Genomic DNA, 144179 nt, shown 5'->3' on the forward strand with positions numbered 1-144179 from the left:
AGCCATGCTACAAGGAGAACTTGCTATCTCTTATTCCCGAGGTGGACAGGTCTACTAAAATGGGACAGTGCCAGAGGGCCCTTGTTGCGGAATTATTAAATAAATTAACATCTGAAAATGCTAGTGGCAGAGGTCACAGTTCATTGGGCAACCAAGGAGTACAGGTGAGAGACAAATCCAATCCAGCAGAAACAGGGGAACACTGTCAAAGTTCTGGGACAGTTTTCTCAGACCCACCCATCGCACAGGCCCTGAGGCACAGGAGTACTCGCATAAGGAGTGCAAAGTTTGGGAAGATGCCGAGAGAGTATTTTGCTGACCGTACCAATGTCCTCCGTGATTCCTCTGTGACTTATAATTATTGGCTATCAAAGCTGGACACGTGGCATGAACTGGCTCTCTACGCCTTGGAGGTCCTGGCCTGCCACTTGCGTTTTGTCAGAGCGGGTTTTTAGTGCTGGTGGTGGAATTATAACTGATAAATGCATCCGCCTGTCAACTGAAAAGGCTGACTCTTATAAAAATGAGCAAGGGCTGGATTGGGCCAGACTTCTCTACACCACCAAATGATAGCAGCATAACAAACTCAAATCCAGTGTCTTTTTTTGGGAGGTCTAATCCCATGCACCTCTACACACACATGGGTGTACCCTTCCTGATTTTGGCTATTTGCGGTTGTCCTCCTCATCCTCCACCACTATATCATCAGGGTGACCTTGGTCCATGATGCAAAACCCACATAATTTTTATAACGGGTGCCAAGTCGCAAGTTTTGTGATGCAACAGCGATCTCACCAGCGAGATCGCTGTGACACCTATCAGCAACTGGCCCCCCTGCCGGGTATCGCTGATCATGCTTGAATGGCCTGGACATTTTTGTGATCGTTGGTCTCCCGCTGGCCAGCATGCATCACTGCGTGTGGCAGGCGGGAGACCAGCGATCAGCGAGTTGGAAGCCAAGGTAAACATCGGGTTTCTAAGAGCCGCGCAGCGCTTAGAAACCCAATGTTTACCTTGGTTACCAGCGCGCTGGTATCTTAACGTACACTGCAGTTAACTAAGCGACGTGCCAGTTACCTGCGTGTTGCTGTCCTGATCGCTGCTGTGATCTGACTGTTTAGCAGCTCACCAGCGATCATGTAGCGACACATCAGCGATCCTGACAAGTTCATATCGTTGTCGAGATCGCTGGTGAGTCGCTATGTGTGACGGGGCCCTTAGCCCTTTCCTAGCTCCTGGAAAGAAGATAAAGAATTCTCTTTCTTCCACGGATCAGTTATTTAAAGGGAACCTGTCACCCCCCAGGCGTTTTTAAGTAAAAGAGCCACCTTGTGCAGCACTAATGCTGCATTCTGTCAAGGTGACTTTTATTTAGCGTCCCTTCCACCGCAGAAATAATCGTTTTCAAAATTGGTCAGACATACCTGGTTTGACCGGGGGGGCAGGTCTTTCCCCCTCTGACACAGACGCCTCACATCCATCAGTCATTTCTTCTTTCAGTCTTTGCTCCGCCTCCTCAGCGTTCATTTGAAATCCTGGCACCTGCGCTGTACTATATTTTCTTGGGCATGCGCAGTTAGCGCTGCCCGTGCTCTCACATCACATCATGGCCTTCCTATCGCGCCTGCGTGGACACACGGCCAGAGATCCTGCCCCGCAGTCGCTTATGATTTATTCACACTGCGGAGCTGGGAACCTTGGGCATGCGCAGTAGTTCTCTGCGGCTCTTCAACTCCCTGAAATCATCATTGCGGGATCTCTGGCCGTGCGTCCACACAGGCGCGATAGGAAGGCCATGATGTGATGTGAGAGCACGGGCAGCGCTAACTGCGCATGCCCAAGAAAATATAGTAGAGCGCAGTGAGCAGCCATTTTGTTGGTGACTGCAAAGTTATACTGACAAGCAGATGGTCACCGAGCATGGCAGGCAGCAAGGATTCTGGGAGATATACTGTATTGGAAGGAGCAGTGTGACAGCAGCACAGAGTATTTCAGGAGAGCAGTGTGCTGGTCTATGGGGGAGGTACCCTGTTCGGTGCACGGAGCAGCCAGGGACTCTACATAGAGCGCTGTCTTTTATACACACGGATGGACTGTCTGCTTGTCTGCTCCACAGAAATCCAGGAAACATTTCTGCTGATTGATGGCCTGTTCTGAATCAGACTTTACACGCAAAGACCCCATTCCCCTCCTAAGAACCCTGTCTTCTCCATCCTGTCCTGGCGATGTGTGAGAGAGGCGACAGGCGCAGTCCAGGGTGACGCTGGGAAGCAGGCTGGGGGGGAATATAGCCATATAGTAACAATAAAAATGAGATCCCTCTCTTCAGCTGCCTCACCAGCCCTCCCCTGACTTTACCTAACTGGAGGTGATGCTGCTCCCTCTATTACCCCAGAACCGTGTGCAGGTGCTCAACCAGAACCACCTTAGAATGGGTCCCCTTTCTGCAGATAATACTGCCATAGTGTTCTCACATAATGCCACCATATAGATCACACATAATACCGCCATATAGATCGCACATAGTACCACCATATAGATCGCACATCTCTCAGCCGAAGGATCCTCCTTAGGGGCTGGAGACTCATCCAATCTGCTGGAATGCCTCTGACTGGAACTTTTTTCACCCAAATGACCACCTCCTGTGCTGCTACGCGGTCGTCACTGGGTCACTTAAGTAGAGCTTCTAAGTCAGCTGCTGTTGCACAAGTGAATACTGCACCTGCTCCGGCGACTCCATAATTCCTAACCAGATTATGGGTCTGGAAGCACCTAGTCCCATCCTGGCCTTCCTTAATACTTCAGGCCACTCCCCCGATCCGGTACCCCCAGGACCACCGGGGTCAGCAGGTCCTCCACGTGGCCTGCCAGGTGCCATTTCCCCCAGACTGACGGCCGTGCCCCAGGCATTCCCATGCCCGGCGACACCCTCAACCAACTGATGCCACTGCCCACATCTCCAGCCTGCCTTAGCTCGCTACCCCGAATGCATCCGCCAACAGCCACAAGAACCAAGCCCTGCTCCGGTCTCACAGCCGCATCTCGCACAGAAGGGCACACCCCAGCTGCATCGCAGGAGGCGCGTCGCAGGAGGCGCATCCCTGCGACGTTATGGAGTGTGCCCAGGTCGCGTCACCAAAGACGCCCCAAGACCGCATCACAAGGGGTGTACCCCAGCAGCGTCACCGAACTGCACCCCGGCTACATCAAGAGTGCGCCGGTCGCCACCACCTGGGCCTACCCCGCCGAAGGCATCACCGCCGTGCACCCAGAACACGGCGCTAGAGCCCCTACACCGCCGGCAGCCCAGCCTACTCACCTGCACCATGCAGCGTTGGACCACTAACATGCCAGCCATCCTTCCTTCCCAGAGACTGCTTGCCTCCTGCCGCTCACAACATGCAGCCCCCTGGACCCACTGCTGCGCTTCCAGGGTACGAGTCTGGCCAAGAAAAGGGACCCCCAGGCTGCCTGAGTTGACAGGCTGGGCCTGGTACATCTATCTTCTTCACAGGTATGTCTGAAGAGGTTCCCCTGTCAGGCACAGGAAACCAACTGATGTGGGAGAGAAGTGCCGACCTTTTTAGGTCTGTAGGTTTCCTGTCCCTGAAGGGTGGATCCCCTCTCATGGTGCTGTCATGGGAGACTGAATAAAAGAGGAATTTTTATCTGATGAGGCACTTATAGCCTAGTTACAAAATGGAGAGGCAGCTAAGTTTCCCCATTTATTGCTCCAAAATGTGTTTGGTCCGTGCATAGTTTTTAACCTCAGTAATTTTCTTGCATGAAAAAAATAAAGTTATAGTGGATGAGTTTTACTATGTTAAAAATTTACAGCACACTGATGAGTCTGTGCTGTCAGTAATTCTTCACAAACCGTATGGGTAATTTTGATCAGTGACTCACATAAAAAAACATATTTCTTTGCTTTATTTTTTTGCTGACCACATGAACATGTGTACAGCCCTATATATGATAATAGGTACGTGTTCAATCCATGAGATCCACTACTAGAACATGTATGTGATGGATAGACGTCTGAATGAAGCTTTTACACCTTCCAGACATGGCCAATTTCAGTTTTTTCCCAAGAGCCAAAACTTTTTTTTTTTAATCTTTTGCTCCACAAACGCTTGAGGGCTTGTTTTTCATTGGACACCATTCATTTTATCACAGGGTGTGCTGGAAAACAAAAAAAAAAAAAATTTAAAGTGCAGTGAAATTGTGAACAAAAAATACAATTCTGACATTGATTTTTTGCCATACAGTACATTGTATGATGAAAATAACCTGGCAATATGATTCTCCCCATCAGTGCAAATACGGGGATTGGAAAAAAAAAAAACTCGACAAGTTTGGTATTATTTTAGTGGTCGGGGAAAAAAAAAACAATTTTTGATTGCGCCGCTATTTTACATGACTTGTAATGTTTTCGGTTGATAGAGCTGTGTAGAGGCACATTGCCATATTAGGCATTGTGGCAACAAAAAAACCTATAATTTGGGAGTTTTTACATTTTTTAGGCTTACAGTGTTTACCGAATGGATTATTTTTATTTTTTTCCTTTTCACTGTATTTATTAGTCCCCTTAGGGGACCTGCACCTTCATCTGATCACTTGAGCTATATAGAGATACCACAGTATTACTGCATATAAGAAAAATCACAGTCTCCTTTGAAGCCCAACCACAGGCTCAGTGGTCTTCAACAGACTCATGACTATCGCAATGACCCATCGGCATCCCACGATCGCATCATGGGGGGGGCGCATACGACGCGTGCCCATGCTGGTGTGCTGTTATGTCTGTTGAACTCTGAAAGCAGCATTAACAGGATAACAGTTTGCAGCCAGAGCTCTGCTTTAGCCACGACTGTTAAATTCCAGTCCTGGCTGTGTGTCCCAGCTATTACCTGCTCCAAATGCTCACTGCCAACTTCCTCCTTATGTGACACCCCAGAGTCCGGTTGTCACCGTGACATTACCTCCCTCTAAGAGGTGAAGTCATGCTTGGAGGCAGAAAGGGACCCCCATGCCAGGCAGCATAGATTTAATCACAATTTCCTGCTGCAGGTCAGAAAAGGGAGATGCCTTATAAATTCTGGCCAGCAGAGGGGGTTGGTGAGTCAGCTAGAAATCAGCTGAGGGGGTTGTCATGGAAACGAAACAGCTGTGAGGAAAAAGGACCGTTACAATGTGAGGAGGTGAGGTAAAGAGATATTTCTGGAAGATCCTGTCAGATGAAGACAGAGCGCTGATCTGTGAAGAGGGAAAGGACAAGAGCAGAGACTAAGACTCTAGGGAAGCTAAAATATCGCATATAGCAGACCCCTGAGTGAAGCGCCAATAAAGAGAAAAGGGACATCAGAGTCCTAGGCTAACAGGAGCTGTACGCCCTGACAGCCAAATCTGAAAGTACAGGGGATTGTAAATTCCTGTATACATTGATCACCTGAGGGCACGGCAGTGGATAAAGAGCCCGGGGCCGACGGTGAAAAGAACGGTACCCGTGGAATAGGCTCACGCTGACAGCCGTACAGGTTAGTGAAGCCATCACGAATAGAGGGTCGCAGCATAGTTATATACAGCGGAGACCCACACACAGAGACCTTTCTAATGATCTTTTTACTCTTCGACCTGTGACGGGGACAAGGGGGCATCCTCTACGTCTGGAGGAAAGGTTTAAGCATACTCACAGATGCGGATTCTTTACTGTAAGAGCAGTGAGACTATGGAACTCTCTGCCATATGATGTTGTAATGAGTGATTCCCTACTAAAATTTAAGAAGGGACTGGATGCCTTTCTTGAAAAGTATAATATTAGAGGGTATATACACACTAGTTTCCTTAATATTGCGTTGATCCAGGGAGCTAGTCTGATTGTCGTATGTGGAGTCGGGAAGGAATTTTTTTCCCCAATGTGAAGCTTACTGTTTGCCACATGGGTTTTTTTTGCCTTCCTCTGGATCAACATGTTAGGGCAGGTTAGGACAGGATATGGGTTGAACTAGATGGACTTAAAGTCTCCCTTCAACCTTAATAATTATGTTACTATGTTACAAAGCGCAGAAAGGAAGGTCCTAAATCCCCACCTGGCAAGGTGGATCCCCTGAATGCCTCCAGGCGAGCCGGACTCATTCCATCACCTGTATGTGGTACTCCGGACTACAACCTATTACCAGTAAAAGGTAAAGAAACTGCATCTCTGTGTCTTTCTCTCATTTATCTGCACCCCAACTTTCACAGCCATTTTTACTATTTAACATCTTTGCCCTGGGACTACAGCCCTACCTGTGGAGGGCTACAACATCATAGCTGCGCCCAACATCCATCCCAGAGAAGCAACACCGCTGCGCTGGTCACCTCTGACTAGAATACCACAGGTGGCGTCACGTATTTCACCATCTATGAACATTATCTTTATTTTTACCACATAAATACCACACAACTTTCCCGTATTTTATTACTGGACGCCTCTGGGCCATGGACCGGGTCACCGCCGTGACACCGTCCCCCATTGAAGTCGACGGGCCTGGTACCGAGTACCCCCAGGCCCCGCAGGGTGCTCCACTTACATGTACGGCGATTGTCTGCAAGGAGTTAAATGCAATAAATTAAGAGGCATACACCTACCTTGTGCCAGCACCAAAAGATGTACAGTAGTCCAGTCACATACTGGAACGCCTTTCCTAATTTTCACTACACTTGTGGCATCAGTTCTGAATTTGAGTTTGCTGGGCTGTCCTCTGCCAAGCACCCTACTGCCAAGAGAGCCGAGATAAACCCACCAAAATACAAATTTGTGCAATGATTGTTGAATCAAACCTAAAATACATTTGATTATACAATAATTAAGTTTAGTTTGCAAAATACCAATTTAAAATGTAGGTTCAGTTTAAAAAGGACATGTAAAAGATTTTGCAAACCAACAGCTAAGCCATTTAGACAACTTATCGTCCCCTTCTTGTTAAGAGTAGAAAAAACACCCAAACCTGCTGGACTCCATACTTATCTTGTAGTCTGGACCCCTTATCAGCAGTTCAATTTGCCATTACAGGGAGGAGATCCACATCACAGAATTAGACTGCAGTTATAGTAAGGCGGGGTGGGGGTGTAGACTACGCATCAATAATGCCATCATAGAGAAGGTGGACCCAATTCCCCTTCTAGATGGTCTAGGTCAGGGATTTTCAAGCTTTCTACTGGGACCTCATCAGACCAGAGACTAAAGATATTGCCCAGCACTTACAATCTGTAGTGGGAGTCTATACGAAAAATTAAAAAGATCTCATTTGTTTTTGTTAATATTTCTCAACCCCAATATAAACTTTATTATAAACACAATATGGGTCAAATATGTTGTAAAGCTAGAGATTTCTGTAGCCATAGAAAGGACAGCTCAGCATTTGGTTGCTTCTATGAAATCTACCTCCTCTTGGCTAGAGACAAATTCTGTACTGCCCTGACCAAGAGAGGACACATGAAACGTTATGAAAACTAAAAGATCATTTTTTATTTAGTAAAATCAAAATTTTGATAAGTGAACTTAAAGTTTAAAGAAACATAGAAAACACTAAAGAATTAGGATCCCAGCAGTTCCACCTATGATCTCCTCATTTTCCAAGATTCTATTTAGTCTCATTTTACAATCAAATTCGAGAAATATAATATATTCTATTCATATAAAACTTATTTCAGTGTTTCAAGCAGCTCAGCCGCATGTTCCCCCTTTTATTCCTTATTGTCCTGTGTCTCAAGAGATCAGCCTTCTCCTGACTGACTGTATGTAGCTGTTAGGCCACATTCACACGTTCAGTATTTCACATCAGCATTTGTAAGCCAAAACCAAAAGGGGGGTGATAAATACAGAAGTGGTGACATGTTTCTATTATACTTTTCCTGATTGTTCCACTCCTGATTTTGGCTTACAAATGTTGATGTAAAATACTGATAGTGTGAGTGAGGTCTTAAGGGCCTGTCACACTAAGCGATATCGCTAGCAATATCGCTATAAAGTCACTGGTTTTTGTGACGTTATAGCAATATTGCTAGCGATATCGCTAAGTCTGATACTTACCTCCGACCGGCTCCCCCGCTGGTTATCGCTGATCGCGCGAGAACGTCCTGGGCAGCTTCTCGTCGTCAGCTTCCTGCGGTGCTTCCTGTGGAGAGACGAGCGACGAGCGTGGAGCCGGGCGGGAGGACGCAGGATCGCCTAGTGTGACAGGTAAGTAGCGACCCCCGTCCCCAGCGATGTCGCTGGTGAGATCTGCCTGTGTGGCAGCTCACTAGCGACGTACCAGCGATCCTGTCCGCGTCATATCGCTGGTCGGGATCGCTGGTACATCGCCAAGTGTGACAGTACCTTTAGACAACTGGCTGAAGCAGAAGACTCCCTGGTGTGTTCTGTCTATGGTAGGACAAGACTTCGCTATGCCCTGTCCCCTTTCCAAAAAAATGGAACCCATAGCCCTTTGTTCAGTGCAGGTTTTCTACAACACTGAGGTCGGGATCACACATGCGAGGAATACGACATTCTCACATGTTAATACCCAACACTGCCGCCGGCACTGGGATCGGAGCGTGCGGCCGCATAGCAATACATGGACCCGCACGCTCCACTCCTGAGCACCGGGTATTAATATGCGAGACTCGGCCGTATTCCTCGCATGTGTAATCCCAGGATCACGTAGGAAGCGCTGCAAACTAAAACAGTGAGGACAACTATATTTCTTAACTAAAACTAATGTTTCTTCAATCTTGTAACAAAAAACCAACACAACAATGTAAGAAAGTAACGCCAGGTTCTTTCCAAATGTTATACATGTCATCTGGAAATATTACTGATACAGCAACAGATCACATCCGCCTATGATGTATAGTTCTGTCACAGCAGGCGATTGATATGTGACAAGCTTAGCAGTTCGTTATTTTAAGTATTAATATGCAAAAAGACATGTTTTTTTCACGTCATAATGATACATAATCACAGGAGTACAGGAGCAGACCAAGTAATGGTTACCATTGGTGTTACTATCTTGTCTTAATCTTCTATTCGTGCTGGCTTATACTAAAGTTGTAATTACAAAGAACAAGTCTTAACTTCCTCTGCCACCCTCCTTCCCCCCAAAAAAAACCCCACCACATTTAGGTGATAAAAAGTGACAGCGAATTTGATTCACCAGTGACTAAGATAGGAATTGCAGGACAGCTATATACTTATGGACTTGCTCCATTTCTTCATTTTGAGGACATTTTGGAGGATTTTTAGATATTGACTGACTTCGAGATGGTGTGAACCAACTCGCGGGACCCTATCCAACGGCCATGGAAGTGATCAGCATCTCCGATTCTGCTTTTGATTAGCCAGCGTGGCGTGAGGTTATAGAGTCAGCAAGATGCACGTGACATCATACCAAGCTGGGTAATAAAAGCAAGAGCCGCGGAGGCTGGCAGGTAAGAGGTGGTTGTCTGGGCTCTGGCCAGTGGCCATAGATTATTACTCTTTTTTGGAACTCACCATACTATACCTTTATTAAAATACATCTTTTAGCTATATTTCTGACACATACAATACAACTCCATCTGATTGAGGTTAGTTTCCCATTTCAGTTCTCCTTTGAGAACCATTGCATTGGTTCCGATTAAGTCCTATTATGATTGCATCCAGAAGAAAATGGAAAATCATGAAATGCACACAGAAATCCATGTTTAAGGAGCTCATTAAAAATTACTATCTGTCCACTAATTGCATAAATTACCTATGTATGCAAGAAAGACTTCAGAGGATCATTAGATTGCACACTAGTATAGCAGGATCATTGTCTTAACTCTCAAAGGTAAATTTTGGATTATAATACAGTCCCGGCTTGATTGATAGAGAGTCATTCTTTGTCTCCCAGAACAACTTTTCACTGGGCTTTGGGGGGCTTGGTATAACCCAGGAATTTTCTTCAGAACATGACTTTTGGTAAGAATCAGTCTCCTCACAGTCTTGGCCATCTACTGGATCAGGTCTCTCAATTGTACATTGTGTAGCCTCAGGCTTTTCAGATAACGTACTGAACGTGCCATCGTGTAGTTGTGGTGCAGAGACGGCAGTGTGAAGTTTCTGCACTTTAGTTGGTGCCACCTTTTGGTAAGTGGCTCCACCAGCTGTTATCTGCAGTCTATTGAAGGTCCTTTCGAGGTCCTCTTCGCACTGCACTGGGCCATGAGAAGCTGCAAAAAGGACAAATTATTTCAGGATTACAAGGTGAGCAAAAGCACTGCAAGACAAATACGAGGAAGAACAGAAGAGTGTAAGGCTCACAGCTTACGATGAATCTAAATGACGACTTCCAATGGGGTTCTCCACGGTTCTGCCATTTCTGAAGTCTAAAGTAACAGACCCACCAATAGAGACTTGACAGTGTGAGATGTGAACAGAGATTTAATAGGGTTGTCGGACATCTCTCATTATAGAAACGAGTGGCAAGTGGTGCTGATTGCATCGTCTCCACACATACCTGCCAGGATGCATACGTAATTGTCAGATATCATGCACACTGGTCCTACTCAGAGCAGGACATATGTATGCATCCTCTTAAGGGTGGGCAGGCAAAACATAACCAGTGCCACCTAGCTCCTGATGTATTAGTGAGCGGCACCAGACAATCCAAGTAAGTCCGATTCACCCAGCAAAGCCAAGTGCACTAAACCATAAGCACCGAGAGCTGCTCTATGGACTCAATATGGCACAGTATTCTCTTCCAAATCATGCAACAATATTTTCTGAGTTTCATTTTAAAATAAATAATTTAAAAAAAATGTCTCTGTACAAAAATGGCAGCTCTGATTTTTCTGGGACCTGTATTTTGACTCAATGTTTCTTCAGCAAACATGCTTTGTTAGAATGGAGACACCCCCATATACCTTAGATAATGTCAGAATGACCTATGCAAGTAAAGACGGACTTCAAGATGGAGTGCTTATTCATGTAATAGAACTAGTTAATAGGAAAGAAAGCATTCCTTGTTATATTTAAAAAAAAAAAAAGCTACATATAAAAAAAAAAATTATCTAAAAATAAATAGCAAAAATGCCTTCATATAAATGGTTATTTACCTACAAGTTTTTTTTTTTTTCCAGGCAAGACAAATGACAATAGATGAGAACTATTTGCATTGTTTTTATGCAGGGCAGATACCGTAAAAGGTCAGATACAAATAAACTGTTAACACCTCTGCCTGTACACTTAGACTGGCTGAGAAAAAAAAAGCCACAAGGGGGAACAAAATACAGCACAGCAGAAAAACACATCAGCAACACCTTTATGTGTGAAGTTGACCAGGATGCAACTAAACCAGAAAACCGGGTAGGCTGCAGCTCTAATACACTCAGCCGCATCCGCCTCAGACAGGGAGATTCTGATGAGATACGATAGCCGGCTGCTCTATAAATGGCATTGGAGGGATAGGAGGGATGGGAGAGTCCTGTTACGGCAAGTAATGTGACTTGCCTTTCTTGGTCGCAGCCACTGTTCCTTTCAGCTTTCTTAGCACCTTGGCTTGTACTTCAGTCACTAGATGTAAATTAGACATTTCCTTCTTCAGCTCCCAGTACGCCTGCCGCATGCTGCTCTGCCTGCTGGAACACAAAATACCAAGGATTCATTTGCCGCCCAGTAGCATCTTTCAGCTTCCACTTCACCTGCCGGGGACAGCTGGTTCTGGGACTTCACATTTCATAGATCACAGGCTAGTGACAATGAGCATTATTCCTCTACACATATAATAGAAATATACGAGTAAAAACACAGATTCTAAAAAAAAATATACATATATGGCATATAAGTACACACACGGCACCAAACGCTGACCACCTCACTAACAACTTGAAGTGTAAGCACACTGGAAAAGAGATATAGAATACTATATTATAATATATATATATATATATATATATATATATATATATATATATATATACACACACATACACACGTATATACATATATCTCATACACACAAAGCTTTAATCATGTATATAGTGAATAGCTAATTAGATCAATTAGCACACAAACACAAGGACGGCCACATGTGTGCCATATCTGATAATCTGATAACTGCCATCTCCTTATATTATTCCATTTAAACTGAAGTTGTGCTCCTATCTTACCCTAGCGGGAGTACCACATCTTAAGGCCCCGTCACACTAAGCGATCTCGGTACCGAGATCGCTGCTGAGTCACAACTTTTGTGACGTAACAGCGATCGCACCAGCGAGATCGCTGTGTGTGACAGCGATCAGCGAGCGGCCCCCCTGCCGGTATCGCTGATCGCTGGAAGAAACCTCTGGACATGTCGCTGGTCTCCTGCTGGCCAGCACGCATCGCTGTGTGCGACAGGCAGGAGACCAGGATCAGGTGTAAAAAATAATAAAAAAAAATAAAAAATATAGTTATTCTCACCTTCCGACGTCGCGTTCAGCCATCCCGCCTCTCTCCACGCTCCGGTCCCAGTGATCCTTTGCACGAATGACCGCGAGACTTTGTTATCCCTCGAGACTGTGACATCTCGTGGTCATTCTCGCAAAGGATCACTGGGACCGGAGCGTGGAGAGAGGCAGGATGGCTGAACGGGATGTCAGAAGGTGAGAATAACTATATTTTTTATTCTGATTCTATTTTCTACAGCGATGGCAAGCGATGCCGGGCGCTCGGCATCGCTGTGCTGATCGCTGGTGAAGCTGTCTGTGTGACAGCTCACCAGCGATCACATAGCGACTTACTAGCGATCCTGACACCTTGATATCGGTGTCGGCCCGGGATCGCTGGTAAGTCGCTTAGTGTGACGGGGCCTTTACCCTAGTGGGAGTACCAGATTAACAGGTGAGAGTTGTGGGATGTACAACAGGAAGGACAAGGGGCTCCTTTAAACAAGACAGTTCAAAAAGGGTCAACGCTTCACGCAGCGGAGCCACTTTAGTAAGGTCTCATTCTGTAGATACACATTACATTTTGGTATAAGAACAAAACCATTTTCAGCTTTTGTAGCTTTATTAATCATCAGAGGTGGACTCTATTACCCGAACCATCTACCAATCTTCTCCCCTGGCAAGGATCATCCAAGACAGTCCAAAGGTTCAAACCTTAAAAAGGGTTGGAAAAGATTAGAAGATCATGGCTGCCGTCTTCCAGACCACGTGGCCGAAAATCACGGAGACCCATCTGTTTTCTGGGTCACAGAGCAGAATGTCCCTTATGCTGCATTCATACATCCACGTGTTGTGGTCCGAGCACAGGCCGTGGTGCACGGACAGGCTGCAGCTCTCCTGACCCAAAATGGACAGCCCAATAATATATACACGAGGCCTATAGTTCTCACCAGCTTGTTTATATATTAAGGAAAACGAGGATTCATATAGGCGGATCCTACTGACAGATTCACTTTGAAGAAAAAAAAAAAAAAAATTATATAATATATATATATATATATATATATATATATATATATATATATATATATATATATATATATATATATATATATATATATATATAAATAAAAGTATGCATGCTTATTGGCTCTTAAGATTCGACTTGAGTTCATCCTGGGCCTCTTGTGTTGGCGGCCCCCTCCTGATGAGAACTACAAGTCATAGGCTTCTCTTTAGAGTAGATTAATTAAGGGGGTCTCCCCTGTTATTGGTGGCAGCCAGACTAAAGTCAGACACATCTATACTGAAATCAATAGGAAAAATGAATTGCACTACTAACTACAGTATGTTGTCTTCATAAACATGTTCCGATGATGGCATTTTTTGACTTTTTTTGCCGATGACTTTTCTATAGAAATAAATTACAAACGTGCAAATAAGATACTTTAAAAAGACAACAAGAGGGACATTTTGGTGGGAAAAAACAAACAAAACAACACTCTAATTAAAAAAAAAAAAAAAAAAAATAAATATATATATATATATATATATATATATATATATATATATATATATATATATATATATATATATATATATATATATATATATATATATATTATTTTTTTTTTTTTTTTTTTTAATTAGAGTGTTGTTTTGTTTGTTTTTTCCCACCAAAATGTCCCTCTTGTTGTCTTTTTAAAGTATCTTATTTGCACGTTTGTAATTTATTTCTATAGAAAAGTCATCGGCAAAAAAAGTCAAAAAATGCCATCGGAACATGTTTATGAAGACAACATACTGTAGTTAGTAGTGCAATTCATTTTTCCTATTGATTTCAGTATAGATGTGTCTGACTTTAGTCTGGCTGCCACCAATAACAGGGGAGACCCCCTTAATTAATCTACTCTAAAGAGAAGCCTATGACTTGTAGTTCTCATCAGGAGGGGGCCGCCAACACAAGAGGCCCAGGATGAACTCAAGTCGAATCTTAAGAGCCAATAAGCATGCATACTTTTACTTAAGAAGTAAATCAGAATATGAGAACAGACATTGAAACATTCCCAGCGTTGCTTAGACCTCGAGTTGTTAATTAAGTGGTTTACACCTATGCGCCCAACACTCTGGGGTTTAAGGAGGCGAGCAGATGTTTCTGTAAGGCAAGTAAAACTGCACAATCTGCAGCTCAGAACATTCATTCGAAGGTATTTTTAGAGCGTTTGCAGCAATTTATTTCGATTCTTTGAAGAAATGGAAGAAACATTAAAGAACAAATGAGATGATCCCAAGCCAAGCTCTAGCTCTCCCCCTTGTGGCTGAAATCTGTACATGCATGAAACCTTCAGCCAAGTACTTGAACCGTTCAGCGGATGGGAAGCGTGAAGTGGTCTTTCGGTTCTGCTTACAGGGTTATTTTGACAGGCTACTGAAATAAAGAGCAATCTGGCTGCCAGAATGCACAATACTGAACTATTCCTATTTTTGCTTAAAGAAGCACTCCCATCAAAATGTTCATCCTCTTAATACACTGCAATCATCATGTTATATATAGCCCTGTGTACTTACAATTGCACATTTTGCCTTTCTACCCAAATAATTCTTCTCTTTTCCATTACATCTATGATATCATACGATTAAAAACTGACTAGCTGAATCCTTCTAAGCTCCATGTAGAAACATGAAGTCTATTTTCCCTGCATAAGTCCCTGGCGGGGAGAGGCAAAGGATAAAGTGGTTCAGGAGGTAGAGAGGGGAATGATAAACACAGGGACAGGAGACTTCCTGTTCCTACATAGAGCAGAGAAAAGAGAAGAAGATTAGCTGGGTACAAAGGCAAGATGAGCAATGCAAGTACACAGCGCTATATGTGATGTGATATATGATGACTGCACTATATTGAGAGGACACAAACTTTAATGGGAGGAGGAGTGCTTCTTTATGACTAGTGGTCCTTTCAATTGGGCATGGAACTGCAGTGGAGGCCGTATGCACACATTCACGTGTCAACGTCAGGGTCCCCATTCACAGACTCACTGCGGTTCTCCCGACCCAAATTAAACATCCTCATGGGCAGATATGAGGCAGTTTGGGTCCAAAGACCTGTGACCACTCTGAGCATCAGGGTCTGTACTCAGACTACAACGCACCGATGTGTGTATCCAGCCTAAGTCCCATTTCTAAATAAAGGCTACTACTTAGAAGAGGTCCTGAATCTTTTCTTTGTACGCCTCTTAGTCCTGATTTTGTGTCCTATCTGTACTTCAGTAAGGCTATGTGCACACGCTGCGGTTTTTTCGCTGCGGTTTTGGCCGCTGCGGATCTGCAGCAGTTCTGCAGACAGTGCACAGTAGCATGTAAGTCTATGGGATTTACAATCTGCTCTGCACATGCTGCGGATTTTTAACTGCGGAAAAGCTGCGGTTTTGAATCCGCAGAAAGAAATGACATGTCACTTCTTTTCTGCAGATTCCGCTGCGGTTTACCATCTCCTCCATTGTAGAGGCGATAAACCGCAGGTCATTTTACCTGCGGTTCTGCAGATACAAATCCGCAGCGTGTGCACATAGCCTAAGAGTTCGCATGTAACTACAAACTTGAACTGAAGATTAAGTACAGCTAACACAGATCCCTACAGTGACTGCAGCATATTATATGACATGGAGATGATCAATAGATAAAATACATAACATTTCTTAAATTATATTTGCTTCACACCGGTCACAATGGCCGACACTTCTCATCTTCTGTAGCTCAATTATCAGCTTTGATGTACAGACTAGAACAGACCAAAAGCCGGACGGGAGCGATGAGACACCATTATTATACTACTGGGAGACCCAAATTCTAACACTACAAACAGAGGACGCCCGTATGCATCTCCCATTCTTACAGAAGATCTAAAGGAGGCTTCCTTCACACATTTCAGATATGACTCATTTTTTCCTTCCTGGTTTTAGGATGGATCCACATCCCGCGCATGTACAGCAAGTTTACTTTTTGCAACAACATTTACATTCAACAGAAAACCTACACGTGGAACTTAATATGGTAATCAGAAGTTTGAAAGTTCTCATATCCAAAGAACAAGGGATAAGTTCCCGATCACTGGGGGTCCTACTGCCAGGACCCTTACTGATCCTGAGAACTAGGCATGATTATAGTTCTGGGGGATCATGCAAACAGCTGCTCTATTCATTCTTAATGGGACAGATAGAAGTAACCAACTGCAGTGATCGGCTGGATTTTGGCATTCTGGTAAGATTGAATGAATGAATGACCACTACTCCATTCATTCTGGCTACAAGCCACTTTAAAGGGTATTTTTTATCAGCAAATTACCCATTGTTTACAAAATATTTGTTGGCAATGGTTCCCCTCTCTCATATGATCTGTATTAAACATTAGATAAATTTTAGCCTCTAACTTCCTGTCCTTTCAAGAAATTGTCATGTACATTAGCAGCAATCGACTTATTTCTGATCACACCTTTTGTATTGAAACATCTAATGAGCATGTGCAAAAGTCATTGTGATAGGAGAGGAGCAGGGTCAGCGGTGACATCACCTATTGGGATCTGCTGTGTATGGAGGTGTTGTCTGCCATTATCATCAGGCCTGTGATAAGGACACTGCTGTAATCTCTTCCTATGGCCAGGGTCACACTTGCAATAAACTCGCACGAGTCTGGCATCTCAACACACGGCACTGCCGTCAGAACTCGGAAGTGGAGTGTGTGAGTGCATGTATTTCTATACAGCTGAGCTCTCCGGTCCAAGTGCCGGCGGCAGTGCCGGGTATTGAGACGCCAGACTCGTGCAAGTTTCTCGCAAGTGTGAACCCGGCCTAAAAGGATGAGAAGTATTAAGCTATCAATCCAAAACACCCTTTGTGGTAAGTGCGAAGACAGCAAGATTTGTACCCATTTTTAATATGGAATTTTAAACAGCGTTGCCAAAAGGTTTTTGAAAAATATTTTTAACAAAAAAAACTTGATTTAAAAATAGGTCATTTTCTGATTATACCTTTAAATATAAGCTACAAAACTGATGCATCATCTTGTACCTAGTGCAGGGCTGGGGGGGGCAATGCATGACAAAAGCATTCAAAAGGAGGTCCCACTCTGCCCCTTAAGGTCCTGCACTAGGCATTACACGGTGTATCATGTTGGCATGCAGTATACCTTTAACTCCTTCACGACCAGTGACACAGCGTATGCGTCATGAAAGTCGGTGCCATTCCGACCAATGACGCATACCCTGTGTCATGACTTCAAAGCCCCCCTGCGGGTCGGGTGACCTAGGTCACGGAAAGGTCACCCGACCCGCAGATACAGGGGGCTTTGTACTTTCACCACGGGAGCGTGGCTTCGCCCCCACGTGGCTACGATCGCTGATTGGCTGTTAAAAGTGAAACAGCCAATCAGAGCGATAGTAATATTTCATCAATGAAAATTGATGAAATATTACAATCCAGCCATGGCCGACGCTGCTGTAGCATCGGACATGGCTGGTGACACCGATCCGACCCCCCCCCACCGGTTAACAGGGGCGATCTGCCCCCCGCCACTGAATGACAGCGGCGATGTGCCGCCGCTGTCATCAGCTGCCCCCTCCCGCCTTCCCTCCGCCTTCCGATCGCTCCCCTCCCACCCCCCGGTACTCACCGAGTGCCGCTATGGCTCCTGGTGTCCCGCGGTCCCGGACCATGGGCGCCGACATATTGGAAAATGGCGGGCCTGCTGCAATTTCCTTTCATTCATTTTGATCACTGTGATAAACTCTCACAGTGATCAAAATAGAATGAAAAGTAAATAAACCCCCCCGATTATCACCCCCATAGGCAGGAACAACTAATAAAATGAAGAAATTATTTTTATTTTTCCATTAGGGTTATGGTTGGGATTGGGGTTAGGGATGTGTTGGGGTTAGGGATGTGTTGGGGTTATGGTTGGGATTGGGGTTATGGTTGGGATTGGGGTTATGGTTGGGATTGGGGTTAGGGATGTGTTGGGGTTAGGGATGTGTTGGGGTTAGGGATGTGTTGGGGTTAGGGATGTGTTGGGGTTAGCGTTGAAGTTAGAATTGAGGGGTTTCCACTGTTTAGGCACATCACGGGGGTCTCCAAACGCGACATGGTGCAACCATTGATTCCAGCCAATTTTGCGTTCAAAAAGTCAAACGGTGCTCCCTCCCTTACAAGCCCCGACGTGTCCCAAACAGTGGTTCACCCCAACATATGGGGTATCAGCGTACTCAGGAAAAATTGCACAACAACTTTGGGGGTCTAATTTCTCCTGGTACCCTTGGGAAAATAAAAAATTGGGGGCTAAAATATTTTTGTGGAAATTTTTTTATTTTTTTTATTTTCACATCTCTGCATTATAAACTTCTGTGAAGCGCCTGGGGGTTCAAAGTGCTCACCAGGCATCTAGATAAGTTCCTTGGGGGGTCTAGTTTCCAAAATGGGGTCACTTGTGGGGGGTTTCTATTGTTTAGGCACATCAGGGGCTCTGCAAACGTAACGATGACCGCAGACTATTCCATCAAAGTCTGCATTTCAAAATGTCACTACTTCCATTCCGAGCCCTTACGTGTGCCCAATCAATGGTTCCCCCCCATATATGGGGCACCAGCGTACTCAGGACAAACTGTACAACAAGTTTTGGGGTCCAATTTATCCTGGTACCCTTGTGAAAAAAAATTGCTGGCTAAAAATCATTTTTTTTTTAGGAAAAAAAATTATTTTTTATTTTCACGGCTCTGCGTTATAAACTTCTGTAAAGCACTTGGGGGTTCAAGGTGCTCACCACACATCTAGATAAGTTCCTTGGGGGGGGTCTAGTTTCCAAAATGGGGTCACTTGTGGGGGGTTCCACAGTTTAGGTACATCAGGGGCTCTGCAAATGTAACATGACACCCGCAGACCATTCCATCAAAGTCAGCATTTCATAATATCACTACTTCCTTTCAGAGACCCGACGTGTACCCAAACAGTGGTCCCCCCCACATATGGGGTACCAGCGTACTCAGGACAAACTGGACAACAACTTTTGTGGTCCAATTTCTCCTGTTAGCCTTGTGAAAATTAAAAATAGCGTGCTAAAAAAATCATTTTTGAGGAAAAAAATTATGTTTTATTTTCACTGCTCTGTTATAAACTTTTGTGAAGCACTTGGGGGTTCAAAATGCTCACCAGGCATCTAGACAAGTTCCATAAGGGGTCTAGTTTCCAAAATGGGGTCATTTGTGGGGGAGCTCCAATGTTTAGGTGAACAGGGGCTCTCCAAACGAGACATGGTGTCCGATAACGATTGGAGCTAATTTTCCATTCAAAAAGTCAAATGGTGCTCCTTCCCTTCCGGACCCTGCCGTACGCCCAAACAGTGGTTTATGACCACATATAAGGTATCGGTGTACTCAGGAGAAATTGCCCAACAAAGTTTAGGATCCATTTTATCCTGTTGCCCATGTGAAAATGAAAAAACTGAGGCTAAAAGAAAATTTGCGTGAAAAAAAAGTACTTTTTTTTTTACAGATCAATTTGTGAAGCACCTGGGGGTTCAAAGTGATCATTATGCATCTAGATAAATTCCTTGGGGGGTCTATTTTCCAAAATGGGGTCACTTGTGGGGGAGCGCCAATGTTTAGGCACACAGGGGCTCTCCAAAAGCGACATGGCAAACGCTAAATATTCCAGCATATTTTCCATTCAAAAAGTCAAATGGCGCTCCTTCCCTTCTGAGCCCTGCCGTGCGCCCAAACAGTGGTTTATGACCACATATGAGGTATCGGTGTACTCAGGAGAAATTGCCCAACAAATTTTAGGATCCATTTAATCCTGTTGCCCATGTGAAAATGAAAAAAAAATGATGCTAAAAGAAAATTTTTGTTGGAAAAATTAAAATGTCCGTTGCTTTAGTTCCTGTGAAACACCTGAAGGGTTAATAATCTTCTTGAATGTAGTTTTGAGTAGCTTGAGGGGGTGCGCAGTTTTTAGAATAGTGTCACTTTTAGGTATTTTCTGCCATATAGACCCCTCAAAGTGACTTCACATGTGAGGTGGTCCCTAAAAAAAAATGGTTTTGTAAATTTTGTTGTAAAAATGAGAAATCGCTGGTCAACTTTTAACACTTATAACTTCCTAACAAAAAAATATTTTGTTTCCAAAATTGTGCTGATGTAAAGTAGACATGTGGGAAATGTTGTTTAGTAACTATTTTGTGTCACAGTTTAACAGAATAAAAATTCAAAATTTGAAAATTGCGAAATTTTCAAAATTTTTGCCAAATTTCTGATTTTTTCACAAATAAACGCAAAACTTATCGACCTAAATTTACCACTAACATGAAGCCCAATATGTCACGAAAAAATCTCAGAATCGCTAGGATCCGTTGAAGCGTTCCTGAGTTATTACCTCATAAAGGGACACTGGTCAGAATTGCAAAAAATGGCCTGGTCGTTAAGGTCAAAATCGGCTTGGTCATGAAGGGGTTAACTTCAGCCTTTATTAGCTCTACAAAGCTACAACATACAATAATCAGAAGTCATCCATGCACAGATCACTTAAAAGAAAGTTATGCGGATATTATGGAGAACAGGACAAAAGCCAGTATAGGTAAATGTACTGTTATTTCACCAATGCTATTGTAGCTGTGTGCTGTGAAATAGATGGCAACTAATATAACAGGAAAGGACCGCTGACACCTTTACACTGTGCAGCTACTGTACGTATGTGTAATACGACCACAAAACCGAACGTGGCACATCTTGAGCATTCAGGGCTGATTATTAGCAGAGTCAATGTCAGCTAAATGTTTTCCACAAACAAATGTTTTTTTTTAAATGGCCCCGGCCTACACCGAGCAATGGAGGAAAATGTAAAATAACAGACAGCAGCAATAATTTCTCCTCCACTGAGAAGGAATCGCAAAAGTAAAACTTGCAAGTTTATGAAAGGTACCATGTGAATAGTCGATATTTGGACAAATGGCCCCAAACTAATTTTTAAAGAAGCGGACACAACCTCGCTTCTACAAGGTAAGAGGTGGTGCAGCACATTTGTGCACAACAGTAACTTAATAAATACTTTAAGGGGGTTGTTCACTACTCAGACAGAACCTTCTTAAGTACTACATTACTCCTTAGAAAATAAAATGCCCTATACGAGTGACATGGTTATGCGACGGGTGCTACTGGGCAGCGGCAGGCTCACATTCTCCGGATGATCCTCGGATGGAGGGAGGTGCAGCACATTGGTGGCTGATTGGCGGCAGTGCTCAAGTGGTATTACAATGCCGTGTGCAAAGGTAAGAAAGGAGCTTTAGTGGACAAAAACTTTACAACAGATTTATGATCAGAACGTGCAATGCTTATTAGAGGACAATGACTTAAACATTAAGTATGATCTAAGGGATCATACTCACATGCGAGAAACTTGGATGAGTCTCGCACGTCAATACCCGGCACTGCTGCCGGCACTCGGATCGGAGCGTTCAGCTGCATGTATTCCTATGCAGCCGCACGCTCCGATCCGAGTGCCGGATATTAACATGCAAGACTCGTCCGAGTTTCTCGCATGCGAATAGGAGCTCTAAGGCATAAGGAAAGCTTCCATTCTGCTTCCTCACAAACGAAACGATTGCTGCCCCTGATGAAAAGGAAGAGAGACGGAGAAGCAAGCCCCATGGACACAGCACGTCATCACTAAACGGCAAACTAGCCCGAGCTTATACAAACCTCACAATGATGTTGTGCCTTCTGGAATAATGCCCAGTTGCAATTTTTTTTAAAACATTTAGAAGTACAGAGAATGAAAATGAAATTCTGAGCGAATCAGAAGACATATATATATAAAAAAAACAAAAACAAACACTTACCTGTCATCGCTGCTATTTTGAGAATTTTCCTTGCACGACGCCCTTCTATCCTCAGCAGAATTCTGCAATACAATTGGAAGGTACATTATACATAAAGCAGATATGGTGCTGTAACCCAGGAACTTCAACGGAGAAAAAGGAATTACACAAAAAGATAAAATAAGAGGGAGTGTAGGAACTGTAAAGTTGGCCATTACACATAGTGTACCCCATGTTGCCTAGGCTGCCGGCCACCTCTACAGTGGCTGCTTGCTATAGAGCTTGCTAATGCTGCTCTGAAGCTGGTCAATCTCTGCAATTATAAAATGTTGCTGGCAGAGACACGTTTGCCTCTGCAATATCGGATAGCCTGCAATATGCTGCCCGAATCTGTCAATCTTCAAGAACACAAAAGGCTGTTTAGTGACGTTCACCGGTACTGCAGAGCAGCTCCTAACTTAGTGACTCGGCACCAATGTGTAGTACCCGGCAGCTGCGCTGCTCCATGCACGGTGTTCAACTAGCTGCTGTTGGAGCGGGTAAAGGCTGATGGGCGTGGGTGCCGAATTTTGGGCTCCTGTCTTCCTGAAATTAAAGATGAGTCATTATGCATGAAATAAATGTAGGGGGTCAAGTGGCTGTCTTGGCAACCATTTTGCTTTCTAACATGCAGCAGTGTGTCTCAACACCCAATGTAGGCCCTTTAAGGCCCCGTCACACACAGCGATATCGCCAACGAGACTGCTGATTGTGACGCCACAGCGATCTCGCCAGCTATCGCTGTGTGTGACACACATCAGCGACCGCCCCCCCCCCCCCCCTTCTGCCGGGCATCTCTGATCGCGCTTCAACGTCCTGGGCCGTTTTTTGATCGTTGGTCTCCCGCTGGCCAGCATGCATCGCTGCGTGTGGCAGCGAGAGACCAGCGATCAGTGACGATGGACGCTGGTTTCCAATGTAAACAGCGGGTATCTAAGAGCTGCGCGGGGCTCTTGGTTACCCGCTGTTTACCTTGGAAACCAGCTTGCTCGCTGGTCCTGATCGCTGGAGGGGCTGTCTATGAAAGCTCACCAGCTAGCAACCTAACTATGTCCTAGCGATCCCATCCATGTCGGATCGTTGGTGAGATCGCTGGAACATCGTTATGTGTAACGGGGCCTTTAAAAGACCTGCTAAATAATCTTGCCTAGAGAAAGTGGCGATCAGATTACGCACACAATGGGATCAGACAGCCGACTGAAGACACCGGCACCCACAGTCATACAGAACATGTGCCATTTCCAACTTCACTCCATGGTATTCAAACTTTTAAAATGATAAAGAAACTGCATTTTTACCGAAGATCATCAGAAGGCAATAAGAAATCGAGATTGATGCCTTCTACAGTCTGGCTGAGGACAGTTGGCACGGTGTGGTTTTCGATCATTTGCCCCTACTAGGATTCCAGCAGGATGCTGCATATACAACATATATAGGGGCTAGAGTTGGTGCAAATCGATTTGCAGGATCCAGTCCATTGGCCGTGTCTAATCTGTGGCCACTGGATGAGAGCCTCGAGAGCCGTCTCTTACCTGATGGCATCTGCAGCTCGTTTGATCAGCAGGTCGGGCACAACATCCTTGTTACAGCATGATGCACGTGATGCAATGCCAGGCGAGGCAATGGGATGTTGGGAGGAGGCCCTCAGGGCTCCCATACAGCGGTCATGGATTACTGACAGTGATTTTACACCAACTACGGTAAATCGATTCAGACCAGCCCTAGTGAGGGCCTCACCTCTTTCCTGATAGCACGCTGCAATGTCCATTAATGAAGCAATTTCTGAGTGAAATACCAGCATTGAGACTTGGTGCCATGTAACAAGGTAAGCAATGTCGAGATGTTGAGCTCATCCGGACTCGATCCAGACAAGGCAAGTATTACAACATAATGCAGTACACATTATGGGTTTTCAGTCCATACTGAACGCTGTGTATTACCCACAACCACCAGCGAGCAGACTGTACTAAGAGCTACAAGAGTGGTTAGATGCCTTTAACAACTAGATTGTTTTACATTTATATACTCAAACAAGGAAAACATCGCTCTTAAAGCACAAGCAGTAAGTTAAAAAGTACGGAGGTGGCTAAATCCCTGTCCATTATGTGCAATTTTACAGAAACGTGGCAGAGCCATAAGCATGTTTTATATCAATGAATCTGCTGCCATCTAGTGGGCACAGCACATTAAAGCATTTATCAGACGACTGACAATGTACAAAGGAAAGCTGTGGAAAATGTCAACTTTGTTTTAGAGCTTACTGTTGATAGCCTAAAAAAAAAATAAATAAATAAAACAAACAAGCTCCATCTCGTGGGATTACCAGACCCGGTATCAGAGGAGAGAGTTTCCAGATTCTGATCCTAATAACCTTCTAGGACAGTTTTCTGTCAGTGTAACAAGGCGACTGCCATTTTCAGGGTGGCACATGTTAAGGAGCTGAAACTCCTAAATCCTTCATCCAATTTTAATGTGGATACCCTCAAATGAAAGCTGAAAGTCTGAACTTCAACTGCATATGAATTGTTTTGTTTAAAATTCATTGTGGTAATGTCTAGAACCAAAATTAGAAAAAAATTGTTGTCTGTCCAAATATATATGGACCTAACTATATTAGGCTACTTTCACCCTTGCTTTTTTTGCGGAGCGTTTTTTGCGCACACAAACACATGAAAAAAACCGCATCATGCGTTTGTGTGCGTTTTTTTGCGTGTTTTGGTTCTTTTTTTACGCATACGTGCGCATTACAATGCAAGCGTATGCGCACCCATAGACTATAATGGGTGTTTTGCTTTAAAAAAAACGCATTGCGTGCGCATGCGTTTTTTTGGGGCAAGTCAGACGCACAAAAAATGCAACAGGATGCATTTTGTGTGCCCGAGCGCACACTACAAAAAACGTATCCTTGTGGAAGGTGAGACACGGTGCTCGGCAGGACAAGGCCGCCAACTCAAAGACTCAACTTCCATTAGGCATGGCTACCAAAAAGACTACCTTCCGGGAAAGGTACGACAAAGGAACCTCCTGAAGTGGTTCGAAAGGAGCTTCCTGCACAACACTCAGGACCAGATTAAGGTCCCAGGTGTCCAGGGGCGCCCTATAGGGAGATACCAAGTGGGAGACTCCCTGCATGAAAGTCCTCACCTGCATATTGGTAGCAATTCTTCGCTGGAACAGGATGGACAACGCCGATATCTGTCTCCTAAGGGAGCTCGGGGCCAAACCTGAGTCTAGGCCTGACTGAAGAAAGGCTAGGATATTGGGAATTGAAAATGTCAGTGGAGAAAAACCACGGTCTCGACACCAAGTGAAGAAGACCTTCCAGGTATGGTGGTAAATTCTCGCCGAGGGAGCCCTCCAGGCGCTAATCATTGTAGCTACCACATTGCGGCTGAATCCAGACTGGGTCAGAATCCAAGATTCAACGGCCATGCCGTCAAACACAGGGCCCCAGAGTTCGGGTGGAAGATCGGGCCCTGGGACAGTAGATCTGGGCGCTCTGGCAGTCGCCAAGGGATGTCGGCGAGCAGCTGCACTAGATATGCGTACCATGCTCGGCGGGGCCAGTCTGGAGCCAGCAGAATCGCTGGAACCCCTTCTGTTTTGATCTTCTTGATGACCCTCGGGAGCAATGGCAGCGGGAAAAACAAGTATGGAAGGCGAAACTGGTTCCATGGCAGAACCAACGCATCCACTGCGATCGCTCGCGGGTCCCGAGCGACGAACATGGGCACCTTGGCGTTCACCCTGGAGGCCATCAGATCCACATACGGTGTTCCCCACCGTTGGCAAATCAGTTGGAAGACCTCAGGGTGCAGAGAACATTCCCCCGACGCGACACCTTGACGGCTGAGGAAGTCCGCCGCCCAATTTTCGACGCCTGGGATATGGACCGCCGATATTACCGAATGGTTCCTCTCGGCCCAGCGAAGCACGTGTCCTACCTCGCGCATGGTTGCTCTGCTGCGTTTGCCCCTTGATGATTTACGAAAGCCACCGCCGTGGCGCTGTCCGACTGAATTCGGACAGAACGTCCTGCTAGAAGTTGCTGAAAATGTTGCAGTGCCAGCCGGACTGCTCGTACGTATTTCAAACAAGTTGATTGGGAGGCGTGCCTCCTGGGGCGACCATCGTCCCTGGGTGGTGTGGTGGTGAAAAACTACTCCCCAGCCGAGGAGGCTGGCGTCGGTTGTGACCACTAGCCAGTGATCTGGGGGAAAGGGTTTCCCCTGCAGGACGGAGGACCTGCTCGTCCACCACTCCAGTGACTGTCTGACCTGCGAGGATAGCTGGCACTGATGATCGAGTGTGAACGGGTTCTTGTCCCAGGCTGACAAGAGGGCGTGCTGTAAGGGGCGAAGATGAAATTGGGCAAACGGAATCGCTTCCATTGCTGCCACCATCTTCCCTAGCACTCTCATCCCAAACCAAATGGTGTGCGGGACTGGCTGCAAAAGCTTCTGGACTCCTTTCCGGAGCGCTAGAGCCTTGTCCTGAGGGAGAATTACCAACCCTCGGGAGGTATCGAAAATCATCCCTAAAAAAGAAATCCTCTGACCTGGGACAAGGGATGATTTTTTCCCGTTGACCAACCACCCGAAGCAGGAGAGGGTATCCAGCGTGATGTTGACATTCTCCTCGCATGCCCGAAACAAGGGGCCCTTCACCAAGAGGTCATCTAAGTATGGTAAGACGACTATGCCTCGAGAGTGTAAGACGGCCATCACGACTGCCATCACCTTTGTGAACACTCTGGGAGCGGTGGCGAGCCCGAAGGGCAGTGCTGCAAACTGGAAATGTCGGCCATTGATGGCGAACCGCAGAAACTTTTGATGCAAAGGAAAAATGGGGACGTGCAGGTAGGCATCCTGGATGTCGATCGAGGCCAAGTATTCCCCTTGGCCCATGGCCGCTATAACTGAACGGAGAGATTCCATTCGGAAATGCTTGATCCTGATGAACTTGTTCAGGTGTTCAGGAGCTTCAGGTCCAAAACCGGCCTGACTGTCCCGTCCCTTTTTGGGGACCGCGAACAGATTGGAATAAAAACCCTGCCCTTTCTCGTGCTCTGGTACGGGAACAATGACACCGTTGCGCTGGAGTGAGTCGATGGCCCCTAGCAACGCCCTTGCCCGGGGTTCCACCTTGGGAAGCCGAGACAGAAAAAATCGTTTTGGGGGAAACTTGAAAAACTCTATCTTGTATCCTGCAGACATCAGTTCCGCCACCCATGAGTCGCGTGCTATCGTGATCCAGACCTGGCGAAAGCAGAGCAGTTCTCTGAGTCATTTGGCTGACTGTTTCAGGACCCTGGCTCCCCTTGTCCTGAGCTGGCGAGCACGCATTCTCCCCAATGGGTTGGCTCTATATGAGACCTGTCGCTCCCTATCCTGGTTGGAGCGATCTGGAGCGGCAGAGCTGGCTGCTGCCGTCCACCCGGGGTTGCGAAAGGCCCGAAACCGTGCCCGAGCTTGGCGAAACGGCTGCTTGGCCCTTTGTTGCGGGAGGAAGCTGCTTTTTCCCCCCCGTAGCATCAGAAATGAGATGGTCTAATTTCTCCCCGAACAGGCGGCCACCCTGATAAGGCAGGGAAGTTAACGACTTCTTGGAAATAGAATCGGCCCGCCATGTCCTTAACCATAGGGCCCTCCTAATGGCTACCGCATTCACGGCCGCGAGTGCTGCACAATTGGCCGCATCCAAGGAAGCATTGATTAAGTAGTCACCAGCCATAGCGGTTTGACTCGCGATCTCCGATACCTCTGAAGGCAGGTCTCAATCCTGCAAGACCCTGTTCAATGACTGACCATGACATCATAGCCTTGGCTACCCACGTTGCCGCAAAGGAGGGAGAGAGTGCTGATCCTGATGCTTCAAAAACTGAGCGAGCCACTCTCTGAGCCGATCAGTGGGGTCTTTGATAGAGGAACCACTCGGTACAGATAACACGGATTTCGAGGCCAAGCGGGACACTGGTGGATGCACTACTGGGGACTCCGCCCATTTTTTAAAAAGCTCCGGCACAAACGGATATCTCGATTCTATCGTCTTCTGGCCCGAGAAACGCCCATCTGGCCGTTCTCTGTGACGCTGCACTATATCCTCAAACGCTGTGTGAGAGCCAAACACCCTATGTGGTCGCTTAGTCCGCTTGAAGGATACCTTATGGTCTGAGGCCAAGGTGACATCATCCTCAATCTCCAGAGTCTGATTAACAGCATGGACGAGGCTGTCAATTGTTTCCCGACACCCCGGGGTATCTAGGTCCAGTGGCTCGTCTGAGTTATCATCTGAACTCTGCTCGCTCCCGACAACTGGTGAAGGGGAGCGTGATGCCGAACTCACGGATGCCAAGGCAACGGATGGGCCGGGAGACGCTCTGTGGGTTCGCTTTCTTTACGCCTGCCTGGAATGAGAGCGGCCCCTGCAGGCCGGAGGCTCTTGTGAGGTGGAGGAACCCTCCCAGATCAGAGAGACACTATCCTTGCCCCTATCCGGGGCGTGAAGAGACTCGATCGCCTTTGTAAGTGATGCCATAGACTGTGATAGCGATAAGGCCCATTCCGGAGGATTAAGATCCCTGGCCTCAGTCGCAGGGGAGGGCTTCTGGGCGCGTTCAGAATCACAGGCTTCGCATAGTTTATTGCTCTGTGCCCGCAGAAATGAGGCCCTACAGGCGATGCATGCAACGTACAGTTATGTGTGCGTATTCCCTTTTCCAGCCATATTGAACCGCCTGGCCTCCACGCCTGCTAGGGGTTGGGGGGAGGAGGGAGCACCTTTGCGTTCGTGGCCTGCCCCCTTCGGGACCGCACTTACCCAGTTCTGTGCCCCCCACATGTCCTCTGCTGCTGCACAGTCCAGCTGCGGGCGGCCCGCCCGTTATTTCATGTCGCAGCCTAGCCCGAGGCGAAGCCGGGGCCTCAATTTATCCGGCGTCCGCCCCGGCTGCGGAGGGCGGGCCGCCGGAACTGACGTCGCGCCGGGACTTCCAGCCGCGGCCTACCACTAGCCGAAGCCACGGGCTGGATTTGTGACATCAGCCCGCGACGGGGGTGGCGCGCCGGGCGCCGCATCCCAAGGCCGGGGCTGGCATTTTACCCAGGCACGGCGTCTGCTCTGCCGCCACTGCTGCAGCCACGTTACTGTGCTGTGGGAGGGGGGAGGCCGGGGAAGGGAGGGGAGGGGGGTCTATACCGGGACTTCTGCATGCACCTCCTGTTCTGCCTGAAGATAAGGGCTCCGGCCCTCTGGACGCCGCAGGGCCCTCCCTGGCCATCTTCCTGATGCCGTCTGCCTTCTTCCGATCACGTACAGGGGGGGAAAATGGGTGGAAAATCCGGGACGGTGCAGGAACTCTGGCTCCGTCCTCCTTCCAGGGGTGAGGAGAGGGACCGTCCGCCACCTTGCAGCACCGCCGTCTAGCGTTGGTGGAGCAGTGGGGGCTGCACGGACTAGTCTTGTGCCTCTGTACAAGCCCATGGTTTCTATACCTAGGGGTGGACAGGGCTAAGTCCGGCATTATGTCCCACGTCGCGGGAGAGGATACGTGGAGGGACACTCGCACGTGCTCGCCCGTTGATGGTTTGGGGAAATCGAACCCTTTCAATAGGATCCGTTGCCCCTGTCTAATCTTCATAGCCAAAGAGGGGGGAAAAAAAAATGGCCCAGATATGTCCCACGGTGCGGGAAAGGATACATGGAGACGATACTCAACACGTGCTCGTCCGTTGTTGGTTTGGGGCGATCGGCCCCTTTCAATAGGGTCCGTCGCCCCTGTCTCATCTTCATGGAAAAAGAGAGAAAGAAAGAAAAAGAAAAAAAAAAAAAAAAGTCTGGAGAAACCCAGACATGTGTGCCTCCAAAGACACTAAGCATAAAACTGGTTTCCGCCCGTAATCGGGGCGAGGGTGTATGCGGTGGAGGAGGAGCTAACCTTGTGTTGTTTACTTAGTGACAGCCTCCAGATGGCGGTAGCATACACCCACAGTACCTGTGTCCCCCAATGAGACGAAGGAGAAAACAATATATGTAAATGTTTGCCTCTCAATCAGGAGCTCTGCTATAGATCCATTTCAATAGGCATGATGTAATGACTTATATGCACTTATACTTCCCAGTTTAACTATGTGTATGCGACATGGAGCAATGGCAGCAACAATTATTAAAAAGAATTAATGTACACATTGTAATGTTGACTACTCATATATACAGCTGAACTTGTATACAATTGGAGTGTCCCTTTAAACAGCAAGGCTCCCACCAGAGGGATACGGGTCATATACTGAACGCAATTCTAACATAGTATGAGGTAAACGCCATTTAGTGGCAGCTGCAAAGAGACAGAACTGTACAACCCTGAATGCAAGATTTACCAAAACTAATTGTTACGAGCGATTACTCTGTATGGAGCAGATACCTGGAGCAATGAACACTGAAGCTTTGAAGTTTGTGAAGCTTTCACTGCACAGTTTTCAGTATGGACAATTACCTTTGTCCTTTCAAGTTCCGCTCGGAGACGTCCACATTCTTCCTGAAGCAATTTCACTTCTTGCTCCAGTGACCGGATTTTCAGCTCACTGTTCAGCTTTTCAATCTCCCAGTCAGTAATACTGGTGCTTAAGCTTTTCATCACTACAGAAAAGAAAAATGTTAATTCATCCAGAAGGAGCCATTGTACTGAGCAGAGACCCCTTTTATTAGGAAAATTACTGTACTGCCCATAACTCTCCGGTTGTACCATCTCAGGCTATATAAGCAGCCTAGTAGTAAAGAGCCTGCACCACAAGGATCCACAAGGCCACGGCACTGTGGGGTGTCGCCTAGGTACAAATAATAGCAGTAATAGTGCAAACATTTCACCACACTATATGTTTCTGTGTGCACTGAGACCTGATAGGTGAGCCTCCATTTACACATCACGGATCAATATTGAGGATTCATGACAGGTAGAACAGATCTTGATCCATCACGGATGTAGATAAACACTGGCATAACATTGCTGGGTATAAATGGTTAAGAGATTTTAATATATATATATATATATATATATATATATATATATATATATATACATACATATACATACACATACACACCGCTCTGGCAAAAATGAAGAGACCACTGCAAAATTTTCAGTTTTTCTGATTTTTCTATTTATAGGTATATTTTTGAGTAAAATGTAAATTGCTCTTTCTATAAACTACTGACAACGTCTCGAAATTTCCAAGCAATACATTTTTTATTTATTTTCAGAAAATGAGAAATGGTCAAAATAACAAAATGCAGTGCTTGCAGACCTCAAATAATGCTAAGAAAACAAAGTTCATAATCATTTAGAAACAACAATACTAATGAATTAACTCAGGAAGAGTTCAGAAATCAATATTTTGTGGAATAACTACAATTTTTAATCACAGCTTTCATGCGTCTTGGCATGCTTTCCACCAGTCTTTCATACTGCTTTTGGGTGACCTTATGCCACTTCTGGTACAAAAATACCAGGAGTTCTTCTTTGTTTGATGGCTTGTGACAATCCATCTTCCTCTTGATTACATTCCAGAGGTTTTCAATGGTGTTCAGGTCTGGAGATTGGGCTGGTCATGACAGGGATTTGATGTGGTGGTCCTTCATCCACACATTGATTGTCCTAGTTGTGTGGCATGGCGCATAGTCCTGCTGGAAAAAACAATCCTAAGAATTGGGGAACATTGCCTGAGCAGACGGAATTGACCGTTTTCCAGGATAACCTTGTATGCAGCTTGATTCATATGTCCTTTGCAAAGATTAATCTGCCCAATTCCAGCCATTCTGAAGCATCTCAAGATCATCACAGATCTTCCGCAAAATTTCACATTGGGTGCAAGATACTGTGGTTTGTACGCCTCTCCAGGTTTCCTTCTAATCATTAGACGATCAGGTGTTGGGCAAAGTTGAAAATTAGACTCATCAGAGAAGATTACCTTACTCCAGTCCTCTATGGTCCAATCCTTATGGTCTTTGGCAAACTTCAGCCTGGCTCTCCTTTGCTTCTCACTGATGAAAAGCTTTTTTCTAGCTTTACATGACTTGAGCCCTGCCTCTAGGAGCCTGTTACGAACTGTTCTTGCTGTGTACTTCACGCCAGCTGCCATTTCTTTTGTAGGTCACTTAATGTCATCCTGCGGTTGCTGAGTGACATTCGAATAAGATGACGGTCATCCCGGTCAGTGGGGAGTCATTTCCGTCCTCTGCCGATCTTGTAGCTTTGTTGTCCCCAATGTCTGCTGCTTGACCTCGTTGTAATGGACTGCCAGAATTGAGCCCTTCTTTTCCTCACTCAAGACTTTTCTTTTCAACTCCTTTGGCATGGTTAAAAGTTATTTTTTTCATTCCTATTACTTTTGGGATATTACTAGCACTTGTTTTGCCATCCAGCTTGTCCTATCGCAAGAGGACTGTGAACCCCCACAGCAGGGTTTTTTTATACTTTCCTTCGTTAAATAAGATTTGGTTCAGGTTATCACCATCAGAAGGACATTAAGTAGAATGAGGTGTACTCTGGTTGGAATTCAACTGACACTGGAATGGTATGGCTGTGAGACATGTAGAGAAGCCGATTTTTATAAAACTGTGCAGTGGTCTCTTAATTTCTGCCAGAGCTGTATATTATATAGAGTTATTACAAACATAGTGATGTATTTCACATGTTAATTTCTGTTAATGTTGATTATTATGGCTTACAGCCAATGAAAACCCAAAAGTCATATCAGTAAATTAGAATACTTTATAACACCAGCTTGAAAAATGATTTTAAAATCTGAAATGTTGGCCTACAGAAATGTATGTTCAGTAAATGCACTCAATACTTGGTCGGGGCTCCTTTTGCATCAATTACTACATCAATGCGGCATGGCATGGAAGCGATCAGCCTGTGGCACTGCTGAGGTGTTATGGAAGCCCAGGTTGCTTTGATAGCATCCTTCAGCTCATGTGCATTGTTGGGTCTGGTGTCTCACATCTTGCTCTTGACAATACCCCCAGAGATTATATATATTATATATATATATATATATACACATACATACATACATACACACATATATACATATACATATATATACACACCACAAAATCAAAAAAAAAAATCCAAAAGGGAAGGGTTTGCATATGAGGAATTGAAAGGACATGGACGTCTGTGGGAGCATTTTTCCATTATAAGGGGTGCTTTAACTTAAAGGGAACCTGTCACCCCCCCAGGCGGTTTAAAGTAAAAGAGCCACCTTGTTCAGCACTAATGCTGCATTCTGTCAATGTGGCTCTTTTACTTAGCATCCCTTCCACCGCAAAATGATCGTTTTTAAAATTGGTCAAAAATACCTGAATTTTGACGTGGAGGCAGGTCTTTCCCCCTCTGACACAGACGCCTCGCATCCATCACTCATTTCTTTCTTCAGTATTTGGCGCCGCCTCCTCAGCTTCTTTTGAAATCGTGGCGCCTGCGCTGTACTATATCTTCTTGGCCATGCGCAGTTAGCGCTGCCCATGCTCTCACATCACATCCTGGCCTTCCTATCGTGCGACCAGAGATCCCGCCCCGCAGTCGCTTATGATTTATTCACACTGTGGGGCTGGGAATCTTGGGCATGCGCAGTGGTTCTCTGCGTCTGTCATGCCCAAGATTCCCAGCCCCGTAGTGTGAATAAATCATAAGCGACTGCGGGGCGGGATCTCTGGCAGCGCGATAGGAAGGCCAGGATGTGATATGAGAGAATGGGCAGTGCTAACTGCGCATGCTCAAGACGATATAGTACAGAGCAGGCGCCAGGATATCAAAAGAAGCTGAGGAGGCGGCGCCAAATACTGAAGAAAGAAATGATTGATGTACGCGAGGTGCCTGTGTCAGAGGGGGAAAGACCTGCCCCCCGGTCAAAATTCAGGTATTTTTGACCAATTTTAAAAACTATTAATTCTGCGGTGGAAGGGACGTTAAGTAAAAGAGCCACATTGACAGAATGCAGCATTAGTGCTGCACAAGGTGGCTGTTTTACTTAAAAACGCCGGGGGGGGGGGGTGACAGGTTCCCTTTAACAGATGGTACAGCACTTATCCATTTAAGTCAATCACAAAGTAGAGAGGGAGCGGTAATGTGCAGATGCGGCCACCTTTCCATTCAAACGGTGTGATTGTTGGCGCTCTCAGCAAACAGCAAGTTATCACCTGAGCTATGGATAAGTCATAGCTTTCCACATCGCAACAATCCCACTCAAACATTTTTTTATTGCACTGCTGGAGTGGTGCTTGAGGATTAAAAGAAGCCTGTCCAGTTTCATACACCCCTGCCACCGCATTCATTTTTTTCCAGCAAAAAATGACCTGCCGACAGCTGCAGCGCTTTATGGAGCGTGTCGGAGGTCACTTTTCAATACATCTATATGACAGCCTCATTCTGGCTCTTAGATTTGTATTGATCTCTTGTGATGTAACTTCTGGCTTCCAGCCAGTCAGAAGTTATGGGCACAACATGGTGCCGCGGAATGGAGCAGTGTTGGTAAAGCCACTAGAGAGTGTAGGAACAGGGGTGGGGGGCAGGATTATATTTAAAGCGCCACTCCAGGGTTGGAAAGAGAAAAAAAACCAAAAAAAAAAAAAAACACTGGCTTGGTGCTTACAAGTATTTCTCCTATCAATAGGTGCATTTTCAAGGTGTTTTCCAAGATACTATATAATTTATCCATAGATAAGCAATAGTATAAATTAAAGAATAAAACATTACTCAGATGTTAAGTCGCCTGCCGCCCCAGTGCTCCGTGAAAGTCCCTAACTACCTGGATTTAGCTGTCACCTGGATAGACTGGACATTGTCATTGCAGCCAAATACACAAAGCCTGTGTGTGAGCACTAGAGTGGTGAGTGATGTAACAATTGCTCCCTCTAACCAAATTTTCTAAGATCTTGTAAAACCTTTTTAATCCCCTATTTTGCTGTTAAATTCATTGTGAGAAAGTCCACCTATATTGTAGACTAGCTGAAGAGTCCGGCGATGCCCGGGCATAGTAACTAACTACGGTTAGTTATAACAAATTATGATTACTAGCTGAAAAGCCCAGCATTGCCTGGGCATATAGTAACCAACTGTGGTTAGTTATAACAAATTATAATGATTATATTGCACATAAAAACATTTCACATCATATATTCAACACTACAGATTTGCAACACAAATTAACTAAAAGATAACCCAAGTATTGATAGTATTTTATTTTCAACTCATTCAAGAGCCTTTTGATAAACAACATTTTTGGTTTTTGCTTTCGGTGCAAAGATGAACAGATTTTTGGCAGTTCCAGCTCTTGAACAGATCACATAAAGTTGACCATGAGAAAAGCATGGAGATTGCAAATCGATCCTATCTACTTTCAAGGACTGTCCCTGAGCATTGCTAATGGACATTGCAAATAGCAGTTGAACTGGAAACTGGAGGAGTTTAAAATCAAAAAACAAATCAGATGGAATGAGTGGAATTCTTGGAATGAAAATGTCCTCTCCTTTGGCACATCCTGTTTCTGAGTTGTGTATCTAACCCTATCCTGTGTGATAATGTCTGCTGATCTGTGTACCTAATCCTCTCCTGTGTGATACTTACTGCTGAGCAGTGTATCTAATCCTATCCTGTGTGCTACCGTCTGCTGAGCCGTGTATCTAACCCTATCCTGTGTGATACGGACTGCTGAGCTGTGTACCTAATCCTATCATGTGTGTTACTGACTGTTGAGCCGTGTATCTAATCCTGTGTGATACTGACTGCTGAGCCGTGTATGTAATCCTATTTCGTTTGAACTGGAAACTGGAGGCTTTTAAAATCAAAAAACAAATCAGATGGAATGAGTGGAATTCTTGGAATGAAAATGTCCTCTCCTTTGGCACATCCTGTTTCTGAGCTGTGTATCTAACCCTATCCTGTGTGATGTCTGCTGAGCTGTGTACCTAATCCTCTCCTGTGTGATTCTTTCTGCTGAGCTGTGTATCTAATCCCATCGTGTGTTACTGACTGCTCAGCCGTCTATCTAATACTATTCTGTGTGATACTGTGTGCCGAGCTGTGTATCTAATCCTATCCTGTGTGATACTGTGTGCCGAGCCATGCATCTAATCCTATCCTGTGTGATACTGACTGCTGAGCTGTGTATCTAATCCTATCCTGTGTGATACTGACTGCTGAGCCATGCATCTATTCCTATCCTGTGTGATACTGGACTCCCCCTGCAGTCTGTATCAGAGCGTGGTCTGTGTTGGCACAGCTTTACAGAAGGACGATAACACCATAGAAATGATAAGAATAATAGGCAAAATTGTTTGGTGAATTGGAACGCGCGGGGTTAAAATTTCGCACAACATAGCCTATGATGCTCTCGGGTCCAGACGTGTGACTGTGCAAAATTTTGTGGCTGTAGCTACGACGGTGCACATGCCAATCCCGGACATCAACACATACATACACACACTTTTTCCCCATTATGTACCTAGGGGCAAAATTGTTTGGCGACTTGGAACGCGCGGGGTTAAAACTTCACCTCACAGCATAGCCTATGACGCTCTTGGGGTCCAGACGTGTGACTGTGCAAAATTTTGTGGCTGTAGCTACGACGGTGCAATTGCCAATCCCGGACATCATACACACATACATACACACACACACATTGAGCTTTATATATTAGATATCTATATCTATCTAAAGCTGAGTGTAGAACCCCGCCCATTCCGCATAGCCACATTCACTATAATATCCCACATCATCCCATCAGCCAGAGCTACCGGACTACTACCCCTAATATCCCACATCATCACGTCAGCCTGGAGTCAGAACCAGAGCGCTGAGTGGAACAGTCCTAACTTCCATACTGGGGATCCCTTTATAGTGTATAGCCCCGCCCACTCCGCATAGCCACATTCACTCTAATATCCCACATCATCTCGTCAGCCAGAGCTACCGGACTACTATCCCTAATATCCCACATCGTCCCGTCAGCCAGAGCTACCGGACTACTATCCCTAATATCCCACATCATCCCGTCAGCCGTAGCCACCGGACTACTACCCCTAATATCCCACATCATCCCATCAGCCTGGCGTCAGAACCAGAGCGCTGAGTGGATTTTCCCTAACTTTCATACTGGGGATTCCCTTTAAGAGGGGCCTTGGGTCAGAACCAGAGCGCTGAGTGGATTTGCCCTGACTTGCATACCAATGATCCCTTTAAGAGACCCTGGGATCAGAATCAGAGCGCTGAGGGATTTTCCCTAACTTCCATGCAGGAGATCTCTTCAAGAGAGCCTGGGGTCAGTACCAGAGCATTTGAAGGTAATTGCCCTGACTTCCATACCGGGGATCCCTTTAAGAGGCCTGGGGTCAGAACCAAAGCGCTGGATGGATTTGCCCTGACTTCCATACCAATGATCCCTTTAAGAAAGTCCTGGGGTCAGTACCAGTGTGCTGAGTGGATTTGCCCTAACTTCCATACCAATGATCCCTTTAAGAGACTCTGGGGTCAGAACCATAGTGCTGAGTGGAACGGTCCTAACTTCCGTACCGGGGATCCCTTTAAGAGAGGCCTGGCATCAGAACCAGAGCGCTGAGTGGATTTGCCCTGACTTCCATATCAATGATCCCTTTAAGAGAAGCCTGGCGTCAGTATCAGAGCGATGAGGGATTTGCCCTAACCTCCATACTGGAGATCCCTTTAAGAGGGAAGATGTGCCTATGGGGTGGAGGATGTGTGATGGGGATATGGACACGGAAGGGGGAGATTCATTTCAGTTCCCGGGGACACTTGATTTCTCCCACCCTGTCAGTGTCTGCTGAGGTGTAGTCAAATGGGAAAACTTGCTCATAGCAACCAATCACAGCTCAGCTTCTTTTAAAAAGCTCTGGTGGAATGAAAGATGCTTTGTGATTGGTTGGTGATACACACATTCATTTTTATATATAGAGATATTCAGAAGTTAGAGTCAGTTCAAAGATGGGCAACTAGATTATTACAAGAGTTGGAAGGCCTATAATATGAAGAGAGGTTGAAAAAGTTGGGTTTATTTAGTTTAGAAAATTGACGCATCTGAGGAGATCTCATTTACATGTATAAATAGGTTTATGGTCAATACTAAAATACCAGGGGGCACTCACTATGGGCAGAAGAAAGGCGATTCTGGCAGCTAAATAGCTTCTTTGAACAGCTCTGGTGAAAAGGAAGAGGCTTCGTGATTGGTTGGTGATACACACACATTCATTTTTATATATAGAGATGTGGTAGAGGTGTGGAGTTGGCAAGCCAAACCACCGACTCCAACTCCTCAATTTCCCTGACTGACCACCACACCACAGCACAGCACTACTGACCATGTGCAGCACAGATTCATCTCCACAGCACTGCCTCACTATTGAGCATGTACATAAAGTGCAGCACAGATTCATCTCCACAGCACTGCCTCACTACTGAGCATGTACATAAAGTGCAGCACAGATTCATCTCCACAGCCCTGCCTCACTACTGAGCATGTACATAAAGTGCAGCACAGATTCATCTCCACAGCACTGCCTCACTACTAAGTATGTACATAAAGTGCAGCACAGATTCATCTCCACAGTACTGCCTCACTACTGAGCATGTACATAAAGAGCAGCACAGATTCATCTCCACAGCACTGCCTCACTACTGAGCATGTACATAAAGTGCAGCACAGATTCATCTCCACAGCACTGCCTCACTACTAAGTATGTACATAAAGTGCAGCACAGATTCATCTCCACAGCACTGCCTCACTACTGAGCATGTACATAAAGTGCAGCACAGATTCATCTCCACAGCACTGCCTCACTACTGAGCATGTACATAAAGTGCAGCACAGATTCATCTCCACAGCCCTGCCTCACTACTGAGCATGTACATAAAGTGCAGCAGAGATTCATCTCCACAGCCCTGCCTCACTACTGAGCATGTACATAAAGTGCAGCACAGATTCATCTCCACAGCCCTGCCTCACTACTGAGCATGTACATAAAGTGCAGCAGAGATTCATCTCCACAGCACTGCCTCACTACTGAGCATGTACATAAAGTGCAGCACAGATTCATCCCCACAGCACTGCCTCACTACTGAGCATGTACATAAAGAGCAGCACAGATTCATCTCCACAGCACTGCCTCACTACTGAGCATGTACATAAAGTGCAGCACAGATTCATCTCCACAGCACTGCCTCACTACTGAGCATGTACATAAAGTGCAGCACAGATTCATCTCCACAGCACTGCCTCACTACTGAGCATGTACATAAAGTGCAGCACAGATTCATCTCCACAGCACTGCCTCACTACTGAGCATGTACATAAAGTGCAGCAGAGATTCATCTCCACAGCACTGCCTCACTACTGAGCATGTACATAAAGTGCAGCACAGATTCATCTCCACAGCATTGCCTCACTACTGAGCATGTACATAAAGTGCAGCACAGATTCATCTCCACAGCCCTGCCTCACTACTGAGCATGTACATAAAGTGCAGCACAGATTCATCTCCACAGCACTGCCTCACTACTGAGCCTGTACATAAAGTGCAGCACAGATTCATCTCCACAGCACTGCCTCACTACTGAGCATGTACATAAAGTGCAGCACAGATTCATCTCCACAGCACTGCCTCACTACTGAGCATGTACATAAAGTGCAGCACAGATTCATCTCCACAGCACTGCCTCACTATTGAGCATGCACATAAAGTGCAGCACAGATTCATCCCCACAGCACTGCCTCACTACTGAACATGCACATAAAGTGCAGCACAGATTCATCTCCACAGCACTGCCTCACTACTGAGCATGTACATAAAGTGCAGCACAGATTCATCTCCACAGCACTGGTCACTACTGAGCATGTACATAAAGTGCAGCACAGATTCATCTCCACAGCACTGACTCACTACTGAGCATGTACATAAAGTGCAGCACAGATTCATCTCCACAGCACTGCCTCACTACTGGGCATGTACATAAAGTGCAGCACAGATTCATCTCCACAGCACTGCCTCACTACTGGGCATGTACATAAAGTGCAGCACAGATTCATCTCCACAGCGCTGCCTCACTACTGAGCCTGTACATAAAGTGCAGTACAGATTCATCTCCACAGCACTGACTCACTACTGGGCATGTACATAAAGTGCAGCACAGATTCATCTCCACAGCACTGCCTCACTACTGGGCATGTACATAAAGTGCAGCACAGATTCATCTCCACAGCACTGCCTCACTACTGGGCATGTACATAAAGTGCAGCACAGATTCATCTCCACAGCACTGCCTCACTACTGAGCATGTACATAAAGTGCAGCACAGATTCATCTCCACAGCACTGCCTCACTACTGAGCATGTACATAAAGTGCAGCACAGATTCATCTCCACAGCACTGCCTCACTACTGAGCATGTACATAAAGTGCAGCAGAGATTCATCTCCACAGCACTGCCTCACTACTGAGCATGTACATAAAGTGCAGCACAGATTCATCTCCACAGCATTGCCTCACTACTGAGCATGTACATAAAGTGCAGCACAGATTCATCTCCACAGCCCTGCCTCACTACTGAGCATGTACATAAAGTGCAGCACAGATTCATCTCCACAGCACTGCCTCACTACTGAGCCTGTACATAAAGTGCAGCACAGATTCATCTCCACAGCACTGCCTCACTACTGAGCATGTACATAAAGTGCAGCACAGATTCATCTCCACAGCACTGCCTCACTATTGAGCATGCACATAAAGTGCAGCACAGATTCATCCCCACAGCACTGCCTCACTACTGAACATGCACATAAAGTGCAGCACAGATTCATCTCCACAGCACTGCCTCACTACTGAGCATGTACATAAAGTGCAGCACAGATTCATCTCCACAGCACTGGTCACTACTGAGCATGTACATAAAGTGCAGCACAGATTCATCTCCACAGCACTGCCTCACTACTGAGCATGTACATAAAGTGCAGCACAGATTCATCTCCACAGCACTGCCTCACTACTGGGCATGTACATAAAGTGCAGCACAGATTCATCTCCACAGCACTGGTCACTACTGAGCATGTACATAAAGTGCAGCACAGATTCATCCCCACAGCCCTGCCTCACTACTGAGCCTGTACATAAAGTGCAGCACAGATTCATCCCCACAGCCCTGCCTCACTACTGAGCCTGTACATAAAGTGCAGCACAGATTCATCCCCACAGCACTGCCTCACTACTGAGCATGTACATAAAGAGCAGCACAGATCCATCTCCACAGCCCTGCCTCACTACTGAGCCTGTACATAAAGTGCAGCACAGATTCATCCCCACAGCACTGCCTCACTACTGAGCATGTACATAAAGAGCAGCACAGATCCATCCCCACAGCACTGCCTCACTACTGAGCCTGTACATAAAGTGCAGCACAGATTCATCTCCACAGCACTGCCTCACTATTGAGCATGTACATAAAGTGCAGCACAGATTCATCTCCACAGCCCTGCCTCACTACTGAGCATGTACATAAAGTGCAGCACAGATTCATCTCAGCTAAAAGCCAAGATTCTTAGATCAGGACAGACATTTATAGGACATTTCATAACTTTCCAAAATTATTATGAAAATATTTACAGTACATTCTGCATTGTACTGCTGCACTCAATTTATTCTATATTTTAGGAGTCGGAGTCTATCCATTTTATACAGACTTCAATTCCACCAAAATGGACACCGACTCAGACTCCACAGCCCTGGATAATGGAAGATGCAGTGCCTACACATTCAGCAGTGTAATGCAGCTTACCCTGATGTGTCTCCAGCTCAGATTTCGCTTGCAGCAGCTCCACTTCTTTTGACTGTAACTGCTCATTGAAATTAGCTGTAAATTCCATTTTCTCTTTCTCCTACATAAACAAAAATACACACACAAACCCATAAATCTATGAGACACACAGAGTATGCATACAGTTGTGGCCAAAAGTATTGACACCCCTGCAATTCTGTCAGATAATACTCAGTTTCTTCCTGAAAATGATTGCAAACACAAATTCTTTGGTATTATTATCTTCATTTAATTTGTCTTAAATGAAAAAACACAAAAAGAATTGTCCTAAAGCCAAATTGGATATAATTCCACACCAAACATAAAAAAAGAGGGTGACAAAAGTATTGGCACTGTTCAAAAAATCATGTGAGGCTTCTCTAATTTGTGTAATTAACAGCACCTGTAACTTACCTGTGGCACCTAACAGGTGTTGGCAATAACCAAATCACACTTGCAGCCAGTTGACAAGGATTAAAGTTGACTCAACCTCTGTCCTGTGTCCTTGTGTGTACCACATTGAGCATGGAGAAAAGAAAGAAGACCAAAGAACTGTCTGAGGACTTGAGAAACCAAATTGTGAGGAAGCATGAGCAATCTCAAGGCTACAAGTCCATCTCCAAAGACCTGAATGTTCCTGTGTCTACCGTGCGTAGTGTCATCAAGAAGTTTAAAGCCCATCGCACTGTGGCTAACCTCCCTAGATGTGGACGGAAAAGAAAAATTGACAAGAGATTTCAACGCAAGATTGTGCGCATGTTGGATAAAGAACCTCGACTAACATCCAAACAAGTTCAAGCTGCCCTGCAGTCCGAGGGTACAACAGTGTCAACCCATACTATCAGTCGGCGTCTGAATGAAAAGGGACTGTATGGTAGGAGACCCAGGAAGACCCCACTTCTTACCCCGAGACATAAAAAAGCCAGGCTGGAGTTTGCCAAAACTTACCTGAAAAAGCTTAAAACGTTTTGGAAGAATGTTCTCTGGTCAGATTAGACAAAAGTAGAGCTTTTTGGGCAAAGGCATCAACATAGAGTTTACAGGAGAAAAAAAGAGGCATTCAAAGAAAAGAACACGGTCCCTACAGTCAAACATGGCGGAGGTTCCCTGATGTTTTGGGGTTGCTTTGCTGCCTCTGGCAGTGGACTGCTTGACTGTGTGCATGGCATTATGAAGTCTGAAGACAACCAACAAATTTTGCAGCATAATGTAGGGCCCAGTGTGAGAAAGCTGGGTCTCCCTCAGAGGTCATGTGTCTTCCAGCAGGACAATGACCCAAAACACACTTCAAAAAGCACTAGAAAATGGTTTGAGAGAAAGCACTGGACGCTTCTAAGGTGGCCAGCAATGAGTCCAGACCTGAATCCCATAGAATACCTGTGGAGAGATCTAAAAATGGCAGTTTGGAGAAGGCACCCTTCAAATATCAGGGACCTGGAGCAGTTTGCCAAAGAAGAATGGTCTAAAATTCCAGCAGAGCATTGTAAGAAACTCATTGATGGTTACCGGAAGCGGTTGGTCGCAGTTATTTTGGCTAAAGGTTGTGCAACCAAGTATTAGGCTGAGGGTGCCAATACTTTTGTTTAGCCCATTTTTGGAGTTTTGTGTGAAATGATCAATGTTTTGCTTTTTGCTTCACTCTCTTTTGTGTTTTTTCATTTAAGACAAATTAAATGAAGATAATAAATACCAAAGAATTTGTGTTTGCAATCATTTTCAGGAAGAAACTGAGTATCTGACAGAATTGCAGGGGTGTCAATACTTTTGGCCACAACTGTACATAAAAAGCCCATGTACAAGGTGAAGCCAACATCACAAGGTAGTGGGGATGAGAACACTTACCATTGCGCTCAGTTTCTTTTTTAGATTGTCTCGCTCAATAGAAATCTCACGGAAAGCACTGAAAGCTTTGTTCACTTTGTCACTTTCCCCCATGCTTGGTTCTGCACAAAGCTGAATAATTACAAAAATAATAGCAATAATACATTAGAAAACAACCCTGAGACTCAAATTAAAAAAAACAAAAAAAAAAAAAACAACATTGGAGTGGTGAGTGGTGCTTTAAGGTTTCAGTTTAAATGGAAGTATACGCGAGTCTACAGAACAGGAGAAGGACTTGGGTATCTGGTTTAGAGAAGCAGTACTCAATGTCAAGTAGCAGCTGCAAATGCAAACAAGATTTTAGGGTGTATAAAAATGGATAAAATCCTGAGATGCCAATGTATTGTTGCCTCTCTATAAATCACTGGTGAGGTCACATCTAGAATATGGGATCCAGTTTTGGGCTCCACATTTTAAAAAGGACCAGCTGATGTGCCCAGCGCTGCCCGGGCATAGTAACCAACTACGGTTATAACAAATTATAACGATTATATTGCACATAAATTGTTGCTGTATCTCATCTCCTCCTGTATATAGTGTATACCTGTGTGTCATCTTATCCTGAATATAGTGTATACCTGTGTGTCATCTCCTCCTGTATATAGTGTATACCTGTGTGTCATCTGTTAATTATAATTTGTTATAACTATCCTCCATCCCATAGTCCTGTGCCCATATACCCATCATTCATATCCACCATCCCATAGGCCCGTGCCCATATACCATTTATACATATCCTCCATCCCATAGGCCCGTGCCCATATACCCATCACACATCCTTCATCCCATAGTCCATGCCCATATATCCATCATACATATTCACCATCCCATAGTGCCGTGCCCATATACCCGTCATACATATCCTCCATCCCATAGTCCAGTGCCCATATGCCCATCACACATCCTCCATGCCATAGTCCCGTGCCCATATACCTGTCATACATATCCTCTATCCCATAGTCCAGTGCCCATATACCCATCACACATCCTCCATCCCATAGTCAACCATTATGACATCATAATGAGCGGCGGGGCTTGCAACCTATGACGACATCAGTGTCGCCATGGCAACCATTGTGACATCAGGGGCAGGGCTTGATACGCACACACTGTTTCCCCAGTATGTAGATAGGGGCAAAATTGTTTGGTGAATTGGAACGCGCGGGGTTAAAATGTCGCCTCACAACATAGCTTAGGACGCTCTCGGGGTCCAGACGTGTGACTGTGCCAAATTTTGTGGCTGTAGCTGCGACGGTGCGGATGCGTATACCGGACGGACACACACACACACACTTTGAGCTTTATATATTAGACTAGCTGAAGAGCCCGGTGCTGCCCGGGCATAGTAACTAACTGTGGTTAGTTATAACAAATTATAATTATCCTCCATCCCATAGTCCAGTGCCCATATACCCGTCATACATATCCTCCATCCCATAGTCCCGTGCCCATATACCCATCGTACATATCCTCCATCTCATAGTCAACCATTATGACATCATAATGAGCGGCGGGGCTTGCAACCTATGACGACATCAGCGTCGCCATGGCAACCATTGTGACATCATAATGAGGGGCTGGGCTTGACGCACACACACTTTTTCCCCCAGTATGTAGATAGGGGCAAAATTGTTTGGCGAATTGGAAAGCGCAGGGTTAAAATTTCGCCTCACAACATAGCTTAGGACGCTCTCGGGGTCCAGACGTGTGACTGTGCCAAATTTAGTGGCTGTAGCTGCGACGGTGCAGATGCCTATCCCGGACATACACACACTTTGAGCTATGCTATAATATATATATATATATATATATATATATATATATATATATATATATATATATATATATATATATATATATATATATACACACACACACACATACACACACACACACATATATATATATTAATAAGTGCGCCAAGCAGCTTCCGTCCGGTTGTGACTTGGTGACGTCACATCCACCACACACACCTCTTGCCATGTTAACCCTCAACACACACTCCTCTCACCTTTCACCATCTCCACTCACGTCCCCCCCCTCTTTCACTCCACATACGACCCTTTCTCTCACTCCGTCTCTCGTACTCACTCCGTTATCGCCGATGCTCCACGATCCCCGACATCTTCTTCCGCCGGCGTCATCTTGGATCCCGATGTCGTCCACGCCGGCGACGCCATCTTGGATCGGCGAAATCCCGCGATACTCAAGATGGCGTCGCCGGCGTGGACGACGTCTGGATCCAGGATGGCGCCGGCGGAAGATGATGTCGGGGATCGTGCCGATGCCGATCGTGGAGCAGCGGCGATGACGGCGTGAGTGAGAGAAAGGGTCCTTTCCTCCCGATGCGATAGCATTGGGCCTTAATCTAGTGTATCTCTCTCTGAGTGTAGAGCCCCGCCCACTCTGCATAGCCACATTCACTATAATATCCCACATCAGCCCGTCAGCCAGAGCTACCGGACTACTACCCTTAATATCCCACATCGTCCCGTCAGCCATAGCCACCGGACTACTACCCCTAATATGCCACATCATCCAGTCAGCCAGAGCTACCGGACAACTACCCCTAAATTCCACATCATTCCATCAGCCTGGGGTCAGAACCAGAGCGCTCAGTGGAATGGCCCTGACTTCCATACCCATGATCCCTTTAATAGAAGCCTGGGGTGAGAATCAGAGCGCTGAGGGATTTACCCTAACTTCCATACCGGAGTTCCCTTTAAGAGGCCTGTGGTCAGTACCAAAGCGCAGTGTGGATTTGCCCTCACTTCCGTACCGGGGATCCCTTTAAGAGGGGCCTGGGATCAGAACCAGAGCGCTGAGTGGATTTGCCCTGACTTCCATACCAATGATCCCTTTAATAGAAGCCTGGGGTCAGAATTAGAGCGCTGAGGGATTTGCCCTCACCTCCATACCAGAGATCCCTTTAAGAGGGGCCTGGGGTCATAACCAGAGTGCTTAGTGGAATTGCCCTAACTTCCATACCAATGAGCCCTTTAAGAGGGAAGATGTGCATATTGGATGGAGGATGTGTGATGTGTATATGGGCACCGGGGGGGGGGGGGGGATTCATTTCTGTCGTGCTCTCTGCTCCTTTCTGCGGGGGCAGACAATGGCTGGGAGCTTATGTTCACGGGGATACTAGATTTCTCCCACCATGTCAGTGTCTGTTGAGGTGTTGTCAGGTGGGAAAACTTGTTCATAGCAACCAATCACAGCTCAGCTTCTTTTAAACAGCTCTGGTGAAATGAAAGATGCTTTGTGATTGGTTGGTGATACACACACATTCATTTTTATATATAGAGATATTCAGAAGTTAGAGTCAGTTCAAAGATGGGCAACTAGATTATTACAAGAGTTGGAAGGCCTATAATATGAAGAGAGGTTGAAAAAGTTGGGTTTATTTAGCTTAGAAAATTGACGCATCTGAGATCTCATTTACATGTATAAATAGGTGTGTGGTCAATACAATAATACCAGGGGGCACTCACTGTCGGCAGAAGAAAGGCGATTCTGGCAGCAAAATAGTAAAGGATTCTTTCGGATTACAGCAGACACAGCTAACACTAACAGCTTTTAAAAAAGGGCTGGATGCTTTCCTCAGAACAAATGTCATTGTGGGTTACAGTTAATACAGTGATCAAGAATGTAAGCGGTGGAGAGAGGTTGAACTTGATGGACATAGTAACATGGCTGAAAAAAGACCTAAGTAATGTTCAGGGGAGGAGGGAGCTGGTATCAGAAATGGAGACTAAACAAAACTGAGCAGTTTGCAGTGTATTGTTATATATGCAAGCTGCAGAGGTCGCAAGCTGCAATAAACAGGGGTTTTGTATTTTTAGGAAAGGTTTGTCCTCAGGCGAGGTTTATTGTATAATAAAAAAAAACAAAAAAAAACCTGCTGCTTTACTCGTTCTATCTAGGTCCTCTAGGTCCAGCACCTGGTCTCCGCCACTGCTTCTGGTGTCTGTTGTGGACTCCAGCATTGACATCATATCAACAGCGCTTCAGTCAATCACCGAGCTCCAGTGTAGACGGCATGAGCTGCTCAGGACCCCTGACTAGAGTTGGGCAAATATCTCCCCGCTTAGTCGGTAAGCTATAGTGCTTGCTGAATAAGCTACCGGGGACCCGGCTTCCTGGATCGTGCCAGCTGAACAGCTGATGGCTGTGTCACTGTCACAGCACATGCATGGACAGCCTGTGGGTTGGGCTCTCCACGCATGTGCTGTAACAAAGCCGCAACACATGCAGCTGCGGCAGCGATCAGCTGTTCAGCTGGGGCGATCCAGGAAACCAGGTCCCCCCTGTAGCTTATTCGGCAAGCACTATAGCTTATCGAATAAGTGAGGAACCAAAGATATTTGCTCAACTCTACCCCTGACCTCACTGGGCTGCACCACTGTCAACATGTCTCGGCACTGCAGTCAAGACATCAAGAGAAGCATTTGAAACGCAAAGAAAGACACTGGGGAGGGAAAATAGGGCAGTGTTTTTTTAAATACATAATGGCACCAAGGGACACAAATTTCCTGAAAGCACCTTTAAAAAGCAAATCTTTTTGCCTATTCATGCTGCCTGAATCATGTAGCAAAAATTAGAGATTGGTTCCACTTATGCAGCCATGCATTTTTTCCCTCTGAAAAGCTGCGAAATTCAAAGATAACATACTTTGAAAAGCTGACCATGAATGATGAAATTAAGATGACCAGTTAAAGATACAGGTCCCTTGTGGCTTCACCCCTGAACCACAATAGCCAACAATCCTCTAAAGCACAAGAGAGCAATCACTGAAGAAAGCCATCACGGTCAGAAGAATAGAAGACACAAGGCAAAGAGGAAGACCAGCCACCCGATGGCTTGATACAAATCAAGATAACGGTGGTGAAGATCCTGGTGAATCTACCTAGGCTTGCACCAGATTGATCTTCCTACAGATCTTTCATCCATCAAGGTGCCATGGATCAAGATCTCAAATAGTTATGTTACAGGCTACAATTTTTTACATTATTTTTCAGCATAATGCATGCTACAAATACATAATTATTAATCTTTAAAGAAATCAGGAGTCATGAGGTACAGCTGAGACAGGAATATACGGTATGTCTACAACACAAAGTGAAAAAATCACTGTTCAAGACATACGTTCACTATGTATGCATAAAGACAACTTAACTCCTACATTTTGGACATGCACATTGCAAACAAGCCTTAACTGGATGTCTGACATTCTTTAGAGTCACAACTAAGGCCTGTTTCACACTTCCGTTTTTGTGTCCGCCAAACGGATCCGTTTCCGTTTTTTTGACGGAAACTGATGCAAACGGATCCGTTTTTTTAAAAACGGATCCGTTTTTTTGACGGATCCGCGGTAACCGTAATGGAAGTCTATGGGACAAAAAAAACGGATCCTGCAAAAAATGGCGGATCCGTTTTTTTACGGAAAACAACGGATTTTGACGGATTTGAAAAAACGGAAGTGTGAAACAGGCCTAACTTGCTTCAGGGTCTATAAAAGGCCCCACAACACTCAATGATAGCTAATCCATAGCAGAAAGGCTGCACTGATATGCATACTGCTCGTGTAGGCGACAGATTAAGGGTACCGTTACACTTAGCGATGCACCAGCTTTCCAGACAACGACATGGATCGCTGGTGCATCGCTAAGTGGTCGCTAGTGAGCTGCCACACAGGCAGATCTCACCAGCGACATAGCAGGGGTCGGGGGTCGTTACTTACCTGTCAGACACGGCAATCCTGACGTCCTCACGCCCACGTGTCGCTCGTCGGCGCCACAGGAAGCGCCCGACGAGAAATGATCCTGGACGTTCTCGCGTGACCAGCGATGAGCAGCGGGGGAGCTGGTCGGAGGTAAGTATCAGACATAGCGATATCGCTAGCAATATCGCTGCTACATCACAAAATCGGTGACGTTACAGCGATATTGCTAGCGATATCGCTATGTGTAACGGGGGCTTAAGTCCCATTAAAGGAAAATCCTGAAAAAGGTTTCTACTTTCATCCAATGGGATTGTTACCAAAAGGGATTGCACAAAATATAAGGACCTCATGCAGAGGGTGAAGAGGAGCATGTGAAAGTAGTTTAAGTAAAAAATGAAATAGTAGCCCCGAATTCCCATGAGACTACATGTACCTTATTCTCCATGTGTCTTAATCGTTTCTTTAGGGTGCCATTTTCACGTTCAGTGTCTTTGAGGCGCTTCTTGATGTCTTCATAAGCTGTGACGAGGGCAAAGTGTGAGGCCACTGATGCCTCCCCTGAAGAGGCACTTGGTTCTCTCTTTCTTAGACGATCTTCTTTCTCACGAGTCAGGATAAAGATATCATCGTCTATTAAGGGATCCATGCTGGCTGAAACAAAGTAGATCAAAGTTTTATTTTTGAAAATGAAGGGAAACTGTTCAACATGACTTACTTTAATTGTAAAGTGCAGTGGAATACGTTGGTGCTATATAAATAAATTTATTAACTTACATTGAAAAAAAAAAAAAAAAAAAAAACACGAGCTCCTGTAGCCAGCGGGATACCATAGACTTGTGGATATAAAATATATTATCTACAGATACAGTTAGGTCCAGAAATATTTGGACAGTGACAGAACGTTTGTGATTTCAGCTCTGCAGGCCACCATTTTGGATTTAAAACGAATCAACTGAGATCCAATTGAAGTGGAGACTTTCAGGTTTAATTAAAGGGGTTGAACAAAAATATCCTGTGAAATGTTTAGGAATGACAACCATTTTTCTATAAAGCCTCTTCATTTCAGGGGCTCAAAAGTAATTGGACAAATTAACTATCATAAACTAGCTTGGCCTGTGCGAACTTTTTGCACATTGGTCATCGGGGGCTAAGACAATTTCAGAAAAAACAAGATGGTCAAATGTAAATGTATTTCATGAGCTGATGAACATCGACAGGTATTTTATACACTGCTCAAAAAAATAAAGGGAACACAAACAGAATATAACTCCAAGTAAATCAAACTTCTGTGAAATCAAACTGTCCGCTTAGGAAGCAACACTGATTGACAATCAATTTCACATGCTGTTGTGCAAATGGAATAGACAACAGATGGAAATTATTGGCAATTATCAAGACACCCTCAATAAAGGAGTGGTTCTGCAGGTGGGGACCACAGACCACATCTCAGTCCCAATGCTTTCTGGCTGATGTTTTGGTCACTTTTGAATGTTGATTGTACTTTCAAACTTGTGGTAGCTTGTGAAAGCACAACCAATGCGAGCTGTGGCAAGAAGGTTTGATGCGTCTGTCAATGTAGTGTCCGTCAACGTAGTGTCCAGAGTCTGGCCTGGAGGTGCTACCAGGAGACAGGCCAGTACACCAGGAGACGTTGAGGGGACTGCAGAAGGGCAGCAACCCAGCAGCAGGACCGCTAACTCAGCCTTTGTGCAAGGAGGAACAAGAGGAGCACTGCCAGAGCCCTGCAAAATGACCTCCAGCAGGCTACAAAGATGCATGTGTCTGCACAGTTAGAAACCGACTCCATGAGGATGGTCAGAGTGCCCGACGTCCACAGATGACAGTTGTGCTCACAGCCCAACACCGTGCGACCCTCCAAAGAAATGTCACCCTACACCATTGCTGACCCACTGCCTAACCGGTCATGCTGAAGGATGTTGCAGGCAGCAGATCGCTCTCCACTGTGTCTCCAGACTTTGTCACGTCTGTCACATGTGCTCAGTGTGAACCTGCTTTCATCTGTGAAGAGCACAGGGCGCCAGTGGCGAATTTGCTAATTCTGGTGTTCTGTGGCAAATGCCAAGCTTCCTTCGAGGTGTTGGGAATCCAGAATCACTGCGCGTACAGAAGGGGACGGCGCTTTGGGCGGAGCGAGGTTTCCGCTGTGTGCAAAGCGCTGCAAGGATGCCAAGTGGAAACATACCATTGGGCTTTTATTTTTGGAGCGATCTGTAGGATGGTAGTGGGATGAATCTCTCCGTCCAGTCCGGGTCTTACAAGTGGCCCGTGGCCACAGTTTTCATTTAAACCTGCAGTATAAATTTGAGTGTGTCAGTTTTCTGTTGCTTTCACTTGCAGCAGAGCTGAAGGTGCTGTGGTTGTATGCTTGGCTGTGTGAAGCTAACACAGGTCAGAGCTAGCGACGTGGACACAGAAAAACCTGACAACCTTACCGGTGTGCAAGTTATAAATTCAAAACATACTTCAAAGAAAGTATTAGTTTAAGGCTATGTGCATACGTTCGGAAATGCTGTGGAAATGTCCGCAGTATTTCCACAACTCCCGCCGCGGGTAAAAAGCATGCAGAATTTGCATGCATTTTCTTGCTAAACACAAGTGTTTTGGAAGCATTTTTAGCTTGCAGAATGCTTGCGCTTTCCAAGCATCGCTTGGAAAAATGATTGACAGGTTGGTCACACTTGTCAAGCATAGTGCTTGACAAGTGTGACCAAGTTTTTACTATTAATGCTGCCTATGCAGCATCAATAGTAGAGATAGGATGTTAAATAAAAAAAAAATAATTTAAAAAGATGGTTCTCCTCACCTTCCAACGTCCCCCGATCTCCTCAGCGGCTCTCCCGGCAAATTACGGTCCCAGTGATGCTATGCACGAAGGACCTTTGTGACGTCACGCTCGCAACAGCGCAACGTCATCTCAGGCCATTCGTGCGAAGCATCACTTGGACCGGAAGATGCTGGCAGCGTGGTGAGAGGCGGGAAGGAGTCCGGGGGCCATCAGAGGGTGAGTATATTACTATTTTTTTATTTTAGTTTTATTTTTTACAGAATTATGGCAACCCAGGGACTGGAGGAGAGTCTCCTCTCCTCCAGACCCTGGGTACCATCCGCACATGAAACACTCACTTTACGCATGGTGGGCATAGCCACAAGCGTAAAGTGAGTGTTTCAATGCAATCTTATGGGTGTGGAATCGCGGCAATTCCGCAAAAAAAATGAACATGCTGCGGAGTTTTACTGCTATGAGATTCTGCAGCGGTAAAATCCACAGCATTAGCACAGCATGTGCGGAATCCCATAGGATTGCATGGGATGTGTTTTCGCAGCAGGAAAAACGCAGCGAAAATGCTAAAAAAACGCAACATGTGCACATAGCCTAAAGGGAAGGTGGTAGTTCACAGACCGCCATATTGCGACACCCAAGTGATGGGTGTCGCAATATGGAAACTGCTAGTGGTATCAGGCTCTTGCGCGGTACCACCAGAGGAACACCGTCGCACCACACACACACACACACTGTATATGCCGTACGCACCAGACACACTGTATACGCCGCACGCAGCCTCTTGCATGGTACCACCAGGGCCGTGGAGTCGGAGCTCATTTTGGTGGAGTCAGAGTCGGTATAAAATGGGCCGACTCCTAAAATATATAATAAGTTGGGTACAATAGTTCAGTGCAGAACGTGCTGAATATTTTTTCATAGGAATTTGGGAAAGTTATAATAATAATAATAAATTTTATTTTTATAGCGCCGATATATTCCGCAGCACTTTACATTTCAGAGGGGATTTGTACAGACAATAGACATTACAGCATAACAATAATCACATACAGTAGATTATAACAAATACCAAGAGGAAAGAGGGCCCTGCTCGCAAGCTTACAATCTATGAGGAAAGAGGTAGACACGAAAGGTGGGTGGTAACAGTTGCCCTGATTGTATGGACCAGCCATAATGTTAAGTGTGTAACAGTACGGACACAGAGGGCTAATGGATGCATAAAGCATGTGGGAACATGATGCGGGGAACCTGGTTATGGTAAAACTTTTGGCTGTGCCACACAGGGATAGATTAGGTTAATATGTTGAGGTGATAGGCCAGTCTGAATAAATGCGTTTTCAGGGCACGCTTAAAATTTTGGGGATTGGGGACTAATCATATTGACCTGGGAAGTACATTCCAAAGAATTGGCGCGGCACGTGTAAAGTCTTGGAGACGGGAGTGGGAGGTTCTGACTATTGAGGATGCTAACCTCAGGTCATCAGCAGAACAGAGGGCGCGGGTAGGGTGGTATACTGAAACAAGGGAGGAGATGTAGGGTGGTGCTGAGCCATGGAGGGCTTTGTGGGTGAGGGTAATAAGTTTATACTGAATTCTGGAGTGGATGGGTAGCCAGTGTAATGACTGGCACAAGTTAGAGGCATCGGTGTAACGATTGGTGAGGAATATGATCCTGGCTGCAGCATTCAAGACAGATTGGAGAGGGGAGAGTTTGGTAAGAGGGAGACCGATTAGAAGAGAGTTACAATAGTCCAGACGAGAATGAATAAGAGAAACAGTAAGAGTTTTTGCAGAGTCAAAAGTAAGAAAAGGTCGAATTCTAGAAATGTTTTTGAGGTGCAGATGACAAGAGCGAGCCACTGATCGAATGTGGGGGGCAAAGGAAAGGAATGGAAAGTTATGAAATGTCCTATAAATGGCTGTTCTATTCCTGATCTAAGGCTACATTCACACACACAGCGTTTTTGCTGCGTTTTTTGAGGATATGTTTTTCAGCTGTAAAAGCAGATTAGCTTTTTAAAAAAACCACATCACCTGAAAGGTTTTTGAGCTCATAGCTAATGTTTTCAATAGCAAAAGCAGATTAGAAAAACGTCACGCAAACTGAAATGCTCATTCAGCCCAAAAACGGATCCTCACAAAACAATGTGTCTGAATGTCATATCTTGAAACCCATTGACTTTGCTGGGATGCCCAGAGTCACTGCATTTTACTGCAAAAAACGGAACCGCAAAAACGCTGTGTGTGAATCATGGCCGTAGCCAGCGAGGGACAGGGGGCAGCTGCCCCCCCCCCTAGAAGCAGGGGCACGCACCTATCAAAACTCACTTATGCTGCAATGGCTCCAGACAGCAGGGGGCAATCTCCCCTCCTCTGTCCTGTCTTCTGCCGTCTTCACCAGAGAGAGGTGGAGGGGTGCCTGCCCTGCACAGGATCCGATTCCTGGGCCCCGAGCTGGAAAAAGTGAGAGAGTTGTGCACACGCTGCAGCTGGCAATAAGAGATAGTCTGCAAGAGGGACATGCTGGAAATCTGATTGGAAAAGTGAGGAAATTGGTTATTGCCACCAGAACCCCTAAAATTGATTACATCTTGTAGAGATGTTTTCCTTGGAAAGGGGCAATTGTCAATGAAGCCACTTGGTGGGGCAGCACTTTTTTAATGATTGAGCGATTGCTTGAACTAAAACCATTTCTTATAGTTATGGCAAACCCTCAGGTAACCCTAAATGAAGGTCAATGGACACAGGTTGCTGAATTGAAGGAGTTGCTTAATCATCCATTTACCGTGACTAAAAAATTACAAGCTGAGGATTTAACTCCTGGCATTTTCATAAGAGAGTGGAAGAACCTGTCCCAAAGAGTAGGTTTAATCGCAGAAGGCATTTCTGCTTCAATGAAACGGAGAGAGACACTGCTATTGGAAAATAAAATTTTTCTGGCAGCTGTTTATGTGGACCCAAGTCATTGTACACTGCTTGATGATCAACAGCTTACTAAAATGAAAAGAAGCTGTGACTGAGGTAGCAGTTAGGATGAGTAGCCTACAGGATAACTGACAGGAGCAAGAGGACTTGGGTCCTGACAGTGCTGCTGCTGCCATATCTTCATCCTCATCAGATGAGGCATTTGACTTTGACAAGTATTTGGATTACATGGAGCAGGCAAAGCGTTGCCACAAGGAAAAAGATTTCACTCAGTCTCCTATAGCAAGCAGATTGACCATATTTCAGCAAAATGTTTCACTTGCTCTCAAAGAAATAGAAAAATTCAACCGTTCATCAAAACTGACTGTGCATGAGGCAATTCCTTTATACCCGGAAATTGTTAGAGATGTTGCCCATATGGTTACGGCTTTGCCTCCAACCCAAGTTAGTGTAGAGGGGTTGTTCTCTAGCCTTAAAATTATTACGTACTAGCTGAAAAGCCCGGCGCTGCCGGGGCATAGTAACTAACTGTGGTTAATTATAACAAATTATAATTATCCTCCATCCCATAGTCACGTGCCCATATACCCATCATACATATCCACCATCCCATAGGCCCGTGCCCATATACCTATCACACATCCTCCATCCCATAGGCCCATGCCCATTACCCATCATACATATCCACCATCCCATAGGCCCGTGCCCATATACCTATCACATCCTCCATCCCATAGGCCTATGCCCATATACCCATTATACATATCCTCCATCCCATAGTCGAGTGCCCATATACCCATCACACATCCTCCATCCCATAGTCCCATGCCCATATACCCATCATACATATTCGCCATCCCATAGTCGAGTGCCCATATACCCATCACACATCCTTCATCTCATAGTCCCATGCCCATCATACATATCCTCCATCCCATAGTCCTGTGCCCATATACCCATCATACGTATCCGCCATCCCATAGTCCCGTACCCATATGCCCGTCATACATATCCTCCATCCCATAGTCCAGTGCCCATATACCCATCACACATCCTCCATCCCATAGTCCCGTGCCCATATACCCGTCATACATATCCTCCATCCCATAGTCCAGTGCCCATATACCCATCAAACATCCTCCATCCCATAGTCAACCATTATGACATCATAATGAGCGGCGGGGCTTGCAACCTATGACATCAGTGTCACCATGGCAACCATTGTGACATAATGAGGGGCGGGGTTTGACGCGCACACACTTTTTCCCCAGTATGTAGATAGGGGCAAAATTGGTGAACTGGAACGCGCGGGGTTAAAATTTCGCCTCACAACATAGATAGCGGCAGTCTGATTTACTGCGCCTGCACGAATTCCGCACAGGCGCAGTGAATCATTCAGCTGATCCTGGCGGCAGAGGAAGCTGATCACATTAATCCCTTAGCAACAGAGCCAGTTTGCAGCTTAACCCCTTCACCACTAAGGGTGGTTTGCACGTTCATGACCGGGCCAATTTTTACAATTCTGACCACTGTCCGTTTATGAGGTCATAACTCTGGAACGCTTCCATGGATCCCGGTGATTCTGACCATGTTTTCTCGTGACATATTGTACTTCATGCTAGTGGTAAAATATCATTCAAATAACTTGCGTTTATTTGTGAGAAAAACGGAAATTTGGCGAAAATTTTGCAATTTTTCAACTTTGAATTTTTATGCCCTTAAATCACAGAGCTACGGCACACAAAAAACTTGATAACTAACATTTCCCACGTTTATTTTACATCAGCACAATTTTGGAACCAAAATTTTTTTTGTTAGGAAGTTATAAGGGTTAAAAGTTGACCAGCGATTTCTCATTTTTACAACACCATTTTATTTTTACGGACCACACCACATTTGAAGCCACTTTGCGGCGTCTATATGATAGAAAATACCCAAAAGTGACACCATTCTAAAAACTGCACCCCTTAAGGTGCTCAAAACCACATTCAATAAGTTTATTAACCCTTTAGGTGCATCACAGGAATTTTTTTGAATATTTAAAAAAAAAATGAACATCTTTTTTTTCACAAAAAAAAAACTTCAGGTTCAATTTTTTTTTATTTTACCAAGGGTAACAGGAGAAATTGGACCTCAAAAGTTATTGTGCAATTTGTCCTGAGTACGCCGATACCTGATATGTGGGGGGGGGGGGGGGGGGGGGGAACGACTGTTTCGGCGCATGGCAGAGCTCAGAATGGAAGCAGCGCCGTTTGACTTTTTCAATGCAAAATTGGCTGGAATTCTGATCGGACGCCATGTCACGTTTGGAGAGTCCCTGATGTACCTAAACAGTGGAAACCCCCTACAAGTGACCCCAGTTTGGAAACTAGACCCCCCCAAGGAACTTATCTAGATATGTGGTGAGAACTTTGAACCCACAAGGGCTTTACAGAAGTTTATAACGTACAGCGGTACAATTAAAAAATCATATTTTTTCCACAAAAATGATCTTTTCACCCCAATTTTTATTTTCCCAAGGGTAACAGGACCCTAAAAGTTATTGTGCAATTTGTCCTGAGTACGCTGATACCCCACTTGTGGGGGTAAACCACTATTTGGGTGCATGGCAGAGCTCGGAAGGGAAGCAGCGCCATTTGACGCTTTTGGCTGGAATTGAGATCGGACATCATGTCGTAATTGGAAAACCCCTGATGTACCAAAACAGTGGAAACCCCCCACAAATGACCCCATTTTGAAAACTAGACCCCCTAAGGAACTTATCTAGATGTGAGGTGAACACTTTGAACCCCCAAGGGCTTCACAGAAGTTTATAATGCCAGGGCATGAAAATAAAAAAATCTTATTTTTTCCACAAACACGATCAATTAGTCGCCAATTTTTTTATTTTCCCATGGGTAACAGGAGAAATTGAACCCCAAAAGTTGTTGTCCAATTTGTCCCGAGTATGCTGATACCCCATATGTGGGAGAAAACTACTGTATGGACACACGTCGGGGCTCGGAAGGGAAGTAGTGACGTTTTGGAATGTAGACTTTGATGGAATGGTCTGCGGGTGTCATGTGCGTTTGGAGAGCCCCTGATGTACCTAAACTATTGAAACTCCCCACATGTGACCCCATTTTGGACACTAGACCCCCCCACGGAACTTATCTAGATGTGTGGTGAGCACTTTGAACCCCCAAGTGCTTCACAGAAGTTTATAACGCTCGGACGTGAAAATAAAAAAAACATTTTTTTCCACAAAAATGATATTTTTGCCCCCAATTTTTTATTTTCCTAAGGGTAACAGGAGAAATTGGACCCCAAAAATTGTTTTGCAATTTGTCCTGAGTAGGCCGATACCCTACATGTGGGGGTAAAACACTGTTTGGGCGCATGGCCGAGCTTGGAAGGGAAGGAGCACCATTTGACTTTTTCAACTCAGAATTGGCTGGAATTGAGATCAGACGCCATGTTGCACTTGGAGAGCCCCTGATGCGCCCAAACAGTGGAAACCCCCAATTCTAACTCCAACCCAAATCCCAACACACCCCTAACCCTAATCTCAGCCCTAACCCTAGCCCTAACGCAAAAATGGAAATAAATACATTTTTTTAATTTTATTATTTTTCCCTAACTAAGGGGGTGATAACGGTGGGTTTGATTTACTATTTATGGCGGTTTTTATGTTTGGCAGCTGTCGCACGCTAAAAGACGCTTTTTATTGTAAAAATAGTTTTTGCATCACCACATATTGAGAGCTATAATTTTTCCGTATTTTGACCCACCGAGTCATGTGAGGTCTTATTTTTTTGGGACGAGTTGACGTTTTTATTGGTACCATTTTCGGGCATGTGACATTTTTTGATCGCTTTTTATTCCGATTTTTGGGACGCAGAATGAACAAAAACCAGCGTTTCATGAATTTCTTTTGGGGGGGGTGCGTTTACACCGTTCCGCGTGCGGTAAAATTGATAAAGCGGTTTTATTCTTCGGGCCAGTAAGGTTACAGCGATACCTCATTTAGGTCGATTTTTTATGTTTTGTCAGTTTTTTGCAATGAAAACTATTTTATATAAAAAATAATTATTTTTGCATCGCTTTATTCTGAGAGCTATAACTTTTTTATTTTTTCGCTGATGATGCTGTATGGCGGCTAGTTTTTTGCGGGACGAGATGACGTTTTCAGCGGTACGGATATTTATATATGCGTCTTTTTGATCGCGCGTTATTGCACTTTATGTTCGGCAGTATGATAATAAATCATTTTTTGCTTCGTTTTTTTTTATTTTTATTTTTTAAGGGGTTCGCTAAAGGGGTTAACTAATGGGACAGTTTTATAGGGCGCGGCGATAACTAATATGTGTACTTTGTTTTTGTTTTTTTTTTATTTCCAAAAAATGGATTTATTGGGGGAATATTTTTTTTTTTTTTTCTTCTAATTTGGCGATTTTTAAAAAAATTATTTTAACACTTTTTTTTTTTTTTTTTTTACTTTATTACATAGTCCCAGGTGGGACATCACTGTCCTGTGACAGATCGCTGATCTGTCACATCACAGATCAGCAATCTGTCACAGGCAGTGCAGAAGGCTTCCTCATGCCTGCGCTTTGCAGGCACTGAGGAAGCCAGCTTCCTGCAGGCCCCCGTCGCCATCTTGGATTCGGGGGCCTGCAGGAAAGGAGCCCCCCGCAGCAGCGCTGCACATTGCGCTGCCGTGGGGGGCTCAGGGAAGCACGGAGGGAGCCCCCTCCCTGCCGATGCTTCCCTTTAACCCCCGGTACACCGCGATCATGTTTGATCGCGGTGTGCAAGGGGTTAACGTGTCGGGGGCGGTCCGTGACCGCCCCTGACACATTGTGCCGGGTGTCAGCTGTGATAATCAGCTGACACCCGGCCGCAATCAGCGGCGCTCACCACGTGGGCGCCGCTGATCGCGGTAGACGTACTATCCCGTCCATGGGCATAGGGGCCTGGGTCCCATGGACGGGATAGTACGTCGGATGTCAGGAAGGGGTTAATGACCAGGCCAATTTTTACAATTCTGACCACTGTCCCTTTATGAGGTTGTAATTCTGGAACGCTTTAATGGATCCCGCTGATTCTGAGAATGTTTTTTCGTGACATATTGTACTTCATGTTAGTGGTAAAATTTCTTCGATATGTCTTGTGTTTATGAAAAAAACGGCAATTTTAAAACTTTAAATTTTTATGCCCTTAAATCAGAGAGATGTGTCACAAAAATTTCTCAGTAAATAACATTTCCCACATGTCTACTTTACATCACCACAATTTTGGAAGCAAAATTTTTTTTTGTTAGGAAGTTATAAGGGTTAAAAGTTGACCAGCGATTTCTCATTTTTACAACAAAATTTACAAAACCATTTTTTTTTCTTTTGGGGCACATCATATTTAAACTCATTTTGAGGGGTGTACATGACAGAAAATACCCAAAAGTGGCACCATTCAAAAAACTAGACCCCTCATGGTGCTCAAAACCACATTCAAGAAGTTTATTAACCCTTTAAGTGCTTCACAGGAACTAAAGCAATGTGGAAGGAAAACATTAACATTTAACTTTTTTTTGCAAAAAATTTAATTCAGAACCAATTTTTTTTATTTTCACAAGTGTTAAAAGAGAAAATCAACCACAAAATTTGTTGTACAATTTCTCCTAAATACGACGATACCCCATATGTGGGGGTAAACCACTTTTTCAGCACACGGCAGAGCTCGCAAGGGATGGAGCGCCGTTTGACTTTAACGCAGAATTGGCTGGAATTGAGATCGGATGCCATGTTGCGTTCGGAGAGCCCTTAATGTGCCTAAACAGTGGAAACCTCCAACAAATGACCCCATTTTGGAAACTAGACCCATTAAGGAACTTATCTAGATGTGTGGTGAGCACTTTGAACCTTCAAGTGCTTCACAAAAGTTTATAAAACGTAGAGCCGTGAAAATAAGAAATCCATTTTTTTCCACAAAAATTATCTTTTCGCCCCCAAATTTTTATGTTTACAAGGGGAACAGGAGAAATCATACCCCCACAGTTATTGTGCGATTTGTCCTGAGTACGCTGATACCCCTTATGTGGGGGGGAACCACTGTTTGGGCGCATGGGAGAGCTTGGAAGGGAAGGAGTGCCATTTTGGAATGAAGACTTTGATGAAATGGCCTGCGGGCATCATGTTGCGTTTGCAGAGCCCCTGATGGGCCTAAACAGTGGAAACCTCCAACAAGTGACCCCATTTTGGAAACTAGACCCATTAAGGAACTTATCTAGATGTGTGGTGAGAACTTTGAACCCCCAAGCGCTTCACAGAAGTTTATAAACATAGAGCCGTGAAAATAAAAAGTCTTCTTTATTTTCACAAGTGATTTTTTTAGACTCAATTTTTAGACCCCCAAAGTTTGTAAATAGTGGAAACCCCTCAATTCTTGCTCCAACCCTAACCCCAACACATACCTAACCCCAACACATACCAAACCCCAACCCTAGTTCGCCCGAGCCCTAACCCTAACCCTAGCCTAACCCTAACCCTAGCCCAACCCTAACCCTAGCCCAACCCTAACCCTAGCCCTAATGGAAAACAGAAAAAAAAAATATTTTCTTTATTTCGTTATGTTGGCCTAACCAAGGGGGTGATAAACAGGGGGGGGGGATTATGTACTATTTTGTTTATTTTGATCACGATGATAGTTTATCATCAAGATCAAAATGAATGAATGGAATCTGCCAGCCAGAGCCGGCAGATGCACTGCGCATGCGCCCGCCATTTTCCTCGGATCCAAGATGGCGGCGCCCACCGGAGGACGTCGGCGGGACGCAGGACCACCGGGAGGGGACAGAGGACTACAGAGAGGTATCGGGGGATTGGGGACCCTCTTTCTCTCTCCTCTGATGTGCGATCACATCAGAGGAAAGAGAAATTAAATGTTAAATCGCGGCTTTTTTTTTTTTTTTAGGTCGCCGTTATAGGGTTAATAACGGCGAATGCAAAAGCGGGGTCGGTAAAAACCGACCGATTCATGTTTTCTGGGGTCTCGGCTACCCCCGGCAGCCGAGACACCGGAGAAAATCCGACACTGGGGGGCGCTATTCACTTTCTCCACAGCGCCGTGAATTAGCGGCGCTGTGGTTTTAGTACCCTTATTTACCGCCGGTCGCTAAGGGGTTAAAAGGGTTTTCCCACAACGAAAGTTAATTTTAAAAATTGTCTGTCTGACCGTGTACGGAGCATACCATATCTCCTGGGCAGGGGAGGAAGCAAAAGACAATACTGACATTACAGCAGGGGATCACAGAGGATTCATTTTGTGAGGTAAAATATTTCATTGACTGTTTTTAAACATATTTTACCTCACAAAATGTATACTCTGCGATCTCCTGCTGTAATGTCAGTATGTATATTGCTTCCTCTCCTGCCCACGAGCTGTGGTATGTTCTGTTCACGGTCAGACAGACAATTTTTAAAATAAACTTTCATTCGTGGGAAAACCCCTTTAAAAAGCAAAATATCAAACGCCAACATGGCTCCTCCTAAAAAGTACACCAATGACAATGAAAGGAAAGCAGCAAAGGCACAACGTCGAAGACAACAACGGGCAGATGAGACTCTTGAAGAGCAACAGCATCGCTGGGACAATAACAATGCATATAAGCGTAGGCGTCAAGCAGGTAGGTGAACACATTGGGGGGGGGGGGGAGGGGACAGATTCTCAACGCTGCAAAGAATGCCCCCATCGTGACATTACCGCCCTCCCAATGCGATAGCATCAGGCCTCCATCTAGTATTAGAATTTTAAGATTTTGATATTAACGCGTGGAAAAAGGAGGATGATTTGAACTTGTTTTGGAGGTTTTCCTAGATTTAAAGATAAATAAATGTAAACTTTATGTCCAAATTTTTTAAAATAAAAACACCTATAGGATGCAAACTTGCTTTACTGCTTGTACAGTACACTGCAATACTACAATATTGCACGACAACACCCTGAGCAACACGTGATTGCAGTAGGAGACGACAATACACCCCCATTTCCAACCGATTCAGTGCTCCTGTTAATGACTGACAGCAGCATCTAAACGTTTACATAGAGAACAGCTAAAATACATTCCAGGCATGTGTGATACTAAATCTTGGACTTGCATCTATCAAACAGCATGGCATAGTCAAATATATAGGCTATGCCATCAATGTCCGGTCAAGGGGATACCCATTTAGTCCATGTTCACGCATTCAGTATTTGATCAGTATTTTACATTAGTATTTGTAAGCCAAAACCAGGAGTGGAACAGATGTAAAATACTGAATGTGGCCTTGATGCTACACTGAAGGCACGTTAACATTAGAAAAGACCAGCAAGGGCCAGTGGATCACATACCCACAAGGCTATCAGTTGTCAACCCACTACCCTTTTCCCACACTACTTTTCAGATACTGATCTTTTCTTATGGTAAGAAGAGATGATTTTTCTGGACTTTTTACAGATAACTGCTGGGCTGTAACATTGACCGATATGGAGTCACCACAGGTGTGTCACTACAACCCCTTTAAAGAAAACATAAAACTCAGGAAATATCTACTAACTGCGCCTTAAAGTGGCATTTTAATCTTACAGAAATTAAGTTAACTCTGCCGTTACGCTCCCAAAGAAAGGGATCGAAGAGGCAATGTTTCTCCTTGTGGAGAGTGACATGCCAAGCCTGACATGCCAATATGAGAAGGTTGTTCAGCCTTGCAATGTTCCCCTGGGAAATTAAAAATGCAAACTTCCTCTTCAGAGAAGAGGACTAGATCTCTACTGCCACTTATTGGAAACTAGCAATCCTAAAAGTCAATATTAGCCCTTTAAACAAAGCCTTGACACATGATTTAGGATAAAAACCAAACTAGAATTTCAATTTGCAGACACAGTATTTCAGGGTATTGACCCTCGTCAGTGTAAAGTATCTGAGAACTGATTTGGCTGGATGAGAGGCATCTGACTGGGATCCAAGGGGTAACATTTCTCCTTTGGAGAATGACATGCCAAGCCTGGCATGCCAACGTGAAGAGGCTTTCAAACCTTGTAATGTTCCTCTGGGAAATTAAAAATGCAAAGTGACTCTTCAAAGCTAATATAAACCTTTCAACGAGCCTTGCCATATGACTTCGTTTAAAAGCCCAAGTCAAAGAAAAAACACCAGTTGTATAGTGCTGGGAACATCCCTTCTCTAGAAGAGATCCTGATCAGGACACTGCTCTATGTGCAATCTGAGAGCAGCAGTAAATGTTTCTACAGAGAGGACCTGATTCAGAGGATATACAGGGTGGGCCATATATATGGATACACCTAAATAAAATGGGAATGGTTGGTGATATCAACTTCTTGTTTGTGGCACATTAGTATATGGGGGGGGACTTTTCAAAATGGGTGTTGACCATGGCGGCCATTTTGAAGTCAGCCATTTTGGATCCGACTATTTTTTTCTATGTGAAAAGGGTCATGTGACACATCAAACTCATTGAGAATTTAACAAGAAAAACAATGGTGTGCTTGGTTTTAACGTAATTTTATTCTTTCATGAGTTATTTACAAGTTTCTCTTTGTTTACAGCCATTGACATGTCGCAGAGGTTAATATGTGAGGAGCGGATAGAATTTGTGTTGTTGCCTGGTGAACGCAGTACCCGGGTCAATGCCGCAGATTTCAATGCAAGACACCCTACGAGACCACCCATCTCCAATGCTACAGTTAGCAAACTGCTTGCCAAATTTCATGAAACAGGTTCAGTGTTGGATTTGCCAAAATGTGGACGCAAGAAAACGGTCACTAATGAAGAAACATCAGTGGCTGTCCTAGCTTCATTCAGCAAGAGCCCACAGCACTTCCGCATGTCACTGGAGAGTGGCATCAGTCGAACATCCCTTCTGCTACTCACAAATGGCACCCTTACAAAATCCAGCTGCTGCAGCATCCCGAGGATGACCCAGATCGGTGCGCTGAATTTGCAGAATGGGCAAACCAAATATTGGAACAGGACCCTCAGTTTACACAGAACATTATGTTCAGTGATGAGGCAAACTTTTTTCTGAATGTTGAAATGGTTAAGATTAACAATATATCTTTAGTGCTTTTTCAGGCAGGTTACAGAGAGGACCTGATTCAGAGCATATAGAGGATCCACCTAAATAAAATGGAAATGGTTGATGATATCAACTTCCTGTTTGTGGCACATTAGTATATGGGAGGAGGAAAACTTTTCAAGATGGATGTTGACCATGGCGGCCATTTTGGATCCAACTTTATTTTTTTTCAATGGGAAGAGGGTCATGTGACACAGCCGAATAAAACTACAATAAAACCAAGCACGCCATTTTCTTGTGAAATTCTCAATAAGTTTGATGTGTCACATGACCCTCTTCCTATGGGAAAAAATAAAGTTGGATCCAAAATGACCAACTTCAAAATGGCCACCATGGATCAAAAGGAACCAGTAGGAAAAATATCCTATTGTTGCCAGGTACCGGCCGGCAGATTTCGGCAGGCACACTGTGCTTGCGGCTGCCATTTTTTGCCAGGAAGATGAGGCTGTGGGATGGAGCAGGAGGGACTGGGGGATGGCGGAGGTAACGTGGGGTCTCAGGGAGCATCATGAAATAGCCGACACACTTTCTTCTTATGGTCGCCGTTATTCAGTGAATAACGGCGATCACATGCTCTGACACCGGAAAATCCAGCCTTGATCATGTTTCTCCGTGGTCTCAGCTACTCCCAGTAGCCGAAACACCAGAGATTTTCTGACTCTGGGGGGCGCTGCAGCCTTATTCCCAATCGCCGTTTTAAAATGGCAATGAGGAAATAAGTACACTAAGCGGCCTCTGTTTCAATGCTTATCGGTGGTCGCTAAGGGGTTAAAGTACAACTCGTTCTGTAAAAGAATAAAAAAAAAACCCTCATAGGGCTACGTCGACAAAAAAAAAAAAAAAAAAAAAAGCTATCGGTCTTGGATGAAGAAGAGGAAAAAAAAAAAAGGAAAAACGCTAAAAGGGAAAATAGCTGTTGTAAAGAGGTTTAGGAAATGGGTGACCTGCAATACCAGGACAGGTTGTTAAACTTTGGGCTAGTCAGTTAGGAAAAACAAAAGCTTATTACAAAGCACAAATATACGAGAGGACGTTAAGGCCCTAGCGAGATCGCTGATTTTGTGACACATCGGCGACCTCACCAGCGAGATCGCTGTGTGTGACGGTGATCAGCGACCAGCCCCCCTGCCTGTTATCGCTGATCGTGCTGGAGCGGCCTAGATACCCGCTGTTTACCTTGGAAACCGGCGTACACGCTGGTTTCCAAGGTAAATATCGGGTATCCAGGAGTCGCGAGGCTCCTAGATACCCGATGTTTACCTTAGAAACCAGCGTCCAGCGTCGCTGGTCCTGATCGCTGGGGCTGTATGTGACAGCTCACCAGCGATCAGCCTAACGATGTCCCAGCGATCCCATCATGTCGGATCGTTGGTGGGATCGCTGGGACATCGTTTAGTGTGACAGGGCCCTTACAGAGATTTTTCTAATGTGCTTTTTTGCAATGATGACGAGACCGTTCTTTACTTCTATGGACCTCTGCCATATGATATTGTAATGGTTGATTCACTAATAAAAGGTTCAAGAGGGGACTGGATGCCTTTCTTGTCCCTGTAGAATTCTATTTTTCAAGATTCTGTGATTGGATGTTGATCCAGGGAACTTATTTTTCAGATTATAAGATGCACTTTTTTCCTCCAAAAACGTGAAGGAAAATTGAGGTGGGGGCATCTTATTGTCCGGATATACCTGCTCTGGCTGTGGTGAGGAAGCAGCAGCGGCGGCGCAGAGGACACAGGAGGCAGGAGTCGGCGGCTGCGGTCAACTCCTGTACCCACTGCTAAAGAGAAATGAATATTCACTGCATTCCATGCCCATGTGCGTGGAGGGCAGTGAATATTCATTGCTCTTTAATAGTGGACACGCTGTTCGCATCAGGAGCCCGCTTCCTGCTGGGAGTTCGCGTGTGCCGCTACTTAAGGCAACGAGTATTCACTGCTCTCCACTCCCATAGGTGTGGAATGCAGTGAATATTCATTCCCTTTAGTAGCGGCGAGCGTAAAAGCCCGTCAGATGCAGGAAGCCAGTGGCTGCGGCTAACACGGTGCTTCGCAGCCGCCGGATTCCTGCTCTCCCTGCCCTCCACATGCATAGTTCCGGCGTGGAGAGCAGCGAGTATTCCGGTAGCTGTCCTCGGCTTGTAAGCAGCACCTGACGTGCCTGCCATGTGCTGCTTACAAGCATAAGTCAGCTGCAGGTATCGGAACAGGAAGCTTCGAGAGAGCGCAGGAGGGTAAGTATAATGGTTTTTTTATGTTTTTCTTATGCAGGCCATGCCTAACCAGGGTTTGGATGAGGCATACCTACCAGGATAGGGAAATAATTTAAGTACAGAATTGACCACATTTTTTTTTTCAAATTTCCTCCTCTAAAAACCAGGTGCGCCTTATAGTCTGAAAAATACGGTAGTCTGATTGCTGTACATGGAGTCAGGAAGGAAATTTTCCTTTAATATGGGGCATTTAGAATCTGCCTCACTGGGTTTTTGCCCTCCTCTGGATCAATATGTTAGGTCATGGGCAGACATACCATTAGTGCAACTTATGCAACTGCACAGGGGAACAAAAATGTAAGAGGGTCCATGTCCATTTGCTAAAGCAGGTGGAATTATGCATTATGATGAGCCAATGGATTGAAAAGGGCCCCTATATTGTTCTGGCACAGGGACCCTCTTCTGTTTTGTCTGTGTAAACTCCTGTATTAAGTTCATTGAGCTCAACCTATAACCTTCAACCAAAAGGACTGTAAAACTTCCTTATGTTCAGGTCATAAATGCATATAATTAAAACCTGAGGCTAAAAACAAAACAAAAAAAAAAAAACCTATGCTTTACTCACCCTCTCCGGGTCCAAGCTTTGTCTCCACCGCTGCTTCTAGAGTTTGTTATTATCTGCAGCATTGGTGTCACGTCGACAGCCAACAAATTACCTCAGTGGCTTTTAACGGCTCCTATAATCAACAACTTAGAGTCGCTGAGCTCAATTATTGGCTGCAGTGCTGCCAATGCGACGTCAAAGATGTAGACAACAACAAAACACTGAGCAGCAGAGACTCTACACTGGACCTGGAGAGGGTGGGCAGGGTACTTTTTTTTTTAAATCCAACTGCAGCCGTGGGATAGGGGGATTTCAGAAAACCCCTTTAACAGGGCATTTGTACATCAACTTTACAAGGGAGACAATATTCCTTAGAACAGCTTTGTAGAGCTGTAGCTATACCTACACCAAACAATACTACAAAATACGGATAACGTCCTCGTGTTCAGGTAGTGGATACAGATGCTTAAAACCTACAGGGCGAAAACCACACTTTGTCAGGATTGCTGCAATCTATATTACATCCTTAGGCCTCTTTCACACTTCCGTTTTTGACAGTCAAGATCCGCCAATTTAAAAAAAAAAACGGATCCGACATTTTTCTTTGCGGATCCGTTTTTTTCCCCATTGACTCATTATTGGCGGATCCTGACTGATTGCCGTCCGTTGCATCCGTTTTTTTGAGGATCCGCCACAATGTTAGTGTCCGTCAACATCCTCAAAGATCTCCAAACGGAGCTTGCAACGTTTTTTTGGCCGGCGGATCCTCCAGACACTGAATTAACCCCAAATTCTCTCTCTCTCGGCCAGCGGTTACTTTAAATTTCCTCATTTTCAGGATCCGTCTAAAAACGGATCCTATGCCATCCATTCACATCAGTTGAGAACGGATCCGCTTGTCTGCCTTTTTGGTGGATTTTAACTGATGCAAATAACTGAACTGTGAAAGAGGCCTTACAGGGATTGTCCTGTGCAGCACATTTATTACTCAGCCACACATAATAAATGCATGTTTTCTCCGTTCCAGCTGCCTAAATCTAAGCAGATTATGAAAATGGGGGCCAAAGTCTCCTGTGCGAATGAAGAGTTTTAGACCTTGGCAATGAGCAGTTATCAGGGCAGTGGTCACACATGCTCAGCAGCACTCCATTCACACTGCACTTTCTAACCCCGGTTTTCATGATTGGTCAGGAACCCAGTCATCGCCCAGTGATCGGATAATCCCCCATACTGTGGACAGGCAATATATGTAGTTTGTGGGACAACCCCTGGAAAATAACAGAAGCCACGACTCGGATATCTTTGCAACCCCCCAAATTGTAAAATGACCATGACACATGAATACACCCAGACACCACATGTGAAAGCCACAATAATGCAATATTCACATATCATAGGGAAATTATTTTTTGGGTAGAACGCAGTAATGATGCAGAAATTATATGAAAATTGTATCAAAATTACTAACTCACTGCAACACATGGACAGACCCTTGTGATAAGGATAGGATTGACCTAATAATAATAATAATAATAATCTTTATTTATAAAGCGCCAACATATTCCGCAGCGCTTTACAGTTTAAGGCTATGTGCCCACGTAGCGTTTAAATCCGGACACTGAAAACCGGACTCCTTCCCAGAAATCGCACGTTTTTACCGTGATTATGTTCGCCGCGATTTTCGCGTGCGATATTCAAGCACTTTACAAGCGATTTGAAGCATCGCTTGGAATGTGATTGACAGATTGACAAGTGTGACCAGGTTTTTACTATTGAGGCCACCTATGCGGCATCAATAGTAAAAGAAAGAATGTAAAAAATAATTAAAAAATAAAAAATCAGGGTATATTTACCTTCCGACGTCCCGCACTGCCATCTCAGGCCTCAGCGTTCCCAGTAATGCCTTGCGAGACCTGTGAAGACGTTGATCTCGCGTTGCTATAGCAATCTCACGAGACCGCTAGAGTCACGCGAGACTACGTCATCACAGGACCTTGCCGCAAGGCATTACTGGGAACGCTGAGGCCCGGGATGGCAGCGCGGGACGTCGGAAGGTAAATATACCCCGATTTTTTATTTTTTATTCTTTTTTTACAGGGGTATGGTACCCAGGGCCTGGGGGACAGTCTCCTCTCCTTCACACCGTGGGTACCAACCGCACATGAGACGCTTAACTTTGCGCATAGTGGGCATAGCCACATGCGGGAAGTAAGCAATTCTCATGCATTCCTATGGGTGCGGAATCACGGCAATTCTTTGCGATTCTGCACAAAAGAATGAGCATGCTGCGTTTTTTTCTGCGATGCGATTCCCCGCGGAATGCCATAGGAATGCATGGAGTGCGTTCTGTACAAGATTTTTAAACGTTTTTGCGCCGAAAATTGCGGCACAAACGCTTAAAAATCGCATCGTGGGCACACAGCCTAACAGTTTCAAAACACAAGTCATAAGTAACAACGTTAACAATACAATAATTAAAGCAAAATAAGACGACCCTGCTTGTGAAAGCTTACAATCTACAATGAGGTGGGGGGGGGGGGGGGGAGATACAGAGTACAGGAGTGTATTTACAATGGTGTATTTACAATGATGGTCCAGCCATCTTGAGGGAGTGAGGGATGGATGGAGATAGTGAATGGGCTATACACACACACACACACACACACACACACACACACTGACTGATTAGTGAACGTGATAGGCTGCTCTGAACAAATGTGTTTTGAGGGAGCGCCTGAAACTATGCAAATTGTGGATAGTCCTAATTTCTTGGGGTATAGCATTCCAGAGGATTGGCACAGCGCGGGAGAAGTCTTGGAGTCAGGAGTGGAAGGTACGGATAAGTGCAGAGGTTAGTCGAAAGTCGTTTGCAGTGTGCAGCGGTCGGTTAGGTCGATAGACAAAAATGAGGGAGGAGATGTAGGGGGGTGCTGCACTGTGGAGAGCTTTGTGGGTGAGAACAAGTACTCTGAATTGGATCCTATAATGAATGGGGAGCCAATGTAAGGACTGGCGAAGAGCGGATGTGTCCGAGTACCGATTATCCAGATGGATGACCCTGGCTGCTGCATTAAGTATGGACTGGAGAGGGGATAGACGAGAAATGGGGAGGCCAATTAATAGAGCGTTGCAATAGTCCAGGCGGGAGTGGATCAGTGCTACAGTGAGGGTTTTTGGTGAGAAAAGGGCGGATTCTAGAGATGATCTTTAGGTGTAAGCGGCAAGAGCGGGCAAGAGATTGTATATGGGATGTGAAGGAGAAATTGGTGTCAAACATAACACCCAGACAGCGCGCCTGCTGCCGGGGTGTTATTATGGCGCCACCCACGGAGAGGAAAATGTCAAATTTAGGGAGGATAGTAGATGGCGAAAGCAGAAGTTCAGTTTTGGAGAGGTTGATTTTCAGATAGAGAGCGGACATGATGTTGGAGACTGCGGACAGACAGTCACTGGCGTTCTGTAGTACTGCGGGGGTAAGGTCGGGGGATGACGAATATAGTTGTATGTCATCAGCATAAAGATGGTACTGAAAGCCAAATCTGCTGATGGTCTATCCAATTGGGGCCATGTAGAGAGAGAAGAGAAGGGGGCCCAAGGACTGAGCCCTGAGGTACCCCGACAGCGAGAGGAAGAGGAGATGACGTGGAGCCAGAGAACAAAACACTGAAGGAGCGGTCAGAAAGATAGGAAGAGAACCAGGAGAGAGCAGTGTCCTTAAGGCCTAGTGACTGAAGCCTAGAAAGTAGAAGATGGTAGTCAACAGTGTTGAAAGCTGCAGATAGGTCGAGAAGAATGAGCAGAGAGTGGTCACCATTACGTTTTGCTGTCAGAAGGTCATTGGTCACTTTGATGAGTGAAGTTTCAGTCGAATGTAGGGGGCAGAAGCCGGACTGTGAAGGGTCTAGAAGGGAGTGAGTGGAGAGGTAATGGGTAAGGCGGGAGTAAACTAGGCGCTCCAAAAGTTTAGAGATGAAGGGGAGATTGGAGACTGGTCTGTAGCTGTTTGTGCAGGATGGGTCGAGAGCGGGTTTCTTTAGTAATGTAGTAACGTTGGCGTGTTTGAAGGAGGATGGGAAAATGCCCGAGGAGAGGGAGAGATTAAATATTGTAGTTAGGTGAGTTGTGACGACTGGAGAGACTGGAGGGGTTGATAGTGCATGTAGCCGGACGAGAGGAAGAGAGGAGTCTGGAGACTTCTTCAGTGATGGGATCAAATGTGGAAAGTGAGCCAGGGGAGATGCAGGAAGGGATGGGAGTCACAGCACTTGGTGGTTGGGAGCAGATTTCCTGACGAATTTTATCTATTTTTTCTATAAAGCGGGAGGCCAGGTCATCAGCACAAATGTCTGTGATAGGGGCTTGTGGTTTTGGCCTGAGGAGGGAGTGAAAAGTGTCAAAAAGTTTCTTGGGGTTGATGGCTAGTGAGGAGATCAGGGTGGCGAAGTAGATATTTGACGAGGTGAAGGGCAGCGTTATAGGTTCTTAACATAAATTTGAAGTGGATGAAGTCTTCTGGTGTGCGGATTTTTCTCCATTGGATGTTCAGCACTCCTAGAGAATCACTGGAGAAGTTGAGTTTGTCATGTGAGCCAGGGCTGTTTTACTCTGCTTGGAGGTTCTGAGGGTGAGGGGAGCTACTTGGTCAAGGGTGCTTCTAAGAGTGTCGTAGTGATGAACAGCCAGATCAGGAAAGGAAGAAGAGGAGGAGATTGGGGACAGTGATGAGTGTAGGGAGTCTGAAAGTGTCTGAGGGTTAATGGCTTGTAGATTTCTGAATGTGTGGTAGGTAGGAGTGTGCTAGGGTGGGCGAGGATTTGTGAGCGTGAAGGAGAGAATGTTGTGTTCAGAGAGAGGAAGCGGTGAGTTATTTAGGTGGGAGATTGAACAGAGCCAGACAAAGACCAGATCAAGGGTGTTACCGTCCTTGTGTGTCTCAGAGGTTGAAACCTGTGAAAGGCCTAGAGAAGTGGTTAGTGATAGAAGCTGGGATGCAGATGTGGAAGTAGGGCTGCTAATGGGGATGTTGAAGTCTCCCAGGATAAGAGTTGGTAGTTCTGAGGACATGAAGTACGGCAGCCAGGCTGAAAAGTGGTCAAGGAAGTGGGTGGGTGAGCCTGGGGGCCGGTATATAACCGCTACTCTGAGGGAGAGGGGACGGAAGAGCCTGATGGTGTGGACTTCAAAAGAAGGGAATGAGAGTGATGGAACTGGGGGGGGGGGGGGGGATGACCTGGAAAGTGCATTGTGGGGACAGGAGTATGCTGACTCCACCACCATGTCTGTTTGTGGGTCTCGGGGAATGAGAGAATTGTAAGCCACCATAGGAAATGGCAGCAGGAGAGACAGTGTCAGAATCCTGAATCCAGGTTTCAGTGAGGGCCAACAGATTAGGAGAGTTGTTCAGGAAAGGAAGCTTGTTACAAACAGACCGTGGATTCCAGAGGGCACAATTAAAAGATGGAGATGAGGGAGGGCAAGTAATATTAATAAGATTACTGTGGTTTCGATATAAGGTAGGGTAGGGGTTGAGGTTGTGAGAGATGTCCCCTGCAATCAGTAGGAGTAGAAAGATAAAGAGCAAGTAGTTTTTGGAATTGTAAGTAGTTTTTTTCTGTGATATGTTTGGGCAAGATGGGCTGAGCTTTCTCAGGAAGGTGAGGAGTGCATGGGAGCTGTACATGGGTGAGGGAAGTATAGAGGGGCTGATGTGTATGAGTCGTGATCAAGGGGGGATGGGATGGGGTGGTGAATGTGGATGGCAAGGGAGCACAGAAGGATAGAAATAAAGCACATGGTTAAAGGGAAAGCAAAGTGTGGGTTACCTGACTCCTGCCCTGATTAACTGCCATGGATAACTGCCGTTTACTTGATGCTTTGCTTCTGTGATGCTTGCGTGCTGCACCCCACACTGCGTGCTGCCCCTTAGAGAGCTACTAAATATATAGGCCACACTACAGGGCCAGGAGAGAGGGATTGTGGGAGCTGGATTGGGATATTTTGGCAACTGGGGCCAGCACACCAGGGGGTGGTTAGATGATCAAAGGCACTAGACCAGGCTACATCTATATGCTATAGCCCCATCCACCTGATAAGATCTAGAGAGGCCTCAGTCACGGATATAAAGCAGTAAGTATTAAATACAGTGCAACAAATAAATTATACCAAAGATTTAGCAGGCACACTAAAATATGTAGCAAAATGGTACCCAATGAGGTGGGCGCAGAATATGTTGGCCACAAGACAGGAAAGAAACTGGACAATACGGTCAACGGCTTAAACCCACCAAAACAAGGGCTCTGGTGTCCAAGGCAGTTGTTGATTTGGTAAAATCAGAGTTGTGGTCAGAGTATCAAAAATATGAGTCAGAAGTTTGGCTAACAACTCCATCTCCCTGACCAACAGTGGAGAGTAAGGAGCAGATAAATGACGCCAGAGACATTTCACATAACACCGGTACGGCAGGCACCGAGGTGTATATCCAGGATAGAAAAGAAGTGGTTCAGGTTGACACAAGAGCCACCACCACTTTATTCCTCATACATAGAAGTGATGCAACTTCTTCATGCTCTTTTGACACTGAGCAACATAAGAGGAAAACCATTTACAACATGTGTGATCATAACAGTACATGGAGCAGGCATATCTACAGCCAGGGGCACCATCCTGGCATGGGTCTGCACCACACAAGTAACCATTTATCACCCACCCCTCAGTGCAGATCAGTAAGGATACAAGGAATCAGCGGCTGCCCACACTCGGGGTCCTGATATCTGAGAAGACAATATTTCAACAATGTGTCCACATACACAAATGGCACTTCAGTACAAGACAAAACACTAAGGCTATGTGCACACACTGCGGATTGGTCTGCGGATTCTTATCTGCGGAACCACAGGTAAAATGACCTGCGGTTTTACCTGCGGATTGGCCTGCAGTTTGCCACCAAGAAATAAAAAATATTTTTTTATTTGCAAGATTATATACATAAAAAGGGCCACATACCCATAATCACATCAGAAAGTACCCCAAAAGGAGACTGCAGCAGAACAGATATTCAAGAAATTCATTAATACAGATTCTTTGAAGGTGTATACTTATCAAATATACCACAGAATCACACATCCATATATGGAATGCCAGATTTTATTAGGCAATAATAATATACCTTTTTATTTTGAATTCCCCACTGTGGGTATTAATTATGCATTAGCTGCACTGGTCGCACTTTGTATAATACTGTGCATTAAGGTATAAATAGGATTTTATTGCTGGCTTAGTTAATAAGATATACGGTGTCTATAGTATGGTCAGCATCTTATGACATCATATGTTTATTCCCTAATGAAGCCCAAAAGTAGGGATAAAAGATTATGCTGATGAATAGTTTATACGGATTGTTTGAAGGTTTTTGATAAATAAAAAAGATCACTTTTTGATAGATGCCCACAATGGCACTAATTAAATCTGGCATTCCATATATGGATGTGTGATTCTATGGTATATTTGATAAGTATACACCTTCAAAGAATCTGTATTAATGAATTTGTTGAATATCTGTTCTGCTGCAGTCTCCTTTTGGGGTACTTTCTGATGTGATTATGGGTATGTGGCCCTTTTTATGTATATAATCTTGCAAATAAAAAATATTTTTTGTTTCTTGGTTCGCTTCTTTATGGTGAGCGCATCAATTTGTTGCCACCTTAGTGTTTTTATCTGAGAAGTCAGCAGTGTTTACCCACAGAGCATATAAAGGCTGTTATTATAAAGGTGCTGAGCCTAACTCACATTGTTCTGTGCAGGACCACCACAGCATAGTCCACAGAATATAGTGTGTAATAGTATGTGTGTGTGTGTGTGTGGGGGGGGGGTTATATACAGTGCAGCTCACCATTATTGGCACCCCTTCATTTTTTTTTTTTCATAGACTGTATAATATCTTCAGAAATAATGTAAATGTACCATAGTTATATCCTCAGGATTTTTAAATTAGTGTTCCAAAGTAATACAACAATAAAACATATGCCGTAATAAAAGCTCCCCTAATAATTCTCTGATTTCATGATTCCAATGATACAGTCAAGGCCTCCAGTACCGGGTGCAGCAAAGCAACTCCACAGCATTATGGATCCTCCACCATGCTTAACTGTTGGTAGGGTGTTGTTTTCCTTATAAAGCTTCTGTTAGGTGTTGGGTTTCTGCCGCTGCACAGCAGGAATCCTGAGCCTTGCACTCGGCGGTCTCCCATTCTCGTTCGGCCGCAGAGGAGCCAGCTCGTCATTCCCAATGCTCTGCTCAGACCAGCACTGTGGGCTTGCTTGCTGCTGCCACCTCTGGTCCACCTTTAGCAACGCAGGCTGGTCAGCAGCGAGTCTCTCCAGGGACTAAGTCCTCCTTGCGGTCCACTGAGCATGCCCGTTGTGTGATCTCCCATTGGAGATCGAAGGTCACGTGCTCAGGTCCTTCTCCAGCTAGGATTGGTCCATCCAAAAGGCCAGGAAGGTCCCGGAAGCACGTGGCTATAAAAGGTTTGCATGACCGCTTGGCCATGCTCTAGTATAGACTGCATTAGCTGACTATCAAGAGTGTGTGTCGTATGCACGTATGAATGTCTCTGGTGAATGACTCATTAAGAACCCCTACCCTTGGTACGCATGTGTTGTGCAGCCTAGCCTGTTAAGCGCCCAGGCTTAGGTGTAGGTAGGTCAGAGTCAGTGACAGGCATTGGTCTCCATCAGTGGCTCAGCACGCCACAGTGCACGTGCTCTACACACTGAAGTCAGCGTCTATACCGGCATCCGCAGTTGCGACGCCACGCGCTCAGAAGGTCTAGAGGGACTCTGACCCCGTGTCCTTGGGGGAAGGGTTCTGTGACCGCTTTCTGTGCACTCCTTGGCCGGGCTCTGTAAGTTAAACAGGCTCCGGTGTTTATGTTCAGAGGTAGTGCGGCTCTGTGAGCTAACAGTCGCTGCTGTTCACCCACGTGTGACCTTCCCACACCGCTTTATACTTCTGCCTTTACTTAGCAGCAGTGTTCCACCTCTGTACGGTGGACCCCGTGCTGCGAACGCACCTACTATTATTTTATAATTTGGTGCGTTCCGCCAGCCCTAATAGCTTCAATGCGCCATCTGTAAAACTGTTTTGCATTGCCAAAAATAGAATTAGTCTTACCGGTAATTCGGTTTCTAGGAACCTTCCACGACAGCAGCATCAGAGGATGTCTCCCTGCCCTAATGGGGGACAGGAAATGCACAAGAGGTTAAATAACCCTCCCCTTCCTACTACCTGTGTTTTTTCTGTACACACTAGCATGTATAGTTACCACCAAAGTGTAGGAATCATCCAGTAGAATATCAGATAGGGAGGGAAATTAGTGCTGTCGTGGAAGGTTCCTAGAAACCGAATTACCAGTAAGACATTCTATTTTCTCTAGTCACCTTCCACGACAGCAGCATTGGAGGAATACCAACAACTAATTTTTTAGGGAGGGACAACAGCCTGCAGAACACGTCTGCCAAACGTTAAATCCCTGTTGAAATTTAGTCTATAGTGTCTGGTGAATGTATGGACAGATGACCAGGTGGCGGCTCTGCATATCTGCTCCGAAGATGCATTCCCTCTTTCTGCCCACGATGTTGCTACTGAACGAGTAGAGAGGGCTCTCAACGATGTAGGAGGGGGAACGTTCTGTGACGAGTAGGCAAGGTTGATCGCTTGCTTGATCCAATTTGCAATTGTATTTTTTGCCGCCTTTTTGCCTTTATTTCGACCTGAAAACTGAATGAATAAATTCTGGTCAATCCTCCAACTCTCCATCTGCTGTAGGTAGAAGAGAACTACTCTACGGACATCGAGGGTGTGGAACATTTCTTTCGTGTTGGAGGGGTTTAGACAGAAGGAAGGCAATACAATGTCCTGGAACCTGTGAAAGTTCGAGACCACCTTAGGCATAAAGGAGGGATCTAATCTCAGGATGATGCTATCCTCCATGATAGTTTGATATGGCTCCTGTATTGACAGGGCCTGCAATTCCCCTATGCGTCTTGCGGTAGTAATTGCTACTAGGAACACGGTTTTTAGCGTTGTTTTTCAGAGTTGTGGAAGACAGTGGTTCAAATGGCTCACTGGTCAGGCCCGAGAACTAGGTTCAAGTCCCGGGGGGGAGATCTGGCTACGGAGTCTGGGACGGATTCTGACCGTTTGACCCATGGATCACTTGCCAGGTCCTGGTCGTACAATGAGCTAAGGGCTGAGACTTGCACCTTTAAAGTGCTAGGTGTGAGTCCCAGATCCAGCCTGTCCTGAAGGAATTCTAGGATTTCTGCAATATTAGGATGGAAGGGATCTGGAAAATTTGGGGAACACCAAGATGAGAACTTCTTCCAGACCTTACCATAGATGGCATTAGTCACTGGATCCTACTCTTTTGTAGGGTTTGAATTACTTTTTCAGATAGACCTCTAGCCTTTAGGATTCTGGCTTCAGTAGCCAGGCCGCCAGGTTCATTTTGTGCGGGTCTGGGTGCAGTAGAGGGCCTTGGCAAAGAAGATTGGCTCTCTGGGGCAGAAGTATTGGAACTTCCTGAGCCATGTTTCGCAGGTCTACATACCAGCTTCTCCCTGGCCACAAGGGAGCCACCAGGATTGTAGTGACTTGTTCTGCCCGTATCTTCTGTAGTGTTCTCGCTATCATGGGAACCGGAGGGAAGGCGTAAGCTAGATTGAAGTGCCAAGGATGGGAGAAGGCATCTACTTTCCATGCTCCGTCGGTGGGGCTGAGGGAGAAAAATGTTTCCACCTTCGTATTTTGACCACTGGCAAAGAGGTCCACCTCGGGATGTCCCCATCTTGAGACCAGAGACAAAAAGACTGTTTGGTCTAGGCTCCATTCCTCGGGATGAACATTCGTCCTGCTGAGGAAGTCTGCCTCCACGTTGTCCGACGCCCTTAGATGCACTGCCGATATGGACAGTAGATGTTTCTCTGCCCAAGAAAAGATTCTTGCAGCCACCAATTTTAGGTTGGAAAATTTCGTGCCTCCTTGGTGACGGATATAGGACACTCTAGTCATTGTCTGAGCAGACACGTATGATGATGATTTTGGACAAGGGTCGATGCTGCCTTCAGCGCTTCCTCTACCCCTCTTAGTTCTCTCACATTTGAGGAGCTGGTTCTGACGTTTGGGGGCCATACCCCCTGAAGTGTGATTTCTCCACTATAGCACCCCAGCCTCTCTGACTGGCATCTGTGGTGATGATTTTCAGGGGAAGATGATCCCAGCTGACCCCCTGCTGGAGATTCTGGTGGTTCAGCCACCATATGAGAGACGCCTTCACATGACCGGGAAGAGGGGTTCTCCTGGTGTATTCCGGCGTTCCCTTGAACACTGGAGTACACAGGACTGAAGGACCCGAGTATGGGCTTGGGCCCAGGAGACGGCTCGGATACATGCTGTAAGCGAATCTAGCATGGACATTGAGTCTTTCAGGGTTGGTGCTCTCTGGGCTCTGAACTTGGAGAGTCTCCGAACCAGGTCGAGTTGTCGTTCCCTGGGTAGAAAAGATGTTTGCTTTCCTGAGTCCAGGAGTATCCCCAAGAACTTTTACCTTGTTGAGGGATGAAGGTCTGATTTCTCCAGGTTGGGGATCCAACCCAAAGATTGCAAAATTTCTAGAGATTTCCCTACATCCTGGTTCAGGCGAGATATGGACGGAGCTATTATTAGAAGTTCGTTTAAGTATGGGACAATGCAGATCCTTTGCTGGCGAATGAAGATCATTGCCTCTGCCATCACCTTGGAAAATACATGAGGGGCCGATGACACTCCAATCGGTAGGACGTTGAATTGGTAGTGGTTGACCTGGGACCCTTGAGATACCGCAAACCTGAGGAATCTCCTGTGGTCTCTTGATGAATCGGGACGTGGTAGTAAGCGTCCCTCAGGTCTATTGTAGCCATCACCCAATCTTTTCTTATGAGAGGGATTGCTGTCTTGACCGACTCCATCTTGAATCGCCTGTACTTCACCACTTGGTTTAAGGGCTTTAAGTTTATAATAACCCTGTGTTTCCCTGAGGGTTTTACGACTACGAAGAGGCGAGAGTAGTGGCCTCTGCCTACCTCCTGATGTGGGACTGGGGAGATCGCTCTTGCTTGCAGAAGTGTTTTTATGTCTGCAGCAAGGATCTCTGGAGGTGTGCCTGTAGACAGAGAGAGAGGTTATTGTCAGGCATTGAGGGGGGAGGACTCTCGAATTCCAATCTCAGTCCATCGCGAATGGTGCGAAGAATCCATTGGTTTGAGGTTATGGACTGCCATTGAGCTATGAAATTCGAGAGTCGGCCCCCCGACTGGAATATTGTCAGTTTGTCCGTAGGGTTTTGCTGTTGCTGGGAGGCCAGAATATTTCTGCCCTTACCTCCTTTTGGATAACTCCACCGGCCCGTTTTGCCCATCCATTTAAAATCTCTCTGGGAGGGACGAAAAAATAGTTTCCTAGGTTTCCTTTGTTCTGGAAGCGACTTCTTATCCGTGGCTTTCTCCAGGATATCATCCAGAGATGGGCCAAACACATAATTCCCCTGGAAGGGAATCGCACAGAGTTTTGTTTTTGACGTAAAGTCTCCTCCCCAAGACTTCAGCCACAGTGTTCTTCTGGCTGAGTTGGAGAGGACTGCCGACTTTGCTGCTACTCGTATGGATTCCGCGGAAGCATCGGCTAGGTACACTATTGCCTTTTGTAATAGTGGAAGAGCGTCAAGGATTTCCTCCCTGGAGGTTCCCTGAGTGAGGTAGTCTTCCAGTGTACGCAGCCAGCGGAATAGGGACCTGGCAACACATGTAGAGGCTATATTGGCCTTTAGCAGGGTTGTGGATGCATCCCAGGATTTCCTGAGCAGGCTCTCAGCTTTCCGATCCATGGGATCCTTGAGCCGAGATGAATCTTCGAATGGAAGAGCCGTTTTCTTAGTCACCCTGGACACCTGCACGTCCACTTTAGGGACTTCCCATAGGGTGCAATCTCCCTCTAAGGGAAACAGATTCCTCAGGTCTTTGGGAATACCAAGTCATTTCTCGGGGAGGGCCCATTCCTGCAAAACCAGGTTTCGATGTTTTTGTGAATGGGGAAACCCCTTTTGGACTTTGGGCTTTAGCCCCCCAAACATTTCATCCTAAATAGAGCATTCCACTTCCACCTCCTCCAATCCCATGGTGCCCCTTACCATACTAACTAAATCCCCCATGTCCTCAGATGAGAAGTAGTATTTCTTGTTATCGGGTTTGGGGGCGGAGATGGAACTCTCATTCTCCCATGCATCCTCTGAGTTAGAGGTATCAATTTTGCCCGAGTCCGATTCCACAGGGGCCGCCTTCCTTTTCCTAGCAGGAGGGGGCTGTGGTGTCGGGGCCTAGGCAACAGTCATCATAGAAGTTTGGACTTCTTGTTTGAGGAGGGTTTTTATACTGTCCAGTAGGGAGGGCTGCTCTGCACGTATTATGTCATCCGTGCAGGGCTGACAGTTTCTTCCTATGTGTTGAGGGAAGTTTGGTACCACACACAGACACTTGCGGCTTGGTTTCTTTATGGGGTCAGGGGACTTGTCTCCCTAAAACAGAGAGAGAAGGCATGCTAAGTCACCTCAGAGACTACCCGGACAGAATAAAGGGGGACCCACCCCGCTACTTACAGTAGGAGGGTGAACGCTGGGCTCCAGTGCAGTCACCAGTGCAGAAATAGCCTTACCTGGACGCCCTCGTCCAGGATTTTAATAGCAGAGGTCCATCAGCGTGTTCTCTGCTCCTCCTCCCCTGCTCCACAGGTGGTGGTAATCTAGATCACCCCTCCTTGCGGCTGATTCCGCAGCTGTTCGCGGTTGTCCCAGCCTCCGCCCCTCCTGGGGTCGCTGGCTCCGCCTCCTTGGTCCCGGTTCGCCTTGGTGGCCGATCGGTGGGGGGGGCATAGATTAGTTCAGGCCCGAGACGCCACCAGCCCCTATCGGCGGCCGCCATATTGGCCGCTTAAGCGCTCCACCCGGAACGCTGGGATGGTGAACCGGAAGTTCGGCGCCGCGTCACATCCGGTGCGCCAGTCAACGTGGGGAGGAGGATGCCGGGGGAGCTCACCGAGGACCCTGGCTGCACGTCGCTGCCTCGCTTTACCCCGCTGGGGGGGCGCAGGAGAGGCGGGTGGGGTTCCCGAGTCATGCCGCAGCGGAGACGGGAGCGTCCTGCCAGACAGAGGAGAGCGGAGCCCCCGACCGTCGGCCGCCCGGCTTCCAGGTATTTCAAAGAGTGACTCCGGTCGCCGGCCACGGCAGCACTATCCGGACCTCTTCATGCCCCAGAGGGGACAGGAAAAACACTGGAGGTAGTAGGAAGGGGAGGGTTTTTTAACCTCTTGTGCATTTCCTGTCCCCCATAAGGGCCGGGAGACATCCTCCTATGCTGCTGTCATGGAAGGTGACTAGAGAAAAGCTCTATTTTTGTTTCATCTGTCCACAGAACATTTTCCCAGAAGGATTGTGGTTTGTCAAGGTGCTCTTTGGCAAAGATTAGTCATTTCTTTTTATATCTTTTCTTCAGCAATGGTTTCTTCCTTGGCCTTCACCCATAAAGCTCTGCTTGGTTTAGTGTGCATTATATTGTACTTGTTGAAACCATGACCAAAGACTGTTCCAGGTTGTTCTTCAGACGTTTAACGTAGTGTTTTTTCCACTATTCCACTATTCGCAGCAACCTTAGAAGTCATCTCTTGTCAACTATACTCTTTCCCCCCCCCCCCCCATGTCCAGGGGGGTTCTTCACAGTCCAATGCAGGGCAAGCTTCTTAACATTGCGCACTCTTGAAACTGGGATACCTAGGTCTTTGGTGATTGTATTATACCCTTTGGAAGTCTTGTGTTTGCTAATAATAGCAGTTCTGATGTCCTCAGACAGCTCCTTTCTCTTCACCATTGTGACAAAGGAACAGGGCCTACCATGTGGCTTTTTAAAATGCTGAAGTCATCATTCATTGGCTAATTCATGTCACATGGGCACCGACAATTAATCACAGGTGATTCTCATTTGTGATTTACCACAAATGAGGAGAGTTAAAATATGTTTCCATACTAGTTTAATGTAAAGGGTGCCAATACCAGTGTCCCAGCAAGCTTCAGGTTTTTTCTATTTTCCCTCCCATTGTTTTTTGTTTTAAATTGTTTATCACTTGCTCTTTTGTATTTAACACGAAAGCTCTATACAAAAAAGAGCTGTTCCACTTAATTATTTTTTTTCCAGCCCATATTCCACATTATGTACTTATACTTCATGGGTGCCAATAACTATGAGCAGGACTGTATACTGTTTGTGCGTGTACAGTAAAGTAAAAAAAGAGAATTTTTTCAGCTCACCCCAAAGAAGACAGCTATAAGTCCAATCGGTGCACGGAATGTGGAAACAGGATCCCTCTGCAGCAAAGCGTGATATGGAAAAAATTCCATCATCCAGATCAGTAATTAAATTTAAAAAAAAATTTTTATTCCTTTATTCCAAAATTAAAAAAATCATAAGATTCTCCATCGTGATAAGAGACGCATCAGGACGTGTAGTTGGACGCGTTTCGGACAAAAAAACAGTCCTTATTCTAAGACAACACATAATACATCTGAACACATGCTTTTAAAAGGAAACACAGGAAGTCAAGGAACAATCAAGACTAAACATAGGCAGCTGATTAATGGGAGGTAGTAAGTAACAATCACACTTACAAAACACTCAAAATCTCACTCCTAATGTTCATACCCGTTGGAACCCTGCTTTATAACAATAACATCCATTTTGCCTCTCGGCGTAATAATAAATCATTTAAATTTCCACCTACCCTCCTTGTCTGCACCTTCTCTATGGCATTAACCCTAAAATTGCTAAGATCTCCTTTATGTATATGCAAAAAATGTCGAGAAGCAGCAGACAAACTGCGTGTAGTAGTGTGACCTACGTCATATACGTGCTCGGAAATACGACGTCTCAAGGTACGTGAAGTATTTCCCACATACTGAATATTACAATCCACGCATGTTATAACATAGATCACACCAGTGGAACCACAGTTCAAAAAAGATTTTATTTTAAATTCCTTTCCATTAACAGAAGATACTATGTTTTCTGTGTTCCACATAAACCTACAAAGCCCACAGTTTTTCTGGGCACACTTAAAAGATCCACAAGTGGGTAACCAATTAGTTATACTTGCTGAACTGTCTGAAAAATATTTGTTAGCATGTCTATTGACACTAGTATGATCACTTGGAGATACCTTATTAGCAATAGTTTTATTCCTCCTTGAAACAAATTTGATCCCATCCTTCAATATATTCTTCAATGTATCATCAACATACAAAATAGGGAGGAAGTTTTTAATAATATGAACAATCCTGTAGTAGTCAGTACTAAAATTAGTTGAAAAAACAATAGGTGACCGACCCTCCACAGAATTTAGTGTTTTTCTACTTTCTTTCTGCAAATAATCCTCTCTACTTTTTTCATCCGTTCTATGTTTAGCTTTCTGAATGTCTACCTTAGTATAACCCCTCTTTATAAAACGTTTACCAATGATCTCACATTGTTTATCGTATAGATTAGGCGTGGTACATGTTCTTTTTGCTCTTACAAACTCCCCTGTAGGTATATTAGCTATAACATGACGTGGATGGCAGCTAGATGCGTGTAACAGTGAATTGCCTGCCGTAGGTTTTCTAAAAATATCACAATCAATCTTTCCTCCAAATTTGCCGACAAAAGAATATCCAAAAACGAAATTATCTTGGCATCAAATTGATGTGTGAAACGTATATTGCATGGATTATTATTAATATAGAACATGAAATTCTCAATATTAAATACATCTCCATCCCACACAATTATAACATCATCAATGAATCTCAGAAAAAGAAAAATATCAGAAGAAAAAGGATTTTTTTCAGAAAAAATGTACTCCTCCTCCCACCAGGCCATAAAAATATTAGCAAGAGACGGTGAAAACTTGGAACCCATGGAACAGCCTTGCACCTGTAAATAGAGATCATCCAAAAAAGAAAAAAAATTGTTTAACAAAAAATAGGTCACTTCAATCAAATACATCTGTAAATCTTCTGAAAAATTACTGTATTTCTGTAAATAAGTGGTAAGAGCCAAAATAGCCAAATCGTGTGGGATGGAAGTGTACAAATTTTGTACATCACAAGTGAGCCAACAAAAGGAACTTCGCCATTCCACCTGAGAAAAAATACTAAGAACATGTTTGGAATCCTGCACATAGCTAGATGAAATAGTGGCTAGAGGTTTTAATCTTGCATCCAACCATTCCGACAAGTTTGTGCGTGTACATATTCACACATAAGACTACAGAAGTTGGATTTATAATAGAAGATACCGTAAGTATTATTTGGTAATTGTGTGGCACTAGTATTTCAGGACAACATGGTAGTATATCAGTATTACAGCGCTACGTGGGTGGTATAATGTGAGCACTGTACATCAGTATTACATGGTGGTATAATGTGTTCATTGAACGTGCGGATTCACCGAGTCCAACACATCGTATGAGTGACATTTATCTTGTGGAGGCTCACGTCTCTGCAAGATAGACACGCTGCGGTCTGGAAAGACGCACCGAAAGCCCGTCTCCGCGTGTGAGCGGAGGGCGTGGACATGGGCTTTCTTGAAATCCCTTCCACTATGCTGTAACATCTGGACGCTGCACAAGTACGCAGCATCCAACCCACAGCATTTACTGATAGTCTGCACATACCCTTACTACGTGGAGGCATAATGTGAGCACTGTATATCAGTATTACAGCACTACATGGTGGTACAATGTGAGCGCTGTATATCAGTATTACAGTACTACATGGTGGTATAATGTGAGCGCTGTGTATCTGTATTACATGATAATAAAAAAACCAGGTAGCATAATACTATCAGAGGCCAATAGTGCCAATTGGCACACAATCACTAAAGAACCAGCTCAAGCTCCATATGAGCACAAAAATAGGAGAACCAAGGAGCATAAAAAGGCAAAAAGTTTATTAACATGATATCAATAACATCGTATTAAATAGTACAAAAATTGGTGCAAAAATACAAGGTAGCGGATACACAAAGGGAAGGCAAAATTGAGGGTAGCTATCTCACAGCTTAGTGTCAGCACAAGTGATCTACACCATAAGACACAAATAAGCCCCCTAAGGGGTGGGTAAATTGCTAATAGCGCTGATAATCATACCAGGACATACATTCATAATCATAAATGGGGGCAGGATGTCCTCTATTGCGGAGCTGACACTATATTATATATGAGAGCCATGGAAAGATATCCCATAGCAGTGGTGTGCCACACCAACTAAGGGTAAAAAAAAGTCCCAGCAGTGTGCCGTCTGAAACCGTTATATATAGCCGAAACAGGGTAAATGTGGGGCAGGACGGCGCTTACCTGTAGGGACTAGGTATGGGGCACTAAGGCAGGATCAGTCAGAGACCCCCGAGGGGTTTCAGACGGCACACTGCCGGGAATTTTTTACCCTTGGTTGGTGGGGCAATAGAGGACATCCTGCCCCCATTTAGGATTATGAATGTATGTCCTGGTATGATTATCACCGCTATTAGCACTTTACCCACCCCTTAGGGGGCTTGTGTCTTATGGTGTAGATCATTTGTGCTGACACTAAGCTGTGAGATACCTACCCTCAATTTTGCCTTCCCTTTGTGTATCCGCTACCTTGTATTTTTGCACCAATTTTTGTACTATTTAATACAATGTTATTGATATCATGTTAATAAACTTTTTGCCTTTTTATGCTCCTTGGTTCTCCTATTTTTGTATCAGTATTACATGGTTGTATAATGTGAGCACTGTATATCAGTATTACAGCATAAGGCCGGGGTCACACTAGAGAGGAATACGGACGAGTGAGAGGCGTTAAAAGCACGCATTACACACGGACAAATGATTCTCTATGGGGCAGCTCCCAACAGCTGTATAATTCTCGTCCATATTCTACGGTCCGTGCCAATCGCAGCATGCTGCGATTGTCAGCATGCTACGCCCGTAGTACGCCAATGCAAGTCTATGGGTGTGCAAAAAATACGGATTACACACGGACCACACGTTTGACTTGCGAGAAATACGCAGGTATTTTGGCAGGTGACAGGAAATGGGCCAATCCATCATCAGGAAGCTTAGACATGCTAATTAGCTCAAAAAGCGCTCCAGACATCCAGGAAGTACGCCTCCACAGAGTCCTGCAGCGTCATGGCGCCATATTTCCTCGATGTGGAGACTCTTCTTGTATTAGTGCAGGAGCGGCCAGAAATCTGGGACCAACGTGATGCCCATTATGCCAACCGTGCAAGAAAGGAGGCGTCATGGAGGCGCATATGTCGCCAGATGTTCCATGATTTTGCTGATCGGCCACATGAGGAGCAGCAGCAACTAAGTACAACCCAAAAACTGTTTAAAATTACCTCACATCAAAAAAGGCATGTAGAATCAGGGCCCCCCCTTCCTGTGCTTGGATTTTTTCCTCATGAGGCGGGTAGATTTTTATGTGACCCATGGTTTTATACTGCCATAATTTGGCCCAGGCCACAAGCTCCTCATCCTCCTAGCCAATCAAGTTATTAAGTGTAGTTACTTGATACCTGAACTATTGTGACTCTGTATCAGGCCTGGATGCCCCAATTTTATATGCCACCCTGGGTAGAAAGCACACCCTAGAAGGCCACATGCCTAGGCTACTGGTAGAAAATTTGACCTAGCAAATATGTGAAATTGAGAATATTTCCTGTCATATTGCAGCGGAAGATGTGATGAGATGCTGGGGCAGCATCCGCGACCAATACAGGCGGCAACGTCAGCAGCAGCAGGCCAGGAGTGGTGATGCGGGCCACACAAAGCGAAAATATATTTATTATGGTCGCCTCTCCTTCCTCGCTCCTATTCTGGATTCTGAGACCGTAAGTAGATACCTCACACCACATTACACAGATACTTTACAGGGCCAAAAAAATTGATTTTTGGCTCTGTTCTATTTCATAACAGAACTCAGTTCACTCTTACGGAGAGAGGAACTGGCTCAGATACCGAGCCCACCATAGATCCTGGGTCTGTAGGGGGATGAGGTGGCTGGCCCATCTTCTCCCCCTCCAAGAAGCATGGGTGAAGATTCCTCTCAGGAAAACCCAGTGCCTGCACCACAAACCCCACCACCAGGACCACATCCACAAGCAGGACCGTATGCTACTGCACCATCAGCCATACAGGAGGAGCAGGGCAACAACAGCAGCAGCCCAACTGCCCATATCCGGGGCTCCCCACAGCCTGCTGGACCATCCCGGCGAGGAAGAAGGCGCCATATCCCTGCCCAAGATACCGGTACCAATGTTGACACAGGGGTAATCAACTATTTGGCTAGAGTGAATAATGATGATGGCGAGGAGGCATACTCATGCAGAATGGCCCTTTATCTTCGAGCCCTTTCCCGTGAGGTGAGGCGCCGTATTCGAGGATGTTTTCATATCCTGCTTGATGCAAGCACACACCCCAATACCCCATATGAGTTATTTGAATATCTGGAGAGATGGCAGCTTTCACCCAGAAATCTGATGCGCCTTAGACACCCCACACACATGCTTGCTCAAGCAGGCTCTGAGGATCCTCAAATCTCAAATACGTGGGCCTACACCTCACCCCCTTCCTCCCACTACCCAACCTTCCCAACAGCAGCCACATACAGTTGTGGCCAAAAGTATTGACACCCCTGCAATTCTGTCAGATAATACTCAGTTTCTTCCTGAAAATGATTGCAAACACAAATTCTTTGGTATTATGATCTTCATTTAATTTGTCTTAAATGAAAAAACACAAAAAGAATTGTCCTAAAGCCAAATTGGATATAATTCCACACCAAACATAAAAAAAAAAAAGAGGGTGGACAAAAGTATTGGCACTGTTCGAAAAATCATGTGATGCTTCTCTAATTTGTGTAATTAACAGCACCTGTAACTTACCTGTGGCACCTAACAGGTTTTGGCAATAACTAACTAAATCACACTTGCAGCCAGTTGACATGGATTAAAGTGGACTCAACCTCTGTCCTGTGTCCTTGTGTGTACCACATTGAGCATGGAGAAAAGAAAGAAGACCAAAGAACTGTCTGAGGACATGAGAAACCAAATTGTGAGGAAGCATGAGCAATCTCAAGGCTACAAGTCCATCTCCAAATACCAGAATGTTCCTATGTCTACCGTGCGCAGTATCACCAATAAGTTTAAAGCCCATGGCACTGTGGCTAACCTCCCTAGATGTGGACAGAAAAGAAAAATTGACAAGAGATTTCAACGCAAGATTGTGCGGATGTTGGATAAAGAACCTTGACTAACATCCAAACAAGTTCAAGCTGCCCTGCAGTCCGGGGGTACAACAGTGTCAACCCGTACTATCCATTGGCGTCTGAATGAAAAGGGACTGTATGGTAGGAGACCCAGGAAGACCCCACTTCTTACCCCGAGACATAAAAAAGCCAGGCTGGAGTTTGCCAAAACTTACTTGAAAAAGCCTAAAACGTTTTGGAAGAATGTTCTCTGTTCAGATGAGACAAAAGTAGAGCTTTTTGGGCAAAGGCATCAACATAGAGTTTACAGGAGAAAAAAAGAGGCATTCAAAGAAAAGAACACGGTCCCTACAGTCAAACATGGCAGAGGTTCCCTGATGTTTTGGGGTTGCTTTGCTGCCTCTGGCACAGGACTGCTTGACCGTGTGCATGGCATTATGAAGTCTGAAGACTACCAACAAATTTTGCAGCATAATGTAGGGCCCAGTGTGAGAAAGCTGGGTCTCCCTCAGAGATCATGGGTCTTCCAGCAGGACAATGACCCAACACACACTTCAAAAAGCACTAGAAAATGGTTTGACAGAAAGCACTGGAGACTTCTAAGGTGGCCAGCAATGAGTCCAGACCTGAATCCCATAGAACACCTGTGGAGAGATCTAAAAATGGTAGTTTGGAGAAGGCACCCTTCAAATATCAGGGACCTGGAGCAGTTTGCCAAAGAATGGTCTAAAATTCCAGCAGAGCATTGTAAGAAACTCATTGATGGTTACCGGAAGCAAGTTGGTCGCAGTTATTTTGGCTAAAGGTTGTGCAACCAAGTATTAGGCTGAGGGTGCCAATACTTTTGTCTGGCCCATTTTTGGAGTTTTGTGTGAAATCATCAATGTTTTGCTTCATTCTCTTATGTGTTTTTTCATTTAAGACAAATTAAATGAAGATAATACCAAAGAATTTGTGTTTGCAATCATTTTCAGGAAGAAACTGAGTATTATCTGACAGAATTGCAGGGGTGTCAATGCTTTTGGCCACAACTGTATATCCGGCTCTAGCCAACCTCACCAATATGGTCACTTGTTCCCACCCTGTGTTGGAGGCTGGTCCCAACCTGGTTTTGGTGGGTATGAGTTACGGGCCTACCAGCCCCAACAAGAGGTCCCTCTCCAGTATCACTCTGGCCAGTACCAACCACAATCCCAGGAGGCAGTACACTACCCACATCATGGGAAACAGTATGCCCCCACACAGGGCGATGGCCAAGTTGGGCAGAGTAGCCAGCAGCAAACACAGGCTGGTCTTCCACCTTCTCCTCCCCTACAAAAATTTATAATGTTGCCATTTTGGTATTGCCTAATGGTTTTGTGGTTGTTTTGTATGTCAGAAAATGTTATTTGTACCCAATGTTCACATCTGCACAAAGGCCAAATTGGCCCATTGCCACATTTATCATATGGCAATAATATGTTTTTCTTCAAAAAAAAAAAAAAAAAATGCAAAAGTAAACATTAGTCTACTACATTTTACGTCTGTCTCAATTCTAAAAAAAAGGTGCAATTGAACAGTCATAGAATTATAAAGGGTTTAAATATATATATTTAGACAGACAAACCAAAAAATTATAACAGACACAGCATGCTCTTGCCAAGAAGTTTCCCCCAAAGGTGACAAAGTAATTTTTGTAAATATCGCGCACTTTGAGCCCAGAGAGCGGTCTACATTGAAGGTGGATAGGTGGTCTCGCCCTACGCACATTGTACGACCCACGCACAACACCAGCTGAAGTTATGAAGAATGACACATGCTTTAACAACTTCATTAACATTTTGTTCACTCAGCTGAATGGCAGACTGGAGTACCCGCCATTTGGCACAAAGAATGCTAAAGGAACACTCCAGTCGTCGAGCACATGATAGGCGCAAGTTAAAAATTCTGCACCGGTGGTCCAGGTTGCGCCGGGGATATGACCTCATGACATTGCGCGTTAACTGAAACGCCTCATCTGCCACAAGGACATAAGGGACCGATTCTTGAGTGGAGCCTGGTAGCTGGCGTGGTGGTGGTAGATCCAACTGGTTGGTGCGTAGCCGCCGACCCATAATAGAAGTATTGAAGACTCTAGAGTCTTCCGTCCTTCCATAGGCCCCAATGTCAACAACTATAAACTTGTATTGAGGGTCGGCCAGAGCCAACAATACAACAGAAAAGTACTGTTTCTAATTGAAGAATTGGGAGCCAGAGTTCGGCAGCTTACGCACCCGGATATGTTTCCCATCCAGGGCCCCAACACAATTAGAAAACTGGCATTCCTCCTCAAAGTCCCTTGATATCCTCAACCAGTCTTCCATCCTGGGCTCGGCCATGACGAGTTGAAGTAGTCTTGACCATATTTCACTACATGTCAACCTGACTATGCCAGAAATGGTAGATCTTCCAATGAGAAACTCATGGTGGAGGCCGGCATAAAACAGGCCAGTGGACAGGAAGCTGAACAACAGAAATGAAACATTTTAGAATGCACAAATTAACAAGAGACCAGGTACATACATACAAACTTGTTATGTGTGTTAGTAGATCTGAATCACTATTTAGTCGCACAATGACTAAGTGATATTCAGTACATATTACACACAACATTCTGGTCTGTAAGTTTAAACATATTTGGAATAAGATGAGGGTATTAAACTTAGTCCAAGAAGCAAAAAATACATACTTTGGCCAACACATCATGAACATAGAGAATGTGGTTGTGTAGTACATACCGTAATGTGAGTAGAAGTCGCTCCTCTGCAGATATAGCTTTGCGCATCCTTGTGTCCTGAAAGGTTATCCCAGGGCGCACTGTCTACAAGAGGAGATCAAATGTTGCAAGACTCATGCGACAGTATTTTTTTCCGGATGCTCCCGCAGAGAAGAATAGAGGCGGTGAAAATGACCTCTTGTGAGTTGTTGCCTCAAAAGTGGATGGACCCACATGCGTTTCCTCCTCCGTGGATCCACTATCACTGGGTATGGTTGACCAAAGCGGCGTGACAAAAGCCAGTTGAAGAGAACCTGCTCAGTTGTGTTGAAAGTCAGACTGTTTGCCATGTTGCACATACAACAGCAACACACCTAGTGAAGGCAAGGTCACAAATGGCCAGAATGGAGGCAGCCACCTGTTCCTGAGGCAATAAATAGGGTGCATGCTAATGATTTAAATAGTTTGCAGGCCTCAAAACTGTTAAATGTCCATTTTGCAAGGCTGCGAGAAAATCTCGCAATACGGATTACATACGGATGCTGACATGCGCAAAATACGCGACCACACCTTGCTTACGGATGACATACGGAGCACTGTTAAAGGGTCATTCATCCATATTACGCATGTAGAATACGGACCGTATTTTGCGTCGGTTAGTGTGACCCCGGCCTTACGTGATGGTACAATGTGAGCGCTGTATATCTGTATTACAGTAATACATGATGGTATAATGTGAGCACTGTATATCTGTATTACAGTACTGATGTACAGTTCTCACATTATACCGCTATGTAGTGCTGCTATACTAATGTACATTGAACACATTATACCACCACATAGTACTGTAATACAGATATACAGCGCTCACATTGTACCACCATGTAGTACTGTAATACTGATATACAGTGCTCACATTATACCACCATGTAGTGCTATAATACAGATATACAGTGCTCACATTGTACTACCACGTAGTACTGTAATACTGACATACAGTGCTTCCATTATAACACCATGTAGTGCTATAATACTGACATACAGTGCTCCTATTATACCACCATGTAGTGCTATAATACGGACATACAATGCTCCCATTATATGTCAGTATTACAGCACTACATAACAGTATAATGTGAGCGCTGTATGTCAGTATTATAGCACTACATGGTTGTATAATGGGAGCACTGTATATCAGTATTATAGCACTACATGGTGGTATAATGGGAGCACTGTATGTCAGTATTATAGCACTACATGGTGGTATAATGGGAGCACTGTATGTCAGTATTATAGCACTACATGGTGGTATAATGGGAGCACTGCATGTCTGTATAATGTGAGTGCTGTATGTCAGTATTATAGCACTACATGGCAGTATAATGTGAGCGCTGCATGTCAGTATTATAGCACTACATGGCAGTATAATGTGAGCGCTGTATGTCAGTATTATATCACTACATTGCAGTATAATGTGAGTGCCGTATGTCAGTATTATAGCACTACATGGCAGTATAATGTGAGCACTGTATGTCAGTATTATAGCACTACATGGTGGTATAATGGGAGCACTGTATGTCTGTATAATGTGAGTGCTGTATGTCAGTATTACAGCACTACATGGCAGTATAATGTGAGCAGGTATGGACTGGGGCTGAATTTCAGCCCTGGTATTTGAAATCACACAGGCCCATGTTGTCCCCGTCCCCAAGCACCAGATGGGATATATTACTACTATTACTCTGGATGCAGGACAGCAAGATTTACTACAAGACCAATATTTCTAATGATATCTGTGGCCTGCTCGGGTAAGTGACGGACCAGCGACTTTGTGCTCTGTCACAACTTTAACAGTACGGATGTCTTGAGAACACTGACTCTGTTGACGACGTAGCAGACAAGGCGGCCCACGAACAGATAGGCCCTTCTGGCATTTGCCAGAAGGCCATTCCAGCCCTGAATGTGAGCGCTGTATGTCAGTATTACAGCACTACATGGCAGTATAATGTGAGCACTGTATATCTGTATTACAGCACTACATGGCAGTATAGTGTGAGCGCTGTATGTCAGTATTACAGCACTACATGACAGTATAATGTGAGCACTGTATATCTGTATTACAGCACTACATGGCAGTATAGTGTGAGCGCTGTGTGATGGTGTGATATGTTATGTGGATGTCATTTTTTGTATATTCCTATTTTTAACAATTCCAGTTATTTTCAGTGTTTTTCTTTTTACATTGTAAGTCTACAGCCTCACTGTATCTATCTCTTGATGACCCCCTGTAGTGCATTAATCCCTAAGGCCCTTTGTTCTCCTCTGGGGGGGCCTGGAAACCGCCTCAACTTGTTTGACTAACCCTGGACAAGGAAGGGGGTCGGGGGAGAACAGGAGCGTGGCAAGTCAGTTCCGGAATGGATAGGATCGTGTTCAGACAGCACTTCAGAGAGAGAAGGACCCATTTTATCCTCTGGTGCTAGAGTTTTGGAATCTCGTTTCCCTGGACATTTTATCCTGTTACTGGACTGCATTCTTATTCTGGACTATCTTATCCTTTGTGTGGTGGACTGAATAGGAACCTTTTCGTATTTTTGCCTGAATAAAGGTCTTGGAATTGTTCACTCTTCGCTTGCTCTGTTGATTGTGTGATACCAGAGAAGGACCCCGTGACAACTGGTGGCAGCAGTGGGATCAACAGAGCGTAACCCAATGGAGAACCACCCACAGTGTGAGTACAGAAATTGGACTGTATGCAGTTTACTGGAGAGAGACAGAGACCTGGGCCTGGACTACCAGGGACTGACTAAAGAGGCCTTAATCGATCTACTGGTGGGCGCTAGCCCGGCCACCTCCTCCCAGATGTCTGAAGGACGAGCACTGGAGACAGGGATCCCCTTCCAGAAAAGCCAGTGGTTGGTGTGGTACGAAGAAGAGATGGTGGTTCTGGGCCCCGGCAACTCTGAGGAGTACAAGGAGGAGGCTGCCCGCCGGGCACAGCGGAGACAGGAAGCAATGGAGCTTGAAAGAGGGAGTAACGCAACGTGGAGTGTAACCCCAACAATCCGGGCGGGTGCCTGTACGGATCACCCGGACAGTTTAAGCCATTTGATGAGGCTTCTGGAGATGTGGAGGGGTTCTTCAAAGACTTTGAGCAGCAGTGTGCTGTGATGGAGGTGCCCAACTCTAGCTGGATGCGTTTGTTAGTAGGGCTCCTGAACGGAAGCATGGCGAAGGCTTACCGAACCATTGATGCACTGCGGAATCAGGATTATAACATTGTAAAGCGGACTATCCTGGATTACCATGCTAGCCAAGTTCTGAGACCTCCCATGCACCACGGGGGGATCGTTTAGGATGTATGCACATAAGATGTCCGAGATGGCTGGAAGCAGAAAACGCCTTTACTGTGGAAGATGTTATACAGGCGTTCCTTATAGAACAATTTCTTACCAAGTGCCCTGCAGAGGTACGGGAATGGGTCCGGGAACCAGGGCTGTGGAGTCGGAGTCGAGGAGTCGGAGTCGGTGCTCATTTTGGTGGAGTCGGAGTTGGAGTCGGTATAAAATGGACCGACTCCTAAAATATATAATAAATTGGGTACAGTAATTCAATGCAGGATGTGCTGAATATTTTTTCATAGGAATTTGGGAAAGTTATGAAATGTCCTATAAATGGCTGTTCTATTCCTGATCTAAGGCTACATTCACACACAGCGTTTTTCCTGTGTTTTTTGAGGATACGTTTTTCAGCTGCAAAAGCTGATCATCTTTTTAAAAAACCGCATCACCTGAAAGGTTTTTGAGCTCATAGATAATGTTTTCAATAGCAAAAGCAGATTAGAAATCTGCTCTATCCATTTATCCATATCTGTCTATCCATATCGTATCTGTACCAAAAAGAATGAAAACCGGGTAGTACACCAATATATATTCTGTTCTAAATATCTTGATTATGGGATCATAAAAATGATTAAATGTCTGAGGTTCACATTGTACTACAATAAATTTTTCACTTAAATATAAGCAATATGTGTGGGAGTCGGAGTCGGTGTAAGAGAAATTGAGGAGGAGGAGTCGGAGTTGCAGGTTTGGCTTACCGACTCCATAGCCCTGCCGGGAACGCACGCCGTGTACCGTGGATAGAGCTGCAGCCCTGGCCGATGAAGCCCTTACTATCCGGCTGCAATGGAGGAGGCTTCTGGACAATGAACCACGGCCTGCTCCCGCGCCCCGTCCCCGTCCAATTATATCTGCCCTTCCACCTAGTCGCAAGCCGATGACAATCACGCCTCACAATCCTAGGCCCCAACAGTTCCGACCACGACCTGGGGGTATCACAGATAGGAGGTGTTATGGGTGTGGGCAACCTGGACATTTGCAGTCTGGCTGTCCCTCCAGGATTCGGAGGGAGCCCCACCTCGTCCAGTGCATCTTGTACACTCCACCACACCTGAGGAAGAGCTACCACCACCCCCACCAGAGTGGACCACCGACCACGGCACCATAGATACCCCTCCTGGAGTGTACGGACTCCGACCTCTGTCCTTTAGCTACTCAGAGCAACGGCAACGCCACCTGCAGGATGTCTTTATTGATGGATACAAAGTGTCAGGATTTAGAGACACGGGGGCATTCTTGACTATCGCTGACCCCAGTGTGGTTCGACTCGAGGCAATTTACCAGGGTCCGGGAATTCCCATTGTCCTGGCGGGGGGTGCCCGCAAATATATACAGCGAGCTTCTGTCCGTTTGGATTATGGTTGTGGAGAAAAACTGTGTTGGATTGGAGTTATGGGAGGACTTCCTGCAGATATCCTCCTTGGGAACGACATTGGGGAGTTACAGTGCCAATTTGTGGGAGCAGTCACCCGACTACAGGCCCTTCAAGCACTACGTCATCCGGACCCCACCGGGGAGCAACCACCACGAACCGCATCAGAGTCGGTAAGCAATACTTTCGCTGCTACTACATTGGGAGAGTCTTGGGACAGAAAGGAGTTTAGGAGAGAAATAGAGGGTGACACTACCTTAGCAGCCCTTAGGCGAAAGGCAGAAACTGGGCACTTGGGAGATAATGGGGATGGCTTCACTCGAGAAAACGGACTGTATTATCGTGTAACAAAGGGCAGTGACCAGGGCAACCCTGACGCAACGACCAGGCAACTTATTGTCCCTCAGAAGTACAGGGCACAGCTACTTCAACTGGCCCATGATATCCCCTTGGCTGGGCATCAAGGGAGAAAAAGGACCGAATGAGACTCACCCAAAGTTTTTACTGGCCGGGCGTCTCGCAGTCGGTAGCCCATTATTGCCGCACCTGCGATGTGTGCCTGCGAATGCGGCATCCAGGAGCTCGACATAAGGTACCCCTGCAATCCCTGCCCATAATTGAGGAACCATTTCAATGTGTAGCTGTCGACATCATAGGTCCTCTGGCCCAACCCAGCAGGTCAGGGAAAAAATATATCCTGACCGTGGTGGACTATGCCACTAGGTATCCTGAAGCTATGGCCCTGTCCAGTATTACAGCAGTAAAGGTAGCCGAGGCCCTTGTTACCATCTTTACCCGGGTAGGGTTTCCTAGTGAAATATTGTCGGATCAAGGCACTCAGTTCATGTCAGATCTGGTCCAGTCCCTATGGCATACCTGTGGTGTTCTAGCCATTCGCACCACCCCATACCACCCGCAGACCAACGGACTATGTGAACGCTTTAATGGAACCCTAAAAAATATGCTGAGGGCTTTTGTTGACATTGAGAAAGACTGGGAAAAGTACCTGCCACATCTCCTCTTCGCCTATCGGGAGGTTCCCCAAGAGTCCACAGGGTTCTCTCCCTTCGAACTACCGTTTAGCCGGAAGGTCCGTTGGCCTCTCACTCTTCTGAAAGAACATTTGGAGGGAGACATCTCAGATACCGGAATGCCCATCGTTTCCTATGTTCTAGAGCTCAGAGACCGTCTCGCCCAGCTAGCTACCTTCGCTAAAGAACATCAGCGAATGGCCCAGTCCAGACAAAAAACCTGCTATGACCGTAATGCCAGGAACCGGGAATTTATGGAAGGACAGCAAGTGCTCATAATTACTGCTTCCCCTGCCAACAAGCTTCAAGCAGTGTGGGAAGTCCCTTATCAGGTTGTCAAGAAAATTAACACTATGTTATTGCCCTGGACTCTAGTGGTCGACGACAGAAAACCGTGCACATTAACATGCTGAAAGACTACCACGACCGATCACTGCCTGTTCTAGCTGTCTGCCACCCCCCTAGTGATACCGCTGCCGCCGAGTATCTCCCAGATCTCCTCCAGGTTGCCCAAGCTGGAGGATCACTGGAACAAGTGCCCCTGGGCTCCCATTTATTGGATGTACAAAAAGGACGATATTGTCGCCGTACTAAGGCCGAGGGCTGCGGCTTTCTCCTCAAAGCCGGGGAAGACTACTCTCACCAGCCACCATGTGGAAACCCCCAGACAACGCCCCATCCAGCAGGCTGCCTACCGGATTCCAGAGGCTGTTCAAGGCATGATAAAGAACGAACTGGAGATGAAACAACTGGGAGTTATTCAGCCATCTCACAGTTCTTGGGCCTCTCCTGTCGTCCTGGTCCCCAAGAAGGATGGTACAACACGATTCTGCGTTGACTACAGACAACTAAATGATGCCACCAAGAGTGATGCTTATCCCATGCCCAGAATGGATGATCTATTGGATCGTCTGGCCAGTGCCCAATTTGTGACCACGTTAGACTTGAGCAAGGGGTACTGGCAGATACCCCTAACGGAGGACGTTCGGGAGTGCTCAGCCTTCATTACTCCATTTGGGCTTTATGAGTTCCTGGGAATGCCCTTTGGGATGAAAACTGCCCCCGCTACGTTCCAGAGACTGGTGAATCGACTGTTACAACAATGTCTGGACTTTGCCTGTGCTTATTTAGACGACATCGAAATTTTTAGCACAACCTGGGAGGAACATCTTAAACACTTGGGCATAGTGCTGGACTGTATCCTTACTGCAGGACTGACCATTCGCCCTGATAAGTGCCAAATAGGGATGGCTGAGGTGCAGTACCTCGGGCATAGAGTAGGGGGTGGGACACTAAGGATTGAGCCTGCCAAGGTGGAAGCCATTAGCAACTGGTGTAGACCCCAGACTAAAAAGAAGGTACTTGCATTTTTAGGAACTGCTGGATACTATCGCAAATTTGTTTCTAACTTCAGCACCTTGGCCAAGCCCCTAACCGACCTGACCCGCAAGAACATGCCTAGGAATGTGACGTGGACGACGGCATGCGAGGATGCCTTTTCAGTGTTAAAGACTGCCCTCGTCACTGCTTCTGTCTTGGCTACCCCGGATTATAAACGCAGGTTCCTCGTGCAGACAGATGCATCCATCTTTGGGATTGGGGCAGTACTTAGCCAAGTGAACGCCGCCGGAGAAGAACATCCTGTTGCTTTTGCCAGTCGAAAACTACTGGATCAGGAAGTTGCCTATGCCACTATTGAAAAGGAGTGCCTTGCCATCGTATGGGCGCTAAAAAAATTGCAGCCATACTTGTATGTCAGACTTTACGATTGTTACAGACCACGACCCCCTCACATGGCTGAATCGCGTATCAGGGGACAATGGAAGATTGCTGCGGTGGAGCTTGTCCTTACAACCCTACAGCTTCTCCATCCAGTACAAGCGGGGAAGCCAACACCAGAACGCCGATGGACTGTCTCGACAAGAAGAACCATAGGCTCCCCAGGCCAACCTACCCCTGCCACTGTACAAGGAACTATAAATAACTGAGCAATGTGGACTAAAGTGAGCAGGCCAGAGGACCTCATGGCGTGCTCACTTATTATGGGGGGGGGGGGGGGGGGGGGAGAGGTTGTGATATGTTATGTGGATGTCATTTTTTGTATATTCCTATTTTTAACAATTCCAGTTATTTTCATAATGTTTTTCTTATTACATTGTAAGTCTACAGCCTCACTGTATCTGTCTCTTGATGACCCCTGTAGTGCATTAATCCCTAAGGCCCTTTGTTCTCCTCTGGGGGGCCTGGAAACCGCCTCAACTTGTTTGACTAATCCTGGACAAGGAAGGGGGTCAGGGGAGAACAGGAGCTGGGCAAGTCAGTTCCAGAGTGGACAGGATCATGTTCAGACAGCACTTCAGAGAGAGAAGGACCCATTTTATCCTCTGGTGCTAGAGTTTTGGAATCTCATTTCCCTGGACATTTTATCCTGATACTGGACTGCATTCTTATTCTGGACTATCTTATCCTTTGTGTGGTGGACTGAATAGGAACGTTTTCGTATTTTTGCCTGAATAAAGGTCTTGGAATTGTTAACTCTTCGCTTGCTCTGTTGATTGTGTGATACCAGAGAAGGACCCCGTGACAGCTGTATGTCAGTATTACAGCACTACATGGCAGTATAGTGTGAGCGCTGTATGTCAGTATTACAGCACTACATGGCAGTATAGTGTGAGCGCTGTATGTCAGTATTACAGCACTACATGGCAGTATAGTGTGAGCGCTGTATGTCAGTATTACAGCACTACATGGCAGTAGTGTGAGCGTTGTATGTCAGTATTACAGCACTACATGGCAGTAGAGTGTGAGCGCTGTATGTCAGTATTACAGCACTACATGGCAATATAGTGTGAGTGCTGTATGTCAGTATTACAGCACTACATGGCAGTATAGTGTGAGCGCTATATGTCAGTATTACAGCACTACATGGCAGTAGTGTGAGCGTTGTATGTCAGTATTACAGCACTACATGGCAGTAGAGTGTGAGCGCTGTATGTCAGTATTACAGCACTACATGGCAGTATAGTGTGAGCGCTGTTTGTCGGTATTACAGCACTACATGGCAGTATAGCGTGAGCGTTGTTTGTCAGTATTACAGCACTACATGGCAGTACAATGTGAGCACTGTATGTCAGTATTACAGCACTACATGGCAGTACAATGTGAGCGCTGTATGTCAGTATCATAGCACTACATGGCAGTATGTGAGCACTGTATGTCAGTATTACAGCACTACATGGCAGTATAATGTGAGCGCTGTATATCTGTATTACAGCACTACATGGCAGTACAATGTGAGCGCTGTATGTCAGTATCAGCACTACATGGCAGTACAATGTGAGCGCTGTATGTCAGTATTACAGCACTACATGGCAGTATAGTGTGAGCGCTGTATATCAGTATTACAGCACTACATGGCAGTACAATGTGAGCGCTGTATGTCAGTATCATAGCACTACATGGCAGTACAATGTGAGCGCTGTATGTCAGTATTACAGCACTACATGGCAGTACAATGTGAGCGCTGTATGTCAGTATTACAGCACTACATGGCAGTACAATGTGAGCGCTGTATGTCAATATCATAGCACTACATGGCAGTACAATGTGAGCGCTGTATGTCAGTATTACAGCACTACATGGCAGTATAGTGTGAGCGCTGTATATCAGTATTACAGCACTACATGGCAGTATAGTGTGAGCGCTGTATGTCAGTATCATAGCACTACATGGCAGTATAATGTGAGCACTGTATGTCAGTATTACAGCACTACATGGCAGTATAATGTGAGCGCTGTATATCTTTATTACAGCACTACATGGCAGTACAATGTGAGCACTGTATATCAGTATTACAGCACTACATGGCAGTATAATGTGAGCACTGTATGTCAGTATTACAGCACTACATGGCAGTATAATGTGAGCACTGAATGTCAGTATTACAGCACTACATGGCAGTACAATGTGAGCACTGTATGTCAGTATTACAGCACTACATGGCAGTATAATGTGAGCGCTGTATGTCAGTATCATAGCACTACATGGTAGTATAATGTGAGCACTGTATGTCAGTATTACAGCACTACATGGCAGTATAGTGTGAGCGCTGTATATCTGTATTACAGCACTACATGGCAGTACAATGTGAGCACTGTATATCAGTATTACAGCACTACATGGCAGTATAGTGTGAGCGCTGTATGTCAGTATTACAACACTACATGGCAGTATAGTGTGAGCGCTGTATGTCAGTATTACAGCACTACATGGCAGTATAGTGTGAGCGCTGTATGTCAGTATTACAGCACTACATGGCAGTCTAATGTGAGCACTGTATATCTGTATTACAGCAATACATGGCAGTATAGTGTGAGCGCTGTATGTCAGTATTACAGCACTACATGGCAGTATAGTGTGAGCGCTGTATATCTGTATTACAGCACTACATGGCAGTACAATGTGAGCACTGTATATCAGTATTACAGCACTACATGGCAGTACAATGTGAGCACTGTATATCAGTATTACAGCACTACATGGCAGTATAGTGTGAGCGCTGTATGTCAGTAATACAACACTACATGGCAGTATAGTGTGAGCGCTGTATGTCAGTATTACAGCACTACATGGCAGTATAGTGTGAGCGCTGTGTCAGTATTACAGCACTACATGGCAGTATAATGTGAGCGCTGTATATCTGTATTACAGCACTACATGGCAGTATAGTGTGAGCGCTGTATGTCAGTATTACAGCACTACATGGCAGTATAGTGTGAGCGCTGTATGTCAGTATTACAGCACTACATGGCAGTATAGTGTGAGCACTGTATATCTGTATTACAGCACTACATGGCAGTATAGTGTGAGCGCTGTATATCAGTATTACAGCACTACATGGCAGTACAATGTGAGCGCTGTATGTCAGTATTACAGCACTACATGGCAGTATAGTGTGAGCGCTGTATGTCAGTATTACAACACTACATGGCAGTATAGTGTGAGCGCTGTATGTCAGTATTACAGCCCTACATGGCAGTATAGTGTGAGCGCTGTATGTCAGTATTACAGCACTACATGGCAGTACAATGTGAGCACTGTATGTCAGTATTACAGCACTACATGGCAGTATAGTGTGAGCGCTGTATGTCAGTATTACAGCACTACATGGCAGTATAGTGTGAGCGCTGTATATCTGTATTACAGCACTACATGGCAGTATAGTGTGAGCGCTGTATATCAGTATTACAGCACTACATGGCAGTACAATGTGAGCGCTGTATGTCAGTATTACAGCACTACATGGCAGTATAGTGTGAGCGCTGTATGTCAGTATTACAACACTACATGGCAGTACAATGTGAGCGCTGTATGTCAGTATTACAGCACTACATGGCAGTATAGTGTGAGCGCTGTATGTCAGTATTACAGCACTACATGGCAGTATAGTGTGAGCACTGTACATCAGTATTACAGCACTACATGGCAGTACAATGTGAGCACTGTATGTCAGTATTGCAGCACTACATGGCAGTATAGTGTGAGCACTGTATATCTGTATTACAGCACTACATGGCAGTACAATGTGAGCGCTGTATGTCAGTATTACAGCACTACATGGCAGTATAGTGTGAGCGCTGTATGTCAGTATTACAGCACTACATGGCAGTACAATGTGAGCACTGTATGTCTGTATTACAGCACTACATGGCAGTATAGTGTGAGCGCTGTATGTCAGTATTACAGCACTACATGGCAGTATAGTGTGAGCACTGTACATCAGTATTACAGCACTACATGGCAGTACAATGTGAGCACTGTATGTCAGTATTACAGCACTACATGGCAGTATAGTGTAAGCACTGTATATCTGTATTACAGCACTACATGGCAGTACAATGTGAGCGCTGTATGTCAGTATTACAGCACTACATGGCAGTATAGTGTGAGCGCTGTATGTCAGTATTACAGCACTACATGGCAGTACAATGTGAGCGCTGTATGTCAGTATTACAGCACATGGCAGTACAATGTGAGCGCTGTATGTCAGTATTACAGCACTACATGGCAGTATAATGTGAGCGCTGTATGTCAGTAATACAGCACTACATGGCAGTATAATGTGAGCGCTGTATGTCAGTATTACAGCACTACATGGCAGTATAATGTGAGCGCTGTATATCTGTATTACAGCACTACATGGCAGTACAATGTGAGCACTGTATGTCAGTATTACAGCACTACATGGCAGTACAATGTGAGCACTGTATGTCAGTATTACAGCACTACATGGCAGTACAATGTGAGCACTGTACATCAGTATTACAGCACTACATGGCAGTACAATATGAGCACTGTATGTCAGTATTACAGCACTACATGGCAGTATAGTGTGAGCACTGTATGTCAGTATTACAGCACTACATGGCAGAATAATGTGAGCACTGTACATCAGTATTACAGCACTACATGGCAGTACAATATGAGCACTGTATGTCAGTATTACAGCACTACATGGCAGTATAGTGTGAGCACTGTATGTCAGTATTACAGCACTACATGGCAGTATAGTGTGAGCACTGTACGTCAGTATTACAGCACTACATGGCAGTACAATGTGAGCGCTGTATGTCAGTATTACAGCACTACATGGCAGTACAATGTGAGCGCTGTATGTCAGTATTACAGCACTACATGGCAGTACAATGTGAGCGCTGTATGTCAGTATTACAGCACTACATGGCAGTACAATGTGAGCGCTGTATGTCAGTATTACAGCACTACATGGCAGTATAATGTGAGCGCTGTATATCTGTATTACAGCACTACATGGCAGTATAATGTGAGCGCTGTATATCTGTATTACAGCACTACATGGCAGTATAATGTGAGCGCTGTATGTCAGTATTACAGCACTACATGGCAGTATAATGTGAGCACTGTATATCTGTATTACAGCACTACATGGCAGTATAGTGTGAGCGCTGTATATCTGTATTACAGCACTACATGGCAGTACAATGTGAGCGCTGTATGTCAGTATTACAGCACTACATGGCAGTACAATGTGAGCACTGTATGTCAGTATTACAGCACTACATGGCAGTACAATGTGAGCACTGTATGTCAGTATTACAGCACTACATGGCAGTATAATGTGAGCACTGTATATCTGTATTACAGCACTACATGGTGGTATAATGTGAGCACTGTATGTCAGTATTACAGCACTACATGGCAGTATAATGTGAGCACTGTATATCTGTATTACAGCACTACATGGCAGTATAATGTGAGCGCTGTATGTCAGTATTACAGCACTACATGGCAGTATAATGTGAGCGCTGAATATCTGTATTACAGCACTACATGGCAGTACAATTTGAGCGCTGTATGTCAGTATTACAGCACTACATGGCAGTATAGTGTGAGCGCTGTATGTCAGTATTACAACACTACATGGCAGTATAGTGTGAGCGCTGTATGTCAGTATTACAACACTACATGGCAGTATAATGTGAGCACTGTATATCTGTATTACAGCACTACATGGCAGTATAATGTGAGCACTGTATATCTGTATTACAGCACTACATGGCAGTATAATGTGAGCGCTGTATGTCAGTATTACAGCACTACATGGCAGTATAATGTGAGCGCTGAATATCTGTATTACAGCACTACATGGCAGTACAATGTGAGCGCTGTATGTCAGTATTACAGCACTACATGGCAGTATAGTGTGAGCGCTGTATGTCAGTATTACAACACTACATGGCAGTATAGTGTGAGCGCTGTATGTCAGTATTACAACACTACATGGCAGTATAATGTGAGCACTGTATATCTGTATTACAGCACTACATGGCAGTATAATGTGAGCACTGTATATCTGTATTACAGCACTACATGGCAGTATAATGTGAGCGCTGTATGTCAGTATTACAGCACTACATGGCAGTATAATGTGAGCGCTGTATGTCAGTATTACAGCACTACATGGCAGTACAATGTGAGCACTGTATATCTGTATTACAGCACTACATGGCAGTATAGTGTGAGCGCTGTATGTCAGTATTACAGCACTACATGGCAGTATAATGTGAGCACTGTATATCTGTATTACAGCACTACATGGCAGTATAGTGTGAGCGCTGTATGTCAGTATTACAGCACTACATGGCAGTATAGTGTGAGCGCTGTATGTCAGTATTACAGCACTACATGGCAGTATAATGTGAGCGCTGTATGTCAGTATTACAGCACTACATGGCAGTATAATGTGAGCGCTGTATGTCAGTATTACAGCACTACATGGCAGTACAATGTGAGCACTGTATATCTGTATTACAGCACTACATGGCAGTATAATGTGAGCGCTGTATGTCAGTATTACAGCACTACATGGCAGTATAATGTGAGCACTGTATATCTGTATTACAGCACTACATGGCAGTATAGTGTGAGCGCTGTATGTCAGTATTACAGCACTACATGGCAGTATAATGTGAGCACTGTATATCTGTATTACAGCACTACATGGCAGTATAATGTGAGCACTGTATATCTGTATTACAGCACTACATGGCAGTATAATGTGAGCGCTGTATGTCAGTATTACAGCACTACATGGCAGTATAATGTGAGCACTGTATGTCAGTATTACAGCACTACATGGCAGTATAATGTGAACGCTGTATGTCAGTATTACAACACTACATGGCAGTATAGTGTGAGCGCTGTATGTCAGTATTACAACACTACATGGCAGTATAGTGTGAGCGCTGTATGTCAGTATTACAACACTACATGGCAGTATAATGTGAGCACTGTATATCTGTATTACAGCACTACATGGCAGTATAATGTGAGCACTGTATATCTGTATTACAGCACTACATGGCAGTATAATGTGAGCGCTGTATGTCAGTATTACAGCACTACATGGCAGTATAATGTGAGCGCTGAATATCTGTATTACAGCACTACATGGCAGTACAATGTGAGCGCTGTATGTCAGTATTACAGCACTACATGGCAGTATAGTGTGAGCGCTGTATGTCAGTATTACAACACTACATGGCAGTATAGTGTGAGCGCTGTATGTCAGTATTACAACACTACATGGCAGTATAATGTGAGCACTGTATATCTGTATTACAGCACTACATGGCAGTATAATGTGAGCACTGTATATCTGTATTACAGCACTACATGGCAGTATAATGTGAGCGCTGTATGTCAGTATTACAGCACTACATGGCAGTATAATGTGAGCACTGTATGTCAGTATTACAACACTACATGGCAGTATAGTGTGAGCACTGTATATCTGTATTACAGCACTACATGGCAGTATAATGTGAGCACTGTATATCTGTATTACAGCACTACATGGCAGTATAATGTGAGCGCTGTATGTCAGTATTACAGCACTACATGGCAGTATAATGTGAGCGCTGTATGTCAGTATTACAGCACTACATGGCAGTACAATGTGAGCACTGTATATCTGTATTACAGCACTACATGGCAGTATAGTGTGAGCGCTGTATGTCAGTATTACAGCACTACATGGCAGTATAATGTGAGCACTGTATATCTGTATTACAGCACTACATGGCAGTATAGTGTGAGCGCTGTATGTCAGTATTACAGCACTACATGGCAGTATAGTGTGAGCGCTGTATGTCAGTATTACAGCACTACATGGCAGTATAGTGTGAGCGCTGTATGTCAGTATTACAGCACTACATGGCAGTATAATGTGAGCGCTGTATGTCAGTATTACAGCACTACATGGCAGTACAATGTGAGCACTGTATATCTGTATTACAGCACTACATGGCAGTATAATGTGAGCGCTGTATGTCAGTATTACAGCACTACATGGCAGTATAATGTGAGCACTGTATATCTGTATTACAGCACTACATGGCAGTATAGTGTGAGCGCTGTATGTCAGTATTACAGCACTACATGGCAGTATAGTGTGAGCGCTGTATGTCAGTATTACTGCACTACATGGCAGTATAGTGTGAGCACTGTATATCTGTATTACAGCACTACATGGCAGTATAATGTGAGCACTGTATATCTGTATTACAGCACTACATGGCAGTATAATGTGAGCGCTGTATGTCAGTATTACAGCACTACATGGCAGTATAATGTGAGCACTGTATGTCAGTATTACAGCACTACATGGCAGTATAATGTGAGCACTGTATGTCAGTATTACAGCACTACATGGCAGTACAATGTGAGCACTGTATATCTGTATTACAGCACTACATGGCAGTATAATGTGAGCGCTGTATGTCAGTATTACAGCACTACATGGCAGTACAATGTGAGCACTGTATGTCAGTATTACAGCACTACATGGCAGTATAGTGTGAGCACTGTATATCTGTATTACAGCACTACATGGCAGTATAATGTGAGCACTGTATATCTGTATTACAGCACTACATGGCAGTATAGTGTGAGCGCTGTATGTCAGTATTACAGCACTACATGGCAGTATAGTGTGAGCGCTGTATGTCAGTATTACTGCACTACATGGCAGTATAGTGTGAGCACTGTATATCTGTATTACAGCACTACATGGCAGTATAATGTGAGCGCTGTATATCTGTATTACAGCACTACATGGCAGTATAATGTGAGCGCTGTATGTCAGTATTACTGCACTACATGGCAGTATAGTGTGAGCACTGTATATCTGTATTACAGCACTACATGGCAGTATAATGTGAGCACTGTATATCTGTATTACAGCACTACATGGCAGTATAATGTGAGCGCTGTATGTCAGTATTACAGCACTACATGGCAGTACAATGTGAGCGCTGTATGTCAGTATTGCAGTATTACCTCCCAGGACACTCACCTGAGGTCAGACACACGGCACGGCCGCTCCACCAGGACTCATGAATGCAGACTGGGTGCCGCCCTGTGCCTGCTCCCGGGTCACTGCTTGGTACTGTGCCCGGCACTGCACTAGTCGGTGGCCTCGGTGGACTGGAGGGCGGGACTGCGGCTCTTCCGGACACAAAGGTTACTTTTGGTTTTGTTTCCAGCAGCAGCAAAACTGGACTGGACGTCACACCGTGCAGTAATGAGCGGCGCACTCATGGCGGATATGAACCTCCAGGAAACACAGTGTGACAGCTCAGCCAGCCTCTCGGTACCACCGGCGTGCACACCCGGCTGTGGACTGTCACTGTGAGCGGGCTAAGGACCTCTGGCCATGTCATACCCACGTGACGAGATGTCACAGGAAGAGGCGGGGCCTCCAGCGGAACTCTGCTACCAGGAAGCCTCACACAGCTGTGGCTGCTGGTGAAGAGGGGCTGTAGTCTGCCACCGTGCACGGAAGACACTGAGGGGGCAGAGAAGTGGATGTTACTGCATGTTAGCAGGTTGCTCAGGGAGCAGGGTCATGCTGGGAGAGGGTGATACTTGGTGAAGGACGGGGTGGTGTTACTCCCTGGGGAAGGAGGGGGTCTTGCTAGTTGCGTGGGGCTGCATGCCAAGGGGCTGCGTGGGGAGTGAGGGGGGGCTCCTGTTACTTTCCTGGGGTCTGCACGGGTCCTCTCTACACAGTATGATGCTCTCTTATACGCCCTATAATACCCCACACAGTTATTAACTCCTTAGTAGCGATACGTGGACCCCTGGATGTTCAGGATCTGCCGAAAAGTAAAAAAAAATGTGGGTTCTGGTACTAGAACAGTACACGAACGTGGACCCCATTCACGTGACAGGTAGCCCTCCACAGGGTAGTTTCCCTTGTGGCTCCTGTGCGCCATGCCACAGTATTGAGCGAACTACAACTTTCTGTTCGTCAGGTGGTAAATGAACATTTCAAATTAGGGAATACATCTCCTGTACGAGTGACTACGTTGTCTATTCTGCCACCTGTCCCTGTGGGACTCATTTCCCGGGAGTTGTGTGTTCGCACAAGGGAACATATTAGGGCTGCATCTGGTGTCGAGGACATTGCATCTTTGAAGACTATTCCCTGCCATTTCAGAATGAAACATGCTTGCGATCCCGACCTTTTAAGAGTATGGGGAATTGATTGTATTCATGGTGGGATTGGGGGGAGATTTAAAGGAAAAAACTCTCCCAATTAGAGTGTAGGTGGATAATTAAACTGGGCACTATGACCCCCATGGGTCTTAATGAAAAACTCAGTTTTTCATCTTTCCTATAATGAGTTCCTGAGTGGTTGGTGGTTCAACTCTCTGGTCCATAGCTTGAATTATTCCCCCTGGTGTTTATTTTATTACGTGTTTTTAATTGTGTGTTCTTTCTTATTTTTTAGTAATTGTAGATATTCCATTTATTGGACATTCTAATTCCCTTTTGGATTGATGGCCCTCATCTCCTTATTTGCCTTTTTGGTGGTCTTTTTTACATGCTATATCTTTCTAAAGCAACACTTAAGAGATGGACCCATTGCTGCATGGACTGGAATTATGCATCATTGTATTTATCGGTTTTAGATTTATTTAATACACTATCGTTGCTTATTCATATTTGATTATATGTTTCCTAATTTGTCTGTGCGGTGTTAATTCAGTTCAGGGTTTCACACTTATTATTTCCACCTTTTGATGGATTTCCATGAAGCGTTACTTCGTTTCATTTTGTTTTTGGAGATATGGGATTGTGGGCATTTCATTCCAGCTTTAGCCCGCTATATGATCAGATTTCATGATAGTGGGTTGATTCCCACATCAATCATGGCCGCCGCTATCTTTATGCCCTAATGTGAGCGCTGCGCCTGCGCATGTCCACGATCTTCCAAGTATGGCTCCGCCCCCTGTGACGTCTACCCGGGACGCAGCGTGTCATTGATGTCGCCGGAGGTGACATAGTGGGGCCGGGCATTTCGCATCCATGCGCTGACTGGACGCGGCACGTTATCATTTATTATTCGGGCGGCTGAATGATTGGTCCATCTAATCTTGGAGGGATATTTAAAGCAGCTGCTTGGCATTTGAACACACGGCACCTTCGAGGAAGCGGTACAAGCGAAACGTACGTCGGGGCCTCGGTGTGACTGGCGAACATTACATCATGGGTATGCAATCAGTCCTTTCTTTACAGTTTGTTACATTTAATTGTTGATTGGCTTAATTATTACTGACTATTTGAGGTTAGTGGAGGCCGTTTCTGAAGTGTCTCACATTATGATAATAGACTGTCTGTCTCTGTTTACATAGGAGCAGCTTTCACCTCAGTACTTTTTTGTCCCCTTTCCCCTCTATATTTTTCTTTACAATTATACTAATTAATGCCTCTCCTCTTTTGGACTGATTATCTTTACCCGTTTCAGTGGAACTATGGGCTATTGTGATGATGATTTTTAGAACGTCTCTTATGTTCCCTGATTTGATCATTTTAGTCTGTCTTGTCACACCATAGTTGAATCATCTACCTGTTTTTTATCCTTTCTGTATGGTGTTTACTGTATGCACTCCCCTGTTTTTTTGCTCTATTTTGTATTTAAAATAAAAAGAAATTTTCTTACTACTTTGCATAAAACTTGGTATGAGTAGAGATGAGCGACTTTGCCTTTTTTCGGGTCGAGTCGGGTTTTATGAAACCTGACTTTGGCAAAAGTTGGGTCGAACAAAATCGGCTGATTGTCGTGAAAAGTCGAAGGCCAAATGATACACGAAACCTAATGCTAGTCAATGGGGAAGAAAAGTCGGCAGTGAGTGGAGGACAGGAAACACACCTACAGTGCCCATTTTAATGCCAAAAACATCAATTCTTATTCCTTAAGCTTGTCAACGTTAATTTACTTTATAATAATAGTTAGGCATTGAAAACTGGGGGTTATTTGGCTAAAGTTGTGGGGGGGGTAGGGCTGGCACCAGATTTTCGTGGGCCCAGGGCCAAAAAGTGTCAATGGGCTCCTTTATCACATGCCACAATTCATGATCCTCTGATACGGCAGAGAAATAGCGGTATAGTACAATGAAAAATACTTCACTTCTTACATCACATGACTGATATCCATTTTAAATTCTCCAATAGCTCCAAAAACGGACAGTATATTACTCCATACAGTATTATGGCCACCGCATAGTGCGCCATACAGAGTAATGAGGCCCATATATTTCTCCATACAGAATCATTGGTCCCATATAATGTTCGATACAGTATATGATGAGCTCCACATAATGCTACAGTATATGTTGGTCCCCATGGATGCAGCTCCACTGTCTTATGGGCCCAAATAATGCTCCATATATAATGGGCCCCATTTCTAATGCTCCAGTGTATAATGGGCCCTGTAAATGCTGCTCCAGTGTCTGATGTCCACCTTTGGAATGCTCCAGTGTATGGTGGGCCCCATATATCATTCTCTAGAGTATAGTGCTCCCCAAAAATTGCACCCAACCTTTAAAACAATTAAGTCTCCTCACTAGGGAATCCCTGTACTCTGGACTCCTCGTTGTCTCCATCTTCCATCTCACTGCACTTGGACTGTTTAGGCAGAGGGCGTACAGACGTGATGTCATCACGCTCTCTGACCAGAATGTCACTGTCAGGAAATGCGGAAGATGTCACGGCGGTGGAGCAGGGAGAGGTAAGCATTTCAGCTTTGCAAGTGCTGTGATGCTGAGCAAGCAGGGGGGGCCCACTCGGTGACGGCACTGGCACAGGGCCCCTCATAGTACGGCAGTGTGTCTGACGGCGGGTGGGCGTGGGCCCTCCCACCGGCAGAGACACTTTTGCGTACTATGAGGGGCCCTGTGCCAGAGCCGTCGCCCATGAGTATGCCCCCCCCACCTGCTCAAGGAACCTGCACTTTCATCTGCATCTTCCTCTTTGTCACCGTGTAAGGTGGTATAGTATGCGGGAAGGGGGAGTTTCATCAGGGTCAGATTCTGGCTGTGTAGAGTGCGAGGGGAATGTAGTGGTCTGGGTCAATGTACCAGCAAAATCATCTAGCAGTGGCTGGGCATCAGTGCACTTGTGGCGCCCCCAGGAGTACGGTTGCCACAGTGGCATTACCTTCCTCCTAGGGAGTGTGATGTCATGCTTGGGAGCAACGAAGGATCTCTCTAGCAGTTAAATCAACACATAACACGGTTCCCACTCCAGGCCAGCAGGGAGAGCTCTGAACCTGACTGCTGAGGAGCTGCTCTCTGTCGTCGGGAGGAGGTAAGTTCGGGCAGTCTGTGAAGGGAAGGGGAAGTGTGTGGATGTGAGAAGGGGAGCTGGAGGATAAGCAGAGTTAAGGCTCACTCCTAGCTGGAGCGCATGGTCCGGATTCCGGTCTCCGAGTTTGTAGGGACACTGACAGTCCTGCAGCAGAAACCGGAGGAAGTAGCTGTAAATGCTCTGTTCCCAACTAAGGCTCGGAGGCTCCAGCAGCGACTTGTGTGAGCCAGAAGGAAAAGTCTACGGCTGCCTGCCATACGAGAAAGTTTCAAAAGAGAGTCAACGGGGAACTTCAGTGAACTCAGTACTGCGAGTACCTCTGATAGAGAGAGAGAATCCTTTAATCGTCCCACCATGGGGAAATTCAGGGCATTACAGCAGCAAGGCAGGAACAAGTACAGATACAGATGCATAAAGGCATTAGGCTGGTTTCACATTAGCGCTTTTTAAGCGCACGCATGGCCGGGGGTAGCTCCGCCCCCGAGCCGGCTCTCTGCCCGGCGTGCCCGCCCCTTGCTTGTAGCGCCGCCTCCTAGCGCACAGCGGCGCCTGCGATCGGCGCACCCTATCTTTAGCATAGGGTGCGCAGGCCGTGCGCTAGTTGCGCTTTGACCTGCGCTGCGCACTTTTGACGGTGCGCTGTGCGCGCCAAAATCCAAAAAGTTTGATTTTGGCGCGCACGGCGCACCGTCAAAAGTGCGCAGCGCAGGTCAAAGCGCAACTAGCGCACGATCTGCGCACCCTATGCTAAAGATAGGGTGCGCCGATCGCAGGCGCCACTGTGCGCTAGGAGGCGGCGCTACAAGCAAGGGGCGGGCACGCCGGGCAGAGAGCCGGCTCGGGGGCGGAGCTACCCCCGGCCGTGCGTGCGCTTAAAAAGCGCTAATGTGAAACCAGCCTTACATTGACATTAGGTAGGTACATATACGAAGAGAAAAAAAAAATGTAACCGGACTGTCACAACTTTGGATCTATCAGTTCTTTGTTTGGGTCATTCTCCGTTTTGAACAGTTCTGGCTATACAGCCTAACTGCAGCAGGAAGGAAGGACTTTCGATAGCGCTCCCTCTCACATTTAGGATGAAGTAGCCGGTCACTGACAGTACTGCACATCTTTGTCACGGTCTCATGCATGGGATGGGAATCATTCTGCACCATGTAGCTCACCTTGGCCAGTATCCTCCTGTCGCCTACTTCCTGAACTGGGTCAAGGGGGCATCCCAGGACAGAGCTGGCCCTTCTAATCAGTTTGTCCAGCCTATTCCTGTCCCTGGTTGATATGCCACTACCCCAGCACGCCACACCAAAGAAGATGACTGATGCCACAACAGAGTTGAAGAAGGATGCAAGGAGTGCCCCTCTAACTCCGAAGGCTCTCAGCCTTCTGAGCAGATAAAGCCTGCTTTGGCCCTTCCTATACATTGCATCCAAGTGATGGGCCCAGTCAAGCTTATTATTGAGGATCACACCAAGGTACTTATAGATGTCGACTATCTCAATGTCATTTCCCTGAATGTTCACCACTACTGGTGGATTTTTGCCCTTGCGAAAGTCCACCACCAATTCCTTGGTCTTCCCGGAATTAATCCTAAGGTGGTTCCTCTGACGCCACTCCACAAAAGCTTGGTTAGTATCTCTGTACTCTCTTTCACTAGAACGGAGGACACACTACCTATCTGCAGAGACAGAATTGCTAATTTGCTTCCAGGCTGACCAACTCCTCCATCTGTACTCTGGGTCCTGTACGGCACGTACCAAGTACAGGTAAAGGAACTGCACGACTGTGTCTGTCATCTTTCTCCTGCGCCTGGCGCACGGCTCTGCTACATCCTGCACTGCACACCATCTACCAACTCTTTCATCTGCCCTGCGACTATGGCCCTACCTGTGCAGGGATTCTACATCTTAGCTGCACCTCAACATCTGTCCCAGAGAAGCGACACTGCAGCACTGGTCTATCTGATCAGAAACCACAGGTGGCGTCACGTATCATTCACCTATAAACGTTATTCACCCCTTTGCATGGACGCCCAGGCCCACAGACCGGGTCACCACCACCGTGACATCCCTCTGAGACACCGGCCCGGTACCGATTAACCCCACTGCCTTGGCTGACCACCCACACTCCATGTCAGATTCATCTTGGACTGGGGAATTCATGATTTGACTTGATAACCCAGGCATGGTATGTGGGAAAGAGCTACATGGACTAATGTGAAGTGTGGCCTGCTGCATCATTCACTTTTGGTGGGGGTGAAGGACACAAGGAAAGGGGTTCTTCCTGACCAAGAGCCAGCACTTGATGACTCAGTGCTTGCATTTTTTGAAACTTCAGAAGAGGAGGGCATATTTGCTGGAGTCTGTTTTGGCAATGTAAGTCAAAACCAGTCCCTGATGCTCCGGCTTTAAAAGCGATTAACCTTCTCCCAGAAAAGGTAGCCTTCCAGGCATTCCGGAGCCAGACCATGACGCAGGCTCAACACCTCCTGCCTTAGCTGCTATTGTGCTTTTACCACTACCAGCAGATGCACCACCACCATCAGTACCAGCTGGCCCTCCCATGTCCGCGGCCTCTTCCACCATACTTCCAAATTTTGGAGAAAATGTACCCAAAATAACATCAGATAAATGGTACTGCATCAGAAGCGTACAGCTCTATACAGTCAAAGGATAATTGTCAATCTCCCTATATATTTCATGAGTCACACAGAGATGCTCAAAGGCTCAGTATGGATTAGACAAGAATATAAAAAGTAGAAAAAGGGTACAGTATCATCAGATACCAGGTATATATATAGTATAGTTTAAACATTCTAAATCTCCGTATATATTTCAGGAGGCAGACACTGATGCTCTCAGGCTCAGTATGGATTACAACACAATATAAAAAGCCATAAAACGGTAATGGATCTGAAGTGTACAGCTGTACACAGTGTAGGGGTCATTGTCAATTTCAGTATATTTCCACAGTCAGAAACAGACTCTCACTTGGTCAGTTTGGATTAGACCAGAATATAAAAAGCAGTAAATGGGTAATCTATCACAAGCGTAGAGCTGTATACAGTGTTGGGGTAACTTTTAAATCTACATATAAATTGCAGGAGTAACTCACAGACTCTCACACGCTCAGGATGGATCACACCACAATATAAAAAGAAGATTCACAAGAAATAATCACACATGTGGGCCAATGTTCCAGGTGTCAATGATACACTTAGAGTGGTGGGTGGAGGAGGACTTCCTGGCAGAAAGGGTACAGTATCACCAGATACCAGGTATATATAGCATAGTTTAAACATTAAAAATGTATGTCTATTGTGGTGCTAATAAAAATATGGATATCTTATAGCCTACATATTGTAATAGATTGTTTATATGCTTTGATATAGTGTGGTCATTAGTCCAAGGGTGGAAAGTATAGCAAATATGAAATATGGTTGTTTGAATCCAAACACTATATTGCAATATACTATGGTGTAATATCATTAATGCTGAACTTTGATACTGAGACACAAAGCGTTTGCTCTGTGTCAATACCATAAGACAAGGAATTGTTCTGTGGTCTTTGAAGCTCTGTGATTCAAAGATTCATTATCCTGATTTGCACGCAAGTGGCCCCTGTTGACAAACAGTGATAGATACTGAATACTTTCACTTGGGGGATGGTTGATGGGAAGGAGCTTTCCAACTAATTTACACATGTGCTAGGACAATAGGAACAACAACTGTACATATAATGAATATGCTGCTTGAACAAGGAAGTCTTGTGCTCAATAATAATATGATTCTAGAAGACAAGAGAGACCAAATTGTTATGGTCTCATGTAGCAATGGTCATGCATGACATCAATAATCGAGGACCGATTGTGATACCCATGAGACATGTATGCGTGTGTACCTGGGTTACGATAGGTATCCAGTTTTCAGAATAGGTGATTATGGAAGTCACGCTGCCCATATGTTACCATCTTAGAGCGTTATGCTATGAGCATGAAGAGTTAACTTTGTAACAAGCAACATATGTTGAACTTTGAACAGTGATAGACAACTTTGACAAGTTGACTAGAGGCAAACAGAGCCTGGGTTATAATCAGTAGCAAAACAACCCTGATGCATTGTGCTATTGTTAAGAGACATGCTAATGGCAAACGAATCTCTGGTTGGTGCAAACAAACTAAGATTGTAGTAGTCTATAGCAAACAGACCTTGAAGTTTTGTGCTGTTATCAAGACAACATCATACTGTGCAGATTCAAGATTCTGATGCAGACTAAACATACTGCACAGTTGTAATGTGGGAGTGTTGTGTATAAAAAGTTGGACCCGGTTCAGCGAGTGCACCCATGATTTCCAGAAGGTATCATGGGTGCACAGTTTCTGTGATGAAAAGACCAGAGTATTTCCTTCTCATTGACACTGTGGTCTCTCCAGTGGAGAAGTGATGTTGCAATACTACTTGGTAATGTATGGATGCTTATTTCTCTATGTACTATAATTATTCACATGAAATTAATTAACAAAACAGGGTAATATTATATCTGTCATTCCATTAATTTGGTGTTTTATCATTTAAATTAATCATTGTATAATAAAATTCTGTCATATCCAAGTGGTGCCTTCTTTAAAGCCGTATCCGAACCTTATTGCTAAGCAGTTGGCAATACAGTCTATATATCAGGAGTAGTGTTGAGCCACCCCGCTAGTGTTCGAGTTCTGTTCAGTTCGTCGAATGTTCGAGGAACACCGTCGAGCCCCATTGAAAACAATGGCAGGCAAACACAAACCCATACAAACACATAGAAAACAATTACAAAACACCTTAAAAGGTGTCCCAAAGCAGACAAAATGCTCAGAAGACAAAAATAACATGGAAAAGGGCAACTACATATAGAAAAGAGGAGGAGTAAAAGCAGGAGGAGGAGACACAGATATAGGCATGTCATGCCCTTATAAAGTCAAGAAAGGCTGGACTAAAAATCTAAAATAAAAAAAAATCTAAAATCGAAGGTGATCATATACCGTCGCACTTCCCACCATAAATTATGCCAACTGCTGATCGGGCGGCGTTGTTCCCACGACCCTTCAAACAGCGTCCATGAAGGCAAAGTGTTTGGTTTCTGGGGGCAGTATGGTTGCAAAGCTGAATCTTAAAGGAATGTCCAGAAGGGCATCACCAGGAGTGGAGCCTGCGGCTTAATTGGACTCCACACGGGCAACCTCAACCATGTCGATTCTGTGGGTGGTGGCGCATGGCCATTTTTAGTTGTGCTAGCGATTTGTCAGCTTAATTCCGTTAACGAACGAGACTTCGGCATGTCCCCGCAGTCCGCGTCCAGCTTACTAGAGGGACACGCGAGGCTCTGGCACATGAGATCAAGCAATAACAGGTCTGTCATGCCCTTACATGTCCGGGGCTGCATGCGCGCTACACTGAAAGGACCAGCGTGTGTCGCTTACAGGTACGGAAAACCCGCTGAACCCCGTTAGTGATGAGGATCTGGGATTCCAATTCTTCCCCGCGAACGAGGATTTCCCAGTAAGTGCAGGTCAACCGGAATTAGGCCTAACCGGCATTCCAGAAAGAATGTGAAAAAATTGTCCAAACCACAGGTGCTGTAGCTTGCTTAACAGCTGGGCTCCTCTGCTGAGTAGCACGAAGTTCTTACATAAACAGGCGGCATAGCTTGGTTCACGGGTGGGCAACTCTGCTGAGTAGCAGACAGTGCTTACATAAACAGGCGGCATAGCTAGGTTCACGGGTGGGCTCTTTTGCTGAGCAGTAGACAGGTACTAGGCCCAAAGTATTCACTGGGCTAAATGTAGTCAAAAACTGGTTCTTTCATAAACGGGGCATAGCTAGGTTCACGGGTGGGCTCCTCTGCTGAGTAGCAGACAATGCTACAAGGCCCAAAAGGATTTTCTGGACAAGATGCGGTAAAAAATTATTAGAAACACACACGTTGTAGCTACTTGACAGGTGCACTACACCGCTGGCTACTAGACACCGCTACTATGCCATGAAACTGTCTATTAACATTGAAAACCATTATTAATGTGAAAATAAAGTTACGCTTTTGGTGAACGAACCGTTCTCGAATGGAACCTCGAACAGCCAAATTTTAAGCAAAGTGTTCGAGTTCGACAAACGGCTCGAACACCGCCCAAAACAGCTCGAATTTGAACTTGGCGAACAGGTCAACTCGAACACCGCTCATCTCTAATCAGGAGGCAGACTCAGGCCCAGTATGGATTCGACAAGATTGTAGAAAGTTGAGAAAGGGTACAGTATCACTGGATACCAGGTATATATAGCATAGTTTAAACATTAAAAATCTCCGTGTATATTTCCGTAGTCCGACAAAGACACTCACAGCCTCAGTATGGATTACACAAGAATCTAAAAAGTAGAAAAGGTAATGTATTCGAAGCTTACACCAGTAAACACTGTTGGGGTATTTTTCAATCTTCATATATATTTCAGTCTCAGTAAGACAGTCCAGACTCTTCACAAGAGGAAACGAGATGTATACAAGTACAGACGGAAAGTCGAGTGATTGCTGAAATTTTGGAATTACTAATCTCGGGAAAAACTCCTGGGAGAATTCTCAGAGGCGATGCTGACCCTCAATTACTTTGTCTGTGGAGACAGCGAAAAACAGTTCTTGTGAAGAAAGGTTTGCTGTATCGCAGTACCATGGATCCCATCACCATTACTCATCTCCATCAAATTGTGATCACAGGGAGAGATGTAGACATTGTCCTCACTGCCTATAATGGGTAACCTTGGAGTGCAAAAGACAGAAGCCACAGGCCGTAGGCGATTCTATTGGATTGACATGAAAGGACATTTAAAAATGTGGGCAGGAATGTCACACATCTGTGAGTAGGAAAACCGTGAAAGCTGATGATAAACCACCACTGCATCTCATTGTGAGTCGACGTCCATAACAAATGGAAGCCACTGATCATCTGAAGATAGAGCCCAGCAGGACAGGGCAAAGCTACATCTTAACCAACATCTATCAGTTCACCAAATTTGTATTGGCAGTCCCAGTGAAGGATTTAACAGCCCAGACTACACAGCGGTGGAGCAGGGAGAGGAAAGTATTGCAAGTGCTGGGGCCCTGAGCAAGCAGGGGGGCCCACTCATGGTCGGTGGTACTGGCACATGGCCCCTCATAGTACGCCGGTGTGTCTGATGGCGGGTGTGCACCCCCACCGTCAGAGACACTTGATTGTACTGTGAGGGACCCTGTGCCAGTGCCGTTGCCCAAGAGTGGGCCCACCCATCTGTCCAGGGCAGCGACACTCGCACGGGTGCGTGCGCCAGGTGGTAACCCCGGCCCTGGGGGGGGAGGCAGCCCAGTTAGGGAGGTTGAAAAAATGGGATCTGTTGATGTTTGACATTCAGCAGCTGAAAATGGAGGAATTGGAAAAGTCCAAGGAAGAGGAGGACAAAAGCGAGCCATTTTTCTGGCAACCTACGTGTCAGCAGGGGAAGGTGGGACAAAATCCTTTGAAACCCATGCATGGTTCATTTTAATGAAGGTTAGTTCATCATTTTGGGTCGACAGACGGGTCCTTTTTTCTGTCAGGATTGATCCAGCAGCACTGAAGACTCTTTCGGATAGCACACTAGAAGCAGGGCAAGCGAGCTCCTGTAAGGCATATTGTGCCAATTCAGGCCAGGTGTCCAGTTTACAGGCCCAATAGTTAAAGGGGAATGACCTGTGAGGGAGAACATCGATATGGGAGGAGAAGCAGTTTGTAACCAGAGTTGACAACTGCTGTCTCCTGTCACTTTCAATCGATGCAGTATTACCAGTCGTGTGAGCGGTACTTGAAAAATCAGTCCACAACATGGTCATGAAACCCCTGTGTCCAACGCCACTTTGGCTGTGTGCACCACGAACACCTCTTCCATGTTGCCCCCTGCGGCTCGTGGGAGAACCATCACCGCCGCTGTGTGCTGGGAATGCCTCAAACAAACGGTTTACCAGAGTTGCTTGCTTGTTAGCCAATATTAGCTCTTGGTTCTCCTGTGGCATGATGTTTTGGAATTTGCCTTTATAGCGTGGATACAGGATGCTGGCCAACCAGTAGTCGTCATCGTTCATCATTTTGGCAATGCGAGGGTCCCTTTTTAGGATCTGCAAGGCATAATCAGACATGTGGGCCAATATTCCAGGTGTCAATGATGCACTGCGAGTGCTGGGTGGAGGAGCACTTTCTGGCAAATCAACATCCCTCCAGTCACGCACAAACCCTGTACCTGACCTTGCCACGCCAACATTTTCTCTTGCCCCCTGAGAAGCATCCTCCTCCCCTAAATAATCCTCCTCCTCCTCTTCTTACTCCACCTCGTCCAGGAGAGTTTCCTGAGCAGACAATGGCTGACTGTCATCAAGGCTTCCCTCCTCCTCTTCCTCCTCAGCTGCAGATGCCTGCTCCTTAATGTGCGTCAAAGTTTGCATGAGCAGACGCATAAGTGGGATGCTCATGCTTATGATGGCGTTGTCTGCACTTACTAGCCGTGTGCATTCCTCAAAACACTGATGGACTTTACAGAGGTCTTTCAGCTTCGACCACTGCACACCAGACAGCTCCATATCTGCCCTCAAAGTGCCTGCCCGTGTATCCTCCCACAAATGCATTACAGCCTGCCTCTGTTTGCACAACCTCTGAACTATGTGCAGGGTGGAGTTCCACCTTGTTGCAATGTCGATAATTAGGCCGTGCTTGGGAAGGTGGAGCAATCGCTGCAGCCTCTGCATACGACTGGAGTGTACGGGTGACCGGCGGATGTGCGAGCACAGTCTTCGCACCTAATAGAGCAAGGCTGTTAACTCCGGATAATTATTGAGGAAGCACTGCACCACCAGGTTCAAGGTGTGAGCCAGGCAAGGTATGTGTCTGAGTTTTGAAAGGGCTATGGCTGCCACAAAATTCCGGCCATTATCACTAACTACCTTACCTGCCTCAAGATGTAGACTGCCCAGCCATGACTCAGTTTGTCGCTGCAAGTAGTCGGCCAGTACCTCAGCGGTGTGTCTGTTGTCGCCTAAATACATCATCTTCAACACAGCCTGCTGACGCTTACCACTAGCTGTTCAATAGTGGGACACCTCATGTGCAACACTGGCAGCTGCGGATGGAGTGCTCGTGCGATTGCGCTCTGTGGGCGAGCTTTCGCTTATGGAGGAAGGGGAGGGTCGAACGCCTACAGCCTACTGTTTCCTATACCGTGGGCTAGGCAACACTGTCCCACCACCGCTGTCCCCTGTGGACCCGCATTCACCACATTAACTCACTGCGCAGTGATGGACACGTAACGGCCCTGGCCATGCCTACTGGACCATGCATCTGTTGTGAGGTGCACCTTTCCACTCACTGATTGCTTGAGGGCATGGACAATGCGGTCTTTCACATGCATGTGGAGGGCTGGGATGGCTTTTCGAGAAAAGAAGCGCCGACTGGGTAGGTCATAGCGTGGTACTGCGTTGGCCATGAGCTCGCAGAAAGCTTTGCTTTCAACCAACCGGTAGGGCATCATCTCTAATGAGATTAGTTTGGCAATGTGGGTGGGTCACCTTCCCAGGGCTGTGGGGTACTCGGTACCGGGCCGGTGTCAGGGGAATGTGTCACAGCAGCAGTGACCCAGTCCATGGCCCTGGGCGCCCAAGTAATGGAGAAATGTAGTTAATGAAATGGAATAGTTTGTGACGCCACCTGTGGTGTTCGGCAAGGGAGGTGTTAAGCCGACGCAGCAGACAGCTCCGCTGGGACAGATGGTGTTGTGCAGCAGTGATGGTATAGCCCTCCACAGGCAGGGCTGATGTCCCAGGGCAGTGTAATTGTAATAATTGTGGAGAGGCGCAGGCAGTGTAAAGGATGATACCCAGATGTAGCAGTGCTGAGCGAGTTGGCGCAGGAATGAATGGAGGACACTGAAGCTTGCAAGTCCAAGGCTATACTCACAGTCTGCGGTACACAAGGGTGCCTGCCTCCGAGCCATGTCCTCTGGGTCAGAGACTCAGCCAACCTCCAGGCAAGATGGAAAGCTCCTCTCCAACACTCCGCCAACATGTACCTTTCCTGGACAACTCCTCTATTGCGCCTTAAGGTGTGAAGATCTCCAGTACCGTGGTACCCTGGAGTTCCTCTATACAGATGTTCCCAAGAACTCTACTTGTATGGCAGACAGCTGTAGCCTGTTCGGGGACTCCCTTCTCCTGAGTCCTGGCTCTCTAAATCAGTTGCTGTTGTGCCCCAAGTCTTAGATAGGAGTAGTGCATTTACAGCCAACTTCTCCACCGCTGTCTGCTGCAGAACCAAAAGTGTCCATACAACCTCGGGGACCGGTGGCACCCTCTTCCCCCAATGGATGCCAATCTGGGTCAACAACTGGGTCATCCATCACCTCCTCTTCAATTTCATGTGCACCTTCCTCTGTGTCACCGTGTAAGGTGGTATAGTATGCTGGAAGGGGCACCTGAGTTTCATCAGGGTCAGATTCTGGCTCAGTACACTGCAAGGACAATGTAGTGTTCTGAGTGAATGTACCAGCAGAAAAATCTAGCAGTGGCTGTGCATCAGTGCACTCCATGTCCGATTCATCTTGGACTGGGGAATTCACGATTTCACTTGATAACCCAGGCATGGTATGTGAAAAGAGCTCCATGGAGTAATCTGTATTGTGGCCTGCCGCATCCTTCACTTTTGGTAGGGGTGAAGGACACAAGGAAAGGGAGCCTCCACTAACGACTCAGTGCTTTTATTTTTTGAAACTTCAGAAGAGGAGGCGATAGAGCTGGAGGCTGTGTCAGCAATGTAAGCCAAAACTTGTTCCTGAAGCTCCGGCTTTAAAAGCAGTTTACCTAGAAAAGGGAGCCTTTGAGGCCTTGTGGAGCCAGACGATGATGCAGGCTCAAGACCTCCTGCCTTAGGTGCTATTGTGCTTTTGCCACTACCAGCAGATGCACCACCACCCCCACCACCATGAGTACCAGCTGGCAACCCCCGCCCACTTCCACAGCCTTCCAAAATACCACCATATGGTACTGTAAAACAAGGTACAAGGTGTATATAGAATTGTGCAGAATTTGAATCTCCCTAGAGATTTTAGGAGGCTGAACTATTATCTCAGGCCCACTATAGATTACACCTCAATTTAACAGGCTGAAATTGGCTGGTGTATGACAAAGTACAAGGTGTATATAGTATTGGGGAGAATTGGAAGCTTCCTAGAGATTTTAGGAGGCTGAACTATTATCTCAGGCCCAATATAGATTACATCTCAATTTAACAGGCTGAAATTGGCTGGTGTATGACAAAGTACAAAGTGTATATAGTATTGAGGAGAATTTGAATCTCCCTAGAGATTTTAGGAGGCTGAACTATTATCTCAGGCCCAATATAGATTACACCTCAATTTAACAGGCTGAAATTGGCTGGTGTATTGTAGTGAAACCTCCACCAGGGGGAGCTGGTGAGCGAAGAGAGGTTACACACTAAGAGCAGCAACCCTGAGCAACAGCACAGGTGCCACAGGTAACGAGAGAGAATAGTTACACTACGTACCAGAAGGAGCACCAATACACATAGTCAAAATACCAAGCCGAGAGTCAGAAAGCCAGAACATGAGCATGGGGTCCAAAACGTGAGACGAAATATGTGGTCGGGGTACAAGCCGGGGAGTCAGATGCCAGAGAGGGAACGTAACAGCAGAGACGAATACCAAGAGATGGGGTCAGAAATCAGTCCGGGTCACACACGTGAATATCAGTCAAAGGCAGGAGGATCACCAAGGTACAAGGGTCAGAGGCTCTAAACTGGAAGCTTGAGCTATCACTAACACTGATCAGCAGGCTGTGAGAGACTGAAATAGCCCAGCTAGCTCCAGAACGAGGCTGAGGAGATTAACTCCCGCATGACCAGTCCGGAGTGAAGACAGCAGAAAATAAACTCCGGACTGGACCATGACAGTACCCCCCTCTCAATGGGGAGCCACTGGACCCCAAGGCTTCCCTGGATGACGAGCGTGAAAGGCCCGAACCAACCGATCCGCATGGACCAAACGCGCCGGCACCCATGACCGATCCTCAGGATCGTATCCTTTCCAATGAACCTAGTACTGAAGTGAACGATGGAGCATAGGAAAATCTACCACCTGTTCCACCTCGTACTCGGTCTGACCATCTACCATAACAGGCAGTGGGTGCGAGGCAGACTCATGGAACACATTAGGAATCCGTAATGACGGAGGCAAATGCAGGCGAAAGTCCACAGGATTAATCACCTCTAAAATCTCATACGGACCCTGAAGAAACGATGCCGGTGGGGCGCAACAGGCCCTGAAGAAATGGTGCCGGTGGGGCGTAACAGGCCCTGAAGAAACGGTGCCGGTGGGGCGCAACAGGCCCTGAAGAAACGATGTCGGTGGGGCGCAACAGGCCCTGAAGAAACGGTGTTGGTGGGGCGCAACAGGCCCTGAAGAAGCGATGCCGGTGGGGCGCAACAGGCCCTGAAGAAACGGTGCTGATGGGGCGCGGTAATGACGCAGTCTCTAAATATAAACGTTCACCAACTTCTGCTCAGCAAACCGGACGGGGGCCTCTACTACCGCCTGTAGCGAGGTGGAGCCCCCTGGGGCCGGTGATGACAGGGCCGCAGCTGTGGGAGAAGGCAGGGGGGCAGTGTCCTGACCGCTGTAAAGGAATGGTCTGTCGTTGCAGTGGTCGCCTGAGGTAGCCGCCTTGTCACAACAGGGAGGGAAGCAGCGGGAGTGGCTGTATGGGACCGTATGCGGGGAGCGGCCGCCGGTGCAAGTCTCTCACGTGTCACTAGTCGGTGAGTCCGCAGCTTTCCTTTCACAGGCCCCTGTCGGTCTCTCCACAACACACCGTCTGCTCCCTTGGTCCTCTGTCTCACACGGCTTCCTGTCTGTTGTCCTGCTCTCTGTCAACTGCCACTTCAGCACGCCCCCTGCTCCTTTTAAGCTTGCCCCACCCCCTGTTTCCCTGACAACTTCAGTCAAGTCTTTCCTTTTACTGTCCTCCCAGTATCGTTCCCTCAGGAACCCTGATGGCGGTCCCCTGGGTACCTGTCCTTTCACTGTCTGGGAGTCCTCCTCCCCACAGGTGGATAACCATACCTTATCCCCCACCTGATAAGTCGGCCCCACCGAGCGTCGTTTATCCGCAAAAAATTTATATTTGCCCTGAGCCTCCCCAATGTTTCTCTGAACCTCCCTCCAAACCTCCTCCAACCGCAAAAAGGCCGAATCAGCCCCTGGACACTCCGAATCTAGTCTGGAGAATTCACCAAAATGAGGGTGAAACCTATAGTTGCAGAAGAAAGGAGAAGTACCAGTAGACTGATTGACACGATTATTGAAGGCGAATTCCGCTATAGGTATCACAGAGCACCAATCATCCTGTCTGGATGTGACAAGACACCGCAGGATCTGCTCCAAAGACTGATTGGTCCTTTCAGTCTGACCATTGGTCTCGGGATGGTAGGCCGATGAAAAGGTCAGACTGATGCCCAGCCTTTTACAAAAAGCTCTCCAGAATTTGCCACGAATTTTACCCCTCTATCAGACACCACACTTACAGGCACACCATGCAACCGAATCACATGCTCAATGAATAGCTTAGATAGAGTCTCAGCATTAGGAAGGCCCGTTAAGGGTACAAAATGTGCTTGTTTACTGAACCTATCCACAACTACCCAGATCACGGTTTTGCCGTTAGAGCATGGGAGACCGGTGATAAAATCCATGGACAGGTAAATCCACGGTCTATCCGGAAAAGGCAGTGGCACCAATTCCCCGGCCGGCCGGTTGTGGGAGGCTTTAGCGCGGGCACAAGTTTCACAGGAGGACACAAAACCAGTGACGTCAGAAGTCAACGAGGGCCACCAGAACAACCTAGTGATGGCTTTACGAGTGGCCGAGATTCCAGGATGCCCACTCAGAGCTGAGTCATGGAACTCCCGAAGCACCCTTAACCGATACTGGACAGGCGCAAAGAGCTTATTTTCAGGTATGGACGGAGGAGCAAGAGATTGGGCCTCACGATTCTCCTGCTCCAATCTCGGGGACACCACAGCCACCACCACCCCTTCTGAAGAATGGAGGAAGGAGGAGATACCGGATCTAGGCCGCGAGACAAGGCATCCGCCTTCACGTTCTTGGAAACTGGTCTGAAAGTGATGGAAAACTGAAATCGGGAGAAAAAAGTGACCACCTTGCCTGTCTCGGAATCAGATGTTTGGCGGATTCGATGTAAGACAGGTTCTTGTGATCTGTAATGACAGTGATACGATGGACAGCCCCCTCCAAAAAATGCCTCCATTCTTCAAACGCCAATTTAATGGCCAACAACTCTCGGTTACCCACATCATAATTCCTTTCAGCAGAGGAAATTTTTTTAGAAAAGAAGGCACAGGGTCTTAAGATAGTTAATGTGGTGGGCCCCTGGGACAACACAGCCCCCACTCCCACCTCAGAGGCATCCACTTCTATGATGAATGGTTTAGACAAGTCAGGTTGCACCAGTACCGGAGCAGTCATGAAACATTCTTTTAACAAAGAAAACACCACCACAGCTGGAGCTGACCAGTTTTTGAGATCTGCCCCCTTTTGAGTGAGATCACTGAGGGGTTTGACCACTTGAGAGAACCCCTTGATGAATTTTCTATAATAATTGGCGAACCCCAGAAATCGCTGAAGACCCTTGAGATCTCTGGGTTGCACCTAATCCACAATGGCCTGTACCTTCCTAGGGTCCATATGAAACCCCTCAGCGGACAGGATGACCCCTAGAAAGGACAATTCTTGAGTAAAAAATGAACATTTCTCCTATTTGGCAAAGAGTGAGTTCTCCCTGAGCCTCTGGAGAACCGCATGAAGATGACCCATATGACTTTGTCTATCAGAAGAATATGTGAGTATATCTTCAAGATAAACAACTACAAAGTGTCCAATAAAATCAGAAACAACATGGTTAATGAAATTCTGGAATACCGCTGGTGCAGTAGTCAAACCGAAGGGCATAACCAAATTTTCAAACAGACCGTCAGAGGTGAGAAACGCCATTTTCCATTCATCCCCCTCCCGCATACGGATGAGATTGTATGCTCCCCTGAGGTCCAACTTAGAGAACCACCTGGCCCGCGGCAATTGATTGTACAAATCAGGTATCAGTGGGAGAGGATAAGCGTTTCTTATGGTTATTTTATTCAGTTGTCGAAAATCGAGGCATGGGCGTAAACCACCATCCTTTTTTTTTCACAAAAAAGAACCCCGCTGCCACGGGAGAGGCAGATGGCCGTATATGCCCTTTACAGAGGATCTCGGAGAAATACTCCTTCATAGCAGCCCGCTCAGGGCCGGAGAGATTGTACAACTGGGCTTTGGGCAATTTGGCACCGGGAACAAGATCCACGCCACAATCGAATGGGCGGTGTGGTGGTAGAACCTCAGCCTCCTTTTCGGAGACCACATCCTCAAAATCCTTCAGATACTCCGGAATACCCTCCAGACTGATGGATGACATAGACAAAGTAGCAAGACAATTTTCAGAACAACCAGGTCCCCATTTAACAATATCCTGGGACCCCCAGTCAATAACCGGGTTATGCCGTTGCAACCAGGGAAACCCTAATACCAGGCCAGCAGGGAGGTTATCCAAAACAAAGCATGACATGCGCTCCTGGTGTAGGGCCCCCACCCTGAGGTTGAATTCTTTAGAAATTAAATGGAGACCATCCTTAGTGAGAGGTGTAGAGTCAATAGCCACAATTTTTAAGGGAGTCCCCAACCTAACTGTCCCTAATCTACAGCGAGCCACCAGCTTAGAGTCAATCAGGTTTAGGGATGACCCACAGTCTACAAAAGCTGAAGTATGGAAAAAACCGTTCTCAACACCAAGTTCCACCTTTAGCAGTATCTTTGAAAAAGAATAAAAAGGTACCTGAGAGTCTGGGTGACCTCCACGATTATCACCCAGAGTCAGCCGCTTATTAGTCGGAGGACAGGAGGGGCAGTCTTTTTTCCAATGTCCGGGATCTCCGCAGTAAAAACACAATTTTCCATCACGTCGCCATTTCCTCTCTTTCTCCTGGGGGTTGGTGGCTCCCACCTCCATAGGTTCAGATGGAAGCAAAACATCAGGGTTAGCAGGGAAAAACGGAAACCCTCGCTGAGTAACACCTCTCTCCCGTAGTCTCCGATCCATATGGATAGCCTGAGTCATAGCCTCCTCCAATGAGCTGGGAGGTGGGTGGAGAGCCAGAGCGTCCTTCAAGCAATCCGACAGTCCCTTCCTGAACAGACATCTCAGCGCGGAGTCGTCCCAGGATACCTCAGTGGACCATCGACGGAATTCGGAGCTGTACCATTCGGCTGAGTGCTTCCCTTGCCCCAGACCCAAAATAGTGTCCTCTGCCAGCCTAACACCATCCGGTTCGTCATAGATAAGTCCTAGGGCCTCAAAGAACCTATCTACCAACATCCGTTCAGGGGCAGTAGGGGGCAACAAAAAAGCCCAGGATTCAGGACCCTCCCTAAGTAAGGAGATAACAATCCCCACCCGCTGAGTCTCATCCCCAGACGATCGGGGTCTAAGAGAAAACCATAATTTACAACTCTCCTTGAATATGTGAAATTTATCTTTTTCGCCAGAAAATGTGTCAGGAAGTATAACTGAGGGTTCAGGAGAGTGCAAAATAACATCTACAGAGTCACCTGGTGGACAAACAATAAGAGAGGTGTTTCCCTGCATGATCTTAATAGTCTCAGTCAGTTCTTTCTGTAAGTGGGTATGAGACATGACAAGGGACTGATGATTCACAGAAAAGTCCTGCGCCATCTGCGTCAAACTGGACACTTGATCTGCCAAGTTATGCAGCAGATCCATGACCAAAGAAAAAAAGTGCAAAATCCCGTTTAAATGTATAGGTTAGTGATAATGTAGTGAAACCTCCACCTGGGGGAGCTGGTGAGGGAAGAGAGGTTACACATTAAGAGCAGCAACCCTGAGCAACAGCACAGGTGCCACAGATAACGAGAGAGAATAGTCAGATGAACCGAGTCAGAAACAAGCAGGAGCAGACGTACCAAAAGGAGCACCAATACACGTAGTCAAAATACCAAGCCGAGAGTCAGAAAGCCAGAACATGAGCATGGGGTCCAAAACGTGAGACGAAATACGTGGTCGGGGTACAAGCCGGGGAGTCAGATGCCAGAGAGGGAACGTAACAGCAGAGACGAATACCAAGAGACGGGTCAGAAATCAGTCCTGGTCATACACGTGAATATCAGTCAAAGGCAGGAGGATCACCAAGGTACAAGGGTCAGAGGCTCTAAACTGGAAGCTTGAGCTATCACTATCACTGGTCAGCAGACTGTGAGAGACTGAAATAGCCCAGCTAGCTCCAGAACGAGGCTGAGGAGATTAACTCCCGCATGACCAGTCCGGAGTGAAGACAGCAGAAAATAAACTCTGGACTGGACCATGACATGTATGACAAAGTACAAGGTGTATATAGTATTGGGGAGAATTGGAAGCTCCCTAGAGATTTTAGGAGGCTGAACTATTATCTCAGGCCCACTATAGATTACACCTCAATTTAACAGGCTGAAATTGGCTGGTGTATGAAAAAGTACAAGGTGTATATAGTATTGGGGAGAATTTGAATCTCCCTAGAGATTTTAGGAGGCTGACAATGATGCTCTCAGTCCAAGTATGGCAGCAGGCAGCCTAATAAGCAGGACTGCTGCACACAAAAGTGTGGAAAAATGAGCGTTTGGTAACTGTGCAGAAAAGAGGAAGAAAATTATTTTTGCTTTTAAAAAAGCAGTTTGCACAGCAGTCAGTGAGCCTTATAAGGCAGCCTAATAACCAACAGAGCTGATGCACAAAAAATATAGCCTCCCCTGTCACTGCACACAAACTGTTGTGTTGTACAGTGGAAATCGCTAACAGCAGAAGCAGTTTTTTTGTTCGTCTTCCCTGCCTAACGCTCTCCCTTATTCAGAATCACAGACGTGAGCAGAAGCTCCAGAAAAAATGCGACAAAAAAGGTCCAAGAATCATATAATAAAATATAAATTTATTAATATTAACAGGTGAATATAGCATTAGACAATTGACAAGAGGGGGACAAGGGGACATGGATAGTGTCACATCTAAAACCAAAAGGGACCCCTGATGAAGGACTGACCCTCAGAAACGCGCGTCGGGGTGGGTGCTTGGACACTAGTAACCGCTGGCAGTTGCCCTCAGGTATATTAGGTCTTTTCATATTATCAGTATGGTGCTCACTGTTGGTCACATTTGATTTACTTTAAATGTGGTGTGAGCGCCTTATATGGAGCAACATTTCTCTCTGAGGACACACCTGATTTACTCATATTACTGCATTATTATCATACCAGATTGGTTTCCAGGTCCAGACCCTTTTGCTGCTATGCCCATTTGGTTTTGGATGTGACACTATCTCTGTCCCCTTGCCCCCCTCTTGCAAATTGTCTAATGCTATATTCACCTGTTAATATTATTAAATGTATATTTTATTATATGATTCTTGGACCTTTTTTGTCGCATTTTTTCTGGATCTTCTGCTCACGTCTGTGTCTAATGGTTGCGATAGGTCCGTACTCATCCATGTGTCATCTATATAATTTGAGCTACTGGGTGTAATCCTGAATGGGATGACAACTGTCATGAGCAAACTACTAACTTATTCAGAATCAGCAGCTACAACCTCTCCCTAATGCTAATATCAGCAGAAGTAAGATGGCAGTCGGCGTGCACGCCCCTTTATAGCCCCTGTGACGCCACACAAAGCATGCCAATCACTTGCATGCCCTTCTCAAAGATGGTGGTGACCGATGCCCATGTCATCGCGTTGTCCACAGTGTGCCTCCTCCATCATTGGCTGAAAAAGAGCGCTGGAAGCATCATTTGAAACGCGACTTGGATATTGCCCCCCCAGCCTAAAAACAGAAGCCCACATTCACCCAGAAAAGGTGCATCTATTAGATATGCTAATTCTGGTCCTTTACCCGGCTCCTCCCACTTGCCCTGTATTGGTGGCAAGTGGTGCTTATATTTATAGGGTTGATGTCACCTTTGTATTGTCAGGTGACATCAAGCCCATGGCTTAGTAATGGGGAGGCATCTGTAAGACACCTATCCTTACTAATCCTATAGTGATATGGTAAATAAACACACAGCAAGTCCTTTAATTTAAAGAATGACACAGACTCCTTTAATGATTCTAAATTAAACCATACTCACATCATCGCCCATTCCATTGAAGCCATGGTCTCCTGAAATAAAACATAAAAAAACCCATATCCCTCACCTGTCTGTCATACTGTCGCACGGCATAATTCATGTCTGAGTAAACAGTTTTCAACCTGGAAGGTGCCAAGATGCGATCATCCAGGCTGAGAACCACTGGGAGAATGAGCTGCTGTAAGTGCAACATCAGTGACTAGCGGTGACGTCATCAAGGTTACTGCCAGTCACAGGCTGTGTTCCCAGCCGGGCTGAACTACGGTGAGATCCCCGCTAGCACAGTGAGAAAAAGCCTCACAATGCCGCGGAGAGCTCACCGGGAGAAATTTCTCACAGTGAACTGCGGTGAACTCTCCGCTGCAACCGTGAGGCTATTTATGAGAATCCCCGCTGTCTGCTTTAACAAGGCTGGTTGTCAAAAATGGGGGGACCCTACATTTTTTAGAATTAAAAAAACGGCATGAGGACCCCTCTATTCTTGATAAACAACTTTGCTAACACTGACAGCTGAGTGTAGCCGCCACCTGTCAGTTTTGCCTGGCTGGTTTTAAAAAATACAGGGGACCTCACGCTGTTTTTTTCATTTAAATTATTTATTTAGAGCACAGGCGAAGGCTAATGAATGCTCCCAACAACCGACGCCTGCTCTCGCCGTTATTATCAGCAGCAGGCATAGGCTGATGGGAGCATTAGTTCAATCAGCCGACGCTAGTGATCATAGGTAAACTTTTACCTCCGATAACAGCTGACAGCGTGGGAAACGCGTCTGTCTGTTTGCAGTAATGATTTTACCTCCAATCAGAAGCAGTGTTTGCTGCGCTGTTATGCACATGACAGCACAACAATCATTCGGTGTTCGGAGGGCCGAGCCCGAACAGTAACACATACTTCCTGGTGAAGTCCGTGTTCGATGTCCATGCCCGAACAGTAGGTGTTCAGTACCATTACTGTTTGGGTTCGCCCATCTCTACCGCTTAGTAGTCCCCAAACTGTTTGATAGCTCCAACACTGTATGTTGTCCCCTACACTGTAAAAAGACCCCACATTATCTCCCACACTGTATGGTGGCCCCATCACTGTATGTTGTCCCCCTAAATCAATTCCTTATAATACAATGCACTCCCCATGGGCCTCTATACAGTATAATGCACTACCCATAGACCTCCATACAGTGTCATGCACTCCCCACAGGCCTCCATACAGTATAATGCTCTCCCCATAGTCTTTAATATAATACACTCCCCATAGACCTCTATATAGCATAATACACTTCCCATAGACCTCTATATAGTATAATGCACTCCCCATAGGCCACTATATAGTATAATGTACTCCCCATAGGCCCTCATATACAGTTGTGCTCAAAAGTTTACATACCCCGGCAGAATTTTTGATTTCTTGGCCTTTTTTCAGAGAATGTGAATGATAGCACAAAACCTTTTTCTCCATTCATGGATAGAGGTTGGGTGAAGCCATTTATTGTCAAACTACTGTGTTTTTGATTTTTAAATCATAATGACAACCCAAAACATCCAAATGACCCTGACCAAAAGTTCACATATCCCATTTCTTAATGCTGTATATTGCCTCTTCTTACATCAATGACAGCTTGAAGTCTTTTGTGGTAGTTGTGGATGAGTTTCTTTATTTTTTCAGATGGTAAAGCTGCCCACTCTTCTTAGCAAAAAGCCTCCAGTGTTGCGATCACCGTTATTAACGGTATAACGGCGACGGCAAAAAAAAGTCAGATTTGCCATTTAATTAATCTCTCCTCTGATGTGATCGCACTTCAGAGGAGAGAAATAGGGTCCCTGATTCTCTCCGGTACCTCCGAAGTCCCTCCACGCCCTCATAATGTCCCCCGGGCCACCAGCGTCTTCTTCTGGGAAAAGAAAATGGCGGGCGCATGTGCAGTGTGCCTACCGAGATCTGCTGGCCGGCACCCGGCAACAATAGGAAATTTTTCCTATTGGTTCATTTTGATCACTGTGATAGACCCTATCACAGTGATCAAAATGAAAAAAGTAAATAAAACCCCCTTTTATTACCCCCTTAGTTAGGGAAAAATAATGAAATAAAAATTATATTTACCCTTTATACTTGTGTATAAGCCGACCCGAGTATAAGCCGACCCCCTAATTTTGCCACAAAAAACTGGGGATACTTACTGACTCGTTTACAAGCCTAGGGTGGAAAATGCAGCAGCTACTGGTTTCAAAAAATAAAAGTAGATACCAATAAAAGTAAAATTAATTGAGACATCAGTAGTTTAAATGTTTTTGAATATCCATATTGAATCAGGAGCCCCATATAATGCTCCATTCAGTTCATGATGGGCCGCATAAGATGCTCCATACAAAATACACCCCATATAATGCTACACAAAGGTTAATAATGCCCCCATAAGATGCTCCATACAATAGTATGCCCCATATGTAGCTCCATAAAGGTTATGGACCCATTAGATGCTCCATAGATTATGCCCCATAAGATGCTCCATAGATTATGCCCACATAAGATGCTCCATAGATTATTCCCCCATAATGTTAGGGCTGGCAGAACGCATCAAATAATAAAATATGGTAATGTGGTGCGTTTGCAGCCGGGGTCCACCGTGCAGAGATGGTAGACTGCTACTCGGTAATGGCAGACGGAAACTGGCGGTATAGCATACACACACGGGTTAACTTCACTCAGTGAATAGGAGGCGGACGCTGTTGTTTCACAGGGCCCCGATACCGCAGAATAAACGTTAGTGTTTTGGTCACAGGACCCTGCCCCAAGGAGATGGGGTTGGAGTCCCTCTAGACCCACTAGCGTTCAGCGCCGCAACTGCGATGCCAAGGAGAGACCCTTACTGAACGCTGTGCCCTGTTAACAGTCACAGGGTGCAGCTGATAGATGAATACCACACGAAGTACGTACAGTGCAGCTCTGGTGGACACCACTAACCAGCCTAAGCTTTGATCTGGAAAGCGCATTAATGGCGCACGGCGCCACTCTGACTGTAGTTGCTGAATGTGTGGTACCGTAGTGCCTAATGTAGCATGGCGCACACTGGCGCTAACAGGTGATAGGAGCTGGGAGCACTGCGGCACTAGGCAGTGCCACTGCTCGGCGCTGACTTGAAACTCTAAACCCTACTAACATGCGTATCAGAGGGAAGGGGTTTCATAATGAGTCAGTCAGCGTTTCTCAAGCATCCATCATCACACATACCACTACAAATTTCAGACTATACTAGCGCACGGCTGTGCGATCCTTTTATAGGCTCAGCCTTCCGGGACCTTCCTGATGGCCCAATCAGAGCTGCTTGAGGACCTGAGCGTGTGACTCCCGACCTCCAATGAGAGGTCGTCCCACGGGCATGCTCAGAAGGCTGAGCCTCTGGAGCTGCACGCTGCTGGCTAGTGTGGATTGCCAAAGCTGACCCAGAGGTGGCAGCAGCAACCAACCTGACAGCACTAGCCTAAGCAAGATGCTGGGAACGACGTCATTGCTGAGCAGGCTCCTCTGCAGCTGGGACTGAATGGGAGACCGCAGAAGGTTAGGCTTGAGATTCCTCCTGTGCAGAGGCAGGAATCTGACGCCTAATACATAAGATGCTCCATAGATTATTCCCCCATAAAATGCTCTATAGTTTATGCCCCATAAGATGCTCCATAGATTATGCCCCCATAAAATGCTCCATAGATTATGCCTCAATAAGATGCTCCATAGATTATGCCCCCATATGCTGCTCCATAGATTATGCCCTCATATGCTGCTCTATAGGTTATGCTCCATAGATTATGCCCCCATAAGATGCTCCACAAATTATTCCCCAATAAGATGCGCCATAAATTATTCCCCCGTAAGATGCTCCATAGATTATTCCCCCATAAGATGCTCCAAAAATTATGCCCCATAAGATGCTCCATAGATTATACCCCATAAAATGCTCCATAGATTATGTCTCCATAATATGCTCCATAGATTATGCCCCAATAAGATGCTCCATAAATTATGTCCCAATAAGATGCTCCATAGATTATGCCCCCATATGCTGCTCCATAGATTAAGCCCCTATAAAATGCTCCATAGATTATGCCCCCATATGCTGCTCCATAGATTATGCCCCCATATGCTGCTCCATAGATTATGCCCCCATATGCTGCTCCATAGAATATGCCCCCATATGCTGCCCCATAGAATATGCCCCCATATGCTGCCCCATAGAATATGCCCCCATATGCTGCCCCATAGCCAATTTACTGCCCCATAGAATATGCCCCATATGCTGTTCCTTAGAATATGCCCCCATATGCTGCCCCATAGAATTTTCCCCATATGCTGCTCCATAGAATATGCCCCCATATGCTGCCCCATATGCTGCTTCATAGAATATGCCCTCATATGCTGCCCCATAGAATATGCCCCCATATGCTGCTCCATAGAATATGCCCCCATATGCTGCTCCATAGAATATGCCTCCATATGCTGCCCCCATATGCTGCTCCATAGAATATGCCCTCATATGCTGCCCCATAGAATATGCCCCCATGCTGCCCCATAGAATATGCCCCCATATGCTGCTCCTTAGAATATGCCTCCATATGCTGCCCCATAGAATATGCCCCATATGCTGCTCCATAGAATATGCCCCCTTATGCTGCTCCAAAGATTATGCCCCCATATGCTGCTGCAAAAAAAATGCCATATTCACTTCTCCTCGCTGGGGGCCAGGTGCCGATGTTGCCGCTCGCTCAGGACCCAGCACCTGAGATATTCACCTGTCCGGGGCCATCGCTGCTCACCGCTCTCTGCCGCTTCCTGTGTCAGTGACTGTTCAGCCAGTAGAGGATGCGGCATGCACTAGCCACGTCACTGCGCCCTCTGCTGCCTAAATTTCACTGACAGGACGCAGCAGACAGCGGTGAGCAGTGATGGATGGGACAGGTGAATATTGGATATACTTACTCCCCATCCTGGCGCGGTCTCTGCAGCCCGGCTTCTCCTACGGTCTCCCTTCCTTCAGCGGTCACGTGGTACCGCTCGTTAAACTCATGAATATGCGCATATTCATGAGTTTAATGAGCGGTACCACGTGACCACTGAAAGAAGGAAGAGAGGCCGTAGGAGAAGCGGGGGGCTGCAGAGACCACGCCAGGGGGGTCAGTATGATCTCTGACACCCCCGCTCCCCCTCCCCCGCCAACACCCAGGTATATGACTCGTGTATAAGCCGAGAGGGGGACTTTCAGCCCCCAAAAATGGGCTGAAAATCTCGGCTTATACACAAGTATATATGGTATTTCCATTATTCCATTAGGGTTAGAGTTGAGCTAAAGTGAGTTGGGCTAAAGTTAGAGTTAGGGATAGGCTAAAGTGAGTTGGGCTAAAGTTAGGGATAGGATTGGGCTAAAGTGAGTTGGGCTAAAGTTAGGGTTAGAGTTAGCTTAAAGTGAGCTGGGCTAAAGTTAGGGTTATGGTTATGGTTGTTATTACGGTTAGGGTTGGGATTAGGGTTAGGGGTGTGTTGGGGTTAGGTTTGTGGTTAGGGTTGTAGTTAGGGTTGGGATTAGGGTTAGGGGTGTGTTGGGGTTAGGGTTGGAGTTAGAATTGGGGGGTTTCCACTGTTTAAGTACATCAGGGGGTCGCCAAACGCGACATGGCGCCACCATTGATTCCAGCTAATTATGCATTCTAAAAGTCAAATGGTGCTCCCTCCCTTTTGAGCCCTGCTATGTGGTTTTTCCCCACATTTGGGGCATTGGTGTACTCAGGAGAAATTGCTCAACAAATTTTGTAGTCCATTTTCTCCTGATACCCTTGTGAAAATAAAAAAAATTGAATCCAAAGTAAATTTTTTTGTGAAAAAGTAAAATGTTCATTTTTTTTCCTTCCACATTGCTTTAGTTCTTGTGAAGCACCTGAAGGGTTAATAAACTTAGTGAATGTGGTTTTGCGCACCTTGAGAGGTGCAGCTTTTAGAATGGTGTCAATTTTGGGTATTTTCTGTTATATTGACCCTCCAAACTCACTTTAAATGTGAGGTGGTCCCTAAAAAAATGGTTTTGAAAATTTTGTTGGAAAAATGAGAAATCGCTGGTCAACTTTTAACCCTTATAACGTACTAACAAAAAAATTTGTTTACAAAATTGTGCTGATGAACAATGAGGGCATAAAAATTCAATGTTTGAAAATTGCAAAATTTTCAAAATGTTCGCCATATTTCTGTTTTTTTTCATAAATAAACGCAAGTCATATCAATTAAATGTTACCACTAACATGAAGTACAATATGTCACAAAGAAACATTCTCAGAATCAGCGGGATCCGTCGAAGTGTTCCAGAGTTATAACCACATAAAGTGACAGTGGTCAGAATTGTAAAATTTGGCCCAGTCATTAAGGTGAAAATTGGCTCTGTCATTAAAGTGTTAAAAAAATGAATCAAACTCTAAATGCCCTCAATGTATGGTTTAGGATGGGGGAATTATGCACACATTGTGGACCTTTTAAATAAAATATGATGGGTTCTCCTGACTGCAACTTGCATTTAAACTGGTCAATGGGGGTCATTAACCCCTTAATGACCGCCGATATGTCTCTTAACGGCGGTAGTTAAATGTACTTAATTAACGGCGCTGTGGCAAAAGTGTATGGTGCCCCCCAGAGTCAGATTTTCTCCGAGGTCTCAACTGCCGGGGTAGCCGAGACCCCAGAGAACTTGATTCGCGATCGCCGTTATTAACTGTATCACGGCGACCGCAAAAAAAAGGGGCGATATTGCATTTAATTTCTCTCTCCCCTGATGTGATCGCACATCAGAGGAGAGAGAAATAGGGTCCCCGATCCCCCCCGGTACCTCCCGGTGGTCCTCAGGCCCTCCTGCCTCCCCTGGTGGGCGCCGCCATCTTGGTCCGGGAAGTAAATGGCGGACGCATGCGCAGTGCACCCGCCGAATCTGCCGGCAGGCAGATTCCATTCATTCATTCACTGTACATTTTGATCACTGTGATAAACCCTATCACAGTGATCAAAATAAAAAAAATGTAAATACCCCACCTTTATCACCCCCTTAGTTAGAAATATAATGAAATAAAGAAAATATATTTATTTTCATTTTTCCATTAGGGTTAGAGTTAGGGTGTGGGTTAGAATTAGGGTTAGGGTTAGAACTAGTGTTAGTGTTATAATTAGGGTTAGGGTTAGAATTAGGGTGAGGGTTAGAATTAGGGTTAGGGTTGGAATTAGGGTTAGGGTTGGAATTGGGGTTAGGGTTGGGATTAGAGTTAGGGTTGGGATTAGGGTTAGGGATTAGCATTAAGGTTAGGGTTCTGATTAGGGTTCGGATTAGGGTTAGGGGTGTGTTAGGGTGGGAGCTAGAATTGAGGGGCTTCCACTATTTACCAACATTGGGGGTCTAATTTCTCCTGTTACCCTTGGGAAAATATAAAAATTGGGGAGCTAAAAAATCACTTTTGTGGAAAAAAAAGATTTTTTATTTTCACAGCTCTGAGTTATAAACTGCTCTGAAGCACTTGGGGGTTCAAAGTGTTCACCACACATCTAGATAAGCTCATTGGAGGTTTAGTTTCCAAAATGGGGGTCACTTGTGGGGGTTTCTACTGTTTAGGCACATCAGGGGCTCTACAAACGCAACATGACACCCGCAGAACATTCCATCAAAGTCTGCATTCCAAAATGGCGCTCCTTCCCTTCCGAGCTCTCCCACGTGCCCAAACAGTGGTTCCCCCCCCACATATGGGGTATCAGCGTACTCAGGACAAATTGCTCATCAACTTTTGTGGTCCAATTTCTACTGTTACCCTTGGGAAAATAAAAAATAGCGGGCTAAAAAATAATTTTTCAGGAAAAAAAAATCATTTTTTATTTTCACAGCTCTGCATTATTAACTTCTGTGAAGCACTTGGGGGTTCAAATTGCTCACCACACATCTAGATAAGCTCCTTCGGGGGTCTAGTTTCCAAAATGGGTTCATTTGTGGGAGGATTCTACTGTTTAGGCACGTCACGGGCTCTGCAAGCGCAACATGACACCCGCATAACTGTTATGATTGAGTCACCGAGGAGGAAAGCAAGAACAAGCTAAGCCACAGAAAACCAGAGAGGTTGGTAACTAAGCAATTTTCAGACACCTGATCCTATCCACACAACTAGCAGTAGCTGTGGAGCGTACCTACGATGATCCTAGACGCCTCAACACAGCCGGAGAACTAAATAAGCCTAAAGCAAGAGAGGGGAAATCTAAACTGCCCCAGAGCAGACCCCAAAGGAATAGATAGTCCCCAAACATATATTGTTGGTGAGACAAGATGAAAACACAAACGCAGGTAGGAAAATAAACTGAGCAAACGATGGGGCCCACACTAACTAGACAGGACAGGAAAGGAAAGATTCTGTCTGCAATAACGCAAAAAAACCTGCAAAACAGATAGAAAAAATACTGAAGTCACTAGACTTCGCCCACTATATCAGCACTCTGGTATATTCTGAAAGCAGAGCAAAAAGAGGCCAATCTAATAAGGGGCAAAAACAAGCTGGCACAAACAGTAACATAAGGATGGAAATTCAGCACAGCCCCAGTCGGGGCTGGCTGACCACACAAAACTGAAATAGACAAAACCAAATCAAATGTGAACAATAGCAAAAGAACACTTAGCTTGAGCATGCAGGGACTGAGCTGAAAAATAAGACCTCAGGAGGCACCAAACCCTCATCCATGCCACCAGGCCGATCAGGATGGGCCCGGTGAAAAGCACGAACTAATCTATCGGCATGAATGTCAGAAGCAGAGACCCAAGAATTATCCTCCTGGCCATAACCCTCCCATTTGACCAAGTACTGGAGTCTCTGTCTAGCCAAACGAGAATCCAATATTTTCTCTACCTCATATTCCACATTGCCTTTAACCAATACAGGGTCAGGAGGTGCCGCCATAGAACTACTGGCTCCACAAACCTCTTCAACAGAGATTTATAAAACACTTTATGGATCTTAAATGTAACTGGAAGAGCCAATCAAAAAGAAACAGGATTAAGAATCTCCAAAATCTTCTAAGGTCCAATGAATCTTGGCTTGAACTTTGGAGACACAACTTTCATAGGAATATTCTTTGACGACAACCAAACCATATCACCCACTTTAAACCGGGGACCAATGATCCTATGCCGGTTGGAAAACCATTGGGCTTTTTCCTGAGAGAGTGACAACTTATCCACCACTTGGTCCCAAATCTGCTGCATTCTCTCTACCACAGTGTCCACACTTGGGCAGGTCAAAGATTCCACTTGCCCTGAAGAAAATCGAGGATGAAACCCAAATTTACAGAAAAAGGGAGACATCAAAGTGGCAGAACTAGCTCTATTGTTTAGCGTGATTTCGGCCAAGGACAAAAATGAGACCCAGTCATCCTGATCAGCAGATATAAAGCATCTCAAATAGGACTCCAAAGTCTGGTTTGTTCTTTCAGTCTGCCCATTGGTCTGAGGATGAAACGCAGAGGAGAAAGATAACTGAACTCCCAGTTTGGAACAGAAAGTTCTCCAAAATCTGGAAACAAACTGGACTCCTCTGTCCAACACAACGTTCTCAGGAATCCCATGCAACCGAACCACCTGTTGTAAAAACAAGGGCACCAACTCTGAAGAAGATGGCATCTTTGGGAGTCGTACAAGACGGATCATCTTAGGAAATCTATCACAAATCACCCAGATAAGACTCATTCTCTGAGAGACAGGAAGATCAGAAATAAAATCCATTGAGATATGGGTCAATGGCCTCTTGGGCACCGGCAGGGCATCAACAACCCACTAGAACGAGAACAGGGTTTAGACCGAGAACAAGTCCCTCAGGACTGCACAAAATTCCTGACATCACGAGATAAGGCAGGCCACCAAAAAGACCGACTCACCAAATCTCTGCTACCAAAAATACCTGGATGACCAGCCAACACGGAGCAATGAATTTTAGACATTACTCTCTTCCTCCATTGGTCAGGAAAATACAATTTTCCCATAGGGCAACGTTCAGGTTTGTCCTCCTGAAATTCCTCCAGGGCACGTCTCAAATCGGGTGAGATGGCGGAAAGAACTACCCCCTCACCTAGAATGGTAGTAGGCTCAGTCAGGGCATCCGCCTTAACATTCTTAGTGCCCGGAAGAAAAGAGACCACAAAATTAAAACGCGTAAAAAACAAGGCCCACCTAGCCTGTCTAGGATTCAAGCGTTTGGCTGATTCAAGATAAATCAAATTCTTGTGGTCGGTAAGGACCACAACATGATGTCTAACTCCATCCAACCAATGTCTCCACTCTTCAAATGCCCATTTCATAGCCAACAATTTCCGATTCCCCACGTCATAGTTACATTCAAAAGGGGAGAATTTTAGAGAAAAGAAGGCACAGGGATTCATTTTAGAAGTCACCAGATCTTTTTGGGACAAAACGGCTCCTGCACGAATCTCAGAAGCATCTACCTCCACCTGAAATGGAAGTGAGACATCAGGTTGCTGTAGAACTGGAGCAGAAGTGAATCTCCGCTTAAGCTCCTGAAATGCCAAGACTGTCTCCGGAGACCAATTCACCACATCAGCGCCCTTTTTGGACAGATCAGTCAGTGGTTTGACAATACCAGAAAAATTACCCATAAATTTACGATAGAAATTAGTAAAACCCAAAAACTTCTGGAGAACCTTCAAAGAAGTGGGCTGAACCCAATCATAAATGGCCAGTACCTTGGCAGGGTCCATTTCAATAGCTGACGGAGACAAAATAAATCCCAAAAATGAAATCCTCTGTACACCAAAGAGGCATTTCGATCCCTTAACATACAGGGAATTTTCCCTCAAAATCCGAAGCACAGTCCGGACATGTTCCACATGAGAATCCCAATCACTGGAAAAGATCAAAATATCATCCAGATAAATGATCAAAAACTTATCCACAAAGTCCCGGAAAATATCGTTCGTAAAAGATTGGAAGACAGAAGGGGCATTAGTGAGCCCAAAAGGTATCACCAGGTACTTAAAATGTCCCTCCGGAGTATTAAACGCCATCTTCCATTCATCCTCGATCTTGATGCAAATAAGATTATACGCCCCCCTGAGGTCAAGCTTGGTAAACCAGCAGGCACTTTTAACTCTGGAAAATAAATCAGAAATCAGGGGTAATGGGTACTGATATTTAACAGTGATTTTGTTAAGGGAACAATAGTCAATACAAGGCCTTAATGAACCATCTTTCTTGGCCACAAAAAAGCCCCCAGCACCTAAGGGTGAAGAGGATGGTCTAATATGACCCTTCTCCAACGACTCCTTGATATAAGATCACATAGCATCATGTTCGGGT

General features: G+C 45.6%; 1 protein-coding gene across 4 annotated transcripts; it reads right to left on the minus strand.

Moving 5' to 3' along the window:
• Positions 1-8784: 8784 nt before the first annotated feature.
• Positions 8785-109632, minus strand: AZI2 (5-azacytidine induced 2). Of its 4 annotated transcripts, XM_073568577.1 has the most exons (9): positions 109224-109630; positions 51972-52077; positions 50202-50419; positions 44005-44115; positions 42145-42244; positions 30800-30942; positions 22291-22352; positions 11498-11625; positions 8785-10218 (listed from the first exon to the last, which is right to left on the minus strand). In XM_073568577.1, the coding sequence occupies exons 3-9, from the start codon at positions 50412-50414 to the stop codon at positions 9824-9826; spliced, it is 1152 nt and encodes a 383-aa protein (XP_073424678.1). In that variant the 5' UTR covers positions 50415-50419; positions 51972-52077; positions 109224-109630; the 3' UTR covers positions 8785-9823. The 4 variants fall into 4 exon arrangements, with proteins under 4 accessions (XP_073424678.1, XP_073424684.1, XP_073424672.1 ...); XM_073568583.1 differs by lacking the exon at positions 51972-52077 and having other exon boundaries at positions 11498-11622; positions 109224-109632; XM_073568571.1 differs by lacking the exon at positions 51972-52077 and having other exon boundaries at positions 50202-50415.
• Positions 109633-144179: the final 34547 nt, after the last annotated feature.

Source organism: Dendrobates tinctorius, unplaced genomic scaffold (assembly GCF_039654945.1).
Source record: "Dendrobates tinctorius isolate UK_male_01 unplaced genomic scaffold, ASM3965494v1 ptg000005l, whole genome shotgun sequence".
Lineage (NCBI taxonomy): Eukaryota > Metazoa > Chordata > Amphibia > Anura > Dendrobatidae > Dendrobates > Dendrobates tinctorius.

What these genes read in the sequence shown, in the direction of transcription:
- AZI2 (XM_073568571.1), bottom strand. Translation starts at nt 50,414, where the DNA reads ATGGATCCCTTAATAGACGATGATATCTTTATCCTGACTCGTGAGAAA. An exon ending in TAAGACACATGGAGAATAAG is followed by an intron (nt 44,116 to 50,201) that starts GTACATGTAGTC and finishes GTAATTATTCAG; the next exon opens with CTTTGTGCAGAACCAAGCAT. An exon ending in AAAAGAAACTGAGCGCAATG is followed by an intron (nt 42,245 to 44,004) that starts GTAAGTGTTCTC and finishes TTGTTTATGTAG; the next exon opens with GAGAAAGAGAAAATGGAATT.